The sequence below is a fragment of the Eumetopias jubatus genome, unplaced genomic scaffold, assembly GCF_037043125.1.
Source record: "Eumetopias jubatus isolate StellerSeaLion01/CBP00866 unplaced genomic scaffold, mEumJub1_p1.0 scaffold_1, whole genome shotgun sequence".
NCBI classification, from domain to species: Eukaryota; Metazoa; Chordata; class Mammalia; order Carnivora; family Otariidae; genus Eumetopias; species Eumetopias jubatus.
This window is the reverse complement of record NW_028274807.1, coordinates 129606797-129728692: the sequence shown is the minus strand read 5'-3', so window position 1 is coordinate 129728692 and position 121896 is coordinate 129606797. Positions and strand designations below refer to the sequence as shown.

Sequence of the window (121896 nt, the reverse complement as noted above, 5' to 3'; positions counted from 1 at the left end):
CCCAAGGCTTTGGAGGTATACAGGGATTTGAGTGAATCTTGAAACTGGTCTAGGGTCACGGAGTACAAGCTTCCCAAGGTGACTTCAGACAGTGGAAATACCCCAAACTCTCCTTCCATATAGTCAGTTTGCTCTGGCTGAGGCGGGAGAGGGAAAGCCACCCCGAAAGCAGGCGGCCAACTGTGGGTTTTTTGTGATCCATCGGGCGGCTAAGTTGACAAGGGGGGCCGACTGTCCTAGTCCACCACCCTGAAGTCGTTCAGGGAGCTGGGGTTTTTGTGACGGAGACCAGGGTGACTGGGACTGGCGGCGAACAGTCACAGCGCCAAGGGCGGCCCGGCGGGGCGAGGGCGGAGCGGGCGCAGCTGCGCTGACGGCCGCGGCAGAAAGGGGGCGGCCGCGCCCATTTCCTCCGCTCAGCCGGGGCCGGCAGGATCCGCATCGGCGAGTGGCGCCTCCGGACTGTGCCGGGCTGGGGCGAGAGGGCTCTGGCCGAGCCTGCGGCGGCTGCCACCCCTCCGGACGCTCCGAAGTCTGCCGCGCGGTTCGCGTTCCGGCTGCCCGTATGGACGCGGCGCTGAAGCGGAGCCGCTCGGAGGAGCCCGCGGAGCTCCCGCCGTCGGCCCGGGACTTGGAGGAGGAGGAGGAAGAGGGGATGGAACAGGGGCTGGAGGAAGAAGAAGAGGTGGACCCCCGGATCCAGGTAGGGCGCGCGGGGGGCGCCGCGGAGGCGGGCATCCACACCTACACCCGCCTCTCGGCTCCCAGTGCCTGCGGTCCCGGGCGGTGGTGGCCACGTAGGTCCGGGGGCGAGAAGAGAGGGTCCGGATTCCCAGTTTCACCAGGTTTACGCGGAGGCTGCGGTGCCCGCGTGGATGCGGCCTGACTGTATCGTGGGGAACCCCCGCAGACCCCCGGCAGGATCTGGGGGTCGCCGCAGCGTGCCCAGCGGTTCGGGCGGATGTGCAACAAAGGGAAAAAGGGGGCGGGGGCGCCATGCGGGTGTCGGGGTCCCCCCCGCCAGGCTCGCGGCGCGGCGGGCATCGCGCGGCCTCCGGGCTGGGGGCGGAGGGGGTCGGCCGGGCCGCGTGGGCACTGGGCACCGTGGGCGTTGTCCGCCCCTGCAGCGTGGGCTGGCACCGGTGCCCGGGTGGCGAGCCCTCACCTGGCGGAGGTGCCCGGCCTGAGCCATCTTCCTCCTCTCGGATTCATTGTTAGCAAAGGGCTTATTGTCACCACTGGCTCAAACCTCCGCTTGGCTTCAGATGGTCGAAAACCCAGCTTTTCCTTGTTATGAGGTCGGGGTGTGAACAGAAACCAGGGACAACTGATGCGCAGAGCTCACGCGGGGAGAAGGCGAGGGGATTGGCCTGGCTTTCTGTGCCTCCATTTCTGAGGGAGATGATTAAAAAACAATTTCTAAGCCAAGATCTAGGAGTGACCCTCTAGGCAAAAAGCACAGCAAATCTCTTTCCAGGACCCGTTTTCCTACCCTTTCCATTAATCATTTTATATATATATATATATATATATATATACATATATTGCTTTTATCGTGCTCTGCAATTTCTGGAGTCCTAATTGGTTTTTCAGTGCGCAGATCAATTAAAAGCCCGTTTAACTCAGTTGTTGCCATTTAAATGAATTGTTTTGGCAGATTAGCAAGATAAAGATCACGCGGAAAAATCTTTGCATTAGGAATTCTGTTAATTAAAATCACTACTTTAGACTACTAAATCTTGTTTTCCCGGTGCGGGAATTCTGTTTACCAGATCCTTTGTTTGCAGAGTAAAATGAGTTAACTTCTCGCTGGGTACTTTTTAAACAAAATGTCAGCTTATAAATGTTTATTTAAAAGATCAGGATTAGAGCTAGTTTTTGTTTTGTTAAAATAGCTAGGTAAGTTTAATGATGGACAGTTTGAAAGGAAAAGATTTTCATTTCTAGAAAAAACTCAACCACTAATGAGTTAATGCCAGAATTCTGCCCTTGATTTAAATCATTTCGCTGGGTTTATAGTTTCGGCTTGGCCTTGTTTATTTCATTGTCTTTTCTGCAAAGTTCTTGTTCTAAGGCAGAAGATACTGCTTTAATGTGACTCCTAAACCATTTGTAACAGGTGGGTTTACCTGAAGGCACATACCTGCAATAAATACTTGACCTTCCAAGAAAAAAAATCCCTGGGACCCTAAGGCATTTTTGAAAGGGACACCATCAAGAAAAAATAACTGACATTCATTTGCTCTTCAAGCCAGGGCTCAGCTGTTTTCCTTGAGAATTAATAGTGACTCATCCCTCTGCCTGCAAATTGTGCTGGAGTACTTTTGCCGAGAATGAGCTCCGTCATACTGGAAACAAAAGACGAATCCCTTAAAAGTTTCTTCCCTCTCTCTTCTTCACTAGGGAGAACTGGAGAAGTTAAATCAATCCACGGATGACATCAACAGACGGGAGACTGAACTTGAGGTACTGGAGGCTGGGTCCCTGTTTGGGGAGGTGGTGTCAGTCCTGCTGACACCAGGCTGCTTGATCTTGCTTTAATAGCTGGAGGATGATTGCTGGCGTCCCCTCCATGGAGTTGAGCAACAGCCGCTCTCTGACAGAATGAAATACAGGGCTGAGCCCAGCATGTGGGTGGAACACATGTGGATCCTATTTCACATGTTTTTCATCATGAGTGCTTGGTGGGGCCAAAACCAAGGGCTGTGTGGAGCGAGCACTAAAGTTCATGCGGCTGTGAAAAAGCTTGAAAGGATTGAGGGGAGAATAAGCTGCACTCTATGATGGAGAAGAATGAATGAGTTTACAAAATCTCTCCAATATTTTAGGGTGGCTCCTTACATTTGTACTTGGAAACGTGTATTTGCTTAGACTTCTACCGTTTTTGACTTTCTGTCCTAAAAATTCACCCCCCTTCTGCTTCCCTGCTCATTTCCTTATTGCCTGTTTGCGTGTCATATATAATGATCTTAATGGTAGCAAAAAGCTGTTTAGACTGGAAGGGCTTTCCTACTGGGAAGAGTCTTGGGGGAGACTAGAACTTGATTTGAATTTCATAAGCATCTTCCAACGTGAGTGTAAACAGATGAGCATTCTTCGCAGCTACCAATTAGTCCCCCTCCCTTTTTAGTGGTGGTTGGTTTTACCTTCCATCAGCAAATTTGAACAAGCCCTGCATGGGTCTGAGAGCCTGTGAATGACTCTGTCCGAGAACCGAAGGGCTGCAGGGAGCTCTTGGGAGGACGTGTTTCTGTAGCAGGAGTAGTAGTAGGGAAGGTCACCAAAAAGGGCAGGAAACATCTGGTCCCTAAGAATGAGGGTGCGGGAGATAAGAATAATCTACCGGGAGGACACTGGCAGCCTTGATTTCTGACAGCATGGCTAGGACCTGGAGGCACCAGATCTGAGCGTGGCAAAAAAAAAAAAAAAAAGATTAAAAGCATGTTTTCTGAGTTGTGTGTGAAGGGTTATCGCTCAGCCCTCTGTTCTCATTGTTTATATCCATGAACACTGGCCGCCCTTCTCCCCCAGGTGAAGTAAAACCTGCATGTTTATTTAAAATTTTTTTTGACTTCTGATGAATCAAGTCTCTTGGGGCAATTGAAATTTCTCAGAATCTCACATTTCTAATATATTAAACAACAAAACCCCTGCCATTTCTATAGGGCTTAAGAGTTTACAAAGTGGGGCGCCTGGGTGGCTCAGTTGGTTAAGCGACTGCCTTCGGCTCAGGTCATGATCCTGGAGTCCCGGGATCGAGTCCCGCATCGGGCTTCCTGCTCAGCAGGGAGTCTGCTTCTCCCTCTGACCCTCTTCCCTCTCGTGCTCTCTATCTCTCATTCTCTCTCTCTCTCAAATAAATAAAATCTTAAAAAAAAAAAGTTTACAAAGTGATTTTTACAAGCTTTATCTCCTGTCAGGGCAGCCTGTGATAGATTGGATAGAACTATGCTATCCAATATGACAGCCATTGGCCATGTGTGGCTCTTTACCTTTAAATTAATTGAAATAAGATGAGAAATTCAGTAGCCATATTTCAAGAGCCTAGTAGCCACCATATTGGACAGAGCAGAGAACAGTTCCATCATTGGAGAAAGTTCTGGAGAGCATAGTCGTGGAAAGTAGGGTCTGCCTCTTCTCCAGATGAGGATGTTGGGAGTACAGGGTCTCATGGTTCAGTAATGTGGCAGAACCAGGTCATTTTCCACATCCCTTCTATTCTAGCTCCCGTATTCTGCCATTCCAAACTCTGTGTAGACAATTCAGAAATAGGCTTTTTTTTTCTCTTTGCAAAGGATTGCTTTATTTGACAAATATTTGTATGCCTATACTTGGCTTTTTAGGGCCAAGAAGGCTCCACAGGGTGCTTACCTTCTGAATCTAAAATTGGTTCACCTGATAAACTTTTAGCTTTGATTTCACAGTCTTCTTTCTGAATACACTTAAGTGTGTGTGTGTGTGTGTGTGTGTGTGTGTGTCACAGCTGCAGGACAGGTGTTTCTGGCCTTCCTCTGGAGAGCACTAGGCAGCAGTGAAGAGAGGTAGTCAGAGTAGATTTGTGTTGCTGGCTGACCTTTTCTTGGTATTATAACCAAGGTGGACTCACAGCAGGCTACCTAAGTCATGAAAACTTCCCTCATGGCCATATTAAAAAGTAAAAAAGAAACAGCTGAAATTAATTTTAATCTATTTTGTTTGGCCCAGAACGCCCAGCATTGTATAATTTCAACATGAAATGAACATACAAGTAGTTAATGAGATGTTTTATGCGTATTTTTTTACTAAGCCTTCAAATTCTTTTTTTTTTTTTAAAGATTTTATTTATTTGACAAAGAGATACACAGTGAGAGAGGGAACACAAGCAGGGGGAGTGGGAGAGGGAGAAGCAGGCTTCCCGCAGAGCAGGGAGCCCGATGCGGGGCTCGATCCCAGGACCCTGGGATCATGACCTGAGCCAAAGGCAGACACTTAACGACTGAGCCACCCAGGCGCCCCTAAGCCCTCAAATTCTTGTGCATATTTTAGGCTTAGAGCACATCTTGACTTGGACCAGCCACGTTTGCGTGCTGAATAGCCACATGTGGCCCCAGGTCTGGTAGACATTTCGTGTCAGACTCGGGGGCAGTGGGATTTCACCCTCAGCGCCAGCGCTGCCCGGGCCCGAGGGGAGGAGGATGTGTGTGCGCCGTGGGCTGTGTTCCTTCCGTCAAGCCCCGGGCACCCACCTTGGGGTGGGCACTGTGTTGGCCACCGCAGATCCGCGGGTGAACAAGACAAAGGCCTTGCCCTCAGGGAGTCTAATTTTAGCTGAGGGTGAGGAACCGAGAGGTAGAGGATAATTGCTGACTGTCATCACGGCAGCCGGAGAGTGAGGTGACAGGGGCTCTGCGGGAGGGGTCACTGGAAGACGCCTGAGCAGAAGCCCGCTGAGCGAGCGAGCGGGAGAGCCCCCGTGCAAAGAGGAGCAGATGTGGTGGAGGGGAGTGTGCCAAAAGATGTGGGACAGAAAACAGCCATTTTAACATAGGGTCGGTTCTCTCGTTATTCGTGGTGACCGTTTTTCTGTGAAGTCGCTGTGAACATTGAATTAGGGAATACTGAACCATTGCTAGGCCTTATATTACGTGTTCCTGTGAGCCTCTGGTCACACTGTTTCCAGCTGCTGCGCAATCTAGTGCCTTGTTCTGTGTGTGTTCTGTTTGAAAGCCAGTTTATTTCATAGATGTGGTTGATTCATTAGTGTTGGACTTGCAGGCAACAGCCTTGTGGCTCAGGCCCGAGCAAAGCTTGCCTCGCTGACCTGGCCCGTGCTTGGTGAGGCCCATCACAGCTTTCTTGGGCTCAGCAGCGCTGACCAGCACTTCAGCCCTGGGCGCCGCGTCAAACAGCCGACTCCCCAACACAAAGCACAAAAGTGCAAAAAGTGTGGCACTAGCTAGACCGTGAAAGGATACTAATTTACAGCAGAAGAGCTGAAACAAGAAGGCAGAGCATCTCTCTGTCCCACCTCACTGGGAACACGCAGGTCAGGCACTTCAAATTTTGGTCACTCCATGCCAGTCCGTGAGTGACTGGAGAAGCCCCGGGAGTATTGATTTTGGAGCTACACATAAATTTTAGTGAGTATGGAATCTGCAAATAATGAGAATTGACTGGCTGTAACGTCAGAGCCTCTAGGGGAGGGTCGTTTGCTTCTGTGTTTCTTTTCCCTTTGCTTTTTAGTTACGGTCTGGAGGGGCCAGCACCCCTCCTGACCTTGACTCTGATTAAAGCACGTTGGTGATTAGGTTTGTGTTAGCTGCTGCTTCCCTCGGAACGTGGTGCAGTTGGCTCTGGGCAGCCATAGGCCGAGGTGCAGGCCTGGATTCACCTTACGATCCCATCCCTTGTCTCAGTTCTTTAAATCGGAGTCTGCTGAAAGACCTCTGGATGCCAGCCACCTTCCACGTTGTCAGTTGGAATTCTGCCCCTTCCTGCAACCTCGCTTTGCCTCTGCTATTGTTTAAACAATGTCCTATTCCCTTTGCACTGATTTATATCAAGAGGGCCAGTCCTTTAAGACAGGCCGACTGGGGCAGGGGTGGGGGGACCTTTTAACCAGAGAAGCCCTTGGCTAGAAGCCTGATATTTCAAATCAAGAAAATAAATGTATTTTCTCACACATTTGTGGATTAGTCAGCTTTAATCATTGAGTATTTATTGAGCACCTACTGTGTGCTGAGAACCGCGAAGAGTAGAGAGCAGTGGAGAGAATGGGCAGAGAATTATATAATTAATTACACAGTAGGTTACATGGTGATATGCCCTAAGGAGAAAAGGCATGGAGGGGCTAGTGGTGTGCATATTTGGGAGCCAGGAGGATGCAGTGTTACTTGTAGTGGGTTTGAAAGGCTTCCCTGAACGCCTGTTTGGAGAGAGTGCACCTCAGGGCCATGTGGGGGACAAGCATTCCAGCCAGAGGGAATAGTCAGTGCTAAGCTGGGAGTAAGGCCTGGCCTGACTGAGCGCCAGCACGGGGGGGCTCAGCATCCTGGGGTTGGGGTGAGCCATGGATAGAGGAGAGGAGAGAGAGAAATGTGTCATCCAGAGTGTAACAACTCTGCCAGATAAGGTAAATGTGCTGATATACTTTTACAATATATGTTCTATAGAGCTAGCTTTTTTTTAAAGATTTTTTTTTTTTTTTAAAGATTTTACTTATTTACTTGATAGAGCACAAGCAGGGGAAGCAGCACAAGCAGAGGGAGAAGCTCCCCATGGAGCAGGGAGCCCGATGCGGGGCTCGATCCCAGGACCCTGGGACCATGACCTGAGCCGAAGGCAGACGCTTAACCGACTGAGCCACCCAGGCGCCCCTAGAACTAGCTTTTTTCAAGTGTTTGTTAAAACGAGATGCGGCACAGAGGATTTCTAAAGCATTTGTAATCAAGATTACAATATTTCCATGCCAGTTACCTATTTTTTACCATGATATGTGGTGTTTTCCTGGTCTCCCTTGCTTGACCGGAAGGCGGGCTGTTCCCCGGCCAGGAAATGGTCCAAGAGGAGGGGGAAGGACACGACCAGGGTTAGTTACCCCCATGGACAGCTTTTCTGGCTCCAAGTGGTCAGAAGCTGATTTTTTCAGCCTGCCCTTCCCCAGGGAGGGAAAAGCCGTTAATTGTCAACGCTCAAGCTCTTTCCCTCACTGCTTAGGTGGGGGTGGTGTGAAAAAGCATTTGATTCCGGAGCCAGCTGTGTTCCCCAACCTTGTGTAAGGCCTGCACCCAGAATCTGCCTTTCTCCCCCTCCAGAAAGCAGCAAACACTTTCTCTTTAAAAACAAAAAAAGCAAAAAAAATTGTTTTGTGCTCAGAATCTCAGGCGTGGGAGAGGAAAGGTGGGGGTGATTTGGAAGCCGCCTGGGTGACGTGAGCTGGAGCTGCAGCTACTGCTATCCTCACAATTTTGGCCTGAAGTTTGGCCATCAGAATGGTAGGGCTTAGGGCTTCCTGATTCAGTGATGGTCCCCGTCACTGCTGCTGGGATGTCAAGGGACGGTAACTTTTGACCCGGCAATTGCACGTGAAAAAATTTATCCAAAGGGAATAACTGGGCAAGGATTTAGGTCCAGTAATGTTCATGGCAGCATTGTTTAAAAATGTTGGAAAATTACTAATCCAAATGACTATCAATAGGGGATCTGTAAAATGAATACTGTGGCCAGGAAATGGCTGATAGCCTTGGCCTTAAAATGATGACATGGCTTGTTATTAACCTAGAAAGATGTCTGAATGGAAAACAGATTCCAAAAGAGCACACAGTATGGTCCTATCCTAAAAAAATATGTTTATGTGCATAAAAATGTCTGGAGAAGATTATACACGTTCTATCTGATGAGAGATGAGCAATATTTATTGCCTTTATACTTTCCTGTATTTTTTTTGTGTGTTATTTGCATTGAATTTGTATTACTTTATCATTAGAAGAAAAACCCCAAGCCGAAAGTCACGGGGAAGTAGTGGGTTGAGGGAAGACTTGTCTTGGTATCAGGTGACATGGGTAGAATCTGAGGTCTGCTGACTTTTAGGGGCACTTGGCCCTTTGGAACCTGAGTCAGCTCATCTGTGAATTGGGGTAGTGATTCTTGCCCATGTCCTGGGGTGGCCTGGAGGACAAGAGGGAGTGCTTTGATAGCCATGCAGCCTGGGTGAAGGAGAGGCCTCGTGCATGCAGGGCAGGCAGGGAGCGCCAAGGCCCAAGGGGTGCCAGAAGCAGAGAAGTCTCTGACAGGATGTCCATTGGAGCCAGGCCTCCCACAGTCTCTGGCCATGGCTCTGTTCTCCCCCACACCCCACCATGACATTTCTTTGTCAGGGACTGGCTCTGGGCAAGGGGCCAGAGAGCCGGCTTGTCTAGGTGGGATGGACTTTTTTTTTTTTTTTTTAAAGATTTTATTGATTTATTTGACAGAGAGAGAGTGAGCACAAGCAGGGGGAGCGGCAGGCAGAGGGGGAGGGAGAAGCAGACTCTTGGTCGAGCATAGAGCCTGACGTGGTGCTTATTCCCAGAACCCTGGGATCATGAACTGAGCCGAAGGCAGACGCTTAACCGACTGAGCCACCCAGGTGCCCCTAGGTGGGATGGACTTTGAAGTCACTGGAGCAACAGGGCTTTGCCCTGTGGCTGGTCTGCTGGGGTGTGGAGATCAGTTTCCTGGGAAAGCCCTGCTTTGTTGGCGTGTGTCCTCTCCTGGCATCTGTCCGGTAGTTTGTGGTGCCCAGTAGCTGTTTGAGTGGATGAATAACAACAGATTGCCCCTTCATGGCTTTGGGCAAATTACTTAATGTCTCTGGGCCTTGGTTTTCCCATCCCAATGATGGTGCATAGTGAGCCCTTAATAAGTATTATTGCTGCCCCTAATGAAGACTGCAGTGTGGTTTGTACTTGTAGGGAAGACTTAGGTCCATGCTGGGATGTCTTCGCTGCCTGTTTTTGTCTCCTGACTGCTCTTCAGTCACAATGACAGCTAATAATAATAGTGCCTACGATGTGCCAGACCCTGTTCTAAGCACTTTGTGTACATAACTCACTGAGACTTCAGAACAACATTATGTAATAGATATTATCTCCATTTTGCTGATAAAAACGGAGGCATAGAGTTCAAGTGTCCTACTCTAGAGCAATTGCTCAACTTCAGCTCTGTTGACATGGTGGGCTGGAGAATTCTTTGTTGCAGGGGTGGGGGGCATGGGGGCTGCCCTGTGCATTGTAGTAGCATCTGCTCACTAGATGCGAGCAACGGCACCCCTCCCACCCCAAGTTGTGACAGCCTAGCTGCCTCCAGACTTGCAAAGGTCCCCTTGCGGTGCAGAATTGCTCCTGGTTGTGAACCACTCCCGAGTATGGCCCTTGCTGCACCAGCTGCTTCAGTGTGACCTAGGACTTTGTTAGAATTGCCAAATCTTTTTCTTTCTTTCCTTTTTTTTCTTTTTTAGTTTATTTTTTAGTAATCTCTACACCCAACGTGGCACTCGAACTCACGGTCCCGAGATCAAGAGTTGCATGCTCCTCTGACTGAGCTAGCCAGGTGCCCCAGAATTGCAGAATCTTGGGCCCTGCCCAGACCTAGGGAATCAGAATTTCTGGGGGTGGGGCCCAGGAGCCTGTCTTAATCTGTGCCTGTCTCATGCATATTCATCAGGCTGTATTCGGGGTCATTTATTTACTTGTCTGGCTCCCCCACTCACCTGGGCCCTGGGAGGGAGGGAGGGGCCAGGCCTCCCATCTTTTCCCCCAGCATCCCCTGCAGTGCCTGAACACAGGTACAATGCGTGTCGGGAATGGATGGATGTTAGTTTGTGGCTAGGATCAAACGTCCTTATGGACTCATAGCTCTTGGCATTGTCTTATACAGTGTCCTACAAAACAGGCAGGTCCCCTTTCTCAATTGTTGCCTGCTCTGGAATTGCATTTGTCCCCAGGCTGTCCCTAGGCTGACCCTGGGCGCAGTGTCAACAGTGGTAGCCCACAGCCTGTGTTCTCCTTCCCCTCCCCAAAGTCCCTCACTCAGAGAGGTCTGAGTTCATGAAGGTATAAGATTCTGCCCTACTTGGAGATGCTCCGGGTTGGTTTGTTTTTAATTGAGATACAGTTGATGAACAATATCCTGTTAGTTTTAGGTGGAAGAGTGGCCTTTCACATTAAAAAAGGATGGCATATGTGGATAGAGACAAGAGGCCATGGTCTGTTTAGTGGGAAGAAATTAGGTAATACGAATTAAAGTGTACGTAAAACTATCTGTAGACCATATGTAAAATGATATGTACATACAATAACAGAATCTGTGCATCTGAGAGAAAAAAGGTCTAGTGTGGTCCACAGACTACAAACTGCTTATTACCAATTAAGGTGAAGTAAATATAGAAATTGAGAGTAAGTCTTTGGAAACTTTTTTTAAAATGCAGCTTATTGGGGCACCTGGGTGGCTCAGACATTAAGTGTCTGCCTTCGGCTCACGTCATGATCCCAGGGCCCTGGGATGGAGCCCCGCATCGGGCTCCCTGCTCCGCGGGAAGCCTGCTTCTCCCTCTCCCACTCCCCCTGCTTGTGTTCCGGCTCTCGCTTTGTCTCTCTCTGTCAAATAGATAAATAAAATCTTTAAAAAAATTTTAAAAATGCAGCTTATTTTTATTGTATTCTGCAGAAGCATTGATTTACAGCGGGTTGGGGGGGCTAGAAGATCCATTACCATATAGTTTGAGAAGCATGGCTTTAGAAAAATGTACCCACAGATGTGATTACTAATGTTAGTTGCTAAGAATGTGGGTGATTTTTATGTTTCATTTTTTGGTATTTTCTGAATTATTCACAATGACTGTATTTTATCATCACCATAAGCAAGGGATGGGGGTGGAGAATGAAGCACTATTATGAAGAGATGTCTTTATGAGTCCAAGAAATGAATTTCTATGGAAGGAATTTTAGCAACTATGAAGGCTGGTGGGAAAAAATGTTCGGATTGGTAGTCCCTGCCTTAATTGTAGATAAACCCTGATGTTAGTGGGTTTGCTTGGTGAATTACCATCTTGTTAAACGGTCATTGTGGTAATTCTTGGTGGCATGAAAAGCACCGTAAAGGCATTTTAGGATCGTCTATAGTCAAGAAACCCTCATTTATACACTTAACTATAAGACACAAAAATGCCCAAGATATAATAGTGGGAAACATTTCAAGTATTAGGAATATTTAGATATTGAAACTTAGTTATTACATGAATTTGAGTTACTATATGAATTTTAAGTGGATGAGGACTGCGGGCACAGAGAGGCTGTCTTGCACAGTCTCACTGGCGCTCCATTAGCAAACTGCCATTAGTATGGGCTGTTGGCGAGAACACAGAAGTAGCTGATATTGGAATGGACTCTATTGCCTTAAAAAAATCAGATAGGTCTTCCTTTGAAGCTGTGAAGGCCAGTGAGATGATGCATAACTTTGCTGGCCCCTCAGCTGGAACCTGTCATAGGAACGTAGGCATTTGCTGTTATAGAACTTTTCCGTAGTGAATGTGACTGTATCCTCAGGTTTATCCAAGATGCCATCCCTCTGATCTGAGGTGCCACAGAGTGTCCCCACCTCAGAAGACAACAGGCTTTGGGGTTGATGGATTCTTTCCTGCCCCAGTGGTGGACAGAAGCTTCCGGTCACCGAGTTGGCAGAGCAGTGGTCCCCATGGGCTGTTGCCTCTTCATATAGAGCTGCTATTTTTCCCTCTGAGCATTTATTGTAGGGACTTTTAACATAGTGGGGTGTGTATGTGTTTTGGCTGGATGAATTAAACATCCACTGAACCTTATCGTTTGGCAAGTATTCTGGCCCTCTTTGCCCGGCCCTCCTCTTTGAGAGTTACTTAATCTGCTGATCCTCATGTAGCTGTTTCCAGCAGGAAAGACTGTATGGCTTTTATGTGGTGCATCTTCACCCAGGCTCTCGTGATAATTTGCAGAGCACCTCTTCGAGAGCTCAGAGCATCAGCCTCTTTCATTTCCTTAAAAGAAGATGGAAAAAAATTTTGTTCTATTCTTGCCTGATTTTTTTTTTCCTTTGCTGTGGTTTGCCGGATTATCCAAGAGATATTAATGTTTGCTCTGACAGAAAGAAACTGCTAATGGGGAGACAATGAGAGGAACATCCGCTGTTTGTTATAACCTCAGACAAGCCCACTTAATATAAACTCTTCCATTGTTTGGCATTAGACTCAGCTGAGGCATGATGAATGGGGTTTGGTTGTCTTCGTCTACCCTACCCTTTTAGCTAGCATGCAAATTCTGCTTCATCCTGCTCGATTTGAAGCCTACAGATTTGAGGTTCTCTTCCCCAGTTTTTGGCTTTCTTGGAAGAAGAGTATAATGGGGGTGTTGTCTGGCCTCATTGTTCTGGTTACTATTTCTACCCAACAAATTACCCCATAGCTTCTTTGCTTAGAACAGCTGCTCTCTTTTGCCCATGGTTGTGGGTCAGGAACTTGCAGAAGGCTCAGCTGGGTGGTTCTCCCTTACTGGTTCTCATGCAGTGGCAGTCCAGTGTCAGGGGCTGTGATCATCTGAAGGCTTGACAGGACATCAGAGGAGACCCACTCCAGTATCTGGGAGCTCAGCTGGGGTCCTCAACCAGAGTGCTGAATCTGGCCTTTCTGGCACGATGTCTCAGGCCCTCTGACTTCCTTATGGCATCTGGCTCCCCTGACTCAGAGCATCCCCACATGACCTGGTGGAAGCATCATGCGTGGCCTTTTCTGTCTAAGCCCTGGGAGTCCCATAGCAGCACTCTGTCACATTCTATGGCCCAAGCAGTCAAGAGCTCACCCTCATTCAAGAGGAGGGGACATAGATTCCATCTCTTGATGGGGAGCAGTGCCCAAGAATCTTGAGCCACATTTTAAAACTGCCATGCTCATGGTGGTGATGTACAGACAGAGACTCATTTTGAGGCCTGCAGGACATTCGTGTGCATTTACTTCATGAACAACCACATTTCCTAATGCCTTGTCGAGTTGCTTTAATGGTTAACCAGCCAGCCAAGCAAGGACTTTGGTTAGCATTCTCAGTGACCCTTAAGCCAGCCAGCAACAATAAAACAAAAGGGAACAGTTTTTTTAGCAATGCTCTGGGTCTTGTTTTAGGGAGTTCTTTGCCATTGTGCCCATTTCTTAAAAATTTTGTCTGAGAGAAAATGATGATATGGCTTCAAGTCCTATTAGAAAACATTAGTGGAGCCTAAAGCCAAAAGTGCAGTAGCTAGGCAGACATTTTATAAATTCGGAGATGTGGAGGGTTGGTTTTAGAGCTTCTTGGGCAGCTCTGGACATGGTGCTTTCTTTCCTTGCCCCTGGTTTTTGCTCATGTCCCCACTGGGGAAATAGAATCTCGGTATTGCATGCATTTGCTGGAAATTGGATCCACTCCCCAAGTTGGAACTTGTTAAAGCAAACCACACTTTAATGTAATAAACATAGGGTCAAAAATGAGTAGGAAAACTTGTTTTGGAGTCAATAGATGCTTACTACCTAGCACGTGATGGTGGAAAGTGTGGGCTCTGGAGTTCATGAGGGCTGGATTTGAGTTCTCCCTCTGCCTCTTCATAAGCTGAGCAGTCTTGGCAAGGTTTTTTTTGTTTTGTTTGCTTTTCTGGGTTTGATTTTCTTCTCTCTGAAATGGGAAGGGCAATACCTATCTTGCAGGGCTGTTAAGGATTAAATAAGGGATGTTTATAAAGTGCCTGGCACGGTTCCCTAGCATGTAATGTTCAACAAATGTTGGTTCTTTCTACCTTTTGTCATTTATTGAAATAATGGCACCTACATAAAAGGCATAATTTACTGGAAGCTTATTACATGCTCAGTATTGTGGTAAGTGCATTATATATAGTTTACCCTAGTCTCGCAACAGCACCTGAGGACATTGAGAAATGGAGGTGCTGAAAGATTGAGCCCCTTCTCCCAGGTCACATGGCCAGTGGGTGGGGGAGCCAAGATTTAAATCCAGGAGTCTGAGGCTGGAGGCCATGCCCTTAAGTAGTTTGGGGATGTGTGTTGTGGATGTGGAGGATGCATATTCTGAGGTCCCCACCAAGACTGTGGGTGAAAGAATGCTGGTGTAGGACTTAGGGGACAAGGTGTTCACCCTCTCCTCTGATTCTCACCGGGTATACATCCTTGGGAGGGGAAACTTTACTTTCTGAGGCTTCAGTTACCTCATCTGTGAAATGGGAGCATCTGAGCCAAATGATCGGCAAAGTCCTGAGATTTTGACTTTAGCCATATGCCAAATGAATTATGAATCCCCCTTAGTCTAGATGATAGGGGAAATACAAAAGCTCTTTGGTCAATCTATGCTGTAATAGACCTAAAATTTTATTTTTATTGAAGCACTACTTGCATATAGGTAAGGAAAAGCCCCTGAGAAGTTTTACTGAGAAATGAAAGTCCTCGGCCTCATTCCTTCCCATCCCCGAGTTCTACTCGCAGAAACAACCACTTTTAATGTTTTTAGCTATTTCTTCTGGTGGATTCTTCTGTATCTCTAAAGTGATGGCAGTGGATTTTGACTTTGGTTCTTTTGCATCCTGTGCCCTCCTTTCTTTCCATTCTGATGAACTGCAGGCAGGAAGAAGGTTATCCAAAGGAGGCAGGATGGCAAGCTTGCCTGGAATGCTGTGGCGGGTGGAATTGTGCCTCCAACAGAGGCTGTACTCCATGATCTCTAGAGCTTTCCAAGGTTACGTGAATTTGCCATATTGCTCTGATTCTAAAACTCGTGCTAACTCTAAAATGGACCTAGTATTGCATTCCAACTTGGGTGTTTGTTGAAACACTACCCCTGATACACCTGCATATCAATAGTATAATCCATCCAAAAGGTAATATTTGCAAATTTTTGGAAAAAAGTGGGTCTTGAAGTTGAGCAAATGTATTAAGCGTTTTGGTGTAAACATGGAAATAGTTGACTTGTGGTTGAACTCAAGAAAATGCCATGGTTTCAGCAATTCTGCCTCCTCTTACACTAAGAATCCTGTGGGTTTAAAAACTTATGTTTGGCCGCGAATGGAAAAGCACTGGGGCCTATCAGTTCTTTCTAGTGTGTGTGTGTGTGTGTGTGTGTGTGTGTGTGTGTGAGAGAGAGAGAAAGAGAGAGAGAGAAAATATAGGGTTGTTATGTAACTTTAATGTTTCCTCCAGGGCTAACTAGAACTGACCCTTGTACCCCAAGATTTGAAGGGCTATGGGTTTTTTTCCTTTGTGGTGCTTAGGACGTTGGGCTATTTAAACGTACTGTTTTATAATTGGTTAAATTCCATTCTGGTGGCTCATGCACATGTAACATCAACAAAAAAGATGAATTGAATGTGAGTCTTTTCCAAGCGGACGTTCTACAAAGTAACTGGCTCATATTATTCAAAAATATCAAGGCCATGAAAGACAAACACTGAAGAACTGTTCCAGATTAAAGGAGACCAGAGAAATATGACAACTAACTGCAAGCTGGCAAGCCTGGATTGGATCCTGAAAGATTTTTTTCCTTCACTATGAAAGACAATAGTGAGACGGTTGATACAATTTGAATAACATCAGAGACCAGATTAATTGGTTGTATCTGTGTTAACGTTCAGATTTTGATCATTGTACTGTGGTTAGGTAAGAGAATGTCCTCATCTTTAGGAACTATGTGCTGAACTCTGTTAGGGTTAAGGGACATCATGTCTGCATCTTAGCTTCCTTTTTTTCCAAATCGGAAATTATTTTAAATTAAAAATTTGAAAGGAAGAGACTTTTCCTCATTCCCAGATCTGCCAGCTGACTTAACTCTGCTTCCAAATGGCAGGACCTCCCTTGGGGATGGGATCTTGACGTTGGCCAGATCTTCAAGGGAAGCCACTGGGTCCGGGCTGGTGGGACAGCTCTGGTGGGTTGTGATGTCCTGCAAGGGGGGACTGGGTGCTCACCTGCACGTTTGGAAATGTCGTAGAGTCATATCAGAGCTCTAGAACAGCCTTTCTGTGTAGGAGGAACTTGGTTTTCTTTGGGCCTAAAGAAAATTCTAAGACCTCTGTTAACCTCAGAAGAGGGGAACTTGCATCAGGAAACCATATTGACCACCATCTTTTCTTTCTTTACTTTTCCCCCCCTCTCGGTGGAAGGAACCTCTTGATAATTCAGAACCAGGGCAGGTGGCGTGGTGCTATGAAAAGGGGAAACAGCACCTGGCCTTGTCACCGAGGCAGTCCAGCTGCATAGGGCCTGCCCCTGGGTCTGGAGCTGGGCAGCGCCCAAGCTGGGATTAGAATCCCCTACACTATGGCCCATAGCCACTCAGACAGCTTTAGTAAAAAGGAGGATTTTCTGAAAGGTTGAAGGAATCTTTCATGGAACCCAAGGGAGGGAAGCACCATAGAGCCTTAAGCATAGAGAGCCCAGACAGACATCCCCGTTGGCCCGACCGTCTTGGTTCACACCTGTTGTTCTAGCCTAGTTATTAATAGTGCTCCACCTCATGGTCAGAAATGCTTTGGTTTGATTGATAATTTATCTGGCTGTGTAATTGCAAGATTAGAGTCCGGGACCCAGCTGATCTTCCGCAAGCCTTCCTCTGCTGCCTCCTCTGTTCTCTCCTTGACCTTGGCTCACTCTCCGCCCTCACTTTGTGTCTCCCTGCTCTGGCTTCCTCTCTTGCCTGACAGAGGGTCTTGTAGCAGAAATGTGGCAAGGTCCTGCCGGATGCAGGGGGGAAGAGTCCCCACGGAAGGAACCGGTGGGTTTGGCAGACACCCCAGGAGGCCTCTGCGACTGAAGTCAGAGCTCGAGGTGAAAAAGAAAAGGAGTCAGAAGGGAGGGGTTATGCACCTGGTTCCCAGCAATGACTGACTCCTTCCAGTCGGAAGGCCCAGCCCTTTTCTTCCCCGTTCTCGCATGCATGTTGCCATTCCTTTAGAGCTGTTCTAACCAGGCTCTTCCAGTTGGGATGCCACTCGCTGATATGGAATTGGGCCTGCATGATGATGGGGAATGTCTGGGGGTGGGATGGAGGGGGTGGGGTGGGGGCTGGCTCCAGCTCCCTGCTGCTCTCCTGCCCTTCCCTCTCCCTTCTCCACTTCTGCTTCCTCTGGGCTCCTGCGTGCTCAAGCCTTGACCTTGCTGGGCTGCCTCTCTAGGCCCTGGCTCTACCCTGGAGCCTTCTTTCCAGTACTGCCTCTGCTGCAAAATTCCTGAAGGAAAAATGAGATTGTCCTGCCCCCCCCCCGCCGACCCCGAGGCTATGAAAGCCACTCCCCATGGAGGCTGGGACAGAGGGAAGGAAAACTGGACAGGGCAAGGAAAGCAGGCCACTGGAGGGCCCGAGGAGCGCGGCGTGGTCTCTCAGAGTGGAAAAGTGGAGTGAAATCCAGGGTCAGGAGCTAGCCTTGTGCAGTCCCAGGTAGCAACCACGAGCCACATGTGGCTGTTTAAATTATAATTTAAACATTACAATGTAATTAGGAATTGAGGTAGTTGCACTACCCACCCTTCACGTTTTCATTTAGCCACATGTGGCTGGTGGCTTCTCTGTTGGACAGATACAGAACACTTCCTTTCTTGCAGAAAGTTCTGTCAGACGCCCTGGAGAGCTCGTACCCTTTTCACCCGAACACTGCTTCAAGTGTTTTCTTGGTGTGTTTTAATAGCTGCCACAAGTGCTCTTAATAGATTGGAGGGGTGGGGGAAAAAAAACATGGTATGTAGGAAACGTAAAAACATTCCTGGTACCTTATAACTGGTAAGTCAGACAGTTTCCAGTGGTGCCTTTTGTCATGGAATTCGAGAATAGTCCTGCCAACGGAGACTTTACATGTCTAACTCTGGTTATTCTTCTGCCACTGTCATAATTTTTGCCGTATCGTAGTTCTGCATGTACTGTTTATTCCATATTTTCCTTTAAATCGACTCACATTTTTACTTCACCTTGTTTGAAATGGAGACTTCATGACTGTAAGCGGAAAGCCATCAAAGGGAAAAACGTTTTTTAAAACAAGCTTTTTATTTTATGAAGTTTTCACTTTTAATTCCAGTGTCGTTAACATACAGTGTTAGCTTCAGGTGTGCAATATAGTGCTTCAATAGTTCTATACATTTCTCCGTGCTTATGGTAGTGTACCTTTAAGAAAGCAAGCTTTTTATTGAAGAATTTTACTTACAACGTACGTACAAGTGCCCAACTCAGAAGGGCACAGCTTGGTGATTTGCAAAGCAGTTCTCTTTGTTTCCAGTGGATTTGTTATTTTGCTTCTCAAATTTTAGCAGATTCCCTTCTCTGTGGAAGGCTCTGAGCTAGACCAGCTCCCCCTTTCTTAAGGAGGAGATTGGCAAATGTAAAGATGTGGGAAGGTGCCACAGAGACAAGTAGCACCCAACAGGGCCTTCTCCTTGGACAAAAGCAGAAGGATTCAAGAAAGATCTGAGAAGGAACAACCGTTTCACTGGTACTGCAAATACAGTGGTGTTTCTAATTTGCGAGAGGTCTTTTCAGGGCAGGCCCAAGGAGGAAAGTGTGGCTTAGGCTACACAGCAGACTGATGCTTTTGGCCTCAGGTTCTCTTTACACACTTGTAATCCGATCATTGAGGACCCCAGAGAGCTCTGGATTTGTGGGTAATACCTATAATATTTGCTGTGTTAGAAAAGGTAAAAACTTGTTTTATAGTCTTAAAAACTTGTATTAATTCATTAAAAATGAGAATAATAAACCAATTACATGTTGACAGATATTTGATCAGCAGCAACTATTTTCCCAAACCAAAAAAATTCATAAAAGGAACTTAATCATTTAATAGTTTTTTTTTTTTTAAACAAGTCTCTTGCAAGTCTGGCTTAATAGAAGAGCTGAGTTCTCTGCTTCTGCCTTCCATCTCTTGCGATGGCACATGCCAAGTAGTCTCTGGAGAACTCCACTGAACACTCATGAGAGAATGAAGGTGAAAAGGCAAATAAGTCCAGCGTGATAATGAACATGGTTTTGACCTTGCAGACTCCCAGTAAAGGCTCAGGGACCCCCCCCACTGTCCCCTGGGCCGCACTTTGGGAACCATAGGTGAAGCGAGCCACATCAGACGAAAAGACTGAAGGTGTGTGCTTTAGTCTGAAATCTGACACGCACTGGCATGTGGCCTGAGATACCTACAGACTGGGGACTGTCATTCTTGCTAAGCCCGTCTTACAGGGTCTTTGTGAAGCTCAGTTAATGCCTGTGAAATCTTTCTACAAGCAGCAGTGTATTTATAAATGGCATTACTAAGGATCTTTTGAAGTATGGCAGCATCTTTTAATTTGTAGGACAGGGTTTTTTTTTTGTTTTTTTTTGATAGGAAGTAGGACTTATTGGTGAGCATGAATAGGGAGGCGGCAGCACGGAGGTTCTCATGAGAGCAGAGCCTGCCATTTGTCCAAGGGGCCATGATTAGGGATGTATTTGACCCCACAGCCATGTGGATGAGTCACTTTTCAGCCACCATGTCTTCAAATTCATCCACATTATACTTAGTAAAGCCCCACTTCTTGGAAATGTGGATCTTCCGGTGGCCAGGGAACTTGGCCCTGCATAGAGTCTTGATCACATGCTCCTTGTTCTGTGGCTTGGTACGGAGGGACATAACTTGGCCGATGTGCCCTGGGGCTTTCCAGGGGCACCTCGCATCCCTGTCTGGAGCCTAGATTGGAGATAGCATGAGGTCAGACGTGACTGTCCACTGAGAGGGGTTGTCTGCAAGGTCCCTTAGGGCAACCCATACAGTCACCAGGCTGCATACACTACCAAGGAGGCTATTGTTTGCAGCCCTTGCACACTGGGTCCCCACAGGGAAAGAAAAAGACGGTTATTTTAAAAAACTGATGCCCCGTCTTCAGCTTACTTGGTTCTAGAGGCACCTTTGTGAAGGGGACAGGCCGTCATTCTCAGCTTACAGGCGAGATAACTGAAGTCTAGATGAGTGGACTGGCCAGAGAATAGAGACTCATCCCCACTGTGGGGACACCAGGCAGGCTGGCGCGGGCCGGTTTGCTTTAGCCGGAGTGCTGACCTGACCCTGGGTGTATTTCTGACACACTGACACATTCAGACAGGGCTCTGTGCCACCCACAGCAGTTCTTTGCTTGAAAAAAATTGCCCTCAGTCTGAGTCACCTGACGGAAATGACACGGTTTTCAGATTTGAAGAGCTGAGGGATCCAAGCAGAGGGAACTCTTAGAACTTCTTCACCTGCTGGTCTAAAAAAATCAGCTGGTCAACAGCCCCAGATGGTAAATGACTTGTTTTTCTTGACCGGTGTAAGATCTGCTCGTTCTCAGAGAAGTTTATATGAAAGTGCACGGATTATTTACTGTAGGGCAAACAGCTCGCTCTCCTCCCTGGACGTTCCTGGAAGCAACCCTCCCCTCCGGTCTTGGGAAACACATTTTTCTGTAATTGTAGGTGATAGGACAATCACGGTCAGTTCTTTCCTTGAAGTAGGAACTGAGGCAAAAAGCACAAATTCACTTGTGGCAAGCAGTCTTTAAAGGTGTGGCCGACTGGCATTATGATGGTTTTAAAGAAATGCTTTCTACAGGTTAGGTTGAATTAAAGTTCCAGTTTCTGCTCCATATAAGCATGACTTTGTTGTCGGGGGAAAGAACCTTCAGCGGTTGACCATAGTACAGTGCTTTGCCATGGTATGGACTATAGATTGACCCTCCCCTCCCTGTCTACATTGATACGACTACCTTAAGGCATCTTTCTCAATTTTTTTTTTAAAGGCTTCATGCAATTGCAAATGACAGAAATCTATTTTCTTTTCAAAGATTTGATTTATTTGACAAAGACACAGCAAGAGAGGGAACACAAGCAGGGGGAGTAGGAGAGGGAGAAGCAGACTCCCCACTGAGTGGGGAGCTGGATGTGGGGTTCGATCCCAGGACCCTGGGATCACGACCTGAGCCGAAGGCAGATGCTTAACGACTGAGCCACCCAGGAGCCCCGACAGAAATCTATTTTTCCAGCTAGCTTGAACAGATATAAAACAGTGGTGACAGCTGGGTGTGTGTGCGCCGTTTTGGCTCTGGGGAAGGTGGAATATAGGGTTAGACTGTGCAGCATTGCTGGGTCCAGAAGCTCAAAGTGTTGCTGGGACTTCCTTCTCTCAGGCTCTTCTCTCACGGTGCCAAGATGGCTGCCATCTGCTCCATGCTTTCATTCCATTCTCGCAGCCATCTCAAAAGAAAACAGTTCCTCTAACAGTTTCAGAAAAGTCCCAGGATGAAGTCTCATTGGTTCTGACGGGTCACATGCCCTCCCTCCACAGTCACCGAGGCTAGGAGTATCCGGATCTGATTGGCCAGGCCTGGGTCACATGACCACTTCTGGGCCCTGGGTGAGGCCCAAGAAAATCAGGGCTGTTAACATTGGGCAGGCAGGAGAGAGTTTGGTTTGTGGGCTCGCATGCTCCAATATTTGTGGAGAGTGGTTCCTCAAATGGCTATGATTCTCTGCGAAATGGTAAAACTGGGTCTGCTTTATCTTCTCAAGGAGAAGGCTGGCTTTGTGTTCAGCTTTTAATGCGTCTTGGATGAATAGGCTTGTTGGGGGTTGGACGTGAGCCAGTCGTGCGTCACCGTCCCCGCCAACACAGCCTCATTGATAGAGGGAAACGCTGGTGTCAAATCAAGTCTCTTGGGTGCGATACCCTTTGGTGGCCACACAGTTACCCAGGCTGGTGGTCCCTGAATCTGCCCGCCAGAATCACCTCAGGAGCCCTGTTCACTCTTTGGTAAAACCCAGATCTGATCCGGTCATGCCTCTGCTTAAAAATTCACCATGGTATTTTACCACAATTTTTAAAAAGGGAAAAACAAAACAACCAAAAAACCCCCTGCGTTAGTGACCCATCCTCCTACCCCACTCCTGTTTTTTTCCTCCTTTAGGGGCAGTCTAATCAGTTTAATGTATTTTAGCTGATTAGGTAGTAACTTTTATGACTCTGAATAGTGGGCTTTGTGTGGCTGCTTGTTGATTTGTCAGTTTTAGTTACCATCTGCCAGCATCCCACTTGGAAGATGGGATTTTAATCTCTTTCCTCCCTCTGTCACCCCAGGCGCCCCCCTTTCCAAACACTTCCTTTCCTCCCAACAGAACTATGGTGTAGTCAGTATTCAGTGTTCACGTGATCGCCTCCATGGAAGTGCTTCACAGTGGAGCCTTCCAGTAAACTACCATTACTTTCCTTTTTGTGGTAAAACACGTTCTTCTTCGGTCATTTCTGATGGGGGCATGGGAGGTCAATTGAGACTTATGTATAAATAAATCAATCCACCATGTCTCCCCACTGTGCATGGCATAAAGTTCCAATGCCTTAACTCCACACACCTGCCCCTCCTTGTTCCAACCCCCACCTGCCCCCTGGCCTGCTGTTCTTTGCTCATATGCTCCTCTCTCTGCGGCTAATGCCCCTGCAGCTCTGTCTGGGGAAATGCCCAAATCCCCTTTCTTAGTGGCCTGGCTTGGATGACACTTTGGGTGGCCTTCCCAGTTGTATGTCTGTTGCACCGTGTGTATATCGAGGTCTTAGTATTTCTCACGTGACATTATACTTATTTATTTACTGCTTGAGTTTAAATCTTGGCTCTGCCATTTCCCAGATCTGTGGCGTCAGGCAGGCTACCTCTGTGCCTCAGTTTTTCTCTTTGTAAAATGCAAATGACAGCAATAGCACCTGCCTGCTAAGGTTGTTAGTGATTGCACAAATTGATGGAATTAAAGCACTTCTAATAGTGTCTGCCACGTAATAAATTGCCATCTGCGCTCTACGTCCGTCTCCCTCACAAAGACAGACTTGGGTGGGTTCTAGTCACCAGAGCCCAGAATAGCTCTTTGGCAAATTAAGTCTCCAGGGGCTGGGCTGGGCACCTAAATAAGAGGTGCAGGCCGGGTGTGATTCAAGCATGGGGGTTGTTGGGGCCTGGAAGGGGCAATCTCTTTCTGAAGGGGCATCTCATATTCTACTTCTAGGCGGGTGCCAGGTAGGAATGGGGGCCCAGGGTTGCCAGATTATCAGATTCTTTGCCTTTATGAGAAGTTTTGAGAGTCCACTTTTTTTTTTTAATGGGTGTTCCTGGCATTTAGTACACAGTACAGACCAAAGGCACTAAGCTTACTGGCCCATAGGCCGCTGGTTTGGGGACCAATTCACATTTTACAAAAGAGCCCAGAGTGACGACGTGATCTGCCTTGGGTCACACGCCAACTGATTGGGCCCTCAGTTTTCTCACTGGTCTGGACGGGGTTAGCACTGGTGCTGCCGCCCATGGTGGGGACTTTGAGAATTCAGTCATGCATGTGAGTGCACTTGCAAAGCATCTGCCTACACGGTATAACAGGTTGCTCCTTCTATCATGTCAGCCACGCCTGCCTCAGAGAGACCTCCTTGGTGTTTTTTAAATAGGACGTGGGTCTTTTTTTATGCCAGGTGGTGGGGGTGGATTGTGTGCATTTACCGAGCGTCTGCTGGGTGTCTAGGAACTATTAGTTGTTTTACATTTGCATTCTCCTTTATTCCTTCTAACCGCCCTCCCTATGAGATGTAAAGTAGCTATTGGTGATAAAAATGATTAATAAAGAAGTTAGCTGATTAGGGCCTCAGAGGTTTGGATGGGATTGGGTCTATTTCATATATATATATTTCATGTGAAATATATATATTTTATCTATATATGTTTATATTTACATGTTTATATGTATGTTTTATATGTATGTAAAATATATGGAAAAAAATTATATATAAAAAATCCCAGGCTTCAGACAACATGCCGCCTCCTACATATTGGAAGTTAAGTCTGAGAGAAGCTCAGTGGGGCCTTGCTAGTCCCCGGGCTGCCTTATGCACCGGCGCCTGGAAGCCAAACCTAGTGGTGTTCTTCATCCTCAGAAGCTGTAGCAGGTGACTGTGGGCCTGGCTAGATAGATGAGAAGGGAGAGAAGAAGAAGATGATGATGATGATGATGATGACGATACAGGACTGGGGCAGAGGACCAAGGCCAGTGTCAGAAGCAGTCTGGGGTTCAGGAGCTGAGAAACTGCCGTACAAGGCAAATGCTGTGCTGGGGTGCTGGGGTGCTGGCCTCATTTTCAAAGCCATCTAGCAAGCCCTGGCGCCATATGAGAGACAGGAATGAAATAGAAGTCAGCAGAGCCTCCTTCACCCCCATGAGCCATCCCATTGGCCCAAGAGGCCCCTATGATTTGACATTTAGAGATTTCAGAGCGTTCCCTGTGAGGCAGGCCCTCTGCTGCCAGTGGAGCACACACGGGTTCTGCCAGCAGGATGGCTGCTTGGTCTTGGGGCAGCCCTGCAGCTGGTGTTCATGTGTTGTTCCTCCTCTGAGTATCCATTTCCCCTCTCAAATGTGAGCCTCTCCCTTCACCCCCCCCACCTCCCTGTGTGGCTGTGTCACGCAGATGCTAAAGGGAAAAGGAGTATAAAGGGGTGTAGGGTCTGTGTAGTCCTAACGCAGCTCTCCGATAGGTCTTCCTAGACATTGGACTAAAGTCCTTCTTTTTATTTATTTGTTTGTTTGTTTGACAGAGAGAGACTGCGAGAGAAGGAACACAAGCAGGGGGGAGTGGGAGAGGGAGAAGCAGGCTTCCCGCGGAGCAGGGAGCCTGATGCGGGGCTTGATCCCAGGACCCTGGGACCATGACCTGAGCCGAAGGCAGACGTCTAATGACTGAGCCACACAGGCGCCCCCCCCTTTTTTTATTTTTTATATATTTTTATCTGTAAAGTCCTTCTTAATTGTATTTCCTCCTTGGGAAGTCTGTGGATCTGGGTTTGTTGACTTTCACAGCATGGTTAACCCTGGAACGGCCTACCTGCCGGTTCCTCCCTTCCAAACTCTTATCGGAGGCCCAGGTTGCTCTAGCTGTCTCCAGCGTGGGTGGCCACCCTTATCGCTTGCCATTCTCCACATTCCAGACTTCTAGCTTCGTCCAGGTTTATTTTTTTGAAACCCCGTGCCTCTCCCTCTCCCCTCTCTGCTGGACATGGCTCCTCCGCTCGGGGCTGGATATTTCCTCTCCCTCCCCCCAAGTGAGCATTTGCACTTCTGGCTTCTGTGTCGATGTTACCCACGAGGCTCCCTCTTGCCACCCCCTCCCACCTTACCTGGCCTGGTGAGGTTCTCTGCTGCTGGGTTCCATGACACTGGTGCCATTCTCATCCTGGCACAGACTTTTCTGGAATGGGCTATAGTGCATGCCTCTCCCACCAGACTGGAAGTGCCCTGGAGACAGGCACCAAGCCCGAGGCTCAGCAGGGTCTGGCATGTGGGAAGTTCCCACACAGTGTTTAGTGTAGACTACGTCATGTGGTTGAGCACTCCATGGGAGTGTAAGGAATGGTGCCACCATTATGGACTGGTGGCCAGGGGTAGCTGGACTAGACGTCTTCCTCTGAGGACCCAGACAGAATTTTTTTTCTTTTTTTAAGATTTTATTTATTTATTTATTTGACACAGAGAGAGAGAGAGAGAGAGAGAGAGACAGCGAGAGAGGGAACACAGGGGGAGTGGGAGAGGGAGAAGCAGGCTTCCCGTGGAGCAGGGAGCCCGATGCGGAGCTTGATCCCAGGACCCCGGGACCATGACCCGAGCCGAAGGTAGACGCTTAACACCTGAGCCACCCAGGCGCCTCGCAAACAGAGCTTTTAAATCAAATCTAAGGGGGTAACTGGGTGGCTCAGTTGATTAAGCGTCTGCCTTCGGCTCAGGTCATGATCCCAGGATCTTGGGATCAAGCCCCACGTTGGGTTCCCTGCTCAGTGGGGAGCCTGCTTCTCCCTCTCCCTCTGCCTCCCCCCTGCTTGTGCTCTCTCTCTCTTTCTCTCTGTCAAATAAATAAAAAACATTTAAAAAAAAACCTGAGTTGTCTACCTTCATATAGTAGTCACTAGCTGTACTTATTTTTAAAATATAAATATATTTAATTAAAATCAAATAAATTAGAAACACTTTTCCTCGGTCTCAGCCAATTTTAAGTGCTCAGTAGCCAAATGTGGCCAGTGGCTACCATACTGGGCAGTGCAGGCGATAGAACGTTTCCAGTATCACAGAATGTTTCGGACAGTGCCACTCTAGACACTGTCTTGTAAAAGTATTTATTTCGGGGCCTGTAGGTTTGTGTGCAGGCCCTCCTCGGTGCTTTTAAGTTAGGGAAAGTGGATTTTCCCGGATGCCTTCTCAAGCCGGAACTGTTTCCTTGTTTTCTCCTTGGTGCAGGATGCTCGTCAGAAATTCCGCTCTGTTCTGGTGGAAGCAACGGTGAGACTGGACGAACTGGTGAAGAAAATTGGCAAAGCCGTGGAAGACTCGAAGCCCTACTGGGAGGCACGCAGGGTGGCGAGGCAGGTAAGGTAGCCCCGCAGACCATCTGCCCTGCCTCTGCCTGCCACCCCAAACCGGGTCTGGGGTGCACCTTCTGACGGCTGTGCCTCCTGCCGAAGTGTAGAAGCATGGTTCCCCGGAGATGCAGAATGCCTGTGACTTTGTAAACAGCTGCATTTGAAGACAGCCTCTTATTTTCCCCTCCCCCCACAAGCTGCTCCATTCCAGCTCTTGATGCTATTAATAGAGTGTGGGTGCTGGCATTTGGATGACCCCGTGAGTGGGTGCCACCTGGACGACGCTGAGTTGGTGCCCAGATCCACTCCCCAGCAGCTGGGCCATCTTGTGTGGCATGGGACCTAGTTCTGGCTTCACAGTGTGTCTTCTTTTGTCACCACTGATATGATGCAGTGTTGTGCTTGCATCCCCTCCCAGCCTCTCATAGCCAGGCCCCATGAATGGGGGGTCGGGGTGGGGGCAGGAAAAGAGCCCCCAACACTCAGCAGGCCCCGGGGCTGGGGGCTTTCACAAACCTCCATCCACTCTGGCTTCCCCGTCCGTGTCTCTTCAGTGTGACTTGCCACCCAAAGTAGGCCTAGGCGGGGGGGGGGGGGGGGTCCAGAGTTTGGGTCCCGTCCCTCATGTGTGTTTATGTGATGGAAGCTGCGGTCTCTGCTGGTAAGAAGGTGTGAGCGACAGGTATTTGCACACCTACCATGTGCACAGGCAGGTGGAGGTGTGGAAGGGGAGATCATGGGAGGGTGAACCCTTAAGAGATGAAGCCCCAGAAATGGAGGAACATGTTCAGATCAGACCCATTGAGGGTCAGGGGCCAGGAGTTGGGCATTCTTCCCCTTTGCCCTGCCTCCATGCACCTCTCCAGTTTCTCATCAGGGGATCCCCTTGATGGCTGTGGTGGTTCTACCGAGATCCTAGGTATGTTTTTGGGTTTCACACTCTGAACCCTGAGCTGAGCTTTCTGTTTGGAGCCTGCCAGATATGTTGGCTTGTTCCTAGACAGAATAGCTGCCTGAACCCTGTCTCCTTCCCTGGCCAGCTGCATGGCGTTGTACATCAAAGTGCCAGTTACTCACTGGTCTCCAGCAAGCTCTGAGCAGCCACCCCCTGCTTTCTACCTTTCTCTGGGCCCCGCCCAGGCCTCTGGCTTTCCAGGGAATGAAGCCTTCTCAAAAGGTGCTGGCCAGTGCCCGGGAGCTCCAGAACCCTGAGGTGCTGTCTCTCGAAAGTACCTGTGTCCCACAGTCTTTCAGGTGCACCCCAAGTTGGGGATGTCTTGTTCCCCCCCCACACCCCACCGCCATGTACCCCTGAGTAGAAGTATTCTTGATGTAAAATTGCAGCATGAAGGGTTTGAGAAGAAATTTCTGATAATTAAATGTAAGCACTGAGGAATGCTGAGGAGATTATGAAATCTCTTTTTCTGAAGGTCTTCAATGCTTGAATTTGTTGCCTTCTGCCTCTCTGGAGCCCACAAATATCCGTTAAAACCACCCACATGCCCGTGCCTCAGGATGATTAAGAGTGGTCTGTTAAACCAAGCTCTTGGAGTTATGGCAGACGTTTCCCCACCTGGTCCCTGGAGCTTGGGTTTTGGCACAGAGCTGGCTAAAGGAGCGTTTGTGGTTCAGGGGCTGCTGGAGGTTGGTCCATTAGGTCACTGGCCCCAGCTGGTGGGAGGTGTCCACTGTTGGCTGTAGTCCTGTCACCTCAGAGTCTTTGAACTTCCCGGTCCCTCTGCTTGTCATTGATTTAACCCCAGAACTTGCGTGGTCCACTTCCTTGTCTTCAGGTTTCTGTTCCAATGCCACTTTATCAACAAGGCCTTCCTGGGCTACCATTGACGTAACTGCCACTCGCCATCTCTAGCACCCCCATCCCTCGTTCCTTGATTTGCCATTTCTCCGTAGCGCTCTGTCCAGCTGTCTTGTTATGGTTTACTTGTTTATAATAGTGCAGTTCTGCGATGAACGCCTGAACAGATGCATGAACGACGAGTTGGTAGGCCACCAGCAGAGCCCATGCTCTTCCTGGCCCGCCTTTGGCATTCTGAGCGTTTCTTCCATTGCCCTTGACTCCCAACTTACCTGCTACGTGGCCATGTGAGCAGAGGGGTAGGAACACAGCTGGTAAATCCAGCTTTGTCTGGGTTGGGTGCATTTAAATCTCATGCTGGGTAGGTCCCCAGTTGTCTGTGACACATCTGGGGTAGGTTTCACACCACTCTCTTCTGTACCCAAATCCTCTCTGATGGGGAAAGTGGTAGGAGGGAGCTGGGTTGGCAGGGTCCCGCTGCTGGGCACCTGTGACCTATGGCATTGCTCCTCCCTCTCATCCCTTCTCTTGGCTGGTATGGACAATGATCGTGACAATTATGGAGTTCTGTGGGTGAGCCACTGAGTCATCAGGTCTCTTGAGATTATACCCAGACCCTGGGGGTGACTGACTCACTGTCAGCCAGCAGAGGCCAAGATGATTGTTAAAGGAACCCCTGCCTTCTTGCAGGTGGGGCAGGAAGAAGGGTGGGGAAGGCCCAGAGTGACCCCTACCCTTCAACCCCAAGGGACTTTGTTGGTCTGTAGCCGAGGAACTGGAAGGACGCTCAAAGGCTGAGGCTGGGTGCGGATGTCACATTTCATCTGCGCACATGGTGGGCTGTCTGGGCTCGGGCCAGGTGGTGAGTCTGTTTGTGCACCCACATCCTCTGACCTTCCTGATGGTGAAGGGGGTGCGGCGCCCATCCAGTGGCTGCCAAGTGGGGCTTCCTGTTTTCTTTCTCTCTCTCATCCCCACCCCTTTCCTTTCTATATTTATGGACCCTCTGGCTGTGTACAGCAGGGACGGTCTCAGGAATGCCTTCAAAACATCTGCTTCTAGTGTGTATCAGGAGGCACTATGTTCCCAGGGCCTCTGCATCTTTGTCTATGTGATAGGGTTGGTTACTGGAGCAGCCTTGGCTCTCTCGTGAGGTGGTCTTTAGGATTTAAGTGAGATAACATGTGTGTTTGACCCCAGAAGCCCTGCATGAGCTTAGGTTTCAGCTCCATTAAAGAAACTTTTTGTTGTAGAAAACTTTGAAAATAAATGAAGAAAATAAGTCTCCATGTCTTCTGTTAATATTTGATGTATATCTCCTATTTTTTTTATTTTTTTTGTGTAAGAGATTATTCTGTAGTGGTGGTTTTCTGCTGTCTGAATGCCCATGTGCATCCATCCAGAGTCCCAGTGGAAAGACTTAAAGAGCTTCGTTTTCCAGAGTTTACAAACGCTTGTAATTATTGGGCCAGCAGAAATTCTATTTGCATATCAAAAATTTGCATTAACTTTATTGTTCCCGATGTCATGTCAGATCAGGAATGGGTCAGATCCAGTCCTGTGAGGGTGAAAACCCAGCCCAAATTCTGCAGAGAGGAGATAGAACACAGCCCCCCGACGCCCGGCTGGGGTGGGGGCAGGGAACTGGCTTTGATGGATTTGAGGGCTTTTGTCCTTGAGCTGGAGCTTGTCTGTAAGGCTGCTTTGACATATCTGTCAGCTCACGTGGCCTTCAGTGTTTGGCAGGGGATGTTCTGAGTAGAGGGGGGAGCTGTGTGACTCAGTAAAGCCTGAACAGCTGAGAGTGTTTCTGGCTTGCTTCGCTCCCTGGGCTCTAACTTGTCTAGCAGTGACCCTGGGCCTGTCATTTTTAGCGCTGCCGCTCCCCATGCTGCTGCGGCTGCTTATTTATTTATTTATTTTTAAGATTTTATTTATTTGACAGAGGCACAGCGAGAGAGGGAACACAAGCGGGGAATGAGAGAGGGAGAAGCAGGCTTCCTGCTGAGCAGGGAGCCTGATGCGGGGCTCGATCCCAGGACCCTGGGACCATGACCTGAGCCAAAGGCAGAGGCTCAACGACTGAGCCACCCAGGCGCCCTTTCTTCTTATTTTTAAAGAGTGAGGAAACTATAGAACATACATTTTGCCATTTGGAAGTGTGTAATGCAGCAGCATTAAGTACATTCATATTGTGGGGCCACGCCCACCACCATCCATCTCCAGAACTTTTTCATCTTCCCAAACTGCAGCTCTGTGCTTATTAGATGCCAGTGCCCCGTTCCTTCCAATCCCCTGCCCTTGGCAACCATGGTTCTACTTTCTGTCCCTATGAATAAGTACCCGATATAAATGGAATCATGCAGGATTTGTCCTGTGACTGGCTTATCTCTCTTTGCCTAACATCTTCAGGGTTCGTTCATGTTGTAGCATGTGTTAAAATTTCATTCCTTTTTAAGATTGAGTAATATTCTGTTGTATGGATACACCACATTTTGTTCCTTCATCCATTGATGAATACATTTGGGCAGCGCTCATTGTTTTTACATAGTTGCAGTGTGTCAGAAGACTTGGCAAACCTGAAGAGCAACAGACATGCAGAATAGTGAGGGTCATTCGGAAGTTGCCTGTTTTGTGTTTATGGGGCCATGTAAATCTGTGCCCCACACATAAGCTCCTTTGGGGAAGGTAGGCGAGTGGGAAGACATTTAAAGCTTGTGGAGTGACTTAGCTGTAGGACAACTGGCAAAGCCTGGCCTCTGAGCCAGACCTATTGGCTTTGAATCCCAACTTACCGTGGGACTTTGGTGGGTTCCTGAATCTCTGTGCCTCAGTTTCTTCATCTGTAGAATGGAGTCGTGTATGTTAGCTTTTGTTGGGACACAAATCACCCCAAACTTAGTGGCCTAAAACACTTATTTAGCTCATGATTTTGCTGGTCAGTTTTTCTGATCTCAGGCTTGGCTGATGGCATGCGTATGTAATCAGCTGGTGGGTTGCCTTGGAGGCTGGCTGATCTCCGATGGCTTTATCTGTCAGGCACTTGGCGGGTGGTCAGCTAAGGCTTCCCTGGTTGACTGGACCACATGCGTCTCATCCAGCAGGCCAGCGAGGGCTGCTGCTTGTGGTGTGGAGATTCCAGGAATAAAAAGAACAAGCCCTTTTCAAGCCTCTGCCTACATCGCACTGGTTTAATGTCCTGTTGGGTAGAGAAAGTTCAAACTCAAGAGGTGGGGGAAAAAACTCCACCGCAAAGCACCCGCAAAGTATTGTAGCCATTTATGCAACTTAACAACAGGGGTTGAACTAGTACATGTAAAGATTTGGATCAAAGAAAAAGAATCTAAGTTATTATTCCAGATGTATTTTGCTATCAAATGTTGTGTCTCTATGGTGAATCTGCTGCCTTAACAACAAAAGACCACCATGCTAGAAACTGCTGGATGGCAGAAAGAGTCCTGTGCTGGCTGAGAGGAGATATGTAAAATGTCAAGAATTTGAGGACTGGAGGGTGACCCCAGGTAACTGCTGAGTCGCCTGTGGGGGTAAAGTGTGCCAGAGGATCAAGAGTGATGAGGGGGAATATCTGACTGACTTTTTCACGGATGGCAAGTGCTGTAAGCCCTAGCAGACAATGTGGTGAGGGTTTTGAGTGATGGAGAGTTATGTTTCCCATGAAATGAAACAGCTCAAATGCATCAGATAATCCCTTTAATTCTTATGTTAATCATAGAGGAACAGAGCATTGTAGTCTTTCTTTGTTGGGAAATTCTAGACATTGGTTTTGTTTGCAGAAGGCCCTCCATAAATGGAGAAGGAGAGGGCTAGGTTCCACAAAGTGGGGACTTAAACTCAAGGATATGTCAGGGATGGGTTATTACTCTTTACTTGTTCGGGTATTTTTTTCCTTTGAATTTATCATTTTCTTTTACTCAACAGATATTTACTAGGTTCCTACCAATGGTCAGGCCCTTGTTTTAGGGACAGAACAGAACAAAGAGCCTAACTGTGGAGCTGGTATTCATTCCACTCTTAGTCTCATAAAAGTATGTGGGGTGGGGTGTTTTGGGCAGAAGTAGAATCTTTTGATCAGACTTAAAGTGTGGGTCCCCCCCCCCATTTGAGAACTAGAGCGAGACTGGATTACAGTGGGCTAGTGGATTGGCGAGTAAAAGTGTTTCTCAAAGTATTTTCTCAGCATCTCCCCTTTGTGCTGGCCACTGTGGAGCATAAATGTGGTCCGTATCCTCCAGGAACCCCGTCAATACATATAAGCAAGGTGATTTTAAGGCATACGTTATTACAGTCCATTGTCATTATTTACAATAGTTAGGTTTTCCAAAGTCACTACCAATGCTGAATTAGAGAGGCATCCTATTGAAGCATTGCTCCTAGGGGAAATAGAGGGTCAGGGTCCTGAGAGCCTCTGGTCACATTTTCATCAACTGATCCATACATAAGTATGTCTTTAAAGACACCTTATTTAGGGGCCCCTAGGTGGCTCAGTCGATTAAACGACATATTCTTTTTTTTTTTTTTTTAAGACTTTTTATTTTTTATTAGAGAGCGAGTACAAGCAGGGGGAGCGGCAGGCAGAGGGAGAGGGAGAAACAGGTTCCCCACTGAGCAGGGAGCCCGATGCGGGACTCGATCCCAGGACCCTGGGATCATGACCGGAGTCGAAGGCAGACACTTAACCGTCTGAGCCACCCAGGCGCCCAAAGCGACATATTCTTGATTTCGGCTCAGTTCGTGATCCCAGGGTTGTGAGATCAAGCCCCGTGTCAGGCTCCGTTCCCAGCGTGGAGTCTGCTTCAGACTCTTTCCCTCTCCCCACTGTGTGCACATTCTCTCTCTCAAATAAATAAATAAATCTTAAAAAAAAAAACAGAGACACCTTATTTAATATATATTTCTTCCAAGTAACTAATTATATACAGTACTTCCTTATAATACTAGCCAAGGAGGTTTGAACATTTTCCCGACCCTAGGTAACATGATCATATATTTATTTGGCTCTCAGCATCACAGTGTTGCTCGCTATGTTTTTTTTAATTGGTCATGATCTCCCATGCTTTGATACCAAATGGAGTCCACAGATTAGCCACTTTTCTGTAGCTTCCTCATGCACTGTGGACTTGACTTCAGCACTTACTGGAGCAGCTTCTTGTGGGGATCTGCAAATTTCCTCTTCCTTTTTCTGGATGTACCGTATTGTTGATTCATTAACATTAAACTCATGGCCAACAGCACCGTGACTCACGCCTGAATGAAGCTTATGTAAAAATGAAGCATATTTTTTCCATAAGGCATCTACGTCGTAGTCTTCTTGCACTTGGGAACACTAGGCAGCACTTCAGCACTAGGCTTGGGGGCCAATTTAAACAGCTGAATCCGACAAAAAGCACAAGTGTGAGAAATGTGGCACTGAGTAGACAGGGTGGACAGTTGTTTACAGCGTGAGAGCTGCAACAAGAAGGCCGAGTGTTGCCTTCCTGGTTAGGCTGCAGCCGGCAAGGCGCATGTGGAGTGACCGAACTGTTTTTGCTACCCTGTGTGCATCCAGATCCTGCAGGTGCTGTAAATATTGATTTTGGGATTACAAATAAGTTTTAGCGAGTAGGCAAATTTGCAAATGTGGAATCTGTGAATAACGGGGACCATTTGTACTCACCCAAGGGAGAGGCTCATTTGTTAGGTAACTGAACCCCACGGCCCAGGTGTAGATACTGTGTCGAAGAAGCCAGTGGGGTGAGGTGTCACTCTAGAGAGTGGGAGTGGGGGGGAAGCCTGAGCAGAAAGGCACACTGGAGCCCCAAAGTGCAAGAGAGAGTCTGGGTAGAAAAGACGAAAGAGTCGAGATCTGAGGGAGAGAAGCCCGTGTGGGCATAACCTGGGGTAAGTGTGTTAGCTCAAGGGCTGTGGAACGGGAGCCTATGGGAGCTGAAGGCCCAGATGGGGAAGGATGGTGGCCAACTGAGGGAGTACCTCCAGACTGGGTTGAGAAGCTGTAGAGAAGCCACCATGGGCTCTTATGTGTGCGGAGTTAACGTTGTTTGAGATGGTAATTAGACAGAGATACTAAATATTGTGTCTTAGGTTAATGGCGGCACCATCTTTTGAGATCTAACTATGTGTTAGGCACCATGTGTACTGCTCTGTGTATGTGGGGGGTGGGATGTGGGGGGTTGTCATTTATCTTTCCTGTTTGTCCCTATAGTACAGATGAGGAAACTGGTCTTGGAGCCCAAAGACCATTACTTGGGCCTTTGCATAAACCCTTCTGGTGTCATGGCTTAATCTGAGAGAATGTGAAGGGAAGCTTTAACAGACTTAGTGGTTAACCAGCGGTCAAGAATGAGTCACAGGGAACTCCAGGGTTTTGACCTGAATAGCTTGAATGCCAGTAGGAAGTGGATAGTGGGGACCCAGCTTTGGGAGAAGGTGGTGAGCTCACCCTCCTGAACGTTACAGCTGTGATGGGGTGTGGCAGTAGGAACGTCACAGGCGAGGACATAGGGCCGGTTGGAGGTGGGGAGCTGGGAGTCAATATGGAGGTGGTGTGGAGTCAATATGGGAGCACGTGTGTGGAGAGAAGGGAGTCAGAGATTCAGGCTGGAGGGAAAGAGGGAGAGGAGAGGAATTTGAGCAGTCTTTGTATACCAGGCACTTTTCTAAATGCTTCACGTGTAGGAGGGAGGTACTTTTTTAAGTTCTGCAGGGCTGGAAAGTGAGGGAGAGAAGTTGAGTTATTCAGGGGGCCCTCTATGTCCTTTCGTATCGAGGATCTACTAGGTCCCCAGGCTTGTGGAGTCGTAGGTCCCTTATGTACATTCTCTGGGTCTGCTCAGCAGACTTGAAGGTGGCATTACTGTCATGGTCAGACAGGGGGTACTGAGTGAGACTCGGGGAGGGGAAGCGGCACCCCAGATCACCCACCTGGTGAGGAGAGGAGCGGAGATTTGAACCCACGCATCTGCCTAGTTCTGGCTGCCGCCCAGTGCTTGGCCCTCCTGAGGCATTTCGTGACAATCGGAAAGCCTGAACGGCACACTGACACATCTTAGGGGGCAGGTTGGAGCAATAACAGACGTGGAGGGCTCAAAAGAAGAAGTTGAGCTCATCTGTGCAGTTGTTCCCCTGTCTTTTCTGCCCCGGGGTAACTGTGAGGCTCTTGTTCCAAGCAATCTGGGGCCCTTTGAAACTCCTTCCCCTCGTGGCACGCCCTCCTAGTTCTGGGACTCGAGCACAGCTTCATTGTGCCTCCCTTCTTCCCGGTCACTATCATTTCCGCTGGCCTGCCTGGGTGGCAGCTCTCACGTGGGACTCGGGTGAGGAGGTCTGGGTCAGTGACGTCCTTCCCCGTGGCCCTGATCGTGTTCCCACGGGGTGGCCCTAGGCCGGTTCCTGGGAAGCACGTCATCCCTGCTGCCCACGGTAAGGGCAGGCGGTAAACGATGGGGCACCTGTCCCAGAGCAGAGCCCCTGCTGATTTACGGCAAGAGAGGGGAATGGACTATTAACTCCCCCTTGCCTGTAAGACTGTATCCTGCCTTGCAGTCTTGCTTGGAGGTCCTGGCAAAGAAGCAGCTGCATTTTGGAAGCTTAGATGCTTGATCAAGATGGGGTCAGTGAGGGCCAGCGGGGGTGACGGTTTGTGGCAGCTTCTGACCTAGGTCAAAGGCTCCTGACATGGGGGAGGTCTTGAGGCTTAAGTCGGAAGGGCTCACCTCGCTGGAGCCTCTGCACCTCCTGCTTGGCTGGCTCTGCAGTAGGCATCCTCTACTGGGGCTGGAGCAGGAGTGTTGCTGATCTTGAGGTTTTCTCTTCGTGTGGTGCAATGGGCCACTTGCTTTGACCCTTTCCTGCCTGGCCATCTGTGGGGGACTGGTTGCAATAGGGTGTCAGCCAAGCAATATGAAGCTGGAGGTATTACCCCCCCATTACCTTGTAAGTTGGGGGTTTTGTCAGGGGCCGTTCCCTGTCCCTTGTCCCCTTTGCCTTTGATGCCCAGTAAGTGCCACTTGGTGGGCAGCATGCTGCCTGAAGCCGACAGAGGTGGTTTGTCAAGGCAGTTTAGCGGTTAGTGGGGGATGTGGAGTTTTGTACTGTATTTGAAATCATGAGGCTCCTTGGATATGTCTCTTCTTTTTCTCCTTCCGTCTTCAATAAAATGATTGCGTTAAGAATCGTCCCTTCCTTCCCCCTCTGTAAACCAGCCGTGTTCCCTGGAAGGGGTGGCAGGGTGACCGATTTCTCAGCTGAAGGAGATTCGAGTATGGGATGTATTTTTGCCACGAGTGTTGTCAACATGGATAGGCCTTTTTATGCTGTCAGGTAACAAGGTTTGGTCCCGGACAGATGATGATGTTTCTCTTGAGCACTTTTGGCTTACGTCTCCATTCCCTTTCCTCACCTTGGGGATCCACCCTCTGCCCACTCTGCTTTCCTTCTTTTCTCTTCCATTTCCCCCTCCCCTGCCCTCCCAGGGTGACTTCATATTCTCACCCTTTCCCTCCGTGAACATCTACCCCGAAGAATCGGATGGCCTTATTCACACTAAGTAGATGTGTGATAAGGCTTAAGTATTTATGGACTCTGGACCTTTGAGTACTTCTGCTTTAGAAACCTTCCGCTGTCTTGGGATAATCTGCTTCCTGTTGTGGAGTGCGGATTCCCAGCTCGGTGTTTGTGGCCCAGTAGGAGCTTCTCGACAGGTGTGTGAAGGGACCACATTCATCCCCGTAAGGGAAGTGCAGGCTGTAGCCAGGGTGTTCATGTGTGTGTGGTGGGATGTCCTTGTGGGGTGTAAAGCAGAGGTAGGGGCAGCAGATGGAATACAGGATGTTTAGTGAAATTTGAATTTCCGATCCCTTTTTTTTTTTTTTTTTTAGGATATCTCTTGTTTCATGTGATATTTGGGACTTATGTAAAACTAAAAAAATTGTCATGCACCTGAAAATCAAATTTAACTGGGAGTCCTATATTTTTATTTGCTAAATCTAGCAGCCCTACAAAGGAGGGGAGCTGTGTTGAGTCATCAGCCAGATGGATAAAGTTGTTTTGGAGTCAGCCACCCCCTCCCAGGTTCCTGAATTTATAGCATGTGTTGTTGTGGAGGGAAGGATTCTGGTCCCGCTGTGCTGTTCTGTTCCTTAGCCTGCAGCCTTGGGCAGGTACAAGTGAATGAATATGCAGGAGTGTTCAGTACAACTGAGAGTATCAACATCTCACACTACAGTTCTATACTCCTAAGCCTAGTGTTTCCAGGAAGAAATGGAATTTCTTTTTCTTTTTCTTTTTTTTTTTTTTAAGATTTTACTTATTTTAGAAAGAGAGCGCAAGAAGGGGAGGGGCAGGGCGGGGAGGGAGAAGAAGACGGAAAGAATCTCAAGCAGACTCGTGCCGAGTGTGGAGCCCGACGCCAGGCTTGATCGCACGACCCCGAGACCATGACCTGAGTGTAAACCAGGAGTCAGACGCTCAACCGACTGAGCCACCCAGGTGCTGAAATGGGGTTTCTGAGAAAAGTGGCTGAGTCTATGAACACTGCCCCCCTCGACCTTACCATCTTGATGGCAAAGAGCTGGTCGGCTCCAGACAGAACTCTGAACGGCTTCATGGACAGTCCACATGAACTAGATCTCTTCTGAAGGATCTTCCCGAATGTGGGTCCCTCAGCCACTCTTTGCCCTGACTTATCCAGGCACTACCTGGTGTCTGCCTCCCTCAAACTTCTCCTCTTCCCCCCATTCTTGAGTGTCTTTATTAGTTACTTTGATCATTTACTCATGTTTGTTTATTTAGTTTTCAGTTTCAGGCTTTGCCAGGCACCAGGGAGCTTGCATTCTCCCAGGGGAAAGAGTGCCTCTTTGCTGCACTTAGGGCAATGATCAGCTTTGTTTAGGAAGCCTCACTTTGTATACTTCACTTTGAAGAAGTGGGTTAAATGGAAGTACAACGAGGATACCATTTGTTTATTAGTTCGTACCAGCCTCAAGCGCCTTCCCCAGCCCTTTGGCAAAGCACCATAGTGCAGAGAAGATGCTGGGCCTTTTTTATTTCTAAAAGTCATGGTGCATCGATCTCCTAAGGTTTTCTCATTCTTTGAATTTAAGTCTCTTGATCTCAGAGTCAGGCTAACTAAGTGAAGATTCACTTTACACAGAGGACACGGGGAGGTCTGTTTTTATACTGACCTGAGCACTCAACCAAGGTGGTTGAAGGTATCTGTAGTGGGTTCTTAAAGAGCAGTTGGAAGGAAATCATAAGATGAAGGCACTATATTGAGTTTCTGTCCATTCCTCTTCTGTCTGGCCTCATGCCAGCCCCTAAGTTCTATAGCCTGAAATCATGAAATTTACATCGCCTTATGCACAGAAAGCGGCCTCTTCTTACAAGAACCAGGAATTGCATTTGGTTGCAAACAATCAAGGACTCAAAAACAATGGCCTGCACACACTAGGATATGTTCTCTCACCTGGAAGAAGACCTGAAGCAAGCAGTCTAGTGTAGTCTGGTGCTGTGACTCCATGGTTATCTGAGACCCAGTGACCTATGTATTGCTCAGTCCTATGTGTCCATCTCAAATCCACCTCATGGCCCAAGATAGCTCCGGGAGCTCCAGCTGTCACATCTGCATTTCGGAACAAAAGGGATAAAAGAGGAATGGGGAAGGGAAGTATTCCCCTTCTATTTTAAAGAGTCTACTGAGAATTCTCAGACAACACCCTGCTTCCGTTTCATTGCTGGAACCTAGTCACATAGTCGTGGGTAGCTGCACGGGTGGCTTGGCTTAGTTTTTTTGGCTAGCAGGGTTGTTTCTAAGGATGGAGGGGAGGGTAGATATTGGGAGGCAGCTAACTGTGCCATGTCTGGGCTCTAGTTTACCTATCTTCCAGTAAGGCTCTGGGTTGGACAGAGTTAGAGGAGGGCAGGTGTGACCCACAGAGCAGGCCAAGGACTCCTCAGAGTAGGGAAATGCAGTCAACCCTGTTTCTCTCTGCTGGGTCACTTCCCTCCCTTTATGGTGTGTGAAAAAACTTCCTGTCCTTTATATTGTGTTGGAGACCTATGAGGAAATTGTAGCTTCCCATGAAGGTGTAATTGTGTTTTGTGTGTTGTGTCAAGTCACAGAATCCATTCATACTTTCTTTTAACAAATGCTAATTAAATGACTCATTTCCCATTTCCACCTCTCTGGTAGAAGCCCTGACGTCTGACCTGGATGACTGAAATGGCCTTCCACTCGTATTCCTGCCTTCTAGTGCCCTGGTCATCTGTCCCCACTGCCCCCCAACTGAATCTTGCCAGATTCAGTTCTGATAGTTCTCCGAAAACTTCAGTGCATGTGATAGTTAATTTTATGTGTCAGCTTAGCTGGGTCACACAGTGCCCGGGTGTGTGGTCAAATATTATTCTGAATGTTTCTGTGGGGGCTTTTATTGGATGAGACTTATGTTTAAACCGGTGGGATCTGAGGAAAGCAGATTGCCCTCCATAATGTGGGTGGGCCTCATACAGTCAGTTGAAGGCCTGAATGGAGCAAAAGAGTGACATCCTCCGAACAAGAGGGAATTCTTTTTTTTTTTCTAAAGATTTATTTATTTATCTGAAAGAGCAAGTGAGGGGGAGGAGGGGGTAGAGGGAGAGGGAGAGAATCTCAAGCAGACTCCCCGATGAGCATGGAGCTTGGCATGGGGCTTGATCTCACGACCCTGAGATCATGACCTGCTTGACCCGAAACCGAGGGTTGGACGCTCAACTGACTGAGCCACCCAGGTGCCCCTCACAGAGAATTCTGTAGCAGATGGCCTTTGGACTTGGAAGTATCAGCTGTTCTCTGAGTCTTGGGCCTATTGGCCCACCCTTGCAGATCTTGGACTTGCCAGCCCCATGACTGCATGAGCTGATTACTTAACATAAATCTCTTCCTCTGTAAACAGACCTACCTTGGGGATATTGCAGGTTTGGTTCCAGACCACTGCAGTAAAGCGAATGTCACAATAAAGTAAGTCAAGTGAATTCTTTTGTTTCCCTCTGCATATAAAATCTGTTTACCATAAACTGTAGTCTATTAAATGTGCAATAGCATTATGTCTAAAAAGGTACATGCCATAATTAAGGAATACTTCATTGCTAAAAAAAAAAAAAAGTGCTCACTATCATCTGAGCTTTGAGCAAGTGGTAATCTTTTTGCTGGGAGGGTCTTGCCTTGATGTTGATGGCTGCTGACTGATCAGGGTGGTGGTTGCCGGCGGCTGGGGCAATTTCTTAAAAAAGGACAACAGTGAAGTTTGCCACATTGGTTGACTCTTCCTTTCATGAACAGTTTCTCTGCAGCATGTGATGCTGTTTGATAGCATTTTACCCACAGTAGAACTTCTTTCAAATTGGAGTTGATTTCTCTCAAACCCTGCCGCTGTTTTATCAACTAAGTTTATGAAATATTCCAAATCCTTTGTCATCATATCAGCCATGTTCCTAGCATTTGCACCAGGAGTAGATGCCATCTCAAGAAACTGCTGTCTTTGCTCATCCCTAAGAAGCAACTCCTCACTGGTTCAAATTTGATCATGAGATTGTAGCAATTCAATATAATAAAAATGAAACGTTTGAAATATGGAGAATTAACAAAATGTGATAGAGTCATGGAGTGAACAGATGCTGTGGAAAAATGGCACCAGTGGACTTGCTTGATGCAGGGTTGGCACAAACCTTCAATTTGTAAAAAAAACAACAAAAACAAAAACGCAGTATCTTTGAAGCGCAGTAAAGTGCAGCGCCATAGAACGAGATCTGCCTGAGTACACGTCCTTTGGGCTCTGTTTTCTCTGGAGAACCCTGACACAGCACGTCTGTGTCCATTGTCCAGCCCAGATCTAAGTGCAGCTCGCAGGGCTTTTCCATCTGGCCTGGCGCTCATTCTCTGGCCCCTGTGTGTTCTGTACTGTGCCACTGCGCGCCCCCTCCCTTGCCCCACCGCCACCCCCAGGTGCTGGGTACATGTTATTGCTGTGCTCCCAGCTTCTGGATACGTCATGGAGTGTTTTGCGTTGTTGCACATTCTGTTCTCTGTTCTCTGCCTGCAATGTTTCCCTCCCCACCCTGACTAGCTCTGTGATGTTCAGAATGGCAGCCATTGGCCACATGGGGCTACTTAGAGACCAAGTTCTAAAATCGATAAAATTAAAAGTTCTTCCGTCTCCCTAGCCACAGCTTCAAGTGCCCAGTAGCCACACGTGGCTGATGGCTATATTTTGGGACAGCGTACATAGAGAACATTTCTGTCATTGCAGGGAGTTCTCTTGGGCAGGGCTACTTGGCTCTTACCCTTTGCTTGGTTAAAGTGAGGGCACGGGGCCCTGCACTTGCCCTGTGGTCCCCCCACCTCACTGAGCTTTCCTTCAGCTTTGCTTCTGGGAGAATTTGAGGAAAGCTATGGACATCATCCTCTGAAAACCTGGGCGCGTGGGTGCATAAATCATAAACACAATCCGAAGGTATTCATCAGCTTCCCTTCAAGGTCACCCATGTCCTGTGGGTTAATAACTATGAGCGAATAATGCTCGTACTGCTTGCTTATGGAACAGCTAACCCTTCTGTACGGCCTACTATGTGCCTGGTCTAAGCACTTTGCCTGTGTTAGCTCGCTCCTCAGAGTAACCCCACAAGGTACCTTGCAGACATTGTCTGCATTTTGCAGATGAGGAAACTGAGGCACAGAGAATTAAAGTGCTTAGGGTCACCCAGCCAGTGAGTGGCCTGGCCAGGATTTGACCCAGGCTGTCCGAGTTCCAAGTCTGTGTTTCTCACCTCTATACCAAGGGCTAAGAACCCTGCCCTAGAAACCTGAGCTCCTTGAGGACAGAAAATGCTTATCCTTTGCAGATCTTCATGGCTCACAATAAAGGTGAAATGAATGCTTGATGGAGGGAGGGATGCTTGGGATTGAGTTACACAGGCTTAAGGCATAATCGTCTTGGCTCCTGGGGACGTTTGGATCCTTCAACTGGGTGTCTTATGCTTTTTCTTTCTTATTTTTATTGGCCACAATTTGTTCCTGGCCCCTTAGAGCTGGGAGAGGTCCCTAGTCCTCCGAGAAGGTTTGCTTGGCAATACCGGGTGGGAAGGGGAGGGGGTTTGCCAGAGCCCTGGCTCCCTTGGAGCACCCCTGCCATGCCAGTGGGTGCTGCCCTTGCCTCCTTGAGCTGGGCACCCAGCTGCTGCTGAGGCCCTGTCACAAGACCATCCCTGTCTTTTCCAGAGATCCCTAGGTGACTCGAAGTGACACGGGCTCCAGTGGCCCGAGGGGTCACTCTTCCTGACAGCCTGCTCCTGCAGGGTCTGCTGGCCGTGGCCTCGTGAACATCTTTGCCTTGTTTCGCAGCGGACCCCAGCTTTTCCAAATACTGAGCTAAGCAGGGAGCCATGTTGTGCTAACTCTTATTTATGTGACGCCCTCCTTCCCGTCTGTGTCCCCCTGACCTTGAATTCCTTGGAAGATCTTACTGCAGGTAGAAGTTAAGATTAAGCCAAGTCATGTGGCCCCAGAGACAGAAGATGGGCTGGAGGAGGGGGTTTGACATTTCAGTGAATCCGTTGTTCCTCCGGCTGTGCTTACATGGGCCTGGCAGCGAATAGTGCCAAGTGACCCAGGGAAGCCTGGAACTCAAAGAAGGTGGGAAGGGGCAGCCAAGGTCTTTGGCTCAAGGAGGGCTTGGAATTGTCCCCGTTTCTAAGTGCACATTCTTCCCTGTCCTGGTGGTAGTGACTCCCAGATGTACAGAACGTGGTCGCCGTCTTCAGGGAGTTTGTAATCTCATCGAGAAGACCAAGTGAAGAGCAAAATAATTCAAGACACGTGTCATCCATATGTTCAAATGTTGGGCAGGTTTCAAAGTGTTTTTCCACATCCATTATCTTATAATGTGGCAGACGGCTGAAATAAGTATAGAAACTTGGTCCTGTGAATTCAGAGAGGGTAAAATTTCACCCAGGAACACATTTTCTGAAGACCTTCTGGGACCTGGGTTATATATCTTTTAGCTTGGAGGAGACAAGGTAGAGTGGAAGGGGCATTATTTAGGTCTTGAGAGAATGGCATTCACGCCACACAATTTAGTGTCGACAGTAGACAGGTCATTATTCAAGTGAGTTTTCACATCATGTAAATGGGCATTTCCAAGGACAGTTGTGCCCAGAGAGAGATTAATCTGTGTGAGCCACAGAAGAAAAAAAAAAAAATCACAGGGCGCATTAAAAAAATTGACCACAGGGGAGTTGTTTGTAGCTTATCATCGGTACCCCAGCTTGTGTACTTTAAACACATATTCCTTAAACAACTGCAGTCACGGGCCACTAGGCTAGGTTTTGGGAATTGAAAAATTCAGTAACACAGTCTCCGCTCTTCTAAGGCTTCCTGGGTCACTGGTGATGCTGCTGTCGAGGTCATAGAAATCCCCTGCACTGTGCAGAAAGGAGACGCCGCGGTTCCTGGCTCTTTTCTGCTGTCGCACCGACTCCAGGGGCCCTGGGTCTGGAGGACTGGCCAGGTGTCTCTCATCACGTAGCACGTGGTGGTGGCTCTGTGCTGACCTGTCCTGCTCTTTGCTCGCCTCCCTCATGTCCCTTCAGGGCCCCTCGCTGGGTTTCTCCCAGGCTTCCAGACCAAGAGCAGAAAGCTCTGAGGACCTTTTTCAAGCATCCATTCCAGGTTGCCGAGTGAGTTAGTGTTAACGGAGGTCAATTCGTCTCGAATGAGTGTGTCTTCTGCCTGGGTTCACTCATGGGAGTGTGTGGGGTGCTGGCTGGTGGGAGACCAGTGCTGGCCGATAGAAGGAAGCTCTTCAACTGGGAACTTCTTTTTATGGATCCCAGCTGGGGGTGGGGGAGGGAAGGGGCCATCAACAGATGCTCCCATTTCTTTTATTTCGTGTCTCGGGGGTAGGAGGGATGTTAAGGACTTTGAACCCATTTATGTTAGTGGTTTTAGAAAGCAGCCTCCACGTGGAGACAGGCGGAGCACAGGTAGCCTGTGGAAGTTTGGCCCGTGGTATGCGCAGCAGGCAGGCAGGTGGTGAGGAGGACGGGTGAAGCTCTGGCCAGCTCTGGAATCCAGAGTTCGCCTCCCTGTGGTGAGCTAACGGTGTCTCTCTCTGTCATAGGTTGTGCACATCACCTTAGATTCGCTTCTGAATGTGATTTGAATTAGTTCTGAATGTGATTTGCAGGAATTGGAGCCATTATTGTTTTGGGGATGGTAGGTATTTCCTGAACCAATCAACCGGAGACTTGAGAAAATGGGGGAAACCTGTAAGTCCTAGAAGAATAGAACTGTTCACTCCAAGGAGGAGGCTCAGGGATGACAAGAACTTTTTTTTTTTTTGGGACCTATGAAGTGTCCTAAGAAAGAAGGTCTGATTGTTTAACAAATGGGTCCAGCATGCTGTAGGGAAAAAAGAATTCACAGAAGATGGGGTATTTGAGATGGGTTTTAAGGGATGTGTAGGAGTTCCCTTGGTGGAGACAAGGAGGAAGGGCATGTGTTGCTGGCAGAGGGAATGGGACATAAAAAAGTGAGGAGTGTTGAAGGAACGGTGAGGGGTTGGGCCTCACTGGGTGGGTGGGAAGTGAGAACGTGGGCTGTGGCCTGATTTTGTTGGGGGTGGGGAGAGTGTTAGGGAGTGATGTCATCAGCTGTGCACTTCAGAAAGATTACCGGGTGTCCTAAATGCAATTGTGTGAGACTAAATCAGTACCAGGTGGAGTTTCAGTTGGCTCTGTGATATTGGAAGCTAGGAGACGAGTTGGAAAGTTTGTAAAATAATCTGGGTAAGAACCGAAGCTGGAAGCGTCTGCCGAGGTTTCCTTAGGGCACATTTGTTCCTCGGTGCAGAACTGGGGGTGCTGGGGGGCGGTGCTTGGGCAGGGCTTGTCAAGCCTTTGGATGCTCTACAGAGAAAACCTCTTGGCCACAGGGCTTGGCAGAGTGGGTGTGCAGATGGCGTGGTGGAGATTGTTTACCAAACTGAGGGTGGCCCAGAGGGTCCTGTAATTTCTCATCCAGATCTAGGGAATCTGTTTTGTAAGCTTTACCACTGGAGAAGTGGAACGGTATGGGACTCTCTGTGTGTGCTTTTCCTCCCCAGGTCACTGGAATCAGAGGGCTTGGGTTTGAGTCTCCTGTCCTTTCTTTCTAGCGTGTGACCTTGGACCAGTTCCTTAACCTCCATTTCTTTGGATGTAAAATGGGTACAATAATAACTTAACCCAGCAGGGCTGTAGGCTATAGTCCTGGGTGTGGGGGCACCTGGAACACTGTAGGATTTAATAAACACGCCTGCCCCAGTTCCTTTGTCCTTCCTCTCTCGAGGCAGTGGAAGTGGGGGGCAGGGAGGGGCAGGATTTAGCCAGGTCCCTGCAGTTGGGTTTCAGCCCGCCTTGCAAGTGCTTTGTGGCAAGTTAGTATATGTATTTTTTCTTCTCTGTCTCTGCCAGAGACTGAGAAAGAGCTGAGGGCGTTAAGTCATAGCGGAAAAAGATGTGGAACTTGTGGACAGCTGGAGTGGTTTGGCCACTAACAGGGTGTTGGGACCCCCACGTTTTGATGCAGCTCAAATATGGGCAGGGTGGGCTCTGAGAGCTTGGGCACCCTTCCAGTCTTGGAGACCTGTTCTTGCTTAGACAACATGCTGACTCTTAACTTTCCCTCCTCGGCAATCTCACTGGTATTTCTTTGATTTATTATTTTGCTTAAATTCTGCCTTTAGTGAGGACAACTTTTGACAGATACCTTTGGTTTCTCCGTGTTTTCAGTGAGTAGCATTTTCTTGAGTTTTGTGATTTTGCGGCAGGTAAATAGGTCCTTCAAAAAACATTTCTTGGCCACTTTATATGATGGAATTTTGCAAGTATATAGCAAGGCAGAGAGAATAATCAGCGACCTCTCTGTACCCATCACCAGCATCAGCAACCAACATCTTGCCAATCACATCTTCTCTCCTCTCCTGTGTTCTTATTTTAAAACTATTCAGATACCATATAACTTCAACCATAAATACTTAGTATTTTATCTCTCATAGATAAAAACCTCTAAGAGATCACATTTTCACACCTGAGAAAATTAAAGTTCTTGTAATATCCTCCAGTACCCAATCCTCCTTCAGATTTGCCCAGCTGTATTAAAAATGTGTTTCTTACTATTGGTTTAAAGCATTTGACCTGACACAGCTGTTCTATGTTGACTTGACAGTGTGGGCTTCCCCTTTGCCCTTGCATTATGCTATTGCCCAACCCAGGGATATGGTTTTGAGTTTACAGAAAGAACTCTGGTAGACAAAGAGCAAAATGATAGCTGACTGAGAAGCGCCTCAAGAAGCAATTTTATTAACTTCATATTTTGGAAGGTTTGCAAACATACACAATAAAAATGCTGATGGCAGAAGCGAAATAGCTCAGTGGTTAACTCGTCTGCTGCCTGACTGTTTGCACCTGTTGAAGCCAGACACCACGTTCCGGAATGACCTTGTGAGCCCTGCTGTAATTATGTATCCTCAGTGCTGAAAGCAAGGCTCCCTGGGAGTTAGCAGAGGCCTTGGCATTCCAGTCTGAGAAGTCTAATGACTTATTCAAGGTTGTAGACCCAAGACAATGGCCATGGTGGGTGCTAGGAATAGACCCTGTTGCTCCCCGTTCTCTGGACGTAGTGCGCTGCTTCGCTGTGGCCCAGCTGTGCTGTGCAATCAGCTCCGGACTGTGCAGGACTCCGGAGGGTTTCTTTTGTTGGCAGTGTGGTCTGTTAAGAGCTGGGGTCCCCGGGGGTTGGAGAGCTGCAAGGGCAGACCTGGTTGTGCACCTGGTGTTGGAGGTGCATCTCTGGGCAGAGCGGCCCCTGGAGTTGCTGGTGGCTCTGCGCATGGTTGCCGGTAGAGAGGGCGGTGCCTGCAGAGGCAGAGTGCGGCGGCGCGAGGGCGAGGGCCAGCCATCGGCTCCTCCCCTGGAGGGGAAGGCGAGAAGTTGGGGATCAGAGTTTTGCTCCAGGGGCGCCTCATGGCTGCTGGCCTTTGACTCCCCGGCTGTAGCCGAGGGGAGGGAGATGCTGTCCCCGGTTCGGGCAGCCCCGTTCCTCCGCCCACCTCTTGGCTTCCCCATCCTCCCCACAGGAAACAGCGGCTCCTGACTGACGCAAAGAACTGTCAAGAGAGGGGCGCCTGGGTGGCTCAGTCGCTAAGCCTCTGCCTTCGGCTTGGGTCATGGTCCCAGGGTCCTGGGATCAAGCCCTGCATGGAGCCCCGCATCGGGCTCCCTACTCGGCAGGAAGCCTGCTTCTCCCTCTCCCACTCCCCCTGCTTGTGTTCCCTCTCTCGCTGTGTCTCTCTCTGTCAAATAAATAAAATCTTTAAAAAAAAAAAAAAAACAAAAACTGTCGAGAGATGTAGTTACAGAGTCTGTGGATTCCCCCCAGGTGCGCTCTTCTGGCCCCCTTGCCTCCCCACCGCCCTGCCCCGTGAAGCAGCACTCTCCACCCGCTCAAGATGCAGGGCGATGATTGGGCCCTGTGTCGTGGCCTGTCGGGCCCGGGTCCACCTTGTGTTTCCCTGGAAAGGATGCACTGGCTTCCGTGGTTGGTGTGTGTGTCTTTCTCGCCTTCAGACTGGGCGATGTTGATGCTTTGTGTGTCCTGGGAATGACGGTGGGGTGGGGGGGACAAGGCAGAGAGGGAGATACATTTGGATGAACTTGCAGAGAGGAAGGTTGAGCCGTGCCGAATTTGGGGAAACCCTCCACAGCAGAGGAACTCCGCATTCGCACATGTTCAAAGAATTTAAGAGATGGGGTATGTGTCTTATGCCCTTGAGCAGGCCATCTTACTTGTTAGGCTCTTGATTTTTCTTGCATGAAGGAACACAATTGGTTTACGTTGCTTCCATCTCCTTGGGCCCGAAGACTCGGTGACTTGATTCTGTGGAGCAGGGATCCAGGTGTGGTGGTGGTGCCTGGGATCTGTTGGGTCACACGGGCCTCAACATTGGGTATTGCTGCTATCCCCTGCCTCAGGCTCTGCCTCAAGCCCGGCCCCAAACTCCTGCCCGCTGGTTGTTCTGTAGCCAGCAGATGCTGCGCCCAGCCAGCATGTGTATGTGAGAACAAGAGGAAGCCCAAGGAGGAAGTGGGTGTTATCCTTCTAGCTGGGGTGGGTGGGGAAGGCTGGACACCTGTCGCGTCCCTGCAGCAACAGAAAGGATTTGATTTGGGGGCCTGCCAGGGTGTGCCGTTCATGGCTGACAGGCCGTGTAGGCCACTGATAGTTGAATGGGGTAGGACTGTGTGGCGGGATTAAACACCTGCCCTTGGGGACAGGCTCTGACATGCTGATTTGGACTAAGTAGCCCCTGGTGCCCTGGGGAGGTACAAGGCCTGTGCCTTTCTCCTGCCAGAAGCTTTGGTCGAACTGGGGAGATTTGCTGGGTGACAAATGTGCCAACCTAAAGCAGGGGGACAAGTGGCCCATGAGTGGATCGGGACGCCCTTGGGTCTGATGCGGATGTGTATGCTTGCGTCCAGAGGTGAGTTACAGGCTGATGTCTGGCACGGAAGACAAGCCAAGGTGGACTCCATCCTGGATGAACCTCCCCAAAGCCCCCAGCTGAAACCCTGGAGTTAGACCCCACCCTGGTCAGTGTGAGGCCCTGGATGACCATGGGGAGTGGGAGGTGGTCCTGCCAGAAACAGGGTCACAGCATCCTATTGGGTGCCTGGGCCTTCCTCACATCCAAGGTCTTGCCACAGTGTATCTTCCAGGTTCCTTTATGATGGGTTTTTAAATGTATGATTATTAATCATCTAAGCAGGAATGCAGATGCTGTTTTAATGAGCACAGCAAGTTCAAGACTATGGGTGGTAGCTGAGATCTTTTGTTGCCCTTCATTTCAGGGTTGCATAGTATCTAGGCCACTGCTGTCCAGTAGGACTTTCCGTGACGTTGGAAACATTCTGTATCCGCATTGTCCAGTACGGGAGCCACGAGCCACATGTGGCCGCGGAGCACTTGAAATGTGGCTAAGGTGACTGAGAAACTGACATTTTAATTTATTGCATTGTAATGAATTTAAATGTAAATAAACACATGTGGCTAGTGCCTCCTGTATTAGACAGTGCAGTTCTAGAAAACCCTGAGTGGGGACTTGCAAATGATAACATTTGTTTTCTTTTTTACTTTGTATTATAGAAGCTTTCAAATACAAAGCTGGAGTGAATAATGTAACAGAGCCCCGTATATTCTTCGTCCATCTTCGTCCAGCTTCTACGGTGATTAAGCCTTGGCCAATCTTACCCCCCACCCTCCCAGCTCTCCTCTCTGGCTATGTTGTTTTGAACATAGATAATAGCTTTTTAATTTTATATTTTTAAACAGCTCATATTTAACCTCAGGACAGAGCTTGATCTGATCTTGATTTTTCTAATCCTTTGAGGCTCCTTTGACCCCGGGATCTCTTAAAGAGCTTTGTGGCCTGTCCTCTGAAACAGCCTTGGGCCCTAGGTTCTGTCTCAGAACCACGCCCAGTCTTCTCATGATTTTCACGGATACACACCATGGACCTTTTATTTAATTAGAATCTGTATCATTTACTCTATCCTGTATTCAGCTTACTGTTAACTGATAACGGCTCATCCTGTACATGGTACCAGTTGGGACTGAATGAAAATTGTCCCGTATGCTCAGCAGATTTTTAGGTGTGTACAGAATTGCTCCAGGAAAATTGAGTTTGAGAGAAATAATGAAAAGCTCCATGGCACGAGCTGTAATTAGTAAAGTGTGATATGGATGCAACTGTTCAGTGAATCAAATCTATTGAAGTAGAAAAGAACGGATTCTAATAAAAATAACTTTGACTAAAGAAAAATGAAAAAAAATTAGAAACGCTGGAGATGAAAAATGATCAAGGAACTGAATGGGCCTAATGGAATTTTCTGTAGAAAATGCTTTCAAATGAAAATGTATCTACTCTGGGGTGATTCTGATTAAAATATTTGTATCCAAAACATTCTCGGGAGCCAAACGGCCTTGTCAAAATGGCTGGCTCCTATCTCCAGCCACCCTTCGGTTAACCTCAGACAGAAGTTTGAAGGGGGTGTGGGAGGATTGGAAGCGTTCAGTATCGAGAGGCTCAGGCTGTCTGGCGGTGGCTGATGATTGGATTGCCCTGAATACACGCAAAAAACTAGAGCTTGAGTCACACGGAGAACGGATACCCCTGTCTGTTGTCCCCTTTGATGTTCATCCCGGACATGCCTCCCTCATGGAGCCCAGCGGGGGGTTTGAGCGTGCCTGAAAGGTTTTGGTTTCCTCGGATGGCCCAGAGAGGAGTCTGGGCCTTTTCTTCATGAGCTTCTGGCTGGAAGATGCATTCTTTCCAGCAGCACAGTCAACATTCCCTTTATTATAAAGAGGCAAGGACAAAATTGTATCCAGTTTACAAAGAGAAAAGCGAAAAAGCAAGGACAGAGGGTTCCCTGCCAACAGTTGCTCAGTGCGGGGACCGTGTCCTGACGCCCATGGGTTTCGGGGCCAGCCCAGCCCGAGCACTGACCCAGCAGGAGAAGTCGGGCCTCCCTTTCCTCAGTTCCCTGCAGCCCCATGTTCGTGGAAGGGTCGTCGCTGACCTCCTGCTCTGGGCAGCCTCTGCTTCCCCCCAGGCAGGCGTCTTTCCCACCGTCTTTAGAAAAAAGTGGGGCACCCCCATGTCTTCCTTTTCACACACGAGCATCCAGGGGTTTCTGGAAGACCGGTTGCTCTCTAATTGCTTCCACTCCCAGGAGGGCCTGCACCTGGAATGGGTGTGTGATTTTGACAGATGCTTCCCTATGTCTCTTCCATCCTCCTCGCTCCTCTGTGAGAGGGACCCAAGTTGTTCCCAAGAGTAGATAAGGAAACAGTGTTGGGCTGTAGGAGAAGCTGAGCTCGGAAGCCTTCAGGATCAGCTTTGGGATCCTGCTGTCCTCACGCTGGCTCCTCACTGTGAGTGCCCTGCTCGGATGGCAGTGGCCCGCTCCTTGCATGCGCTCCGCGAGGAGCCGCTGGTGTCCTTGTGGTTGACCTCTCTTCTCCCTGCACGCCCCCTGCCTATTTGGATCTGTGTAGCAGTGGCCCGCGTGGCCTTGATTCGGGTGCAGGGGTAAGACCGAACTTAGCTTGACCTCTTTGTGAGGAGTTTGTAGCCCCAGCAGGTGGTATTTAATAGAAATCGACAACGAAGTCTCAGGCTTTGAGGCTCGACTTCACCTTTGTTAACTGTGTGATTGGGGGCAATTTATTTAACCTTTCTGAGTGTTGGTCTCCTTTATAAAGTAGGGATGATAATTGGACTGAGCTCATAGCGGAATTTTGAGATTGAAATGAAATGAGGCACTGTACTCAGAACACCTCTCATAACGTTATCTGACTCCGGATAAATGCTCAAACGGTAACTGCTATCATTACTGTCTTATAACCATCTGTCTCCATCCTTAGGGGTTTGCTAGTATCCAGGTACAAGACTGGTCTCATCGTGGGGCTGTTCTCCATGACCTGGAGCCACCCCCAGCTGGAGCATGGCTTTGGGAAGCCATGTGTGACAAGACTCCTTTCCAGTTTCCTTAGCTGCCTAGCTGGTATGTCAGTGCCCCCTGCATGAGCCACAGGTGGGAGGCAGCAGTCCCACACACACTTTTTGAATTCGCATCTCATCTTTGGCCCTCCGGGCAGCTCTTCTTGCTGTGTAGTAGTTACAGGTAGACTGTCCAATCGCCCAGTGCTTATGTCCTTGCCAAAGTTATGCAGGTTGGAGGTAGAGTGGTGGTAAGTGATGGAGAGATACCATCTGGTTTCCATGGGTCAGAGGTAGACTGAAGCCTCATATTAGAGGTAGAGCAGAAATAACCACGTTTAGGGGTCAGCGGCTCTGGTTTCCTGGCTGTGGCCAGGCACTAAATAGCTGGGTGACATTCAGCAAGTTGTCTTGCGTTTCTGCGTCACCTTTTGAAAAATGAAGGCCTTGAACTGGTTGGTCTGGAAGGTTCTGGAAAGTTCCTTTTACCCCGACCCTTTGTTGCAACCAGTGCAAATGTCCAGATACTCTTCCTTCCTGAGCCCAAACATGGGCTGGGCCGGAAGTCTAGTGGACAGCCGGGATTGTGGCCTCTCCTTTCTGGCAGCCGCGACAATGGCGGACCTCTCCATTCCATTCCCCCCTCCCCTCATTGATGACACTGTGGAACAGTCACACGTGTGAGGCCTTCATAGTCACAGCTGGCCGCAGGCCAGAGTCTAATGAAAGTCACTTAACAAATTCATTCATGAACAGCCTTTTAAAATTCTTTCCAGAGAGCTGTTTCCATGAAAGTCGTTAGTATCCATGAGTCATGAAGATGTTCGAAGTTTTTCTGTGTTGCTAAAAGTAGAGCTAAAACCCAGCTCCTCCAACATTTACCTCGTCAATACTCTTCTAAGCAGACCCTCAGCCCTTCAGTTTGCTAACTGGGTTTCTCTGCCTGATTTGTGCACGCCGGGAGTAATATATTAATACTAGGGCTTGGGTCCTTTTTTAGAGTTTGAGGGTAAAACTTGTTGGCATTGGTTGTGCCCAAGATTTCTGGGTGTCCTCCTTCATGCAGCAGTGAGACCCGGCTAGCCAGCCCCTGTTGGAATTGCTAAGTCAGCTTCTGATTTTGGGGTCACGCGTCCCATTATGACACTGAGAAGCAATCTCGGAGTTAACCCTCCCCAGTTAGATGTGTGTGTAAACTCACAGATGCCTCCTGTGTTTCCATGACCTAGCCTGGTGCTGACACCCTCTCCTTTGCCAGGTCTTCCCTGGGAAAACTTTGACAAATCATTCTCTCTTCCCTACAGTCCCACAGCACTTTACACCTCTGTTGCTGTCAGAATCTATCTCGTATTGAACATGTCTATTCTCCCGACTGAATTGGAACCCCTAATTTTGGGGTGGTCCCCTCCCCTCCAGAGATTAGTCTCCAGGAGGTTCCTGGAGCAAGGGTACAATAGAATGCTCCCTCCCCTGTGTGTACACCAGCCTGGTCCTTCCTTGTGAGGGACCAGGTTTTAGAAAACGTTTGATGAAATGCCTTACGAAGAGGCCATGAGCTCTGGGATTATTTAGGAATCTCCAAAAGGTTGGTTCCTCAGGTTTATTAGTAGTAAAATGGGCTGAGAGCAGCCAGAAAGAAGTTGAGGGAGATTCAGGACGCCTGGGTGGCTCAGTTGTTGGGTGTCTGCCTTCGGTTTGGGTCATGATCCTGGGGTCCTGGGATTGGGCCCCTCGTTGGGCTCCCTGCTCGGCAGGAGGCCTGCTTCCCCCCTCCCACTTCCCCTGCTTGTGTTCCCTCTCCTGCTCTCTCTCTCTATCAAATAAATAAAATCTTAAAAAAAAAAAAAAAAGAAGTTGAGGGAGATTCGACCAGTCTGTGCTAGTTGCTGTAGTCACTTCTGTCAGGTTTGTAGAATAGTTCAGCTGTAGAGAGGGGAAGATGTATTATCATTTAGGTTTAGATTTGGCTGAATTTAACAGGAAACTGGCTTAAACGTGAGCCTTTATTTTTTTCTGTCATTTAAAAATTCCAGAGGTAGACAATCCTAACTTACTTTTCCTCTATCCTTAGGAGGGTTGCCTCATGACCCAAAATGGCTGTTGAAGCACCAGCCATTGTGTTAATACCACAGATGGAAAGACAAAGGAGTCCTCTTGGAAGGCTCACTCAATGTCCATTTATGTCTCATTAGCTGGAAGTTAGAAGGGCACTAGCTATCTTCACAGCTGGGAAGTAGGGTCTTTAGCTCGCACATTGCCTCACCCTGAAACATACAGGCTCTCTTCCCAGGAAAGATGAAGAGAACAGACAGTAGTGCTGAAGAGCCCCCAACACTTACTTGAATGAATGAGTATGTGGGCAAGTGATGGAGAGATGCCATCTGGTTTCTGTGGGTCAAAGGTTGACCAAAGCCTCATATTATATCTTTGATATGACAAGGCAGGCACCTTTCTGATACTACCATACAGGAGTGAAGGAGCCTTGTGGAAAATTCAGAAACTCAACAGACCTGACAGAGAGCATGTTCTTCTAAAGGCCCCTTCAGATTGGCCTCCTTTACCCCCCTCTTTGTAGAGACCTCTGGCTTCCTTATATGAACTCATCAGGCAGAGGTAGCAGGTGAAAAGGTGCTGGGTCTGTGGTAGAGCAACCACATCTCAGCTCTTTCTTTCGTTTGAAGAAAGAAAAGCTTCCTAATTCAAGTGGGGAGACCTGGGGGTAGAGAGTTTACCCTTAAATGTTGCTGAATTGAAATACTAAAATTTTCTAAAAAACATAAATACACACCCCACCTCGGGAAATGTTAGAATCCTGTGGGATTAATTGTTTATTGTCTGCTGGTGTCGGTTTGAAGCTGGTAAGTGGTCTGTGGGGCAGGTAGGGGGCAGCTTAGAAGCGACAAGTGCCCATGCCGCCCCACTTGCCCTGGGGAGTGCAGCCGGGCAGACAGAGGGCCCCACTTGGGCTGTCCTCTTACGGGACATCCACAGGCTGGCCTGGAGGCCTGGGGGCTGGAGCAGCATGTTGTGCTGTCTTGTTACCGCGCGGCGGGGTGGCAGTTCTGTAGGGCCAGGCTCCATGTCATGGAGGTGCATTTGCATGGCCGTGTGGCCCGGGGCCACAGAGCGGTCCACTGCAGGCAGGCAGGCCCTTGGGCTGCTGGTTGAAGCATTAGCCTGGTGTTCATTCAGCCCCCCACTCTTGATTCTTTTTTTTTTATGGCAATATACATATTTTTATTTTTTATTTTATTCTATTTTTAATTCTAGTGTAGTTAACCTACAGTGTTATTTTAGTTTCAGGTGTACAATATAAAGATTCAACAATTCCATGCATTACTCAGTGCTCATCCTCTATCTTTTTGGAAACTTTGATCCTCGTCTTTGTCAAGGTCTCCTGCAGATACTGCGGTTCTCGAGGCTGCTTCCTCCTGGCCCCCCACCAGCCCTGCATTTTTCAGGTCATCTTGTCCTTCAGTCCTCCATTCCAGATCATCCCCTTTTCAGAAGTAGCCCTGGATTCCCTCTCCTGGAAATAATCTGTCCTGCACACCCTCCTACTGTCCGTATCTCCCTCTCTCCTACGGCGCTCTGGGGCACAGCTCTGTGGGACAGACTCTGGATGTCCTCTCCATGTCTGTGTCTGTTCCCTGAGCAGATTGTCCTCCCCGAGGGTTGGACGCAGCATGTGTCCGCTGTTCCCGAGGGTGGAGTGGCACCCATGCTGTTCCTTGCCTTGGGGGCTGGTGTGTTCCGAGTCTGTTTTGTTCCCCTTAACCGTCTTTGGTGGTTCTCCAAGACTTCCTGTAAGTCATGTGAGACTCACTCGGGCAGGGTGGGGCTCCTGTTGTTCCCCTCTCTCCTGAGTCCCAGGGGCTACCCCGTGAATGTCCCCGGGGCTGTGTGACTGCTCTGCTTGACCGAGGGTGGGTGGGTGGGAAGATGCAGCGGGCCAGCGCTGTGCTCTGCTGGGAAGTTCAGAGTGGGGGCCGGAGGGTTTTGTTGCGGGTTCCTGATGCAATCTCATGGGCCACTCTTGGGGGAGATGTGTTTACTGTCCAGAAGAAGTAGAATGTGAGCCAGCTATGTCATTTTAAATTTTCTGGTAGTTACAGTAAAAAAAAAAAAAAAAAAAAAAATCAAAAGAAACAGGTGAAATTAACTTTATTAAGATGGTCTCTTTAACCAAGTACATCCAAAATCCTATCATTTCCTCATGTAATGTTATGAAAATTGAGATTGTTAACAGTTCTACTAAGTCTTTAAAATCTGGGGTGCTCTACACTCAGTGTGGATTAAGGACCTTTCCAATGCTTGCTAGCCACACGTGACTGGTGGCAGTCTAACGTATGGTCTGCTTTGATTTCTGGGCCTTCTCCCACTTGACATTCCTCGAAAGTGGGGGCTGTGTCATGACTGTTCAGTCCTTCCCCATCACTGTTGGTGAGTGTGAATTGGGCGAGGGCCTGGCTGGCAGAGTGATAGCACGCTTAGTGGGACTTGCAGCGCCTGGTGTCCGGTCACAGCTCGGCTTCTCGCCAGCTCTGTGTGGCCTGGCTGGGTCCCTCAGAGCCACTTGTAGAATGAAGCCGTTGGACTGATCTCCGGGGGCCCTTCTGGTTCTGACATGCTTGCACTGAGCCATGGATCCAGGCAGGGACGGCATTGGGGACCACTGTATCTGTCCACCATGGCCTCATTAGCAAATTAGAGTTCTGTGAAAGGCCACGGGTGGCCATAGCTGTGGCTTGCCGTCTCCAGCTCTGACCAAGAGCTGGTATATTTATCTGGGCTCTTGGGTCCTGGACTGTGAAAATTATCTACTCGCCTACCTGGCGTGTGTCCCCTTGTCCAGCATTTACAAGGCCCTGCAGGTACCAGGCCTGTTCCCACTTGGAAAGGCAGAGATGGAATGGGCAGGTCCGCACCCTCAGGAAGCTCATCTTTTGGAGGGTGTGATGGGCCCAGAGGGGGCCCCTGTCATTTCCTGAGGCCTCACCAGGGTTCTTTCTTGCACAGGCTCAGCTGGAAGCTCAGAAAGCCACTCAGGACTTTCAGAGGGCCACGGAGGTGCTCCGTGCCGCCAAGGAAACCATCTCTCTGGCTGAGCAGCGGCTGCTGGAGGATGACAAGCGGCAGTTCGACTCAGCCTGGCAGGAGATGCTGAATCACGCCACCCAGAGGGTATGAGTCACTGCCTGGCGGGCCTGTGTGGGGGGCAGTGTGCCTGGGTCTCGAGCATGCGTCTGTGTCTGCAGGTGTCTGCGTGTGTGTGGGCATCGACACTGGGGGCCTCCCCCTTGTGGGTGGGGTGTGGGAGCATCCTTCACACTTCCCCTTGTCCGTGTGATCCAGACTACCCTCCTGGTCCTGATGAGCTCTGGGTGCCGTCCCCAAGCAGAGGAGACAGATTCCCAGGCTTGTTGCCTAGAAACGCTCGCTGAGTGTCGCAGGTTGTCTCTCCATGCGGTCTCTGCTGGCCTGGTACTAAGCCGTACTCAGAGTGACAGTCCCCCTCAAACCCCATTTGAGGTTTGTCTGGTTCAGATCATCCCTGAAGGTCTTGACTGTGGATTGGGCTTCCCGGAGGGATCAGGTTATTTTCCAGTGCCTGTTCCCACTGAGTTCCAGGCGGAATGGCTGAGTTTAGAATCCCAGATGGAAGACCTTGATTAACAACCCCAAACCACGTGCGGCCTGGACTCAGGGAAAGTGTGCTGTTAGTGGGAGGGTAGGGGCCATGATAGATGAGACCAGAATCCAGTGGGCACTCAAGTCTGGCCTTCGGGCTGGGCTGGGATTCAAGTAGCCAGCATGGGAACGGGAAGTGGGCCGTGTATGATCTTTACCCCGATTTGACTTCTAGGTTTTGTGCCATTATTGTTTGGCTTTTTACCAGCTCCCATGACCTGCTCTCTGACCACATTGTTCAGAATCAAGACAGCTGCTTGACTCAGCTGGAGTTGTTACCTCTACCTAACTCCACTGGGTTCTAGGAGTCACACAGAATATTCTTGATACCTATCCCCTTCTGCAGGCTGATTTGCTGCAGGGTGATTGGGAGAGCTGACACGTGGCTTCGGCAGCTCCAACGAAGGCCTTAGATGGAGAGTTTGCAACCCCCCGGGTCTTGCCACCTGTGGGGCTAGAATAGAAAAGTCAGGAGTTAATGCCAGCAGCCTCTCCCTTTTCAGCGTCACCTGCCACAGTGGCTCAAGTCCTAGGGGATCTGATAATTAAAGATGGCCTTATGCTTCCCTAAATAGAAAGCCTGACACACAAATGACTGAAGTCAAATCTTTGTACCACCTTCCCCTGAAGCCTGAGATACGTGGCCTGGCTCTGTGTGGCTTTGGGCCTCCTGCCCCCTAGTGGACGGGATGCTCAGAGAGTCAAACATGGGGGGGAATAGCTTCTCTGGGTCACCCAGTGAAAAACCAAAGTAGAAGCTGGAAATTTACAAGCCACAATTTGACAGATGTGGAAAGGACCCCCCCCACACCAAAAAAAGTACATCCTTCCAAGAAATTAAGTCCTGCTCTTCCTTTTTTCCTCCCTCCACCACAACTGGAGATCTAAATCAGCCTTAAGAAATCATTTCAGGGGCGACTGGGTGGCTCAGTTGGTTAAGCGACTGCCTTCGGCTCAGGTCATGATCCTGGAGTCCCGGGATCGAGTCGCGCATCGGGCTCCCTGCTCAGCAAGGAGTCTGCTTCTCCCTCTGACTCTCTTCCCTCTCGTGCTCTCTCTCTCTCTCATTCTCTCTCTCAAATAAAATAAAATCTATAAAAAAATTTTTTTTTAAAAATAAAAAAAATAAAAAAAACATTTCAGAAACTCTTTATTCTTTTTTTTTAAGATTTAATTTATTAGAGAAAGAGAAAGCACGAGCAGGGGGAGGGGCAGAGGGAGAAGCAGGCTCCCCACTGAGCAGGGAGCCCGATGTGGGGCTCCATCCCAGGACCCCGGGATCATGACCCCAGCTGAAGGCAGACGCTTAACACCTTAACACCCAGGCTCCCCTGATCTATTCTTTAAAAAAGAACAAAACATGTCTATGCCTTTTTTTAATCTATTTTGTAAGTTCCAGGGCCCTAGTGTGGCTGGTGAGTGGTTGGTCAAGAAGAGGTTGTCCCCGGGACCTCCACACTGTACAACTCCTAGGAGCACCATTCATACCATCCTCTTTGAGAGAGATGCTTTTTGGGGTGGTGCAGTGCACAACTTGTGGGGCTGTGCAAGATGGCCCTGGGCCTCCTGAGATCACATGGGCTCCAAAGGGCCTGGGGTGGGTCTTCTGATGTGTGCCCTCACTGAGGTCACAGGAGGTTTCTTGGTCGTGGGCATAACCACGTGTTCTGGGTCACAGGCCAGGATTTCCACCCTGGGGCTCCTGTTCTCTTCCCCACATTCCTGCATGGTTGCATAGGTTTGAACTGTTGAGGGAGAAGCAAAGTTGGAAACAGACACCAGCAAGAGACAGAGCTGGTGGCAGAGCCTTCCCCAGCCTTGTCCCGGCATTATTGAGAAACTTAGCCCAGAAGGGGGCGCACTGAATCTGATGGATGGTACAGACCCTCCTTTTGGGCTTGGCTGTGGATCTTCCTCTGGATTTAGCGTTTCCCCAAATGGGGCTCATGTTGCCTGCTCCCCACACCTCATGGGGCTGGCACACTCAGCCAGCTGAGTGCTGGCTGATGAAGACAAGGAGGGGTACAGACTCTCTCTCCTGCCTTGTCTGACAAATGGATACTCCAGGAAGCACATTTCTTCAGAAGGGAGCTAGCTTCATCTCACCCTCTTCTTCCATAAAAAGCACCGCTTAACGATCTGGTCAGAGACCCAGAGCTCAGGAAGGTCCAGGCCGTCTTAAGGAAGCAGCAGTGGTTTGGGCTGCGAGATTCCCTCCCCCACCCCCCACCCCCCACGCCCCGCCCCCGGAGACGGTTGAGGAATACTGCAGTGAGTACCCTTGTTCCTTGCCCAAGGCTGTTGGTGTGTCCCCTTTGTTGCCTTCAGGCTTCTTATGGGGACGTTGGGCAGCCACACCCTAAATCCATGGCTGACGCCAGCATTCAAGGAAACCGAAAGCAATGCCAGGAGTCCCAGTGTCCTCTGTCAGGCCACATGTAATGCCACAGACAGGGACAAAGGGACAGTTCTCCACTCGGTGCTGGGGTCAAGGAGGGCCTTAGAAGCCGCAGGACGTGAGGCAGAGTGGCCGAGCAGGCTGAGCCTGCACTTGAGGGGCCTCCAGGGTACACAGGGCCTGGGGTCCCTGCTGCTCACTGCTTGGGGGCTTGGGCAGCAGAGGCCCCTCCAGCCTCGGCCATTTTGGCCTTGAAGCAGCCTTTGTGGGAAGGTGATCGCTTTTCATCAGATGGGAGAGGAGACGTGGCATCTGAGGGGAGAGGAATCGGCTCTTCTGATACCTGCTGAAGGAGAGCAGAGGGAGAAGGAACTGGGGCTTGGAAATGGGGAGGCGTTACCTGTTCACGAACAGGCAGCAGGCGGCCTCTGGAGAGGAAAGGGCACGGAGCCAGCCTCTCGTCCTGGGTGCGGGGATCCAAGGCCTGCTGCCGAGGCCAGCTTCCCTGACACTGCTGGCTATGTGCCACCTGCCTCCCGCATGGCGGTGAGAAACCACCTCCGGGGGCCCCCTCGCCCAGGTGCAGCAGACTCCGAAAACAGCCTGAGCCAGTGACTGAGGTTCTGAGGAGACCACGAAACCGCCTTCCCTGGGGACAGGAGGGCCCCGATCTCGGCTCTGGGACATTGAGGATGGTGGAGCAAGCGGGGAATGCCTCGGGGTTTGCAGAGGAGTTGGGAAAGCTGGAACCCAAGGCTGCAAGGAGCCATGCCGGGTGGATGTGTTCTGGCCAGTGCCGGTGATTCTGCTGGCCTGGGGCCCGGCCAGGAGGTTGTGCCAGCCCAACCGGCACGCCCCTTCAGTGCCTGCGCATATCCAGGCAGGACAGCCCCACTGTTGGGGCATCTACTGTATGCTGCTGAGAGCAGGGTCCCCTGGGCTTTCAGGAGGTGGCCGGGCTGGCACTCCTGGACCCACATTTCTCTCTGTCCTGCTGACCCAGGAGGAGGGGCAGAGACCTGTGTCTTTCCCCGGATCCTGAGTACAGGCTGCTGCTGGCCTGCATGTGCCTCCTCCAGGGCCCACTGCCCACTTGCTGGCCTGGGCTTGATGCCGTGGCTATCCTGCGGCCGACCCCTCCGGTGCTGCCGCTGGCTGCTCAGGTCAGGCAGGCCTCAAACCTTGCCATCGGGCCCCGGCCGGCAGGTCAGCTCCAGGATGGGGCCCTCTCTGGGGAGAAGGTTCTCAGCCATCCTGACGGAGTCCAGGACTCTGTTCCTGTTGGACGTGGTCATCTCCTTTGGGAGCCCTCTAGCTCCAGGGAAGGAGGCGGGAAGCTGAGCCCTGCCGGTCTTCCTTTGTTGAGTCCTGCACGCTCATCCCACCAAGGGTGGCAGATGGGGCTCTGGGACGCACGGATGCAGGGAAGGCCTGCAGCCTCTGCAGATAAAGCCCCTTTCAGCCAGCCATGCTTCCTCCCTTCATGTCTGTTACTCCGGCTGCCCACCCTGAAGAGCCCGCCCACGTGCCACCTCTGCTGTCAAGCCCTCCCGACAGCCCCAACCCCATGCCGCCTTGAGTGGCGACCACGGATGCTGGCTACCTCTGTGCCCGGGGGCATCACCAGGGTGCCCTGTGCACACCGCAGGTGCTCACTGTGGGTGACGATGATGGTGGGGACAAAGAAAAGCCCGTTGCAGAGATTGGAGTCTGGACCAGACAGCAATCAAGCCAGGCCTGGAGGAGGGCAAGGGTGGCCCCGGGAGGCCCAGGGTGATGGCAGTGTGTACCCAGTTCTGAGTTGCTCCTGCCGGTTTGGCTGCTTAGCCCAGCCTGTGGCTACCCTGAGGCACTACAGGGACTTCCTTGTTGCTTTCTTCTGTGGCCTACCGGTGTTCTTTGTAGCTTCAGCCTTTCTGGGCTGCCCTGCCCTCCCTGCTCTCCCTTTCCCCACTACTGCTTGTGCCTGATGCTGGGCTTCAGATGGGGGTGCTCCCTGGTTACCATGCAACCACGGTGGCAGCCTCAGTGACTTTCTCCCTGCAGGAGGAAAGAGGGATTGGGGGTTGAGGAGGGGGTTTCTTTTCCAAGAGCTGGGAGTTGTGTATATGTGGGGGTGCAGATTGAGATGGGAGATGGCCAACGTGGCCTGATAGGGGTGAAGCAGGGGACAGTGACAGGTGCGCCGCTGCCTCCTGGGTCTTCACTGGCAAGATTGCCAAGTGCTTGGAGCTTCCTGAGTGTTAATTTCAGACAGACTTGGCTTCTTTCTGCAGACTAGGGGCTGAGATAGACGAGGGCCTTTGTGCAGCTGGTGTGGATCCTGCTTCTTGTGGGGACTCTTCCTGTTCCGTAGTCACGAATCACAGCTTTTTATGAACCGGTCTATTTAAAATGCTTTCACACCACTCCTTAAAGAGGAGCCCTGTGTCACATCCGATCGTAATGCAACAGTTCACCAATAGGCAGCTTTCGTCAGTCCCATAAAGGGGTTTTGAGTTTTCAGGGTCACGCCAGCAAATCCTTAATGCTTAAGATTTAAGACACAACTGAAGAGTTACTGCTGTTTCCCTAAGTGTCCAAGTATGGGATGGTTTTTGTATACTTCATTTCAAAATTGTGAAATCTTCTGTGTTTGAAGCAGAGGGAGAGGGTTTCTTAGCCCCTTGGGCTTGGCTGAGAAGTCACTTCAGCAAGCACGTCACCTCACATCGGCTTAGATCCATTCTGTCATACTTCCCTTCTGTGACACGGTTTTAATTCTGTTTAAAAGTATCTCAGGCATCGAAGCCTTTGCTGAGATATATATATTCTTAAAAAGGTAAAAGCATAACTGATACAAATAACATTTGGAATGTTTTATATTTATATTTATATATTTAACTCCCTAATTAAGGAGGAGACTAGTAAGATGTTGTAATTATTTCAAAGGAGAGTTAAAGCAGAGAATGAGGAATGCAGACATGAATTTGCAAGCCTATAGAATCGGTCAGTGTTTACAGGGCAGTCATTCACAGAACCCCTCTCCGCTGGGGTGCAGTTCCTCGTCACTTCTAGAAGAATCATCATCTGCAGTACTGCTTGTGTTCTAACACATACAGGCTTGTAAAACAGCTCCAAGACAGTGAAAGCCCAAGATGACCAGAAAGGGCACACTAGCCAGGACACCCAGCAGGTTTTGATGCTCATTTGAGTCTTTCACCATTTTCCCTGACACTTCAAAAAAAAAAAAAAAATCCTTCTTACAAGTAAGTGCATAAATAAGTTCTCTCAGGGCCAACTGGCTATTGACTGGAGGGAACGGGAAGGCATCAGCTGCCCCAAGCTAAAGGCATGGCAGTGCCTCCTGTTGGCGTCTGAGGGAGTGACCTCTGAGCTGGGGACCCTCAGGGCTCCTCCCTGGTGCTAGCCCGGCCTCGCCCCTGCCTCTCCAGTTCATCTGGTAACACGAGTGTGAGCTGTCACTAGAAGACGGGAAAGAACTGGTGAGCTGGTTATGTGGCCCAAACTGTCGTCTGTCTCCTTCCTCCTCTCTCCTCAATGCAGGCCTTTTTCTGCTACTTTCTTTACATGAGGGACGAAAGGACCATGATTTCCATGTGTCAGGGAACGCGCCTTTCAGCTGCCCCATCGATGGCCCCTGATTGTTGGTTATAAACTCATTTTTATCAACAGGCTCAACAAAATGTGCCCACCAGAATTTCCTTCCAGAACGCTGACGGGCCTCCTGGTCACGCATGTCTGTGAACCTCAGAATCTGATCCGAATGACTTGATATTCATGTGTTTAAATGGAAAGTTTGCCCTTCTGGATCCTGGATTCTTTTGTGTCCCCCTGGCTAATGCAGGGTGTTTGGGAAAAGGCCAACAAGCTGACGTGGGGATTGCCTTGCCTTTCCGATGCAGTCAGGCCTGGTTGTGCTAACTAGGTCTCCCCATTCCTCGATGTCCCTGCTGGTGCTGTTGGCCCATTTACGTGCCCATCAGCCCCTGTGCCAAGTCAGGAGCCAAGGAGCCCACAGTGGCTACTTCGTGCCAGGAGGCCTGAGCAGAAGGAAGTGGACATCGATTGGAATCAGAGAATGTTTAATTTTCTCTGATTTTTGCTTTTCCTTGTTTTCCTTCCCAGGCATCGCCACGGGAGGCTTGGCGGTTTCCTCTCACCTGACGAGACTTTTCCAAAACAGCTTAACAGAGAAAGTGCTCCTCTTCTAGTTGGAATTTAGTCTAATTTTAGTCTGTCCTCTGATTTTTCTCAAAGAGTATTTTTTTTTTTTAAGATCTTATTTATTTGTTTGACAGACACAGCGAGAGAGGGAACACAAGCAGGGGGAGAGGGAGAAGGAGGCCTCCCGCCGAGCAGGGAGCCCAATGAGGGGCTCGATCCCAGGACCCTGGGACCATGACCTGAGCCGAAGGCAGACGCTTAACGACTGAGCCACCCAGGTGCCCCACAAAGAGTATTTTTAAAAGTGATATAAGAAATACCCCAGGGTACCTGGGTGGCTCAGTCGGTTAAGGGACTGCCTTCGGCTCGGCTCATGATCCTGGAGTCCCGGGATCGAGTCCCACATCGGGCTCCCTGCTCGGTGCAGAGTCTGCTTCTCCCTCTGACTCTCCCCCGTCTTGTGCTCTTTCTCATTCTCTCTCTCAAATAAATAATCTTTAAAAAAAAAAAAAAGAAAAAAAAAGAAAGAAAGAAAGAAAGAAAGAAATACCCCAGCAAGGGACTGTCCGGCCAGGCTGACGTCTGCTGTTGTTTGAAGGTCATGGAGGCGGAGCAGACCAAGACGAGGAGCGAGCTGGTGCACAAGGAGACAGCGGCTGGGTACACCGCGGCCATGGGCCGCATGCGGCAGCTGGAGAAGAAACTCAAGAGAGCCATCAGCAAGTCCAAGTGAGTCTGGGCGTGTGGGCCCCCAGGGCCCTGTGTGATGGTTCCCCTCTGGGGCATCTGCTCCACCCCTTATGTGCCATGTGCTCAGGGACCCACCTCCTCAGAGGCCCCCACGTTGTGTATAACCCCCAGATGCAGGAAGGGTGGCTCCAGCTGTGCCGGACCTGGGAGACACAGAAAAAGGAATTTCAAAAGCACACCATCAGCTTGGCTCGTTGGCTGGGGCCTGGGGCTGGGCTTTGGGAAACTCTGTGCCCTTGGCTCTGTGGTGGACAGGATGGACGAGCCGTGTCCTTCAGCTTAGCTGTCAGCATAATGGGGATGAGCTGTGTGCACAGTACACATTCTCTGTGGACCAAGAGCCGATGAAATGGTGCAAGACTGGTTTTAATGGAGGTTTTTGCAAGCTTTTCTCACGACTGGTATATATTTTTACACAGTAATGATCTTGGGGACAAGCCCCCTGCTTCATTCACAGTTGCTGGGCCTCCAAGCTTTCGAAGAGCTTCACAGGGAGTGAACAGCCCAAGACTGAAGCACTGGTCTATTCTTAATGCTCGACACCAAAGTTCCTAAAAAGAGCCAGGGGCTTTTGACTGACCCGGAACGCGGGGACCAGTACAATGTTGGCATTTGTCCTCTCTCTTGCCCATGACCTGGCTGGGTGTGCAGACTGATAGCTGTGGTCCTGGACAGAATCCAAGAGGACCAGTCTGAGCCCCCATCCTTTCGGTGCGGGAGGAATGGTGCTTCACCCTTCCCCAGGTGACCCCAGCAGAGGAGGGTGTGTCTGGAGGCAGCCCCTTCTCCAGCCTCCTCTGTTCTTCATTCTTGAGGGAGCCGATCTCCTCCTTGGGAGAAGGGGATCCGGGCTGCCTTGGCTGCTGGCCTTGAACAGCCTCCTAGAGAGGAAAGTGAACCAGGGTACAAGGACACCGGAATAAGTGTTCACGTGTGTGGGTTCTGCAGATCTTGAGATGGGCTGCCCTTTGTCAGCTCAGCTCTGACTGGCACCGGTATCCATCAGGCTCCAGAGCTTCGGGTATCCGCTTCATCTCATGGCCTTGTCAGACCTTACTGCCTCCTGGACGGATGGCCTGCCAGCCATACCTTGTGCCCCTGGTACGCCCTGTGGTGTCCACTGGGGTCATTGTATTCGATCACCCTTACCGTTTTTCCTTGTGTCTTCCACAGGCCTTATTTTGAACTCAAGGCAAAGTACTACGTGCAGCTTGAGGTATGTGTGGCTTTCTGTGGCTTTGCTGTTGGTGGGATTTTTCTGCAAAGTCCCACTTTATGTGGTAGCGGGCTTGCACATGGCATATTTGTACAAGAAGAGAATGGAGAGAGAAACACATTCTTTACTGAGTTTTCAGGCCTCAAAATGGTCTTGGTGGGGTCTTCAGTGGTCTCTGCAGTACAGAAAGTTCAGCCCCTTTCTGTGCTGTACTGGGGCAGTGGTTCTTGGGGGTTCCTAAGACCAGCATCAGCATCGCCTAGGAAGTGCAGATTCCCCAAGCCTCCCCCCCCCCCCGCCCCAATCTACTGAATTAGAAACTGCAGGTGCGAGCCCAGCCATCTGTTTTCAAGAGGCCTCCAGGGGATTCTGATGCACGGTCATGTTTGAGAACCACAGTACAAGGGACCAAATGGCTAGAAAGTGGGACTTGTGAGTTTGACACCCGTTCTTGTTTCTCTGATGGGGTTTATTCTGCCAGTGGTAGTTTCTGGTTGTTAGCTTCAGTTTGTCACCTGGATGGGAGTTGGGGCTGGTGGTGGCTGCTTTTTTTATCTGGTGTGTGGATAGCGGATAAGAGAAATCAGGCCATCGGTCATGTCTTGGGGAAGTCTTTGGAGTGGAGTGATGGGCAGAAACTGTGCTTGGACTTGTCATTCAAAAGCCTTGCAAGGCGGGTAGGGGTTGCCTCCACTTACGGGCCTCTTGTTCTCCTGACCAGCAACTGAAGAAGACCGTGGATGACCTGCAGGCCAAACTGGCCCTGGCGAAAGGCGAGTACAAGACGGCCCTGAAGAACCTGGAGATGATCTCAGACGAGATCCACGAGCGGCGGCGCTCCAGCGCCATGGGGCCTCGGGGCTGCGGTGTGGGGGCTGAGGGCAGTGGCACATCTGTGGAGGACCTGTCAGGGAGCAAGCCTGAGCCAGATGCTGTTTCTGGTGAGTTCTGGGGGTTGGTGTGCAAGTGGGAGATGACGCAGCTTGTGTGCTTTGCTTCCAGGGCTGTCTCGCCATCATGGAAGGGTCTCAGAGTTGGGCAGGCCAGATAGGTGGCTATTTTCTCGTGGCTTCCCACATTTTGTGGAACACTGTATTCATCAAGGTGCTAGTTGAGTGTTCCTCAGAGTCAGGATTCTGTGGTGGATGAGTTTGGAAAATGTTACACTTCCATCCTGGCATTCAGAGTACATATGAGAACATTCAGGGCTCTGAGAAGTACTGCAGGAAGGGAGAGTTGCCTATGAATAGGGACTGTGCACACAGATTTGATTCAAATCCTGGCTCCCCCATAGTACATGATGTGGGCAAGGGCTCAGCTGCTTCTTCACCTGTAAAGTGGGGAGTATGAGCACCTAATATCCACTGTGTAGAGGGGAGGTTGAGATTAAATGAAATAATGGCAGGCACCCAGAAGGTCCGAAAATGGTGGCGCTCTCTGGTGTCTAACTGTGGAGACCTTTTTTCCCAGGGCCACCCCTTGGGAAATGGCTATGTTTGCTGTGAGCCCTGCCTTTATAATTTTATTTTTTTCATCATGGTAAATATACTCTTTAATCCCCACCCCCTATGTCCTCTATCCCCCCACCCCCTCCCCTCTGGTCACCATCAGTTCTCTGTAGTTAAGTCTGTTTCTTGGGGTTTTGTTTTTTTTCCTTTGCTTATTTCTTAAATTCCACATGAGGGAAATCATATGGTATTTGTCTTTCTCTGACTTATTTTGCTTAGCATAATACTCTCTAGCTCCGTCCACGTCATTGCCAATGGCAGGATTTCATTCTTTTTGATGGCTGTGTAATATTCCATTATATATATAATATCTCACATCTTCTTTATCCATTCATCCATTGGTGGACACTTGGGCTGCTTCCATATCTTGGCTGCTGTAAATAATGCTGCTATAAACATAGGGGTGCATATATCCCTTTGAATTAGTGTTTTTGTGTTTGGGGGGATAAATACCCAGCAGTATAATTCTTGGATCATAGAGTAGTTCTGTTTTTAATTTTTTGAGGAACCTCCATACTGTTTTCCACAGTGGCCGCACCAGTTTGCATTCCCACCAACAGTGCACGAGTGCTCCTTTTTCTCCACATCCTTGACAACACTTGTTTTTTGTGTTTTTGATTTTAGCCATTCTGACAGGTGTGAGATGATACCTCATTACGGTTTTCATTCATTATTTCCCTGGTGATGAGTGACGTTGAGCATCTTTTCATGTGTCTGTTGGCCATCTGTCTTTGCATGTCTTTGACCCATTTTTAATTGGACTATTTGTTTTTGTGTTGACTTGTATAAATTCTTTATATATTTTGGATACTAACCCTTAATTGGATATTTCATTTGCAAATATCTTCTCCCATTCTGTAGGTTGCCTTTAGTTTTGTTGACTGTTTCCTTCACTGGGCAGGAGCTTTTTATTTTGATGTAGTCCCAATAGTTTATTGCTTTGGTTTTCTTTGCCTCAGGAGACCTATCTCGAAAAATGCTGCTTTAATCGATGTCAGAGAATTACTGCCTGTGCTCTCATCTAGGATTTTTATGGTTTCAGGTCTCACATTTAGGTCTTTAATCCATTTTGAGTTTTTCTTTGTGTATGGTGAAAGAAAATGGTCCAGTTTTCCCTTTAGGTTAATCAAAACCTTTCCAGCACTGTCTTTGCATACTTCCTTTATTCCCTTTTCTGTGGAATAATCCCTGTTGGTGCTCTCCCAAGGTCCTTCCTCCGGAGTTTTGAAATTCGTTTAAGTGCCAGGCCCAAAGTAAAGGAAACTAAAATTTGTCAGTAATGTGTGAGGTACTCTAATATCCATCCTCTCATATGCAGGGGAACATGAAGCTCAGAGAGGTTAAGTAACCTGACCAAGGCTGCACAGATAGTGGAGACAGGATCTGAATTCAGATATGAGCCCGTTTTCTGTCTTCAACATTCCAGTACTTTTCACTTACGGCAGTCCTCTAGGGGACGCTACCAAGGCTGTTTTAAAGATGAGGGAGGAGGGAAGGAGAGTAGAATAGGGAAGGTCTAATAAGCCGTCTTGTGTGCAGGCTGAGGGGGACATAAAGTGGCTTTCCAACCACAAGAATGACCTGTCCTCTGGGCCTTGGTTATTCTGATCCACAAGCTAAGAGTATTGTAAAGGAATTTTGTCCTTTTGCAGCAAATGGTGTGTCTTTCATGTGATCGAAAGTTACCTGGAGATCACAGAATGCCAACAGATATTGCACACAGGACTGTTTCTTCTAGCACCTCCTGCTTCTGCATGGAAGCAGCTGTTACATCTGATTGGCTTTGTTCAGTGTGCATCACAAAGGGCCACTCTCTTCCTTTGTACCAGTGGATCTGCCTGGGGGCCTGGGGTGCAGAAAAGCCCCTGACCTGGGGCGGATTCATCCTCCACCTTTAGGTAGTCGAACACCGCCTTCTGGGGCAGGAGTTAGAAAGTTATCGTAAGGACACTGCATATCCGTGGGACCAACTGCTTCCCTTCAGGTTGCTGGCCAGTGTGGCCATGCAGACTTGAGAGGGTCAGAGTCCTTGTATCGGGTGCACATGGTGGCAAGTCTGCAGTCCCCAGGCCGTGTCCCCCTGCTGGCCAGCAGCACACACTTCCGGACAGGCGTAAGGGACGGGGGCTGCTCCCCGTCAGAACCTCTGACCGGTGTTTTCTCTCCTCCTAGTGGCCTCCGAGGCCTTTGAAGACGACAACTGCAGCAACTTCGTCTCTGAAGACGACTCGGAAACCCAGTCGGTGTCCAGCTTTAGTTCGGGGCCAACGAGCCCATCCGAGATGCCTGACCAGTTCCCCGCCGCTGTGAGGCCTGGCAGCCTGGACCTGCCCAGCCCCGTGTCTCTGTCGGAGTTTGGGCTGATGTTCCCGGTATTGGGCCCTCGCAGTGAATGCAGTGGAGCCTCCTCCCCCGAATGTGAGGTAGAACGAGGTGAGTTACAGCCCTCTCACCAGTAGTGCCTGGGCCAGATGACTCACGGCAGGTCCGACATACAGCCGGAGCTCTGCGCCGTTCTGGACCTTCGCTGGGTCTCGGCACCCCCGGGGCTGCGTCACTGGGCCTCTGTGCATGTGCGGTCAGTGTTGATCACGGAGACGCCGGCTGCTGTGCATGGGGCTCCTGGCTCCGCTCCTGAACGTGTCTTCGAAGGGCAGCTTGGCTTCTGGGTCTTTCATCACCAGCAGTCCTCTTGACAAGCCTGTGCTATAGCGAGGCTGGCTTCCCGGCTCTGAGGGCAGGAGCAGTCCTCTCTACAGATGGGGAATATGTAAAATGCCTTGACCAGTAAAAGCAGTGTGTCCTCATGTGCTGGAGCAGGCTCTGTGACAGGCACGGTCGGGCAACACGGGGAGCTTCTGGAGGCCTGCGTTGGCTTGGGGGCCCAGGGACTCACTTAATGATCTTTACGTTTCTCTAGGAGACAGGGCAGAAGGGGCAGAGAATAAAACGAGTGACAAAGCCAACAACAACCGAGGCCTCGGCAGCGGCGGCGGCAAGAGCCAGGGTAGCACCGCCCGCGAGGGCCAGGCCCTGGAGAACAGGATGAAGCAGCTCTCCCTGCAATGCTCAAAGGGAAGAGACGGGGTTATTGCTGACATACAGATGGTGCAGATTGGTTGATCCCTGCAAAGCCCTGGCCCAAGTGCAGAGCAGTATTTATACACGAAGCTGTATGGAGAACATTGTGCCAATAATCAGTTACTATATGCCAAATCTTAAGCGTTTACTCTAAACTGCACTAATGACGTTGTGACCTGGAGGGCTGAAGAGCTTTCTTCTGGGAAAGAGCTCATGGGCTGGTTTGTTTTTCAGAGCAGAGGCGTTGTTGGAGCGGACTGTGACCAGGGTCACAGCCTTTGTGGAATATTCCCCATAACAGTGTTATGGAAGCAATAACTAGTTCCTGTGAAAGAACCCGAGCCAGGAAAGGGGCTGGGAAGCTGAGCCAAACGGGGGTCAACAGCTTGCTTCTCTTTCCCTTCTCTTAACCTCAATTTGGGAAAATGGAGATGGTGTCTCCTTTATATCCCAGGGGATCGACATGAAAAAACACAAGAACAAACTCGAATATTCAGAACACACCTATTTGACCCAGTGAAGGCTTAAAAAAAAAAACAAAAAAAACCCCCAAGAACACAGTTCCTTTTCATCAACTCTGGTATTCAGAAGGGGCTTTTTTTAAAAAAGCCTATATGCTGGAATACCCATTAGAACCATTTTCTATGAAGGTTGCCATGAACTGCACTTTTTGGGGTGGGAAAGGTGAATGCCAACGTGGGGATGGGAGGGATGGAGGGTAGCAGGGACGTACCATAGAAAGTGGATTTATGGCTGTGGGGGAGGAGAAGTCTGTAGCATAAACCTTATCCCACCAGCCACGGGACTTCAGAATTAAAAGTGCATGTGAAGAATGGTTGCCATTGTTCTATCTAGATTGACAAGGTGTCAATTTCTCTGTAGGTTGTGACTTTAAAAATAACTTATTTAAGGGTTATGCTGCATTAGTATTTCTTAGAGGGAATTGTTCCTTAAAGCTAGGAAAGGGAGTAGGCATGTGTCGGCACAGGCTGTTAAATAGAAGCAATGAAATCTGTTATGCTAATAGTAGTACGTGTTAAGATTGCTTTTCTTTAACGTTTTCATGGTTACACATATTTAGAGCACTGTATTTTATTTGTCCTTTTTTGTTAAGAAAACTTAGCATTTCTAAAAGAAAAGCAACCCCATTTCAAGTCGTCTGTTAATTCCGACACAGCTTGTATATTTTAGTCATTTGTAAATCTCTTCAGACTGTAGTGTTTTCTCCTTTTTTAAGGACTGATACAGTATCCTAATTACAAGGTTATTTTGTACTTGTCTTAATTCCTTGAGTGTAATAAAAATGGCTTAAGAAAATGTTTACCCTTGTGTGTCTTCAAATAAGAAACCCTGATGTTGCCTAAATCTTCCATTCTAGGCAACCTTGCCACAAGGAAGAGCATGGAATGCAGTGGTCGGTCATCTGTTCTAACTTCCAGTTAAGGTCCTGGATCCCAGTAATTTAAGCCCCAAATTACCAGAGTTGAGTTAGAATTCTGTTGCCGCCACTAACGCTGAGCAGTAAGGAGACACAGCATAAGGAAAATGAAGACAAGGTGATTATGTCGGAGGAGTGTTTCCCAACCTCTGCTGTACTGGAATCTCCGGGGAAGCTTGCTTGAAGAATGCGGCTGTTCTCTGGTCCTAGAGCCTGAGATCATTTGGGGTACACTTGAGGTACTAAACTTTTAAAAGCTCCCCCAGGTGATTCTAATGTGCACCTAGCTGACATTCAGACTGTTGTTTTTCTATCCGTAGCACCGTATCTGGAGCTCTGTTGTAATAGAATTCATATTAAACTGTTCATATGTAGGTCTCCATTGGGTTTTTGAGGGCAGGAATTAGGTCTTACTTGTTTGCATCCTGTACAGTATCTTTAATATAAAAGGTTCCAATCATGTGTTTAAATTTTTCTTTAAAGGGCCACAGAAAATCCACCTAAAAGGGAAAGCACTAAATATTTACCAAAGTGGAATCACTATCCTGAATATGAAACAGATTTGCTGAAGCCTGAATTGTCATGTAAATAATGAGTTCTTTTAGATGGAACATACTAGATGAAGCCCTTTAATAATCTCTCTAGGTTAAACTATGCAGTTTCCATAAGTATAAAGATTTTATTTCAAATAAAGGTAGCAGAAATACAAAAGCTGTGGTAATTATAAAGTAGAGACAATGAAAAATTCCACCTTATTTTTGGACGTTTAAAATCCTGAGCGTCATTCTGCTCTCATCATTCTCTCTCCAGAAATCTCTGGATTTCTATGTAAACTGGGAATTTATACATGGCAATAGTCTCTTGGCAGTTTCTCCAAATACAACCCCAATTACATCTGAAAATTTAATATATGGTATTTTTTTTTTCAGTGTTACCAGAAGAGCAATTTTTAAAAGACTAAACAAACGACTCTGTCTTCAGTGTCTCAGATTACTACCTTCATTGAGCCTGATAAATAAGAATTGCAATAGTGAATATATCTCAGTTCTCTTTACATGAGTTAATGGGAGACAGGTACCTAAGTTCAACAACCTTCATTGTTAACTAAGTTAAAATATTTCTTAAAGCTTTATTCTTTCATAACATCTGGGCAACAAACATTAAAAATCATAACGCAATTAAAATCTGTTATGGTGACATGATTCATTTGGTAATTAGCTGCCCAAGATGTACAGCAGAATCACAATACAAGCAGGTTTAACTTACAACATGCTCTGCCAAAAGACAAATATAAATATTTCAGAATATTATGCCAGCCTACTGTTCCACCCAGTGAGTGGATGAGTCATGTCCCCTATCTGGTCTCTATTCTCTTTTAGCAAAGGCTTCGTACTGAGCCTAGCCTTTAATCCTCCACAATCTGTTTATACGATGTGGCCCCTCAACGCACACCAACTCCTTATACACACAAAACCGTGTAAATAGTACTTGAGTGATTTAGGGTAATTCTGACTATATACACTTCTAAACACTCTGACTTGAGCACCAGATCCCACAGTAACCTTTTTAGAGATTTAATTCTGTTCAGTGTCCTGAGGATTTCCGTCCTCATTCGAAGAGCTGATGTCTGGTAAGGGTAAAATCCAGTAAATGCTGAAAAGCTGCATCACTGAAGTTGTGTTGTCTTGAGGGGGATAATACTATTGAAGTCCAAGAAAAAAGGTCCTTCTTGTTTAGGCAAAAAAGTACTAGGAATGATATTGTAGATCCCCGCAGGTATATTTTCTAATTCCAGGTAGCAAAACCCACACCTATATGCAGGAAAAATGAGAACAAAGTTTACAGAAAATGATGCCACAAAAAGTAAAGTATAAATTAGATGTAGTCAAAATGCTAACATTACCTATAGTCACCACTAGACTTCCTCTGAAAGCCATGGGGACCGGGATCTCCCACCATGGACACTGTTACAACCTCAAATCCAACACTATATTGCCTAACAAAAAAAAAAACACAAAACCAATTATTGTCGTTCTTAAGTAGACTCAAAAGTGCAGTCTTTAAAGTGCAGATACTCTATTAAACCAAGTATATTGCTTTCTAAAGCTTTAGGAGGAAAACACTCTGAAACACATGCATATACTATTTTTACTCTTAATTATACAAGATGTACCATTTATATTTTTAAATTGAAGCTATGAAGATTTAGTACTAAACTTACTTTAGAAGAAACTATATTTTTACCACAGGCTCTCAGAGAATACTGTTACATTTAAATGATAAAATACTGTCTTTACAGAAAAAGTGGAAGGAGAGAGAAAACCCTGAAATAAAATCTGAATTTACAGAAGTAATTAGCATATGGTAGACATGACATTCCAAATTAGTAGGGAAAGGATTATTTAAGATGGTGATGAGGTGACAAATTTAGGAAAAAGAACTTACACTGTAGTCACACCAAATATAAAAATACATTCCATATAGATATAAAAAGTAAACCACAAAAGAACTAGAAAAAAATATGGTACAAATTTGATACTGGGGTGAGATTTCCTGCCCATAGCAAAATAAACCTGAAAAGACAGATTTGATTACTTTAAAATGAAAATTTTTCTCTGTGGAAAAAAAAATTGATCTGGGAAAAATGCTTGGAAATATGTGATACAGATCCCTATTCATGCTTACAGTTAAGAAAACCATGACAATTCCAAGAGAAAAATGGGCAAAAGACATGAATAGGCAAAGCAAAAGCTACACATTGTCAAACATTTTTACATCAAATACTTTTACTTCAATCTACAAATTAAATACAAAAGAGCAACTAGATACCTTATTTCACCTATCAAACTGTAGAAAACTAGCTTAACCATATCTAAAGGATTCTTAGTTTTTGAAAATTTGTAAAAAGGCAAAACTAAGTCTAGTTTTATTTAAAAGTACTATTTTTAAGTTGAGAAATAGAACACCATGTACACAGAACATACAGCCTACATAACATGTAAAGTGAACACATGGGTTGTCACTACCTAGACCAACACAACTCTCAGCGCCGTAGAAGTCCCTGTTTGTGCCTTTCTTATTACAGCTCCCATCCCCACAGAGCTAACATTTAACGTTTTCTTGCCTTTCTTTAAAAAGTGTATTGACATACGACGTTATGTTAGTTTCACCGTGATAACGACAGTTCTCTACGTTATGCTCACCACAGTGAGTGCACCCACCGTACGTTGCAACAATATTATTGACTGTATTTTCTGTTGTACTTTTCATCCTTCTGACTTACAACTGGAAGTTTGTACCTCTTAATCCCCTTCACCTATTTCACCCACTTCCCAAACCCCTCCCCTACTTTCTTGCTTTTATATAGTCTGACAACCTAAGCATGCATCTTTAAATAATAGTTTCATTTTGCCTGCTCCTCACTTCGTATAAGTGGAATCACACAGTTGACGTTATGGCTTCTGCTCAGCATTAAGACTTATCCATCATGTTCCGGGTAGTTCTAATTTACTTTCATTGTTATGCAGGACTCAATGACTATTTTATAATCTTCAATGCCGCTGATGAACACTTGGGTTGTTATAAATATTTGGCTCTTACAATAGTTTATTAGCCATTTTGGATTGTCCCTCTCATGACATGCCTATCCAAGCTTTTATTTTTTAAATGGTGGACTCTTTTTTTTATATAACTAATGTAGCATATTTACAAATCTTTCTATGTGCTTTGTGTCTTAAACTTTTCTTTATCCTGAAGTCATTAAGATATTTCTTTTATTAGTAACCCAACTGCAAAGTTTTTTAGATTTGATGTGAGACAGTGGTCTAATTACCTTTTTGGCTCATGGATACTCAATTATTCCAGCACATTTATTCGACAGACTATCCTTTCCCCGCTCCTCTGCAATGCCATCTTTTTCATTAATCAAGTGCCTGTACATGCATAGGTCTGTTTCAAAACCCTATTCTGTTCCATTAAACTCATTTTTAATATATTAATTTAAGAAAGTTACTTAATCACAAACCTTGGTCCTCTTAGCTCTATCAGTAATGGCCCGGTCTTTTCTATATGGAATTGGTAGATGGGGTTATTTTTGTGAGTTTCTTGGAAATTTCCACATCCTCCAGCACTCTGGCCACTCCACTTTCCATTAATCTTTAATAAAACAAAGTTTTTGTATTAACAAAACTTCCCATTCTCCAATTCTACTTTAAAGACTTAAAAAGGGAATGGCGTCACCAAGGTGGCAACAGGTTTCTCCTGCTTTGCTCCCGTTCACAAGGCCAATTATAATAGCTATTCCAGAAGAGGATAGCACTGAGAAAATCCTAAACATGGGGGTGAGGCAGAAGCACCCTCCTGCACCATAGAGACCAAGAGAGATGGCATCAGAAGGACAAGCGAGGCAGCGACATGTTGACCGCACTCTCTAGGCCAGCAAAGCACCAAGTGGAGATGTCTCCCCTGAGGTTCTGATTCTTCCAGTGGACAAGCTTCCCCCAAGCATTGTGGCTTGTTTTGCAGAAACCCCTACCTGATCTCGCAACATGAGGATTACAGGGGAATCTGTGACAGAGAAGAGGGTGGAGCTTGCGACAACCAGCACATGGACCTCGGCAGACTGAATTCATACCTGCAGTGCCCAAGTAGTAATCCCAACCAGTGGCTTTGCTTATCTGCAGAACCAAGATAGGGCACGCTTTGACCCAGGAACTTGGCAGGATGCAGATCTGCCTGATTTGGATACTCAAATGAGTTTTGCCAGCCCTACAGCCTGGATTGCCCACACCCAGGCAAGAAGCTGAGTCACAGCCCCAACTGCTGTAGAGTGCCTTTCAGCCCCATCTGACCAGAGGGCTGGTGACAACTACTGGATGCTGTGCATTCCAGTGGCACTTTAGCCAAGAGGCAAGCAGAACCAATAGTTTACAGAGCAAAGCCAGTGGCCCTGTTTGGTTACAGAACTTGGGGTGTAGGTGGGCTTGTGTCAAGACAACGAAGAGATGCGTCTCCTGCTGAGCCCAAGTAGGGAATCTGATTTGTAGGCCTGCTCATCACTGAATACTAGCCTTCAGCCTCTCTGACCAGGGAACCAAACCACAGCACATGGGAAGCTGCATAACCTAACAGGCCTTTTATAGTGGCGCTTGAACGAAAAGCACAGCTTGTGGGTTTGCCCCGTCAGCAGAGCAAAACTGGTGCCCCACCTGACTAGGGAATTCAGTGCAGGCCCCCACATAATGAGTTGCACAATCCCTGGGTCCTATCCTGTTGCCCTACCAAAGCAGGGAAACTAGTTCATAGCCCCATCTACTACTGGTCATAGTACCATGTCCTGACCACGTAGTAAGTCTGACCAGAGAATCTAAGCAACTGTGGAGCCTGTTCCACAGCTTCATTTGGGTAGGACTGAGCCGGCAGTCCTCCCCAACTGCTCTCAGCTCATGGCACAACCACCATCTCCAACCTCAGAGTCTAACAGTTGCCTTGCCCCAAAACAGACCATCATGGCAGGCCCCGTCTGCCCAAAGACACATCCAGAAACCCGAACTAAGCTAACTGGTGGAAAACTGGCCCCGCCACAGCGAAGCTGGAAAGTGAGCCTCATCACTCAAATGTGCAGATTTACAAACCTAAAAAAACTAAGGATCACAAAAAATCAGGTAAACAGAACATCACCAAAAAAAACAAAAAACAAAAACGAATTAACACTCCAATAACCCTAACAAAAATGGAGACCTATGAACTGTCAAAGAATGCAGAACAATCCTTAAGGAAGCTTAATAAACTATATGAAAACACAGACATCCCCAGGGATGCAAGGATGGTTCAACATATGCTAATCAGTGATATGTCAAAATAGAATGAAAGAATCTTACAATCATCTCACAGACAGAAAAAGCATCTGACAAAATCCAACATCCATTCATGATAGAAACTCTTCCCTAAGAAATGAGGGAAATTATGTATCTCAACATAATAAAGGCCACATATGACAAGCTTACAGTTAACATCATACACAGTGATGAAAGGTTGAAAGCTTCTTCTCTAAGATCAGGAACAAGACAAGGATGTCCACTCTCAGCACTCTTATTCAACATATTCTGGGAAGTCCTAGCTAGTGTAATCAGACAAGAGAAAGAAAATGTATTGAATTGGAAAGGAAGAAATAAAATTGTCTTTATCTGCAGATGACATGATTTTATATATAGAAAAACCCTAAAGACTCAACCAAAAAAGTGTTAGATCTAATAAAAAAATTCAGTTAAGCTGCAGGATACAAAATTAACATACAGATATCAGTAGCATTTCTCTGTTAACAATGAGTTTTCTGAAAACCCATTTATAGTAACATCAAAAACAGATACTTAGGAATAAATTTAAGGGGGTAAAAGAGCTGTCATCTGAAAACTTATTACACACTAATCAAAGAAATTGAAAATGACACAATAAATGGAAAGATATCCTATGTTCATGGGCTGAGTTAATATTGTTAAAATGTCAATACATCAAAAGCCATCTATAAATTCAATCCCTATCAGGACTCCAATGACTTTTTTTTTTCTTTTTAACACAAGAAGAAAAAAACTCTTAAAATTTACATGGACCCACAGAAGACCCTGAATAGCCAAAGAATTCCTGAGAAAGAACAAAGCAGGAGATAACACACTTCCTGATTTCAAGCTGTAGTTTTCAAAACAATACAGTACTAACATAAAAACAACATATAGGCCAACAGAATAAAGAGCCCAGAAATAAACCCAAGCATATATGGTCAATTAATATTTGACAAGGGAGCCAAGAATTTTCCCTCAAATCTTCCTCTACACATCTAGCCCACCCTGCAAAACCAGTCTCTGATTCTACTTTCAAAGTTCATCTACGGGGCGCCTAGGTGGCTCAGTCGGTTAAGCTTCTGCTTTCAGTTTGGGTCATTATCCCAGGGTCCTGGGATGGAGCCCCGTGGCAGGCTCCCTGCTCAGCAGGGAGTCTGCTTCTCTCTCTGCCACTGCCCCCCCCCTCATGCTTGTGCGCTCTCTCTGAAATAATCTTTTAAAAAAATAAATAAAAAATAAAGGTTCATCTACATGACGAACCCTTCCCTAATGACCAAAGTCTGCATAATCTTTTCTTTGAGTTTTATTTCTTCCCACAGAATCACTAAATGTTGTTCATTGAAGATCTTGTATTCCAACACAGACTGGAGACCACTTATATTTTCCTTGTATTACTGTCAAGTCCAGAATGTTTTTATTTTGTAAAAAGTTGTTAAATGTGAATAAAATAAGGAGAAAAAAACAAGAGAATTCTAAGATTTCTCTGATATTATGACCCAGAGAATTCTTACCTGTTTTGATAAGGTGTACGGTGAAGGAATCTTTGAAAAAGTAAAGCTGCAGGCTGAATATACCTAGATTTAAAACAAAATTTATTGTACTGATAAAGTTTATGATTATAAAAACTCCAAAGTGATAAAAGAATACACTGGAAGACTAAAAAGTTAGTTGGCATACATAAAAGTCATTATTCTGTACACAGGTTTAATGAACTGGGAATTGAGCAGCTAGGGATCTTGTTCTGGCTTTCTCTGCTACTGTGTGTGACTCAGGGCAATCTCCCTAGGCCTTGGTTTCTGCATCTGAAGAATAAAGGGGGTGGAAGCAGCCTCCCAATGTCCCTTTCAACACTAAAAATCTATTCAAATTGAGCTCCCTTACTGATGGGAAAAAAACCTATGCAGAACAAAATTACAATAACCTCCCCCCACCCACCCAACCTGCCCAGCTTATAAGAGAGCAATATGTTTACAGGCAATTGATTTCCTTTCAGAGTTCAAAGTTGTGTTTTTTAAGTCAATTAAAGTATTACATAGGATAAAGGAGTTCTTAACTGCTTGTTCTGAAATAGAATTTATTAGTCCAACATATCACATTACCTCAGGACTAAACTATTATTCTGAAAACTAAAATGGTCATTCAATATGTCATTCAAAATAAAAACATTACTTTTCAAAAGCATTACTTTCTGTGGGAAGCATAATACTGAATTAATATAAACACACACAAAAATTTATAGAGAACAATTTTCAGAAATAAATTTTTTCCATAGCTAATCCCACTTATGAAGCAGAGTACATTATGTACTTTATATTATTGTGTTCTGTCACTATATGTTGGTTTACTCACCCGGACAGTATAATGGATTGTATTCTGTTTTTCATACTGAGAAACCACTAATGTAAAGGTATGGGTCCCAGGTGTGGTCAGCTTTATCTTAGTCAAATAATGAGGGCTGTTAATTCGAATGCCATCAATGTATGGAGGCGGGTCACCTACAAACAAGTAGGTTTACAAAAAAGGATAGTTTAGTTTCTGTAGTTTTTAAGTTTTATAGGTCGTGATAGGAAAAAAAATTGATGGACATCCTTACCCCCCTTGATTCTATCTTTAAAATATAACAGTACTAAGGAATTTCAATTTCAACTTAAAACTTTATAATTAAGCAAAAAATTTAAATAATTTCTAATAAGTAAATGCAATCTTTTGGAATACATTCAATGAGGTATAATTCCTATTAGCCCAATGTTGAATTTTCTCCAACAGAGGATTTTAAAATCAAGATTGACGTTTTTTTATTTTGAGGAAATTTTTTAAGATACAAAGTAGTATATAAAAATGTATCTATATTCCCCACCATTCAGAACTAAATTAACATTTCTGGGAGTCATACTCTCTTCCTTATAAAACAAAGTCCCTTTTAACACCACCCTTAGTCTTATTCATTTCCACTCTGATGGATTAATGGGCATCTTTCCAGAATTTCACACACACACATCCCTAAAAATGAATGGTTATTTCTATGGGCATTTATCTAAAAAAAGGACAGCATATGTCTTATTTTAAAGCTTTTTTCACTCAACATGTTTTTAAGATTCACGTTCTATATCGATATGGTTTATTCCTTTTAAAACTGCCTGTATGATATTCCATCACATGAATATGACTTATTTATACCCCCATTGTCTGAATAACTATTCAATCTGACAGATTATTTCCAATATTTTGCTATTACAAACAATGCTACGTGAATATATTATCTGATGTCTCATTGCAATCAAGGCCAATACAATAAAATTATTTCATGCATGTCAATTACTACATGTCATTTAAAATCAATGCTATATCATTTAGCTTATTTAGGAACACCGAATACTTATATCTATTGAAAAAACTAAACATTTCAGTATCTCAAACAGGTAATAAGTCTCTAATGCTTAGAGTGGTGTCATCTAGTGTGAAGAGAAAAAGAAAGGGCATATCTGTGATCTTGGACAAGATTTTTAAACTTTCTGTGCCTCCGTTTTACTCTCCTGTCAAATAGGGAATGATAGAAGAGTGTTTTTTAAATTCACCTCAGAGTGTTGTGATGAAAATAAAACTGTAAACCAGAAAGTACTTTTTTCTGAAAAGGCATTATCATTATATGTAAGAGGGAGCATCATTTAAAAAAAAAAATCCAAATAAAAAGTGTAACAAAAATATTGTTGAAGTTCAAAAGCCATATAAACATCTTAATGCTAGGAATATATACTCACAATATTTGTGTTTTTTTGGTTGTATAGTGGCCAACATATGAAAAATGGGAAATTTGGCTAATTTACCTTTAATCCTTGAAATACTATGTGCCATGCCCATTCTGGAGTATCAAGGGATACTGACCGATAGGAATCAGGGCCTGTTGTCTCCCTGTGCTCGCCACCCCCCCGCCCCGGTTTAAGGGGGATGAATACCATATTTTCCTCTGATTAAATAAAACAAGTCTTAATGAAACCACTTTCTTTGCACAGCCGTCTTGAAAGAACTGTCAATAATTGATTCCTTACCTCCTAGTCTTTCCTCAATCCAACCCAACTGGGCTTCTAGGCCCACCTCTCCACCAACTCTGTTCTTGTTAAGGTCAACAATGACTGCAGGACACTAAATCCAATTGTTTCTTCTCTAACCTAATCTTACCTCTAAAATAGCAACAGATGCAGCTGCCCACTCTCTCCCTCATGAAACACTGTCTTCCCTTTGGTCATGTAAATCTTACTCTATTTCCTCAGGTACTCTGTTCTAATTTTTCTGCAGTAACTTTCCTCTGCTCAACCTTAAGATGTCTGAATCCAAGGGTCAGTTTCTGGGTGTTCATCTCTGTACCTATAACTCTCTCCACCAGCAGTATATACAGTCCTATCTTCAAAAGGCATCTATATGCCCCTGATTCTTCAATTTGTATCTATAATCCTAACCGTATCTCAGAGCTCTACCCAAAAACCCAACTGTTTCCTTGGTTTCTACACTTGGATATCTAATAGGTATTTTAAATAACTAACAAAACCAAAAATTAACTTTGTGCTTTTACTCCACAACAAAACTGCTCCCCCCGCCAACTCTTACCCATCTCAGTAAATGTCATAGCAGCTTTTTATGAAGTAAGCCAAAAAGACAGAAATCATCCATGATCCCTCTTTGCCCCCTACATCAACTCAGGTCCTGACAATCCTACTGAAACCCAAATGTGCCCACTCTTCCTCATCTCTACTCCACTCCTACTATGCTAAGTTCTTTGTCAAAACCACTGATTTGGTTCTCTTCCATATTTTGCCCCTGCCAATATAATTCTTCAAATAGTCTTTTTTTTTTTTTAAGATTTTATTTTAGAGAGAGAGAGAGAGAAAGCATATGAGAGGGGGGAGGGTCAGAGGGAGAAGCAGACTCCCTGCTGAGCAGGGAGCCCTATGCGGTACTCAATCCTGGGACTCCATCCTGGGACTCCAGGATCATGACCTGAGCCAAAGGCAGTCGCTTAACCAAGTGAGCCACCCAGACGCCCCAAAGAATGGTCTTTAAAAAAAAATTTGTATCGTCATTTTCCTGATCAAGGCTCTCTAAAGATTTCCTGTCACAGAACAAAATCCAAACCCTGGTGTGGCTTACAGGACATCATGTAATCTGAGCCTACATACCTTCTGACCTCTTGATACCATACCACCAAGGCCTACTGGCCTTTTTTCTGTTTCTAAGAAACACTTTTTTTTCTCATTTTAGAGTCCTTGCACTTGTTCCCTCTGCCTGTAATGCTTTTCCCTCTATTTCTTTGCAGGACTGGTTCCTTTTTGTCATTCAGAGTTCCTCTTATCCCTTCTCAAAGAGGCCTTCCATGGCCACCCAACCAAAGCAACCCATCAGTCACAAACACATGACCTTACTTATTTCTTTACACATACATCACTATCTGGTTATTTTCCTTATTTCTGTCTCTCCCAACAAGAACATAAACTAACAGTTCCTATCGCTTAGTATGTGATAAACTTTTTTTTTTTTAATGTGAAAGCAAAGTGATTTCAATATAGTATGTTAAATGCCTCAGGAGCCCTGCAGAAGGAAAGATTCTCTTTGCCTGGCAGAAAGGTTATCACAGAGGAAATAACATATAAGCTGGATCTTAACCATGTTCATTACACAGAATAGGGTAAGAGGAGTAAGTGGGTAGAGGACAGGGATGAGAGAGATACTTGGGAGAAGAAACTGTATGAAAAGAGGGGAAGGAAGGGCATGGGGTGTTCAGTAGTCAGTACCTCACTGAGGGTAATATGAAAAGCTGGGGCCTGAGATAAAAGGCAACAGGAAGGTTAAGGTCAGAATATCAAAAGTCTTACAAATCATGCCAAAGAGCTTAGCTTTTATCCAGGAGTCCACAGAAAACCATAGAATTTTTGATGAGAGAAAAAGGATTTAAGTTTTAGAAATAAAACTCTGACAGCAATATGCAAGAATATAGGAATCCCAAATTCCTGAGGTCTCTAAATTAAAAACAAATCAAAACAACACAAAAGTAGCAAAAATACCAGCATGTCTGTTCGAATGGTTCTTTATTAGCCTATCAGCATTATTTCTGCATATATCTACATTAAGCTTGTCATTTTAATCAGGCAAATAAAATTTTAATGTTTGTTTGAATGTATACTAAACATACCTGGGTAATAAACTTTTTTCCCATCAGTCTTATATACAACCATTGTGATAAATTCTCGATTATTTGCAAAATCATCCTGAAAGTACAAAGAATCCAATGTAGTTAGGAAAATGGGCTCAAAATGCTTTTAAGTAGGGAAAAAAATTCCAATTTTAAGAGCATTTCAGCTACTTAGTACTATAAAAACCGCTTTTCTGAATTAAATTCATTTCAATGGATGACCACATTGTATAAAATAATACATTAAATAAGACCCTGAGGCTATTAAGATTATGGTTATGCTTTACAGAATCAGGCCTAATGATTTAACATCTCCAAACCCCCGTCAGAGTATTTTAATGTTAATATTCTTAAGACCTAAAGCATATATAATCAAGCTCAAAACCCTCACTGACAAGCATAAATTCACATTTTTCTTCAGGATTTTAAGTATATAAATTTCCTTAGAGGAAAATACTCATTTATGTAATACAAAACTATCTTCAAGCCACCTGTATAAACGAAACAGGCTGGTAACCAAATTAAGTATCTTCTTCACAATGGTCTAACTGTATTTTTTAAAGTTTCTGTATGGGATATATAAGAGATCAGTACCTTGTCTGTTATGTGTCTACTAAGCAAAACCCAAACTGCAGCGCCCCCTTGTGGACACTGCACCTCCAGTTTGTACTGGGGGTTGTTGGCCAGGCTATAGGCATCTTTCACAGGTCCTTGCTTAGCATCCCAAGTACTAAAAGATAAAGTCAACAAAGAAAGCAGTAATTAAGTGTCTCATTGAGCTAAAATAGAAGACTACTTTTAAAAGTTTTGTGTTTCTAATATAACTAAGTTATCAGGATTTTTGTTTTATTGCTTAAAAAATTTCTGGCATAACCAGAATAGCATATAAACAAAATAACTATTACATGGCAGTCATCTGTGGGCATGACAAAAAGAATGCTAGTCTTCATAAATTAATTCTTATATTTTACATGAAAAAAGTGGAGACTACTATAAAGCATATTCTGAAATATGCAAAAAGTTACCTGTGAATACATGTTGATTCTTTAAAAAGACCTGGATTCCAACTCAAATAAATCACATCATAATACTGACAGAGATCATCCCATGAAATCCAAAATATTCCTGAAAATTAGATGTCTGTTAATCTATAAAATATCTTAATGACAAATGACTTCAGTTAATACATTTCATAATATTATGTTATTTAAAGATCGAATGGTATTAAAATTAAAAAGATATATTTACCATTGTCTATTTTCTGAGCTGTTCGAGGATCAAAGTTTAAATATTTTTGTAACTCCGGGGTCCAGTTTTTTACATCATTTTCACTGTATCTTCCTTTCCAACGTAAATGACTCCAAGGATTTTTCAGTTGGATAAATCGCAGCCCCTATTAAAAAAAAAACAAACAGAAGATAAAGTTGCAAAAACAGTTTTACCAAATTTTTATGTTATATCATGCATTTTCTAAGAGAGGATGCATTTTGAATACTGATCAATACTTTTCCTTCCAAATCAAGTTACAATATTCTTTAATCAACATTTTCACTAGGTCACATATCTGATCAAAAACTAAATGCCTACCTATTCCCAAGAGCTATGCTGTCCATGGTAGTCACTACCCACAGGTGATAATTAAAATTAAAATATTTTAAAATAAAAAATTAAAAATCAGTTCCTTAGTCACACTAGCAACATTTCAAGCGTTCAAGGACCACGTATAGCTAGCAGCTAATGCACAGCACAGCACAGCCATGGAACATTTCCATTACAGTAGGAAGTTCTTTTGGACAGTGCTGCCTTAGAGCATCAAGAATTTCCCACCTTTTTTCTTCTTTTTTTCCCAAAGATTTTATTTATTTGAGAGAGAGAGAGAGAGAGAGAGCACAAGAGGGGGGAGGGTCAGAGGGAGAAGCAGACTCCCTGCTAAGCAGGGAGCCCAATGTGGGACTCGATCCCCGGACTCCAGGATCATGACCTGAGCCGAAGGCAGTCGCTTAACCAACTGAGCCACCCAGGTGCCCAAGAATTTCCCACCCTTTCAAAGCCTACTCTGCTCTGGCCCCACTTTATTTTCCAGTACTCATACTGCAAGTATCTTTGGCTCTAATTTAGTCTTTTCTCTCATCATCCCCACAAATAATCCTTATTCAGTTTTACCTCTAACAGCATTTACCCAGGCTGTCCCCCTTTCCTGGAAAGCCCTCTCTGATCCCTTTTAAGCACCCTCCTCCCTTCAGATCCTTTCAGATCCTCCTTAGCTCTTTCCTCCACTCATCTCTCAGTGAAGACTGAAGCAGTGAAGAAGAGAAACAGAACATGAACTTTAGAGTCAGAAATGAAATGTGACCAAATGCCAGCTCTACTATTAATTAGCTTTAGGGACCTTGGGTGGGTCATTTACTCTCTGATCATTTGTTTACTCACACATAAAATGAAGATCATAATGTCTCCTAGAACACTGTTGTGAAGATTAAATGAAGTAACATGTGCAAAATATTTAGCAATTAATAATTGTCTTCTTTTAATTACTACCTCTTCTCTAAACTTTATAGTGCTAACATTCTGTATTACTTTAATTCAAAACAAATATCCTATCTTGTTTCCTACTTGTGCAAATGTATGAGTCTTGTCACCCCAATGAGACTGTAAACTCCTTGAAATGGTAACACTACTGTCCTTTCTCAGAAGTCTCCACTGAGTTTATAAAACAGAGGGTTAAGGTTACTAAGTGCTCAACAAATACTAAGTGTGTCTATAGAACTCATTACTCGGACTCAGAAAACCAAAAGAGCTTGTAAATACAAGTATTTGTCTTATCTCAAGCAGTCAAATTAGGAAATTGTATTCATTTTCTAATGTCAAACTGTCAAAATGATGTCTTTTCTGAAAGACACATTCCTCAGCTATTTTAAATGTGGCAAATCATGGCCTGGGAAAGATGTGATTTCTGGACATAAGACTCATTCCTCTCAGGAATCTTCAAATTCCTTTTTTCAATTTCTTCTTACCAGTTATCCACTCCTACCCCTGCCACACAGATATTTAACTCTATTTTTTTTTTTTTTCATAAAACCTAGCTCTACATAAGCAGGAAATCTGCCTTATTTCAGAACTCTTAACACTTCTTAAAGAAGGACTATAAAGGAGAGAAAATTGCTAAGTTCTTTTGGGGCAGGTTCCAGGCATCACTGACATTTAAGGACACTAAGAAGGAGCTGTAGATTTTGTTTGGATAGAGAGCCTGTAATTCAGAGGCCCTGAATAGGCGAAGAAATGTTAGACTAAAAAAGGATCTGGTTTATGATGAAACATCCCATTTTCAAAGTTATTTCCAAGTGGCAGCAAATGAAAAGACTTGAATAGATTCAAAAATCCCTTGGTAAGACTTGCTGGACTTAGAGACAGCAACTTGAAACTGAGATGTGGCTTAACAATAGACTATGGAATATAACCTCAAGGAGGAGACAACAAAATGACCCAAAAGGACTGCTGAGACTAAAAGTGAAGATCTTAGAATACGCAAGGTGGTTAGAGGCAAACAAAAAAGATAACATTTTCACATAAGTATTAATAAAATCTTATTAAGTGAAGAAATTCACAAATGTAGAAAACTGGCAGTACCTTTAGTCTAAGATTAGGTCTATCTGCACAACAGAGGTTCTAGAGATAAAAGCCTAAATAAGATAAATATTTTTGGAAATATTTTTAAATTCAAGTCAGAACTAAGGAACTCTCTCAAAATACAGACAGCAAAAATAAGATAAAAAATGAACCCGGGGCACCTAGGTGGCTCAGTCGGTTAAGCGTCTGCTTTCGGCTCAGATCATGATCCCAGGGTCCTGGGATTGAGCCCCACAGCCATCAAGCTCCCTGCTCAGCGGAGAGCCTGCAAACCTGCTTCTCCCTCTCCCTTGTGCTTCCCCCTCGCTTGTGCTCTCTCTCTCAAAATAAAATCTTTAAGAAAAGAATGATGAACCCAGGGAACTCCTCAAGTATATAACTAATCAAAGATACTGGTGAAAACCCTTATAAATTTTAACACATGAAGAAGCCTTTAGATAAAGATCAACCCTGACTACAAAGTTCGGGTAAGCAAAAGGAAACTGGGGTCAGCTCCACAATGTGAGATGTCTGCTCAAGCTGGATAATGCTGCTTCAGTGACTTGCACAGAATTAAGATAGGAACAGAAAGCATACATATGAACAGAGAGCATTACACCACAGTGAAGAAACCTGTCTCGGGGTCACAGTTTACTTCAACTATACATGCTCTAAAATGCCTTCATCTCTACAGAATAACTCCCATGTGGAATTAAAACTACGTAAATAGTGCTTTCTGATTTTTAACTAAAATGGCTGTTATTTAAAATTCTTAATTTACTGACATTCAGCAAATTTTTAAATGTTTTGTTTTTAGGTCAAACCACAGGTGCCTATTTCTCTCATAAACATGTTATTTGTATAGTTTCCTCTGAACATCAGAACAAATAGCATTATTCAAAGTAAATGATACAATCTTCACAGAAAATTTCCTCAAATTCAAGCTTACTTTTATACTGACTTTATCTAAATTTAATTATCTTGTTATTAACTCACTTGATCACCTCCCAGGATGGTTTTTAATTAACATTTTTTTTTTTTTAAGATTTTATTTGTCAGAGAGAGAGAGACAAAGAGAGAGAGTGAGCACAAGCAGAGCGAGTGGCAGGCAGAGGGAGAAGCAGGTTCCCTGCTGAGCAAGGAGACCGATGTGGGACTCAATCCCAGGACCCTGGGATCATGACCTGAGCCGAAGGCAGACGCTTAACCAACTGAGCCACCCAGGCATCCTGGTCACCTACCAGGATATTTTAACAATAAAATAACATACACATAGTACTAAATAACAGCAACTGTTATGGCCAATGTTTTGACTCATGTTTGTGGAAAATCACATTTCTAAAACAAACAAATCTCTCAGCTTATTCAATTTTACGTATGTTTTTATTTTTTTGCTTTAAGTAATCAATTTTTATGTTTTTTAAGGTTTTATTTATTTGAGAGAGAGAGAGAGTGAGAAAGAGTGCACGAGAGGGGGTAGGGTCAGAGGGAGAAGCAGACTCCCCACCGAGCAGAGAGTCCGATGCAGGACGAGATCCCAGGACTCCAGGATCATGACCTGAGCCAAAGGCAGTCGCTTAATCAACTGAGCCACCCAGGCGCCCTTTATGCTACTTTTAAAGGAACACACTACTCTATACACAATGGTGAGGGATACAATAGTGGTTGATTTAGAAAGCCTTGAGACATATAAATTGATGTTGCAGCAGGTCCCTACTGCCTTCATAATTCATATAATTCTACGTGCCATATAAGAAAATCAATCTAGTTAATACACAGTGGAACATTGTCATTGCTGATTGATCACTACTTCCTTCTGTAAGTTTAAGCAGAGGGAACTGGAACATGTGGCTAAACTTTCCAGTGACTACACAGCTTAGGTACTCTATATCATTAGAGAAAAAGAATCCTACCGTAACAATCTCTGTATTTTCTAATCCATAGAACAGATCTATTTTTCAGTTAAAAAGAGCTAATCAATAACCTGAGAAGTAATAAGTCAACCATTCCAACACCTGAGCAGAGAAAGAGTCTGAAATGTCTAACAGCATGTGAGGGCTGCTAGGAAGAGAAACATTTGCAAACCCACCGGCATGTTTCTTATTCACAGATATTCTCTTATTTTTTGTCCTTTCATAAATATTTACTGAATGTCTACCATGCTCTAGAGCCTAACACTATGATTGCCCCCAACACCAGCAAATAGCCCAGAACCTTGAGGGCTGTGTGTTTACCTCAACCCTTTACTTTTATGAAAAAGAGGCAAAAGCCATTTCTGTTTTGTCATCAATATCTGCACGTCACTGTCATTACATTTCCCATCTTTTTATTTCATAATTTCCAATGGTTGAGGTCACATTATTTAATGTAATAGGTAGAATGATTTTTAAAACTTCATCTAAAACTGACTTGTCAGTATTCTGAAGACTATTACACTACTGATGAGCACTGGGTGTTTTATGTAAGTGATGAATCACTGAATTCTACTCCAGAAACCAATACTGCACCTAAAATTTAAATTAAAAAAAAAAAAAAAAAGGTCTATTATACTATTTGGGATCCTTGCAATGTCTTACTATCAGATATGAGAAAGAAAAAAATGTAAAGCAAAACCTTAAACTCTCTAATATCCAAAACAGCATATGCATGTGTGGGAACCAGACCCCACTTCTCTCCTTCAGCTTCAGTCATCATTCCAGTTGATGCAGTGATGAGGACATCCCCTTTGTGAAACCTGGAATGACCCCAACAGACAAATAATTAAAAGAAAACACATTTATACCATCAGATCACACTATCTTTCCTTTAGTCTCAAGAGTTAATATGAAAATTTCCACAAATTTGACAACTTTTCTAAAACGGGCTATTCTCAACACTCCTCAGAGAACAAGGTACATTTCTGTTTCACAATGCATCAGATAAATTATCACATTACCCCACCCTCCTCCAGTTTTAGATAATCAGGTAGAAACTTATCAGTGAAGGAAAGCAAATGCTAAGTTTTCAAATGATTTACAAATAATTTTGAAGATGTCAAATACATTTTGTCAAATCTTTGAATTTTCTAGTTTCACTACTGAGTGTGTATTATTGCACAATTTTCCCATCTCTACCTGTGGATTATTCATTTAAGGCTTGAAAGCTACCTTCCTCTTTATATTCTCAGATTTCTCTTTTTCCACCTTCCCTCAAATTGGTAAGTACTTGGGGAGTATAAAACAATTTGTCCATATGACATATTCCAAATTCCAATGTTTTGGATTATTTACAATCTGGATTAATTGTAACAAGCAGTGAGGATAACTGAGGGCCGGCCATAGCAAGTACATAGAGTGAAGTCCATTTTAAAAACACAATTTCCTGGGGGTGCCTAGCTGACTAAGTGGGTGGAGCACGTGGGGGTCATGGAGTTTGAGCCCCGTGTTGGGCACAGAGATTACTTATACAAAAACAAAACTGAAAACAAAATAAATGAAACCAGAATTTCTCTAAATAACTAAAAATGCAGGCTTTGCAATTTCTTCTAAATAGACATGAATTTTAAAAGCCTCTTTTACTACCAAAAAGAGAGAGAGAGAGAGAGAGAGAAAATGTTTACCTTTGATAAAGCATTCTGAAAGAATTATCCTTACTGAAAGTTTGGCTATCTGAATGCATAGCTATCCTTTCTGGTATCCACCCAGTCAGTGCATGAAGATCAATATTCTGCAACATAAACACATTTTCAGGACTGTCAATATTGTTTTCAAGCTCTTTAATGAATCCACATGGTAGCTATTAAATCTCATTGATTTGATGTAATGATTGATAGAATAAATCACAGGGTAGTAAGCTGTTTTCGACCAGTAATAGATTTCATTTTAAATTCAAATTCCTACCTGGATTTGAGCACAAGTTTATCTATTCCTTATAATCTCCGTTGTTTTTCCTGAATGCAACAATTGTTTTACTGGTAAATATGATGAAAACTCAAAACATCTTACAGATAAAAGCTGCTTTAATAATGATGATGACAGTCACCATTTAGTGAGTTCTTAGGACAGCCACTTTTCTAAAGTCTTACATATATTCTCATTCCTTCTCTACGTTGCACTAGGTAAATTAAAAGGCACTGAATTAGAAACTAAACTATAAAAATATTAGAGGAACAGAACAATTGAGCATGTAGGCCAAGAAGAAATTTTAATATCCTACTGCACTTAACTATGACCTATACATTCTTTGCCTAACATAAGAACCAGAAGAGTGAAGGAGGCCTGGTATTAGGTGGGAAAACTAACCAGCTATGAACCATGGATGACTTGCATACATTACTTCATTTAATCTTTGCAACTCTGAGAGGTGGGTATTATCCTCATATTACAGACAAGCAAAGAGGTTAAGAATGGCTACATACCTTTTTTAAGGCCACAGGCTGGTTATTGTCATAATTCAAAGTTATACTAATCTAATTTCTGGCATAAGCCCAGTCTACCTCATCCAACTAAAGGACACTGGCACACACCTTGAGTTTGTAGGTTAAGCAGTGTTAAGATGGGGAAAAACTAAAAAACAAACTCCTTGAACCTTTATTTACAAATCAAAAAACATACGTAAGGATGACAATAATGACACATCCCTCTGATCTGAAGAGACTTCTTTGGAAAGGTACACGGTATCTAACTGGTCTTGTATCTCAGCATGACAGCAGACATATATTTTAGGCTTCCCTGATTCCTTTATAATGCACTATCCGTAAAAGAAAACAGTTTTCCTTAACAAGGTGACCGATCAACATTTTTCAGGGGTTCATACTGTTTTATTTTCCTTTAAACAAAAATATCATCTATAATCTCTCAAATTTAAAATAGTCATTAGATAGCATAAGTCTGTGTGTCTGGATCATCCTGATACTTGCCGAATTGGATCCTGGGAAATCATATCCTCCCATGACCTTCATATATGCTTTTTCTATGAGAGAAACCCATAATTCACTTTTGTTGTTAGAGTAAGAACAGAGCAATTCTCCCTTATGATCAACAGGTAATTGATCATCAATTATCACCTGGAGAAAGAAAACATTAATTACCTTAGGTGGTACAAAATATCTTAAAATCCTTCCTATCAAGGAAAAAAATACCTTTCATACAGATGAAATAAAAGGCACAATGTGACTATTATTAAGGTAATGATAGCTTCATATTTCTAGAATCTGATCAATTATAAAATATTATACAATGTCTTTATTCCATTTAATAGGCTAATCTCCCTGTCACCTGATAACCTTGAGCCAACTGGTTAAATGGATCTATACCATCAAAATTATTACAGATTCTAGAAATGTACATTATATCTAAAATAATTATAAAAGGGCCTCACTATTAAGGTAAATAACAATATTACTACATGTAATTTTAACCTAAACCTGCAAAAAGACTCATGTTATGTACAGTTGAGAAGTAGAACATTATGGCCAAAAGATATATTTAAGTAACAGAGGAAGTGATCACCACAAAGACACAGTTTCTAAGTCGCATTTATAAAGTGATCTGGGAATCGAGGACAGGAAAATTTCTGATCTAACACTATTAGGAGGATCATGCAACTACATTTTCAAAGATTCTTTAAACAAGGGGTTATTTAAAGACTACAGTTCAGAAAAACCATTCTCAATGATTTTGCTCAATTTTTAAGTAATTAGCTAGAGCAGCGGTTCTCAAAGGGTTTTCTTAGCAGCACCAGCATTATCTGGGAACTTGTTAGAAATGCAAATCATGGCCCCACCCCACAAATTCTAAACCGGAAACTCTGGCGGGGGGGCGGTGCAGGGCAGCAATTTGTGTTTTAAGCCCTCCACGTGATTTTATACATAACCAAAATTTGAGTATTACTGAGCCACTGAGCAACTTCTCAGACTGAAAGCATCAGGGAATTTGTTTAAATGCAGATTCTGATTCAGTAGGTTCAGGGTAAGGCCTAAAATTTCACAATTCTAACAAATTCTCGGTATATGCTAATGTTGATCCATGGTCCTCTGAGTAGACAAGAGCTAGAGAATCCCAACAATGCCAGGCCATTACACAATTCATAGTTCTTAAAGAAAGCAGTGTAATTTCAGACTATATATATTTCACAAAGAAAAACATAACTTTAAAGGCTTCTTAGGTTTGAAGTTATGAATATATATAAACTCTTGTGACCTAATAGATTTAGTTTGCCTGATTTCCTTTTCCTTTTAATCAATTAAGAGCTATCAGATTAAAGTTTAAGCATTAGTAATCATTAGCTCAATGTTACTTTTTGAAACTTTCTATAAATTTCCCAAAGCCACTTTTTAAAAACTTTCTTAATTTTTATTTTTAATTATTAACATATGATGTTATTGGTAGCAATATGCATAACACCAGACTCAAAATCTTTTTAAATGTTTACACAAATAACATTTCTTAATGATTCTATTCAATATCCAAAGATGGGGGAGAGAGAGAGAGAGAAGGGGTTGGGGTGGGGAGAGGTATTATTCACCTTTCTTGGGACACCATTGAGGTGAAGTTTTACCATATACTTTCCACACGGATTGTATTCTGGCTCACCATCCTTATTCTGAGGGTAAATTATGCTTTTGTAAGGAAAATAAATATTGAAATACCAAATTAATATTCAATATAAACTACTATGCAGGATATTATATTTTATTTAGACATATGCTATTGTCTTGGCAATTTTATAAAAATAAACATGAGAATATTTTTCTATGATAGGCCTAGGAAAAGAATTTCACCCTAATCAAAGTGCTTATTTAATATAAAGAAAATATCTTATGAGATCATAGAACACGGCACAAACTTCACAATACTCCGAAAAATACTAAGTTTTAAATTATATACTCTAATAAATTTTCTATTAAGTGGATATATTTGCCAGCTGAAATAATCTTCTCTCACTGATTCAAGAAGAGACCATTTCAATTAACAAGAACTAAGGCAACTGACTACAACTGTGACAGAGATAAACACAATTCTGATAAAGTTACACAAAATTATCTAGTAAGACATTTGTTACCAGTATCAATTTTCTTCTACACTACATATTATTTACTTATAATGATCTATTTATCCAAGATGGCAAATAGCTTGAAACTAAGGTTTGTGTTTAATTTACCTTTGTAATCTCAGGACTTACACAAAAACCACTCAGGAAAAGATGCATGAAAAATTATAATGCTTAATTTTTACAATGAATTATCTTTAGTAATAAGACTTTAAAAAATTGAGAGAAAAGCTATTTCAGTAACATTTTGGTACATTCTAAAGCAGTTCTAGCCACAAGAAATATTTTATATTTTCCAGTTGCCATATTAAAAGTTAAAAAGGTGAGGTTTTAATTTTTATTTAACCAAACTTATCCAAAATCATATTTCAATGTGTAATCACTATAAAAATTTGAGATATCTTCCAATTTTGTATTTTTTTGTACTTAGTTTTCAAAATCTGATGCATTTTACACTTATAGCCCATTTTGATTCAGACCAGCCCTCTTCAAGTATACAATAGCTACATGTGGCTAGTGGCTACTGTATACTATAATTATAAATATGATTTTACTTTGACCGATTTTATTTCAAAACATACCAATTTCATATATATTAATACATGTGCATACGTTCTTAGACTATTTTAGGAAATCTTTCCACATTCACAAATCATCTGTTTAACATACAGGGCCACAATATTCTAAGTGATATGGCTTCTTCACTTTCTACACAGACAAGACCTAAGCTGTTAGTTTCTAGTCAAGAGATAATTGTATGAAAAGGGCTAAAGGGACAAATACAAAATTTTACCTGGTAATCAACTTCTTATTAAATCGTCTTTCATAAGCTGCACTGATAGCCAGTGATGCCACAAAGGAACAATCTGATACTATTGTCTGTTAATAAGAATTTATTAACATATTAACTAATTCATTAATGTAATTTCAACATTACACAATATTTAAGCACTACACCTACGCAGCCAACTTTTCATACTGAGTTAACTGTTGTTGAATACCAAAATAATAAACAGAAATTCTATACTGCCAACTCAATACATATTTTCTTCAGACAAATCCTAGAAAAACTGATTAAAACATTTCAATAAATTCAAAATAAATATGGATGGATACATTTCTTACATGGATAAAAGCATACTTACTGAACCCACAAGTTTTTAATGATAATTTAAAGGCATTTTTTAAAGTTTATTATAATATGACCAACTAAACTGAATAGGCACATCAAAAGATTCTTGATCATAGTATTTCAGGACCATTATTTTTATACTAACTGGGAGACATCTGTAATTCAATGCAAAACTTAACTGAATAAAGTTTGCAATAAAACCATACTGTTGTTACACCACTGAAGTGTTTTAAATAAGCCTAATAGCTTCCTTTTTTAAAAATATCTATTCTCAGGGTGCCTGGGTGGCTCAGTTGGTTAAGCCTCTGACTCTTGGTTTCAGCTCAGGTCATGAGATTGAGCCCCATGTCAGGCTCCATGCTCAGCATGGAGTCTGCTTGAAATATCCCCTCTCCCTCTACACCTCCCTCTCCTCCCCCACTTGTGCACTCTCTCTCAAATAAAATCTTTAAAAAGAAAATCTATTCTCTTATCAAGGTGAGGCTGAGATCCTCAACCTTCTCATCTGCAAGAACATATTGATAAACAGGGTCTATATAAAAATCTGTAATTGCTCAAACCAGTTATTCATACTCATATTATCTCAGTATGTCTAAGTTAAAGTGTGCAGAATAATTTTTCCAATTATACTCACGCACCTAAATATATAAAACAAAAAAAATCCCCAAATCTATATTCAAATTACTTCAAAATGCTAGCTTTCATATAAAATTATATAAAATGTTTACCTGCTTTATGCTAAAACTGGACACAGTATAAATCATTGTAGGATTGTTGGTGAGGTCTTCTGGTCGTACCCATTTGGAAAATGTAGTTTTTTGTTTAGGTGATAATGGTAGCTTGCCCCATCTATCACTGAGGTAATAATAAAAATTAAATACTACTACTACTACTAAAATTAATCTTTAAAAATGACACAAAAACAAAATTAAATTTCCTAGAGATTTTATTTTTTTGGTATAATGATCATAGCTATTATATCATCCTAAAATAATGCTCTGGTCAAATCTGGCTCTTTACACTTAACCCTGAATCCAGTCAATGTGCTCATCCCTCTCAATTAAAAAAATATAAATTTATAACTACAACAGGAAAGCAACTTAAATTCACTTATATTTACTTTAAGAATATAATTTAAAAGTTTACATCAGCATCATTATATTCAAGAAATTCAGTTTCAATAAAATGGAACCATTAACAATAATACAAGCTGATTCAATTCAAAAAGATCTAGGAAGCTACAGATCCTTACGATGGCTCTTGACAAACTCTTCTCTGCAAGGCAAACAATGAGAGTAGCTAATTATTAATAACCATATGCCAGACATCATGCTGAAGTATTTTATACACACGATTCATTTAATCCTTAAAACAATTCCATTAAAGCAAATATTTCTGGAAAAGGCTTAAAAGTGATTTAATAACTTGCCAAGGTCACAGAGCTAAAAAGTGGCAGTAGTGGCATTTGAATCCAGGTCTCGGGTGCCAGATCCACCATTCTTATCCATTACCCTCTGACTGCATGTTGGGAATATGCTGTGTGGTATTTCTCTAAGACTGATGTATAGCACAAAATAAAAAACATCTATCTTTCCTCAAACCTCTTCTAGAACAAGGGTAACAGCCTTCAGGTTTTGTAAGATTTCTAGGATAATACAAAGTTTATGGTATGCAAACTGAGGCAAATATAACATGTTTTTTTTAAAAAATATTAACAGTAGGAGAAAGGTGCTTTTGTGGTCATTTGTGATCTACAAACTCCTACATTTTCTTCATTAGAGGACATCTGTAAATGTTTAATAAACCACGGTTTATGTAAATTTCTTAGACTATTGTATATAACACTTCTCAAACTTTTTGATGATCATCTCATAGAACTACTAGTGTTCTGGTGACACTTTGGTACCTGTGTAGGAACAGTAGCTGATTTGTAAATAGAAAGTGAGCCGAACAAATTTAGAAGAATTTAAATTTTAAAAAATTTTAGGGGACAAAAAAGTTAATTCAAATCTGTAATTTAATTACTTTGTATTATTAACCTGCCATATGAGAATACAGAGTAAATCCAAGATTCCTTAATATCTGTTCTCTCAAAAGTCACCACTAAGTTATCAAATTCAGTGTTTTCTTATAAAGATATTAAACATATTTTATAAATATAATTTATATTCAATATGCTTACTTTAAGATTTAAAAATACATGAGCTGAATAGAAAAAAATGTTTAAAAATCACTCAATCTTTCTAACCAAAGATTCATAAATTGTGGAGCCCTTTTTCATCAGTCTGTTAACCTTTGAATTTTGAAATATTTACAGTTACTTTTTCTTCTGACTATTCTACTGTAAAATAATCTAGAAAACAAGAATGGAAAAATCTTGCTAGAGTAACCTAGTATTTATTCTTGATTTTTCTCCAAATTTAATTAATTCAGCAAGTACTTACTGAGTATCTACTAGATGCCAGACATTGCACTAGGCACAGGAGCATAATTAAAAGAGACATGGTCTCTGTCCTTATGAAACATAATCCAGTATGGAGCACTGGCACTAAGTAATCTTATACAAAATATGTAAAATTCCAACTGTCACAAGTGCTATGCCTAAATTCAGGGAGTTTGCATGGTATCGTATTTTACTGTTTTAATTATATTGTAAGCATTTTCCCATGTTATTTAATTTCTTGAAAACTTGACTGTTCGTGGTTGTATAGTATTATTCTTATAGATGTTCTGTTGTATGAGCACTAAAAACATGATTTATCTTATTACACAAAGATTGGAACTACAAGTTTATATCCCTATTCAGATATAACCATTTAAGAATGTATTAGAATAACTGATTCACACTTTCACAATTGCAATATTGATGAGTATCTTTTATATAAATCTTTGACTACATCTATGAACACTTTTTCAAACTGGTCTCCTGAAGTGAAATTACTGGTCAAAGGGATAAACTTTTTGTTTGCTTGCTTATTTTAAACATTTTGAAGTATCTGAAATGTACAACCAAACTTTGTAATATAATTTAGAATTTAACAAAAATAATTATTTTTCTAAGTTAACCCTTATTAAATAACAATATAACAAGCACTATTAAGTGCTTTATATTTTAACGAATTTAATGATCACAGTAACACTATGAGCTAGATTCTATTCTTATTTTAAAATCTGAGACAGATTTAACAACTTGCCCAGCATCATACAGCATATAAAACTGGACAGTTTGGCTCTAGAATCTGTGTCCTTAATATTGATTAATGATATAGAGCTTCTCAGATATAAAAATTTCTTAGACTCCAATCAGTGACTAGCATCACATGGTTGCCTGGGTGAAAAAAATTAGGTTGATAACTCAATGGCTAGATGTTGAACTTTTGCCCATCTAAGAACAGCAAAACACTAGAAAATGGAAAAGCAGCTCTTCTGTTCTTTACAGAGCCTTTTATACAATTGGCATGTAATAAAGATCAACTCTGATTTTTTTCTAATAGAACATGCTCATTGCAAAATTTCTGAAAAATTTTAAAAAGTTAAATCACCCAGTTTTGCTATCTAGAGATAACCACTGTAAATATCTGACATGTACCTTTACATCATTTTTTCTACTTATCTATAAATACATGAAATGAAAGAAAAATATACATATAACATCCAAATTTTCTATTTTTAAATTTACTATATTGAAATCATTTTCCCTACATCTTTCAAAGATGTATTTTTTATTGGTAGCATAAGCAGTTACTATAATAACATAGATATGCCATTCTTTAATCATTCTCATATTGTTGGATATTTAGTTTGTTTCTGTAACAGATGCTTTGATGAATACTCTTATTAACCACATCTTTAGTCAAATTTTTATTTCCTCAGAATCAGTAAAAGCTGGGAGTCATGAACCAAACAACATTTTTAAGGCTCTTAACACAAGCTGCCACTGTTCCAGAAGACTGTGTTAACCAACATTTTCATAATTAACCCTTTTTTGAACTGGATTTTTTTTTAGTAAATAACGACACTGTCATCATTCTATTCCACTTTCCATTCCATTCTTTCTTTACTGACTTTGCTGTTGTGATTCAAACACCAATTTGACAAACATTTACTTCATGCCAGGTACTGTGCTAGTTTGACTGTAGGCGAAAGGAGATCCATATGTGCCCATTACCAGGCAAATGACCACACAGATACTCTTGCTATGTTGCCTTATCTTTTCCCACAGCTGTACCTCTCTTCCAAACTTTTTTATTACAAATTTTAATTTCAAGGCTATGAGCTAAATTGGATTTCAGAGTATGGAAAAACTACTGAAAAATTAAAATCATCTCAGAAGTAAAAAGTACAACAGTGCTTACTTACCAGAAAGGCATTGGATAGGCAAAACGTTCCCTCAGATCAATACTCATGAAAGGAACATATTCTATACCATTTATTTTTGATGTTGTCCTACAAAACACAAGGAAAAAAATCTAAAGTAAATGTTCAAGTTTACCTTAACTACCAATCTTATTTAAAACTGATATCACAAAGCATGGCACTTTAATAAAATTAAAATGATAACCTCATGTTATCTTTAATAAAATTTTCACAAAATCGTTGAATACCAAAAAATAAATGATTCAATTCTGTAAGACTTATTCTTTTAAGACTTACATCCTTCACAACTAAACTATGGTCTCAAGATAAGCCTGCACTAAAGGTATTGACACCTGATACCGAGACACAAAATGAATGACTGTGCATCCTCATTTCTGAGAGGATGAGAACTTTTCACCTGTATGAAGGACAGCTGAATTCTGTTAGGTAGAAATATTATTTTTTTGTTGTAGCATGAAATTCAAAGGTGTGTAGAAAGGAGCACATGGATGCTGAGTAGCCTCAGTGTTGGACTGTTACTGTCTCTCAGCTCCAAAGCCACCCTTCTTTGTCTTGCTGTGTGTTGTGGTTCATATGCAATTTTTCCAGGCAAGATGAGACACATTAGAAGAATTAAAATCTTCAGTAGGAAAAAAAAAAAAGAAAACTGCCTTCAGGTGGCTGCTCCAAACAGAGGAACCGTTTCAGCGCAATTTTAGGAAATTACAAGTGAGCAACTACATGACTTGCACAGCTCTCAGCAGCTTGGAGCTCTTCCAGTTGAAGAGCAGCCACTCTGGCTCAGAGATATAGCCCAGCTACACGGGCTCAGAATACAAGCACAAGGATTTCCTCATCTTTGTTGTCTGCATTTTTAATATCCCCTAAGGCTGCTTCCAGACCCTGAGTTGGCAAATGTTTTCTGTAAAAAGGACCAGACAGTACATCGTTTTGGCTTTGCAATGAGGTCTCTGTCACATATTCTTCTCTTGTTTTCTTTTTTATAACCCTTTAAAGAAATGTAAAAACTATTCACCACTTCAGGCTTTCCTTTGCTGACCCAGACCTATACTATTTCAAGGTAACGGTTTTCTCCCCATCAGGGCTCTGGTTACTAGCTGCATAGATGATGAGTGGTCTGCCATGGCTCTATTCTGCTGTTTGACCTTTAGTGCTCGATTTTAAAGTATGCTAGGATTTTTAGGAAAACATATGTCTAGTAGAAATGCTAACACTAAAATATAATATAACACATTTTAACTATTTCAAGTTGGGGCTATATGACAATATAATTTATAATTTCATAATAAAAGCACAACACACTATAACAAACATGTGATTACAACTCAGCAAACCTAATGAAAATTAAATTACCTGTGTTATGTTAACAAAATTATTCATTACAATGAATCATAAACTGATTTACCTGAGAACTTCTATTTCTTCTGCTGTATATCTCTGTCCTTGTGCATCACACGACTGTGGACTTATAAAGGGTTGAGGTCTTTCAAGGAAAGGACTAGTCCCTAGTGGGAAATGTGCTCTCGTTGGAGGTGGCTTTGGTTTGTTATTTGTTGACTTGATTTTGCATAATGGTTTTGTTAAAGGCTCACTCAATGCTTCTGCTCTGTAATAGAAAGAGGTACAGAAAAACTGTTCTAGTTTTTCTTCTCACATTTAAGCTTTCCAGAAAATAAAATTTACTTCAAGAACCAGTCAAGCATTCCTAATGTAAAATTAGTAGATAAGATTCATACATCAGTCAGCAGTTCACTTCTTAAGCTACTTCCAAAAATAAGTATTTCATAACTGATATACATTGATACTATTGCTATATCAATTGCAATTATTGATCACTTACTGCATGTCAGATACTACGCAAGGTAAGGGGGATACAAGAAAATATAAAATGCAATCTCTGCTTTTAAGGTGTTCACAGTTTTGTGGGGGAAAGAAAGACAGCTGCATCCAAAATGACAGATGCTATAAGTATTGTATGTGAGTGAACACACGGCAGAAGATATTAACTTAATGACCAAGAAAAGACAGTGAGTCGGGGGAGGTTATTCTGAATTGATGTTTGAGCTGCGGAGAACTCCACCTGGGGAGTGAGGGAGCATTCTAAGTAGAGAAAAGCATGTGCAGAAGTATGAAATAGCGTAGCGAGTTAAGATAACTTCCAAAAAATAGATGAAGTCCCTATGAAAAGTTAAAAACAAGAGGCGGAAGGAGAGGAGACCAGGGGCAAAAGTTAATCATGGAATGTCTCACATGATATTCAAGGGAATTTTGGCTTTGTTTTGTCAAAGGTTCAGCGAGCTAAAAAACAGAAGTTCTTAACTTGAGGTCCACATATGAGCTCCAGGAATCTTGTGAACACTCTGAAATTACATAAAAAATTTTATGTACATTTCTCCTAGAAAGAGGATCCACAATTTTGAACAGACCCTCAAAGAAGCCAATGACTGACCCACCCCTCTGTGCTTAGGGTGCACTCAGAGGATACTGGATGGGTTATCTAAACATCACCTCTGATACTGACTCGTGAAAAAAGTGAAAATGGAGAAGATAACTATGTGTCAAGTGCCCATATCCTCATGACTCAGGAGAGACAAACTAAATGTTAGATGATGACAATGAAAAGGAAGGATGACCCTTATACCTCAATTAAAAAAAAGAAGGGCGGGGGTGGTATTGGTACTAAGTCAGACCCTCAAAAGGAGGTAATTTTATTAATTCATGCTGTAACTAAAAATGCAATTTCCATCCTTTTCCTTCATCTTTAACACTCTTTAAGAGGTATAATTCTCTTGTGCAAATCTGTTCATTCTCAGATACCTACTGAGCACATACTGTATGTCTGGCACTCTGCTAGGTGGTTACAGCATTGAACAAAACAGACAAAATTCTCTGCACTCACAGAGTTTACATGGAGGGTTAGGGGGCTCAAAGGAACACGGACATTAATAACAAACATGATAAACTGGTAACTTTCATATGCCTTAGAAAGTGGTTAAGAGCTTTGGGAAAGAATATTAGAATAGAGTAAGCAGGAGGAAAATACTGGAGGAGGTTCCATTTTAAATAAAATGGTTAGGGCAGGCTTTTTTGAAAAGTTGACATTTGAACAAAGAGCTGAAGGAGTTACACACCCTATATAATTTGGGATATGTGAATGGTTATAGGCCAGCTCGTTCTCAATTTCTCTACTTTTAATAGTAGCTCTGGAAGGCTCTCTGGAAGTTCTCCCCAGAAATCTGGTGTTACACAACAGAAGAAAGTCTTCCACTTCAAACATCATAATCATTGTTTCACACATAGCAAAAACTAAATAAAACAGGTCTTGGCTGATTTGTTATTTCTTAAGTTTAAAGTAGGGAACTAGAGAGGAATAAATTCACCCAGAGGAAGAAGGTAGACTTGCTCTAGATCTCAGCTTAAAGATGGAGGTTTGTTACTACAAACTCTGTGATATATTTAGAGAAATTTGTCAAATTTAAGAAACATAGTTCACTGCTATCCATGGATAAGAACTTGAGTGACCAAAACTCACCTATCTAGTGCCTGTCGAGCCAACTGTTTCAGTTTATTTTGCAGAGTTTTATCAGCGGTTTCATAAGACTTAAGAGAAAGAAAGACAGACATTCTGAAGCATAATTTTTTTTCTTTGCTTGATTCATATTTCTAAGCAAAAAACTTATAATGCAATATATTTTATATATAATATATGCAAATAATGAGAGAATAAACAAAGATGACAATTTGTTTTCATCCTTAAAGGTATATATTTTTTTAATTTTTTATTGTTATGTTAATCACCATATATTACATAATTTGTTTTGGTGTAGTGTTCCATGATTCATTGTTTGTTCATAACACCCAGTGCTCCATGCAGAATGTGCCCTCTTTAATACCCATCACCAGGCTAACCCATCCCCCTCCCCTCCTCTCCTCCAGAAACCTCAGTTTGTTTTTCAGAGTCCATCATCTCTCCTGGTTCGTCTCCCCCTCTGACTTACTCCCCTTCATTCTTCCTCTCCTGCTAGCTTCTTCTTTTTCTTTTTTCTTGAAATATGTTGCGTTATTTGTTTCAGATCTGTGATTCCCTTAAAGGTATATTTAAAATAGTGTTGAAAACCTGACAATGAGGTAAACCTGAAGACCACTTCATGTGGTAAATGAACCACAACTGTAAGGACATGGTGCCATGGAAACTGAGCAGCAGGAAACTGAGGAGACTAGCACTTACCTCCAGAAATCAGGCAAGATGGTTTGTCTGAAAAAAAAGGCAGTCCTCTGACAATACTAAGAATACCACTCTCTATCATTTCACTTCACGTTCCTGTCAAATGCACTGCTCTTCTGCACTAGAGCCCCTAAACTTAGCTGTTCCAACCAGGGTCCTCAGGAAGCAGTAAAAACCACTCAGCATATAGATTTTACACTGCAAATCAATAAAGCTCTCCCAAAACACCACCTTATTTTTAAATGTAAGAAATTTTTTAAGAAGGGGGAGGTTTATTTTAAATTCATGGATTTGTAATGAGTTCTTCCTGTAATGAGTTAATTTTAGGTATATGGGTTTAAACATGTTAAAAAAATAATACCTATAATTAAAAAAACCATTCCCTAATGACTCAATCTTACTACTGTCAATTTTTTAACAAGAGGTATAAAACCCATCATTAGTTTTCTGTTCTTCATCTTTTAATGAACAGTAACAATTATATTTATAATGATACAGTAATTATTTTTTTTAAGGAATTGTTAAATAAAATTCACTACTAAGAGAAATTTCTTAGCATAATTCCACCAAACTTAACTAGTAGCTATACATACAGTTTTCAGACAGAGATCTACGGCTTCAGTATACAATTCTATAGCATCTTCAACATTCCCTTTTTCATCTTCATCAAAAGCTTGAGTAACAAGGAAATGAGCACGTTCTAAGTCCAACTGATGTTTTGATTTCAAAGGATCAGCACTCTTTGACTGAACTAGGACAGGAAGAAAGCCATATAGATGAAATTATTACCTATATATGTACTTATATATCCAGGAAACAACACACCATTTTAATACATTTAAGATACTCTTTATAAAAACTTTATAATTTTTCATTTAAAAAACTTAGCAAGGTCAAAAAATAATCCTTAAAAAATGACTTTCAGTCTGAATTTGAAGGCCTAAAACAGAGTCCCCACTTGTCTGACTCATCTCACAATGCACACCTGAGACCAAAAATACCAAAAATGTATTATTTATTAAAAAAAATTTCCCCTGATTTTCTCTCTCCTTACCAGCACTTTCTTCATTTAAAAAAATAAAACACCAGTCCTCCTCCTTACATAACCCTGGCCCCACTCCCAAAAACAAAACAAAAAAAACTTAGAAAATGTTAAGCCTAAAGAAACTCAATTATGTTTTAAGGTAATTTAAAAAAAATTTTTTTCAGTACAGACAACCGTGTAATACAATATCCTAGGCCCTGATGATAAAGTTCCTGCTGTTTCCCATTCATCTGAGTCCAGATTAAATAATCACATATTTTTACTGTTCTTTGAAATAAGTATTTGTTTTTAATATAAAGGTATGTATCAACAAGGGACCTGTATCAAGATTATATACAAAGATCTCTTACAAGTAAACAATAAAAAGACAATTCCAATTTTGAAAATGAGTGTGGTGAGTCATCATGTCAACTTGTGTCAACTTTACTGGGTACCCAGATACTTGGCCAGACATGATTTCTAGGTATGTCTAAGAGAGTGATTCTGAATGAAATTAACCTTTGAATTGGTAGTAAAAGCAGACTGTCCTCCCCGATGTGGGTGGACATCACCTAATCCACGGAGGGACTGAACAGAACAAAAAGGCAGAGGAAGGAATTTGCCTTCTCTGCCAGACTGCCTTTTTTTTGGTCTTTTCCTGCCCTTGGGACTGGGTCTTACACCATCAACTCCCCTGCTTCTCAGGCCTTTGGACTTGGACTAAATAAACTATACCACTGGTTTTCTTGGGTCATTCCTGCTTGCAGACTGCAGAGTGTGGGACTTCTTAGCCTCCATAATGAGGTTCCATTATGAGCCAATTCCTTATATAAAATCTCTTTATATATATTCTACTGGTTCTTTTTCTCTGGAGAACCCTGACTTACATAATGGGCAAAGGGTCTGTATAACCATTTTTCCAAAGAAGATATTCAAATGGCCAAATGGCCCATGAGAAGATGCTCAACAACATTAGCCAGCAGGGAAATGCATATCAAAACCCAAGATGCCACCTTTACAACCACTTGGGTGGCTAAAATTACAAAAGACAGAAAATAACAAATGTTGATAAGGATGTGAAGGAAATGAAACCCTCATATATTGCTGATGGAAATGTAAAATGGGGTTGCCACTTTGGAAAACAGTTCAGCAGTTCCTCGAAAAATTAAACATCAAGCTACCACATGACCCAGCAATTTCACTCCTGGGCATGTATTAAAGAGAACTAAAAACACATGTCCATATAAAAACATATATACAAACGTTCAAAGCAGTATTATTCATTAACAGCCAAAAGGTGGAAACAAGCCAATGTCCATCAACTGATGAATGGATAAACAACATATGGTATATTGATATGATGGCATTATTATTCAGCCATAAAAAAGAATGAAGTATTGATACATACTACAACATGGATAAATCTTGAAAACATTATGTTAAATGAAAACAGCCAAACCCCAAAGGTCACAAATTAGATAATTCTATTTACATGAAATGTCCAAAATAGGCAACTCCAGGGAGACAGAAAATAGGTTAGTGGCTGTTAAGAGGATAGAGGGATAATGGATAAGAGGTTTCTTTTGGGGCAACAAAAATGTTCTAAAATTAGATAGTGGTGATGGTAGCACAACTCTGGAAACATACTAAAAACTACTGAATTGTATACTCTAGTAAGGTGAATTTTATGGTACATGAATTATATCTCTATAAAGCTGTTATTAAAAAAAAAAAAGCTTTATATTTTGTCTCTTAAAGGTATGGTGGTGACCTTTTAGAACTTTAACTCCCAGAAACACCTCTCTGAAGTATGTGCTAATCTACCATTTACAAAATGAAGACACGAAAGCTCAAAAACATTAAAATATATAGCCCAGGGTTTCTCAGCCTCATACTACTGACATGTTCAGCTGGATAATTCTTTGCTGTAGACTGACCTGTGCATTGGAGGATTTTTAATAAGATCCTTGGCCTCTACCCAACTGGATGCCACAGTATACTCCCTACTTCTCCCTAATCTAAAAACCAAAAATCTTCCGAGGTGCACAACTGTTCCCAGTTGAGAATGACTGATCTAGCCTAGGTTCTGTAGCTACAAGCTACAATTTAGATCTTGAAATTCTAGGTCTTAAGCTCTTTATACTACACTGGTGAATTTCAAACTAGGTTACCCTTCCCCACCCAGAAATCAACTTAACTCTCAAGAGTCTATCAGCAAAATTTGCTTTAAACGTTGTCTGAAATGCTAATTAAAGAAACCATTTAATTCTCTAGGGATTACATTCCATAGGTTGAATATAATGGGTCAAAAAGCTGGCAATACAATTAAGGTATGCTATGCTTTAAAAATCCTTCTTGAACTTTATTTCTGTTTCACTGACAAGTCTCTATTCCTCAAGAGCTTAGAGCTGTCACGTTACGTGCCTAAATATCACCTTTATAAATATATTTATAAATGTATTTGGGAAAATGGAGCTGCTTTGAATTACATGGTATTTTGGATACCTGAATCAATATAACTTTCTATCAGTTGAGGCCCTGCTACACAGGCAGTTCACTTTTCAATACATCCAATTTCCGGGCACTGTCTTAAACTAAACTATCCCATCCTTAAGGGTATTGTCCTAACAAGAAATCCAATGGTGGAATCTACTTTTTCCTAATCATGTACTTATAACTGCTCTTATCGACTCAGAATGAGTGGTAAAAAGTAACACAAAGTCCATTAGGCAATGCTGAATAAAGAGTCCTCTAAGTTGCTTGTGGCTTTATTATATAGCCACAGAAAAAAGGGGTTAAAAAGAAATCAGTGAGAAAAATGCATTTCTAAAACAAAATGCCAGTAGGTGATCATTTTTTTTTCTACCCATGTCAAGAGCAGATTTTCACAGCAGCCACATACCTCTAACAAAACCGTGATCACTAAGCCTGTGTACTTGTTTCATGACATTTGCCATGCTGTTTACAAAAATAAATACAAGTTGTTCCAGGTCTCTACTTACATGTTGCTTTCCAAGATATGGTTTACAAAAAGAGTTTAGCTAAGGTCTTGAGGTTGAGGATACGGATACAGAAGAGACCATGAACATACTGCTGAAGTCGTTAACACTAAAGGGAAGTAAAGACGGCTCTTGAACAATGTGGGGACTTAGGGGCACTGACAGAAATCTGCATATTAACTTTTGACTCCCCCAAAACTTAACTACTAATAGCCTACTGGAAGCCTTACCAATAACTTAAGTTGATTAACACATATCTTCTATGTGTGTTATATATTATATTCTTATGATAAAGTAAGCTAGACAAAAGAAAATATTAAGAAAATCATAAAGAAGAAAAAATACATTTACAGTACTGTAAAAAAATCTGCATGTAGGAGCGCCTGGGTGGCTCAGTTGGTTAAGTGTCTGCCTTTGGTTCACATCATGATTCTGGGGTCCTGGGATGGAGCCCTACTATGGTGGGCTCCCTGCTCAGCAGGGAGTCTCCTTGTCTTTCTCCATCTGCCCCTCTACCGCCTCGTGTTCTCTCCCTCTCTCGCAAATAAATAAAATCTTCAAAAAAAATCTGCTGGTAAGTGGACCTGCACAGCTCAAATCACTGTTGTTCAAGGGTCAACTGTAGTCATTTAACCTTAATATCAGGAGACAGAATTTGACAGATATTTAAAAAGTAGACTTTAACAGGGTCCTAATCCTGACTCTGACAATGATACAGTTTGAATGTATATAATTCACTATCTCTGTACCCCTGGGAAATTAGGAGATTAGACTATATTATTTGTAAGGTTCCTAATCACAGATCACTTATTTCCACACTATGACTTTTTTTTTTAATTTTATTGTTATGTTAATCACCATACATTACATCATTAGTTTTTGATGTAGTGTTCCATGATTGTTTGTGTATAACACCCAGTGCTCCATTCAGTATGTGCCCCCTTTAATACCCATCACCAGGCTAACCCATCCCCCCGCCCCCCTCCCCTCTAGAACTTTCAGTTTGTTTCTCAGAGTCCATAGTCTTTCATGGTTCATCTCCCCCTTCGATTTCCGCCCCCCTTCATTTTTCCCTTCCTGCCACACTATGACTTTTAAAGACATGATTACCATAAAAGGAATGAGCAGCAAGAGTGAAGATCAAGATCTAAAGATGAAAAGGAAAAGGAAAGAGAAACACTAGGGACTAATATAACACCGTATGTCAACTATATTTCAATAATAAAAATTTAAAAAAAAGAGAAACATGGGGGAAAGGATGTGATGAGAGAGAAGAAAAAAAATGGTAAGTTTAGTAGTCCTTTACTAACCTGCTGAATGCAAAGCCTGAACTCTTTCCAGATACTCATTTATTTTTTCTTGAATATGTTCTAGGCCTGATCCTGCCATCTCAGCATAAATTAAGGCTTGTGCAGCTTCCTAAAAAAAGAAAAAAAAAATCAAAGGAATCTAACAAATGAATTACAATCTGAATTTTCTCTACCACTTTGTAACTCACTATTGCTGTCTATGAACTATAAAATAAGAATGTCTTTAAGACAGTACCAAGTGGGTTACATAACCCTCCAACACCTTTTCTTCAGTTCCCAATACTCTCAATTTTCTCATACTGTTGAAAATTTACAAACTCAAATACAAGAGATTATAAACATTTTCTTAGAATAGCTTTAGCTCACATGTCTTTTGCTTTCCTTTTTCTTTATGCAACAGGTCAGACTTAAAATCATATATCTTGAAAATATGAATTGAGCCTGAAAAGCATAAGGACAGGTATATAATAATAATACTCGTTACTACTGGTTAATAATAATAAAAATAGTCAATTGGTTAATGATAACAAGTAAAATAAAATTAAATGTCAAAGGAAGATTATAAGAAATTATAAAGGTCAAGGTGCCTAGCTGGCTTAGTAGAGTATGCGACTCTTGATCTCAAGATTTTAAGTTTGAGCCCCATGTTGAGTGTAGAGATTACTTAAAAATAAAATTAAAGGGCGCCTGGGTGGCTCAGTTGGTTAAGCGACTGCCTTCGGCTCAGGTCATGATCCTGGAGTCCTGGGATCGAGTCCCACATCGGGCTCCCTGCTCAGCAGGGGGTCTGCTTCTCCCTCTGACCCTCTTCCCTCTCATGCTCTCTGTCTCTCATTCTCTCTCTCACAAATAAATAAAATCTTTAAAAAAAATAAAATTAAATTAAAAAAAATTATAAAGATTAAATATCTCACAGTGGAAAGAAAATCTTTCTCCATAGAAAATACTGCCAAAGGGTGACACATTTTAAAGCAGATTTCAGTTGTATGAAATCAACTTACTTTAATTAAGAAAACCTGGATTCATCATCCAGTTTTTCTAATACTCCCACAGCCAGTTATGCTGTGGCTAGTGAGGAAGAAAGAGCCTCACTCTCCCCATCACCATTCTAGGATAACAGGTTACCAATGTTACTGCGAGAAGGACCACTGAGAGATTTCTCCAAATTAACAACACCTTCTCAGCAACAACCTAAGCATGTGCACTTCACAGAGGCTGATGCCTGTCTGGATCCAAAGAAGCCAGCCATCTACTGAATATCCAACGTTTTGAATTCAGTTGTTGGAGCAGGAGTTGTTTCACTGAACTTAACAAAATCAGTAAAAAGAGTCTGAAATTGAATGAAATGAAATGAAAATTCACTGAAAGGCTGTAGGAATAAGAAAGAGGATATTGTCAGATTCTGTAACTCAGACATTTCATGGGAGGAAAATATAACTTTACATGTAAACATTTTTTAAAAATATTTTTTATTTGAATATAGTTGACACACAATGTTACATTAGTTTCAGGTACATACAACATAGTGATTCATTTTTTCTTATTATGTTATGTTAATCACCATACATTACATCATTAGTTTTTGATGGAGTGTTCCATGTAAACATTAAATATTTTATATTATGTACTATTATTATCTAAATACTAATAGTATATATATATTTCACATCTCCAATTACCTTGATGTAAACACTGACATTCAAATAATTATCTTGCTTAAAAGAAATAAAGCCAACTAAATAATTGCTGGTATCAATCTTATTTTACTCATTTAATTTATATTTGAAAATGACAATTAAAGAAAACCTCATAGAACAGTAATGAAGACCAAAAAATGCTAAAGATCTGGTAAATTTTATATAAACAGTTCCTAGAAGCACAACTTTTCTGACTTTCTCAAGGATAAAAAAATTCTTCATAATCACATGCATGCAAATGCACAGCAAAACAAGAGGCACTGCGTAGTATTTTCTTTTGCTTTACACAAAGCTATTTTATGTGGCACTATTTTAATCTATGAATATTTGTCAGTTATTTCACAAAACTCAAACACATAGAATTTTACTTTTAAAGAAATACTACCTTCACGAAACTTTCCTCAAAAAGTCCAAAAGAAATGATTCTGAAACACATCAAAAGTCTCTATAGATTATAAAATGAAGGCAATATAATAATAATCTGAGAAATACAAATCATACATTTACTGACCGCATTACTACTCAGCTATTATCAAAGCCTGACATTCTTTTCTTTTTTTAAAAAAAAAGGGGGGGACAATATCACGAGGATACAGCTACCTCCACAAGGAAGCAAAGAGCATAGTTAGAGCTGGAGGGGTGTATGTGCAAATCCGCAGGACTGGAGAGCAGAGTGGACTGTGGAAGATCATATTCTTTAATAATTCCGCCCCCAGTAACTTAGCCAAAAGAAAGAGCCAAGAAATGTGTAAAGCATTAGCTATAAAGGTTATCAACTGCACCATGACTTAAGATGCTGAAAAATCAGAATGAACCTAAATGCCCATTAGTTTGTAAATAAATTATGGTACATTCACATAATGGAATACTATGCATCTGTCATTAATAAGACTATCTTAAGCAACTTTAATGAGTTTTTAAAAGCTCAAATACAAAGAACAGGTTAAAAATAGTATAAACGGTACAATCCAAGTTTGTCTTACGTATAGAGAAGTTGAATCACTATGTTGTTCCCTTGAAACTAACGTAACATTCTATGTCAATTACACTCAAATGTTTTCAAAGCTGCGAATGTAAATACGCGTAGAAAAAGCAGCACAGATATATTAAATGCCAAGATGAGACGTGTTATTCTTTTTTAAAACCTTATTTTCTTCAACAAACGTGCATTATTTTAGTGTGTATCAGAGACCACTTCCCACAAGCCATAAATCAGAGCCAAGTGACAGCGAGAATTAACCACTTAACTACCCATACCTAACTACTGCTGCCATAAGTAGCTCAGCGGTGGACATTTGCCATTGAAGACTGTAACCAGAGAAGTGGTGGCTCCCAAGCCGCGACCAAACCTCCCCACAGTGGCAGCAGCCGGGTCGCCTCTCCCCTGAAAAGGAGAGCAGCAGAGCAGGAAGAGGGCAAAGCAAAGCCCAGGCCTGGCCGCCGCCGCACTTTCACCCGCCCCCTGGCCTCTCCTGGTGCGGCGGTCCTCTGCCCTACCTTGTAGTAAAACACCGCCTCGGAATAGCGACCTTCTTGGTCGCGCTGCACCGCCAGCCGGGCGAACTGCACGGCGTCCCGCTCCAGCGCCGTGGCGTCCATGGCGCCGAGGCCCCGCACCGGCGGAGGGAAGGAGGGAAGCCCTGACGCACAAAAGCTCTTCGCCGACAGCGGCACCGCCGGGAGGCGGAACCCAGAACGCCCCGAAAAGAGCAGCAAAGTTTATTTTCGATGGCTGAGGGAAGGTAGTCGGCCTTCCCGGCCAGGGCCCGCTGCAACGCCGCGCCTCCTAAGCGCGGCTCCAGCTCCCCGGCCTGTGTGGCTACCCCACATCCCGGCAACCGCATTTCCCCGCCCCGCCCACCGGCTCCACTGCGCAGTCGCAGCCCGGTGCTCGGGAGTTTCTCCGGAGATGGGGCTGCAAAGGTCGGGCTCGTGGGAGTACGTGTGTGATGGGCGGGGCCTGGCCTGCTGGGTGCCGGCGCGCGCGTGACCGCCATGGCTCCCGGGATTGGGTAGGCGAAAAGCGAGTCAGGTCCGGGCAGCGGACTTCTCCGCGGTTTGCGCGGAGGTGGCAATGCCTACGGCAGCTGTTGCTCACAACACTTGGTGGGGGCGGCGCATGCGCCTTACGGAGCCTTTTTCTCTACGGTGTGTAAAGGGGAGGTATAAAGGGCTATGGAATAACACTTTACATCTGGACTGACTTTTTTTTTTAAAAAGTAGGGACGTAAAATAAGGACATAGGATTCTTTTAAGATACGCTTTAATAACATTTATTTTCCACAAACTCGATCGTAATCTTATATACCCCTGCCCCCCATGTATGATCTTGGTTGAATTGTCAACAAGGTAATATATCCTCACTTGTACTTATCCTTTGGTCAACTTAATGCTGTTGTAATTAACCACTTAATTGGATGATTATTTGATTAATATCTTTCTCTCTTAAAACTCTGAATTCAACAATAATAAAAATGAACTAGTGATAGGCACAATATGGCTGAAACTCAAAATTGAATCATGATAATTAAAAGCAGAAAGACACAGAGTACATACTGCGTAATTCTGTTTATAAGAAACACTATTAAAGACAAATCTAATCAGTAATGTTAGAAATGAGATCAATGGTTGAGGGGGGATACAAGAGACACTTTTGGGGTAATAGAAATGTTTTATGTCTTGGTAACGACACCAAAATATGCACATTTGTGGAAACCCATTAAACGCTACGTTTTATTTTTTTAATTTTTAATTGAATTTTATGAAGATTTTTTTTTTAATTTATTTGAGAGAGAGAGCACGGTGTGAGGGGGAAGAGAAGAGGGAGCCAGAGCTTGTTCTCATGCCACCCCCCCCCAGATCATGACCCCAGCAGAAAGCAAGAGTCAGTGTGGCCCAACTCACCAGCCTCCCAGGTGCCCCTAAACTCTACATTTTAAATGTGTGATTTAATTTTTTTCTTAATGGTACCTTAATAAAATTTATTTTAGTCGTGGTCTGTATTTAAATGGGAGTCTCGTTTTTTGTTTCTTTAACCCCTCACATTTAGTGAAACTAATAACATCTAACTGAGCTGTTGTAAAAACAAAAACAAAAACACACAAGAAGTGGACTTAGTGCCTGGTACAAAGATAGTTTTCATCATTAGCTAATGACAGTTTTATAACTGAAGCTGGGATGGTTTCTGTCTTTACCAGTTCTATGCTAGTATTGAACGCAAGCCTTGGTCCAGAGCAGGTGTTCAGTATTTTATTTTATTTTTTTAAATTTTTATTTATTTGATTTTATTTATTTGACAGAGAGAGAGAGACAGCAACAGAGGGAACACAAGCAGGCGCAGAGGGAGAAGCAGGCTCTCTGCTGAACAGGGAGCCTGATGCAGGGCTCGATCCCAGAACCCTGGGATCATGACCTGAGCAGAAGGCAGACGCTTAATAACTGAGCCACCCAGGCACCCCTGTGTTCAGTATTTTAAAACATGAATGAGGGGCGCCTGGGTGGCTCAGTTGGTAAAGTGACTGCCTTCAGCTCAGGTCATGATCCTGGAGTCCCGGGATCCTGGAGTCCCGGGATCGAGTCCCACATCGGGCTCCCTGCTCAGCGGGGGGTCTGCTTCTCCCTCTGACCCTCTTCCCTCTCGTGCTCTCTCTCATTCTCTCTCTCTCAAATAAATAAAATCTTAAAAAAAAAATAAAACATGAATGAGGGAACCCCCCTACTAAATATATTCAATGTGCCCTCCCCCCTCTCCGTTCTGAAGAATGAGATAGAAATTCCTTAGCACAGATTAGAAGGTCCTCAGAACATGAGCTCAGGCCATACCCCCAAGGCATTTATAGTCACTGTCTCCCACAAACCGACCACAAGCTAATGCAGACAAATGCAGTTTTCTCATAGGATTTCTATGTCTAATGTTCCTCCTTTCATTACAGCTTATAGAATTCCTAGTCCATCTTTAAGGAAGTCTTTTCTAGCGCTCCTAGGTAGTTTTGATTACTTTCCGTGCTTACTCATTTATTCCCTATATATTTAATCCTTATTCATTTACTCAATGAACACTGGACACCTACTTGGTGCCAGGCACAGAGCTACACATTGAAGACACAAACATAAGAGAGAGTGAGATAAGGCAAGGTAAAAGCAAGTTGAAGCTTCAAAATATCTGCCGCCTCACAAAATGGAGTTTTATGGAGTTTTCTAATGCATGAACACAGTAAATCTCTTCCTGGGTTCTAGTCTTTATCTCAGCAGTGTTGTATAGTGCACAGATCTTGCACATCGTTGAATACATTTATCCCTAAGCATTTCATATTTTTATGCTATTCTAAATTCCATTGTCCAGTTACAATTGTTTTTGGTAATATATAGGAATAAAATTGATATTTATATACTGACCTTGTATTGGGTAATCACAAAATATCCAGAAAATCTTTTTTGTTTGTTTTTATTTTTATTTTAATTCAATTAATTAATACACAATGTATTATTGGTTTCAGAGGTACAGGTCTGTGATTCATCAGTCTTATATGATATCCAGTGCTCATTATACCACATGCCTGCCTTAATGTCCATCACCCAGTCACCCTATCCCCCCACCCACTTCCCCTCCAACAACCCTCAGTTTGTTTCCTGTGATTAAGAGTCTCTTATGGTTTGTCTCCCTCTCTGGTTTCATCTTACTTTATTTTTTCCCCTCTTCACCTATGATCCTCTGTTTTGTTTCTTAAATTCCACATATCAGTGAGACCATACGATAATTGTCTTTCTCTGATTGGCTTATTTCGCTTAGCATAATGCCCTCTAGTTCCATCCATGCCATTGCAAAAGTGAAGATTTCTCTTTTTTGATGGCTGTGTAATATTCCATTACATACAGATATCACATCTTTTTTATCCATTCAACTGTCAATGGACATCTGGGCTCTTTCCATAGTTCGGCTATTGTGGACATTGCTGCTATAAACATTGGGGTGCAGGTGCCCCTTCAGATCCCTACATTTGTATCATTGGGGTAAATATCCAGTAGTGAAATTGCTTGTTCGTAGGGTAGCTCTATTTTCAACTTTTTGAGGACCTTCCATACTGTTTTTCAGAGTGGCTGCACCAGCATGCATTCCCACCAATGGTATAAGAAGGTTCCCATTTCTCTGCATCCTTGCCAACATCTGTCGTTTCCTGACGTGTTAATTTTAGCCATTCTGACTGGTGTGAGGTGGTATCTCATTGAGGTTTTGATTTGTATTTCCCTGATGCCAAGTGACGTTGAGCATTTTTTCATGTGTCTGTTGGTCATTTGGATGTGTTCTTTGGAGAAATGCCTGCGTCTTCTGACCATATCTTGATTGGATTATTTGTTTTTTGGGTATTGAGTTTGCTAAGTTCTTTATAGATCTTGGATACTAGCCCTTTATCTGATATGTCATTGGCAAATATCTTCTCCCATTCTGTAGGTTGCCTTTTAGTTTTGTTGACTATTTCCTTTGCTGTGCAAAAGCTTTTTAACTTGATGAAGTCCCAATAGTTCATTTTTGCTTTTGTTTCCCTTGCCCTTGGAGACGTGTATAGCAAGAAGTTGTTGTGGCCGAGGTCAAAGAGCTTGCGCCTGTGTTCTCCTCTAGGATTTTGATGGATTATTGTCTCACATGTAGGTCTTTCAACCATTTTGAGTCTATTTTTGTCTATGGTATAAGAAAATGGTCCAGGTTCATTCTTCTGCATGTGGCTGTCCAATTTTCCCAACATCTTTTGTTGAAGAGACTTTTTTCCATTGGATATTCTTTCTTGCTTTGTCAAAGATTAGTTGACCATAGAGTTGAGGGTCCATTTCTGGGTCTTCTATTCTGTTCCATTGATCGATGTGTCTGTTTTTGTGCCAGTACCATACTGTCTTGATGATTACAGCTTTGTAATAGAGCTTGAAGTCTGGAATTGTGATGCCTCCAGCCTTGGTTTTCTTTTTCAACATTCCTCTGGCTATTTGGGGTCTTTTCTGGTTCCATACAAATTTTAGGATTATTTGTTCCAGTTCTGTGAAAAAAGTGGATGGTATTTTGATAGAGATTGCATTGAATTTGTAGACTGCTCTAGATGACATAGATATTTTAACAATATTTGTTCTTCCAATCCAAGAGCATGGAACGTTTTTCCATTTCTTTGTGTCTTCCTCAATTTCTTTCATGAGTATTCTATAGTTTTCTGAGTACAGATCCTTTGCATCTTTGGATAGGTTTATTTCTAGGTATCTTATGGTTTTGGGTGCAATTGTAAATGGGATCAACTCCTTAATTTCTCTTTCTTATGTCTCATTGTTAGTGTATAGAAACGCAACTGATTTCTGTGCATCAATTTTATATCCTGTCACTTTGCTAAATTCCTGTATAAGTTCTAGCAATTTGGGGGTGGAGTCTTTTGGGTTTTCCACATAGAGTATCATGTCATCAGCAAAGAGTGAGAGTTTGACTTCTTTTCCAATTTGGATGCCTTTTATTTCTTTTTGTTGTTTGATTGCTGAGGCTAGGATTTCTAGTACTACGTTGAACAGCAGTGGTGATGGTGGTGGACATCCCTGCTGTGTTCCTGACCTTAGGGCAAAAGCTCTCAGTTTTTCCCCATTGAGAATGATATTTGCTATGGGCTTTTCATATATGGCTTTTATGATATTGAGGTATGTACCCTCTATGCCTACACTGTGAAGAGTTTAAGTCAAGAAAGAATGCTATACTTTGTCAGATGATTTTTCTGCATCTATTGAAAGGATCATATGGTTCTTGTCCTTTCTTTTATTTATGTAGTGTATCAAATTGATTGATTTGCAGATGTTGAACCAAACTTGTAGCCCAGGAATAAATCCCACGTGGTCGTGGTGAATAATCCTTTTAATGTACTGTTGGATCCTACTGGGTAGTATTTTGTTGAGAATTTTTGCATCCATGTTATCAGGGATATTGGTCTGTAACTCTCCTTTTTGGTGGGGTCTTTGGTTTTGGGATCAAGGTAATGCTGGTCTTATAGAATGAGTCTGGAAACTTTCCTTCTGTTTCTATTTTTTGAAACAGCTTCAGGAGAATAGGTATTATTTCTTCTTTGACTGTTTGGTAGAATTTCTCTGGGAAGCCAACAGGCCCTGGGCTCCTGTTGGGAGATTTTTGATGACTGCTTCAATTTCCTAGCTGGTTATGGGGTCTGTTCAGGTTTTCTATTTCTTCCTGTTTCAGTTGCTAGTTGGTAGTTTATATGTCTCTAGGAATGCATCCATTTCTTCCAGATTGCCTAATTTGTTGGCATATAGTTGCTCATAATATGTTCTTATAATTGTTTGTATTTCTTCAGTTTTGGTTGTGATCTCTCCTCTTTCATTCATGATTTTATTTATTTGGGTCCTTTGTCTTTTCTTTTGGATAAGTCTGGCCAGGGGTTTATCGATCTTACTAATTCTTTCAGAGAGCAAGTTCCTAATTTTTTTGATCCGTTTTACTGTTCTTTTGGTTTCTCTCTCATTTCTGCTCTAATCATTATTTCTCTTCTCCTGCTGGGTTTAGGCTTTATTTGCTATTCTTTTGCCAGTTCTTTTAGGTGTAAGATAACGTTATGTATTTGAGACCTTTCTTGTTTCTTGAGAAAGGCTTGTAGTGCTATATACTTCCCTCTTAGGACCGCCTTTGCTGCATCCGAAAGATTTTGAACATTTGTGTTTTCATTTTCATTTCTTTCCATGAATTTTTTTAAATTCTTCTTTAATTTCCTGGTTGACCCATTCATTCTTTAGTAGGGTGCTCTTTAGCCTCCACGTATTTGAGTTCTTTCCAACTTTCCTCTTGTGATTGAGTTCTAGTTTCAAAGCACTGTGGTCCAAAAATATGCAGGGAATGATCTCAATCTTTTGGTACTGGTTGAGACCTGTTCTGTGACCCAGTATGTGATCTATTCTGGAGATTGTTCCATGTGCACTCAAGAAGACTGTGTATTCTATTGCTTCAGGACAGAATGTTCTGAATATATCTGTAAAGTCCATCTGGTCCAGTGTGTCATTCAAAGCCCTTATTTCCTTGTTGATCTTCTGCTTAGATGATCTGTCCATTGCAGTGAGGGGGGCGTTAAAGTCTCCTACTATTATTGTATTATTATCAATGTGTTTCTTGGATTTTGTTTTTAATTGGCTTATATAATTGGCTGCTTCCATGTTAGGGGCATGAATATTTACAATTGTTAGATCTTCTTGTTGGATCAACCCTTTAATTATGATATAGTGTCCTTCCTCATCTCTTATTACAGTCTTTGGTTTAAAACTTAATTTGTCTGATATAAGGATTGCCACCCCAGCTTTCTTTTGATGGGCATTAACATGCTAAATGGTTTTCCATGCCCTCACTTTCAATCTGGAGGTGTCTTTGGGTCTAAAATGAGTCTCTTGCAGACAGCATATCAATGAGTCTTCCTTTTTTATACAATCTGATACCCTGTGTCTTTTGATTGGGGCATTTAGCCCATTTTCATTCAGAGTGACTATTGAAAGATATGAATTTAGTGCCATTGTATTACCTATAAAGTGACTGTTACTGTATATTTTCTCTGTACCTTTCTGGTCTAAGTTACTTTTGGGCTCTCTCTTTGCTTAGAGGATCGCTTTTAATATTTCTTGTAGGGCTGGTTTGGTGATCACAAATTCTTTCAGTTTCTGTTTTTCCTGGAAACTTTTTATTTCTTCTTCTATTTTGAATGACATCCTAGCTGGATAAAGTATTCTTGGCTGCATATTTTTCTCATTTAGCACCCTGAATATATCATGCCAGTCCTTTCTGGCCTGCCAGGTGTCCGTGGATAGGTCTGCTGCCAATCTAATGTTTCTACCCTTGTAGATTACATACCTCTTGTCCCAAGTGGCTTTCAGGATTTTGTCTTTGTCTCTGAGATTTGTAAGTTTCACTATTATATGTCAGGGTGTTGAACTATTTTTCTTGATTTTGAGGGGGTTCTTTGTGCCTCCTGGATTTTGATGCCTGTTTCCTTCCCCAGATTAGGGAAGTTCTCCATTATAATTTGCTCCAATATGCCTTCTGCCCTCCTGTCTCTCTTTCCTCTTCTGTGATCCCAATTATTCTAATATTGGTCTGCTTTCTGGTACCACTTATGTCTCAAATTCTCCCTTTCTGATCCAGTACTTGTTTATCTCTCTTTTTCTCAGCTTCTTTATTCTCCATCATTTTGTCTTCTATATCACTAATTCTTGTTTCTGCTTCATTTATCCTAGCAGTTAGAGCCTCCAGTTTTTATTGCATCGCATTAATAGCCTTTTTGATTTCAACTTGGTTAGATTTTAGTTCTTTTATTTCTCCAGAAAGGGATTCTTTTCTCAAGCCCAGCTCGTATCTTTATAATCGTTATTCTGAACTCTAGTTCTGACATCTTACTTATGTCCATACTGATTAGGTCCCTGGCAGTCCGTACTGCCTCTTGTTCTCTTTTTTGAGGTAAGGTTTTTTCCATATTTTCATTCTGTCCAGAGAAGAATAGATGAATGAGAGAACAAAATACTAAAATGGCAACAATGACTCCAGAGAAATATACACTAATCAGAAGAGACCCGAAACTGGGAGGAAAAAAAAAAGAGAGAGAGAATATAATCAAACAGGTGAGCAGAATAGAACAATATACTAGATTCTGTCTGTATTTTGGTCTGTTTTTTCAGAAAAATAGACCCCAAAGTTATAAATAAAGAAAAACTTCTATATGTACAAAAATAAAATTAAATACAATGAAAGGATAGAATGTAACTGTAAAAATGGAAATTAAAAGATGAGAAAAAACAAAAGTGGAAAAAAAAAGATAGGGATATAAACAGGCAGGTGAACAGAACAGAGGAATACACTATCTCCTGAGTGTATTTTGGTCAGTTTGT

General features: G+C 43.9%; 2 protein-coding genes and 1 non-coding gene across 5 annotated transcripts; 1 reads left to right on the top strand and 2 right to left on the bottom strand.

The window, feature by feature from the left end:
• Positions 1 to 426: 426 nt before the first annotated feature.
• SH3BP5 (SH3 domain binding protein 5) lies at positions 427 to 73045 on the top strand. 2 transcript variants are annotated; one of them, XM_028099073.1, is made up of 9 exons: positions 427 to 703; positions 2404 to 2466; positions 26811 to 26939; positions 57356 to 57520; positions 65191 to 65321; positions 66516 to 66558; positions 67280 to 67499; positions 70239 to 70499; positions 72526 to 73045. In XM_028099073.1, the coding sequence occupies exons 1-9, from the start codon at positions 566 to 568 to the stop codon at positions 72588 to 72590; spliced, it is 1215 nt and encodes a 404-aa protein (XP_027954874.1). In that variant the 5' UTR covers positions 427 to 565; the 3' UTR covers positions 72591 to 73045. The 2 variants fall into 2 exon arrangements, with proteins under 2 accessions (XP_027954874.1, XP_027954873.1); XM_028099072.2 differs by lacking the exon at positions 72526 to 73045 and adding an exon at positions 70987 to 72050.
• LOC114205761 (small nucleolar RNA SNORA70) lies at positions 20262 to 20398 on the bottom strand. Its single transcript, XR_003608467.1, has one exon. It is a non-coding gene; the product is annotated as a small nucleolar RNA SNORA70 (small nucleolar RNA).
• A 199-nt stretch (positions 73046 to 73244) lies between the features above and the next one.
• On the bottom strand, positions 73245 to 113841 carry CAPN7 (calpain 7). Of its 2 annotated transcripts, XM_028099071.1 has the most exons (21): positions 113500 to 113841; positions 110306 to 110414; positions 105566 to 105723; positions 104280 to 104347; positions 102153 to 102353; positions 100730 to 100816; positions 97099 to 97225; positions 96032 to 96117; positions 94714 to 94807; positions 93107 to 93253; positions 91808 to 91914; positions 90823 to 90943; positions 85852 to 85996; positions 85629 to 85728; positions 85198 to 85333; positions 84604 to 84679; positions 80772 to 80917; positions 79934 to 79996; positions 76610 to 76740; positions 74489 to 74581; positions 73245 to 74396 (listed from the first exon to the last, which is right to left on the bottom strand). In XM_028099071.1, exons 1-21 carry the CDS (start codon positions 113599 to 113601, stop codon positions 74252 to 74254), a joined length of 2442 nt encoding a protein of 813 aa, XP_027954872.1. In that variant the 5' UTR covers positions 113602 to 113841; the 3' UTR covers positions 73245 to 74251. The 2 variants fall into 2 exon arrangements, with proteins under 2 accessions (XP_027954872.1, XP_087882357.1); XM_088026231.1 differs by lacking the exons at positions 80772 to 80917; positions 85198 to 85333.
• Positions 113842 to 121896: the final 8055 nt, after the last annotated feature.

Excerpts from the sequence above, each read along its gene's own strand:
- SH3BP5 (XM_028099072.2), top strand. The coding sequence starts at position 566 with ATGGACGCGGCGCTGAAGCGGAGCCGCTCGGAGGAGCCCGCGGAGCTC. Across the intron at positions 26,940-57,355 it reads CACGCAGGGTGGCGAGGCAG|GCTCAGCTGGAAGCTCAGAA; the intron begins GTAAGGTAGCCC and ends TTTCTTGCACAG. Across the intron at positions 65,322-66,515 it reads AGAGCCATCAGCAAGTCCAA|GCCTTATTTTGAACTCAAGG; the intron begins GTGAGTCTGGGC and ends TGTCTTCCACAG.
- CAPN7 (XM_028099071.1), bottom strand. The coding sequence starts at position 113,601 with ATGGACGCCACGGCGCTGGAGCGGGACGCCGTGCAGTTCGCCCGGCTG. Across the intron at positions 102,354-104,279 it reads GCTCGACAGGCACTAGATAG|AGCAGAAGCATTGAGTGAGC; the intron begins GTGAGTTTTGGT and ends TTTCTATTACAG. Across the intron at positions 80,918-84,603 it reads GAAAAAAGTTTATTACCCAG|GTGACCCGCCTCCATACATT; the intron begins GTATGTTTAGTA and ends ACTTGTTTGTAG.